This window comes from Aplidium turbinatum, chromosome 3 (assembly GCF_918807975.1).
Source record: "Aplidium turbinatum chromosome 3, kaAplTurb1.1, whole genome shotgun sequence".
In the NCBI taxonomy this organism is placed as follows: Eukaryota; Metazoa; Chordata; class Ascidiacea; order Aplousobranchia; family Polyclinidae; genus Aplidium; species Aplidium turbinatum.
Genome location: NC_137474.1, coordinates 25368273 through 25508028, shown reverse-complemented (window position 1 = coordinate 25508028; position 139756 = coordinate 25368273). Strand labels below are relative to the sequence as shown.

General features: G+C 38.7%; 2 protein-coding genes across 2 annotated transcripts; both read right to left on the bottom strand.

Annotated features, from left to right (window-relative positions):
* Positions 1-23650: 23650 nt before the first annotated feature.
* LOC145766654 (uncharacterized) lies at positions 23651-100047 on the bottom strand. The gene is made up of 11 exons (XM_082578367.1): positions 99948-100047; positions 72151-72299; positions 56493-56614; positions 55451-55526; positions 51576-51689; positions 50652-50789; positions 34200-34333; positions 30386-30422; positions 26989-27064; positions 26612-26758; positions 23651-26409 (listed from the first exon to the last, which is right to left on the bottom strand). The coding sequence occupies exons 1-11, from the start codon at positions 100045-100047 to the stop codon at positions 26294-26296; spliced, it is 1209 nt and encodes a 402-aa protein (XP_082434493.1). The 3' UTR covers positions 23651-26293.
* Positions 45736-48836, bottom strand: LOC145767158 (uncharacterized). Its single transcript, XM_082578924.1, has 2 exons — positions 48640-48836; positions 45736-48137 (listed from the first exon to the last, which is right to left on the bottom strand). Exons 1-2 carry the CDS (start codon positions 48833-48835, stop codon positions 47713-47715), a joined length of 621 nt encoding a protein of 206 aa, XP_082435050.1. The 5' UTR covers position 48836; the 3' UTR covers positions 45736-47712.
* Positions 100048-139756: the final 39709 nt, after the last annotated feature.

Below are 139756 nucleotides of genomic sequence, written 5' to 3'. Positions count from 1 at the left end.
AATCTCCCTGTCCTTGCAAGCATCCAACCAGCTGAGCTTCGTCGCGAAAAAGCTATCCTGTCTCTTTGTCGTCGCGCTACGAACCCCAACCACTTGCTCTATTCACGTCTCTATGAGTCTGTGAACGAGAAACCTTGGCGACTGAAATCGAGACACCCATTTGTACGTGCCGCACAACTCCTGATGAAAACTGCTGAAGACCAATCCATCAGTGCGGCTACCTGGGCGGACCACCAATGGAGCTCGGAGTGGAAGAAGAACTCCTCAAGACTCCAAAGTTTTATCTCCGACACCAGCCACCACCCAACCGGAATGCATTTGCCAAGGAAGGCCTGGGTGCGGCTCAACCGCCTGCGTACTGGCGTCGAACTATTCCGCTTCAACATGCACAAATGGGGGATGGCTCCATCCGCGATCTGTAAGTGTGGCATGGAGGAACAAACCGTAGACCACACCATCTGCAACTGCGCCATCTACCATGCGCCAAATGGTGTGCGTGGTCTGCGCGAATTGGATGACGAATCGATTCAATGGCTGCTCGACACCTGCCCAAACATCTAGACCGCGTCTCCGCCACTGCCCAAGGGTGGTAAAAGGCAGAGCCCTTCGACCCCTGGAGTGGCGAAGAAGGTTCAAACGAAGAAGAAAAAGAAGATTCCTGATGAGGACACTATGTGGTGTCGAACGATAAAACTATTTTTTTTGTGTGTTTAATAAAAAATGTTAAATCCGTTAACGTTACTGAGGGTTACATGTAGGCTATCTGGTAGGCTACAAGTCAAGCTCTCTACCGAGGCTCTTGCATTCACCGAATGCATAGCAGAGGTGAACAAAGTCACTTTTATTATTCCGGTTCCGCTCCTGCTCTGAAAGTATTGACTCCTGCTCCAACTCCGAAATTCATTTTGAAGTGAAATAAGCGTGAAATTACCCTTTTCAATAAAAAACACCCGGGCTTTTTCTCAAACTTGCTTTTGCTACACTATGCCCTCCCCCCCCGGACGGGAAAATAACCTACTTTTATGATTTAATTTAGGGTGCTTTTAACAGAACATTTTTGTACGTAGCCTAAAGCATTAAATCACCACTTTGGGCCCCTAATTTGCTCGCAATGCACTCAATTCTAGGCCCTACATTATGGGCTCCCCAGGACTGAAGAATAAAACCTTTTATACTTGAATTTAGTTGTTCAGGATGGTTTTAACCAAAAAGATTTGCGCGCAAGCTATAATAATCACAATTTCGGGCCCCCAATAAACACAGACTTGGGCCCTCAAGGGTACGCCGTACCCCCCTCTCATAGGCCTTGGTTATGGTTATAATATCGGCCTCGTAAGCAAAAGTTTGAGCCAAATTTTGGCTTTACACTGCTATCCTGGTTGGATAGAAGTAGTAGAGTATGATCCGATCGATATCTGCTGGCAGAGCCAAAAGCAGAGCCCTGGCAGAGCCTTGGCAGAGTCTTGGCAGAGCAGTCTGGCAGAGCCCTGGCAGAGCAGTCTGGCAGAGCCTTGGCAGAGTCTTAGCCTCTGTCCTGGCAGTATTTCTTCTTTGTTTATAAAAGCAGTGTTTTGGTCTTGTTTGTTTATAAAACACTGTCCTGGCAGAGCCTTAGCAGAGCAAGTGCTCTGTCCTGTCAGAGTCTTGGAAGAGTCAAAAAGCAGTGCTCTGGCACTGCCCTGGCAGTGGTCTTGTGCAAAGCTTACCACGATGTCACAACCATTGCGTCAGATGTTTTATTTCAATACATACACAATAAACAAATACAATATAAACGTCGTCACATTTGTGAAGAAAACAATGATCATACTGCTCAAAACGAAACTCGATCAATTACATATAAACTGATCACAATTAAATGCAAAGTGGACTTGTGGTTATACCATCTGGATGAACTTGGCGCTTAGGGTAAAAGTAGGTGAGACCATTTTTTGTCTGTGTGTATGTGAAGACTTTGTTGTTCTGTGTTCTGAATGAAATGTTTGTGCCTGATTGGTTATGTTTGGTGCGTATGACGTTGAGGTATGAATCCTTATTGAAATTGTTTTGTCTCACACTGATTCCTTTGGAAACTTGTTTATTACTTTTACCAAAACAGTAATAGGTCTTGCTTTCCCCAAGTGTTTCCAATGTCTCACCATTGGAGGAGTTTACTGCCTTCATCGTGCCAGTGACAGGGTCAATATTGAGGGCGCACTGATGCCCGTGCCAGAAACATCCATGAAATTGGTACACAGTGCGTGTGTTTTTGCAGTATCCATCCACAGGAAGTTTACCCATTCTCTTTTCCCCTCCATTGAATTGATGTTGAATTGAAAGACCTTGCTGAGATGAAAGAAACTCCAACCACTCCATCGCGAGATGGCCGTATTTGTGGGAGGTGACTGGTTTGAAGTTCTCACACTCTTTGTACCGAATAAAACCTCCAGTGGGCATATCCTTCATAATAGCGGAAAGGTAAAAGGCGTTTGCATCTTGACCCTGAATGGAATGACACAACTTTGCTTCTGGACCAAATTCATGTTCCCTGAGTTTTGTTACCTCTTTCTCATGATAGCGGTGGAAGATAATGGAAGGACCCCCTACAATTTGTGACTTGATGAGTTCATGCAGGTCTTTGTTTTTTTCATTGATAAGAGTGAAGTTGACATCAGGAGTTACAGTGGAAAAAAAGGTATTTTAAAGTGAGGCCTGGAACAGAAATTCCATCTTTGAACATGTCTAAACCTTTGGATTTGTAAAAACTAAAAGCTTTGTCAATGGCTTGCAAGAAGGGGCCCACATCCAGATTATTGTAATACACAAGAAAGTCTTTCATGGTCTGCATGTTTTCCTCTTGCCAGATTTTTTGGCACAAAGCGTAATTTTCCTTGGAAATGTTGCACCCTTTCAAAGTGTTGTAAAATGCATCATAGGAGGGAAGCGAGGGTTGGTTCAATTTTGACAAGTCATCTAACCATTCATAAGGAAAGAAAAAAATTTTTTGTTCCACCCCATACGCTTTAATGAATTTGTCATATGAAGATCCGGCAGCCAAAAAATTGGAAAAATCAAGAAACTTTAAAGTAGATGTTTTGACACACATAAAATTATTATTTCGCTTCACTACAAACACAATGTCAGGTTGAAGAAAAGAAAAGAATTCTGTTTTGACAAGATTGATGTCGTACCTTCCGGAATTGAACCCTAAAACAGGTAATTCTTTTAAAAAACTGCGAAAACGTTGCATTAATGACTGAACATGTTTGTGATTGGGATTAGACTCACCAGGACCACATAGACGCTCAAGTTCCTCAAACACATAAGAAAATTTTTTACAAAGAATGTCATAAGCGTGTGCCGATATTTTGTTTAAATAATCCAATTTTTGTTTTACCAAATCGTGTGTACTCCCTGTACTGAGAAAGCAGACAGGAGACTGAAAGTTGGGAACATTACTGCTAACGCTGACAGAACATGCAACGTGTTTAGCTCCCCATTGAATCGTGGTAGTGGGACTAGGAAGTTGCTCTTTGGAACACAAAGACTCATAGTCGTAGGTCGCTCTGAAATTGTAATAGCGATCCGATTGTGGTACTGAAATTCCCATACCCTCAAGTTGTTGAAAAATGGTGAGAGGAGTATGATAAGACCCACCAACATATTTATATTTTACATTGAAATCACAGGTTCTGACGTGTCGATTATAGTTGTGGTTGGTCGACCAATTTTTTTTTGACATTTTGGACATTCGTATGTGTTGGCGTAGAAAGTCATGTTGAAAATGTAGCTGAAATGGCTTTTGAATAAATTTAAGTTCATGGTGTCCTGAAAGTGGCAATGACTCCGTTGCACAAGACATGCTACAGCTTCCTCCCCATCCCATTCTAACGAATATACAAAAATGTTGACTTTGAATAATTTTTCTACTTCCCCAATTTGGCAAAGCTCTACCCCTTGAAATTTTGTGGGGTCTTTGTGAAAGTATTGTTGTGCTGTGGTCTCCAGGTTCAAAAGTGTACATCCACGAAACAAGGCTAAACAACGGAAAAAACAAAGATGGTCCGAGTATTGACGTTTCGTATGTCTATTCATATTTAAAGCATTTACCCCAGGGTTATTTAGAATAAACTCTGGCAGCTCGACCCGACACCCAATGAAAAATTTAGGTAACTTATATACAAAAAAAGTCACATTTGTCACTTTCTCAACCACCCACGCACTATCTGGTCGTTGCTGCCTTGCAAATTCTAAAAAATCCTGGTGAAATAAATCATTTAAAAATTCCAAAAAATCCTCTTTGTTTGAGATTAGTTTTGCTAACTTTAAAACAGTGTCTGTGCCATGTGAAGCATGGAAAAATTTTAAAGAATTGTTTAGGCGATGGCGTAAAATAAATCCAAAACTATAATTAATTTTAAAACGATGTGTTTGCTGTTCAAAAATAATACGAATTAACTGGTTGCGAAGCTCTTCTATATTTTGATGCGATAATGAAAAGTTGAAAACGTCTTGAATTTTGTTTCCAACCTTTCTCGAGTCGATTATGCTGGAGTGATGTTGTGTCATAAACGTTCTGAAAGAAAATACTCCTGTGAGACATTGGTAGAGAGTTTAGTCTTTAATGGGTTTAACATTTTATTTTTCATCACACAAAAGAAAATATGCATAAACTTTTGTTTACAACATTACATCTCTTACTTTAGTTGATCGTCGATTGTCTCTCCATCTGTTACAGTTCTGTCTGCTGATTCCTCACCTGTCCTGCAAAAGATCTTAAATGAAATTTCATCGAGTTGTGTGTTTAAAACTATCTCACCCTCTCTCATTGTCACATCTATCAACAGTTTACATAAATGAATACTAATACTCACTCCTCAACAGCAGGATTCGGTTCCTCGTTCATATTGCCACCAGATTGATTTTGCGACCAATCGATCTTTCTGTCAATATTTTACAATTAGAGCACTGTTGTAAATAAGGAGTACCACACCAAGAATTTAAACACTCACTTCCAAAAGTCAGGATTTGATTCATCATCCATTTTGTTGGCAGCTTGATTTTGGAACCAATCGATCTCTTCCCACAGGGCCGGATCCATATCATTTTCAGCAATTGCTGTTTGTCGTCTACAAGAATTTACCTTGTCACAAAGTGGGGCTAAAGAGCTGTTTTGCAAAAGACTTATGAGAATTTTTATCTGAAATTTCTGTTTTCTTTACTTGTAGAGATTGTTTTTTCCGTTGTTTAGCCTTGTTTCGTGGATGTACACTTTTGAACCTGGAGACCACAGCACAACAATACTTTCACACTTACTGCACACACTTTCACAAAGACCCCACAAAATTTCAAGGGGTAGAGCTTTGCCAAATTGGGGAAGTAGAAAAATTATTCAAAGTCAACATTTTTGTATATTCGTTAGAATGGGATGGGGAGGGAGCTGTAGCATGTCTTGTGCAACGGAGTCATTGCCACTTTCAGGACACCATGAACTTAAATTTATTCAAAAGCCATTTCAGCTACATTTTCAACATGACTTTCTACGCCAACACATACGAATGTCCAAAATGTCAAAAAAATTGGACGACCAACCACAACTATAATCGACACGTCAGAACCTGTGATTTCAATGTAAAATATAAATATGTTGGTGGGTCTTATCATACTCCTCTCACCATTTTTCAACAACTTGAGGGTATGGGAATTTCAGTACCACAATCGGATCGCTATTACAATTTCAGAGCGACCTACGACTATGAGTCTTTGTGTTCTGTTGTATTTCCAGACGTTTAATATAAAATAAACAATAATAATTGTAGCGATAGCCAACCAAGTGAGAAAACCATTTACCTCTTGTTACTTACTGATTCAGTGTATGAAATCAACGCAATATATAGTAAGAAAGAAACGCAAAACAATCAACTAAGGAACGTGGTACAGAACGCTCAATTGATTACACGCGCAGTGCGGTGGTAATCAATTCCAACGTCTGTACCAGAAAACGCTGAACGGTGATTATGTAGTGACGCTGGTCACGAGTTACATATATTCAACGTAGATGACGACTATAACACCTCCCCGATAATTTTTATACACAAACATAAAAAATGAACAAGACACCGAATTAACAATAAAACTCAAAGTCCGAAACGAGCCGGAGGTCTGCGGCGACGGCTCGACCTTCGTGGGATGTGTGGCCCGAATTCCGGTACAGTCGGTGTGTCGTCCGAATTCGTTCGGGCTGAGGTGGAGACAGCGGAAGAGTCGATTGTTGGTGCAGGAGTATCTCCCGGCTCCTGGTCCTCCGATGATGCATAGCGAGGTTGCAGTTGGTCCATATGGCGCCTCCACGTCGGACCATGTGGCAGCAGACGTACCAGGAAGATTCGGCTACCCTGTCGCTTGATCACCTCGGCTGGAACCCAACGAGGATCCTGGCTCCGTCGTGGAGTGAATGATAGCGCGTAACAGGGATCTCCCGGTTTGAAATGTCGTTTGGTACCTTCGGAGGCGTCGGTGTTGTGAGGGTTTTGTCGGGGTACCACTTGAGACGGTGTGGGGAGAAGCGTGTCGATCTTGGTTCGAATCTGACGATTGTTGAGTAATTGGCTGGGAGAGTAGCCACTCGGAGTTGGCGTGCGTCGATACTGCTGTAGGAATTCCAAGACGGCTTGTTTCGGGGGCAGGGAAGATTTGCGAAGTGCTTGCTTGAACGTACGTACGAGGCGCTCCGCCGCTCCATTGGTTTCCGGATGGTAAGGGGCACCCGTGATGTGTACCATACCCCTCTCCTTACAGAAAGTTTGGAATTCTGTGGATTTAAAAGTAGTAGCATTATCGGTAACTACAGTATGGGGATAGCCGAAATGAGCAAAATCTTCTTCTAGCAGGTTGATAGTAGCTGTTGAAGATAAGGAAGTAGTAGCATGAATACAAGGGTATTTAGAAAAAGCATCAATGCTGAGTAACCAATGGTAACCCATGAATTCTACCGCATGATCTATGTGCAAGCGACTCCACGGTGCTTCTGGAACCGTCCATGATTGGACCTGGGTTTTAGATTGCGGTTGATTTTCGCCACAGGTACTGCACTTGTGACAAAGTTCCGCTATGTCTCGGTCAATGTTTGGCCAGTAGACGGACGTTCTTGCCAACTGCTTCATTCTCTCAATGCCGAAATGTCCTTCATGAAGCAATTGAAGGACGGAAGGACGAAGTTTGGACGGGATGACCACTCTGGAACCGTAAAGTAGACATCCGTAACAAGTAGAAAGAGAGTCTGCGTACTTACGAAACGGTTCGACCGGGTCTTGTGGAGAAGACTTGGCCGGCCATCCTTCATGAATGAAACGCATTACCGTGGAAATAGTAGGATCTTTAGAAGATTCTTTACGCAGTGAGGCAGCATTTGGGGTCTGGACCTGCAAATCCAAAGCATCGATAGCGCAGACGATATCAATGTCATCCGCACTTTCCTCTTCATCGAAGACTTTATCCCCTCCTGCTGGTAAGCGACTCAAAGCATCAGCGTTTTGATGATCCTTCGTCTTCCTGTACTCAATAGTGTATGTAAATTGCGACAAAAAGAGTGCCCAACGAGCCAAACGATTTGCTGCCAAAGAAGGTGTCGATTTGGTCGGGCCAAAAAGACTAAGCAATGGTTTATGATCTGTGACCAAAATGAATGATCTACCAAAAAGATATTGATAGAATTTCTTTAGCGCAAAAATTATCGACAAAGCCTCTTTCTGAATTTGACTATAGTTTCTCTGAGAGGCTGTTAATACTTTTGAAACGTTTGCTATAGGCCGTTCTGTGCCATCTGGGTAACGGTGAAACAAAGTAGCACCAATGCCCACACTAGAAGCATCACATGCGATACCTACCGGAAGTGACGCATTGAAATGTGTAAGAACCTCATCAGTAGATAGATGATGCTTCAGCTGAGCAAGAGTTTTCCTCTTGTTTTCCCCATCTCCAAGGAATGTCCTTCTTCGTGAGATGGTATAGTGGTTCTGCTACAGTAGAAGCGTTCAACGGTAGAAACTTCGAATAAAATTGTAAGGAACCTAAAAACGAACGAAGAGAAGATACGTCAGTGGGGGCAGACATCTCCAGTACGGCGTTTACCTTGGGACCTTTGGAGATGCCCTGCCTGGACAAAATGTGTCCGAGATACTCTACCTGAGGTTGTGCAAACTTACACTTGTCTTTCCTACACCTCAGGCCTTTTGAGTGAAGTCGATCGAGGAGCCGTCTAAGATTCTGGAGATGCTCCTCAGCAGTAGTGCCACTGACAAGAATGTCGTCTAGGTAGACTGCAACCCCTGGAAGGTCGGCTGTAAGGTCGTCCATGATCTTCTGAAAATAACCTGGAGCAGAAGATATGCCAAAAGGTAAAACATTTTGTAAAAGTACGCCACGGTGAGTGCTTAATGCGAGTCGTTTTCGACTGTCAGGACCAAGTCGAATCTGATTGTAGGCATCAGCCAAGTCTATCTTGCTGAAACCGTACCCACCACCCAACTTTTGCATTAAGTCTTCTGGTAAGGGTAACGGGTGACGATGGGTCTCCAGGGAAGGGTTCACCGTGACTGAATAATCGCCACATATGCGTAACTTGGCCTTCGCTTCTGAAGAATTTGAACGCTTACGGACTGGAACAACCGGTGTGCCCCAATCGCAAAACTGAACTGGTGTCCATACACCACGTGCAATGCCCGAATCATAGGCTTGTGCTAAGTCCTCCTTTAGCGCGAAAGGTACAGGCCTAGGTTTGAGAAAAACAGGTTTAGCATCAGACTTAAAATCTATGTCTAGTTCATAATCTCGTAAGCACCCGAGTTCAGGCTTAAAAACATCTTTGAACTCGTCACATAAGAGGGAGCATGCCTTCTCCAGACTCTTATCAGGCTTGTCGCATGACTGGATGCTCTGTAAAGTAGAACAGTTAGACAGAAGGAATTTATCGATAGAAATCCCTAAAGACGAGATTGCATCACGACCTAGCAAGTTTAGTCCTTTGACTGTCGTGACTACAAAAGAAATATTATCTGACCTTCCCGTGGAAGGACAAGTTACCTGGGCCGTGAAAGAACCCGTGATTGGTACTAGATGCTTGGTAGCAGATTGGAACTGCGACACTGGTGCTTGCAATTGAGGTGCGCCTACCCGAGTCCAGACGTCGCTGGAAAGGAAATTTCCATTTGTAGCAGTGTCCAGTTCTAAGTGTGTGGTTACCGAATTAATGGAGATCGGTACTTCCAACTTTGAATTTCGAGGTTTTCTGCAAGAACTAGAAAGCATGTTAATTTCCTCGATACAATTTATCTTAGAAGGTTTGAACTGTCTAGCTTTCTTTCGGCAAACACTCTGTAAGTGTCCCGTAATATTGCAGAAATGGCAAGTGGCTTTCTTAAACCTACAGTCATTGGCGTTGTGGTTGGAATTACCACAGCGATAGCATTCTTTATTTTTAGAAGTAAAGAAAGTACCTGTAAGTTGCCTAGTTTTTGGAGGTTTGCTGATGGTCCTTACTTTCGCAACTGGTGCTGGTGGAGTGCCGTAAACAGTTTCTTTAGCCACCTTGGCTGCCTCTTCGGTTTCTGATGCAACCTCCACCGCACGTTTGAAAGTAAGTTCATCAGCTCTGGTTTTGAATAACGCCTTAAGCACCGCCTCGTTACCTATTGAACAAATAAAACGAGTACGTAAAGCTTCGTCCAATGGATTTGAAATGGACGAGAAGTCACAGGTGGCAGCTGCCTGGCGTATGCGGATGGCTAGTTCTTGAGCTGTTTCACCGGGCTTGCGCTTCATTTCGCTCCAGAAACGGAATCGCTCCCTCACGATGAAGCGTTTTGGGTCGAATTGTTGAGCCATGTAATTTGTAATTTCCGTCATGGTGAGATCGTTGACTTCTTTTGGGTTTGTTTCCTGCGCAGCCAAATTTGTTAACATTTTGTAGATTGTAGGTGATTGATTGGTGAGAAAAACCTGCGGCATTTTGTCTTGTGCGACTGAATGTGCTGCTACAAAGGTGTTAAACCTCTTCCAATAGTCTGCCCACAGTTCAGTGGTGGCATCAAACGTTACGAACTTAGGTAAAGATACCTGTTGTTGTATTGTTGTTGGTTGTGGTCTTGAAGTTTGGGCTCGTATTTCTCGTAGTTGTTCAAGGTGGCGCTTTTCTTGGTTGGCAATTTGATCTTGATGACGTTGTTCTTGTTCTTGGTGACGTTGTACTTGTTCTTGGTGACGTTGTACTTGTTCTTGGTGACGTTCTTCTTGTCTGGCAATTTGCTCCTTCGTCTGGCGTTCTTGGTTGGCAATTTGTTGTTGCAGGACTTCGATCAGTTTCTCCATGTTTCTAAAATCCTGTAGAAATTCTGTAAAGATCCTGCCGGCGACGCCAGTTAAATGTCTGTTGTATTTCCAGACGTTTAATATAAAATAAACAATAATAATTGTAGCGATAGCCAACCAAGTGAGAAAACCATTTACCTCTTGTTACTTACTGATTCAGTGTATGAAATCAACGCAATATATAGTAAGAAAGAAACGCAAAACAATCAACTAAGGAACGTGGTACAGAACGCTCAATTGATTACACGCGCAGTGCGGTGGTAATCAATTCCAACGTCTGTACCAGAAAACGCTGAACGGTGATTATGTAGTGACGCTGGTCACGAGTTACATATATTCAACGTAGATGACGACTATAACATGTTCCAAAGAGCAACTTCCTAGTCCCACTACCACGATTCAATGGGGAGCTAAACACGTTGCATGTTCTGTCAGCGTTAGCAGTAATGTTCCCAACTTTCAGTCTCCTGTCTGCTTTCTCAGTACAGGGAGTACACACGATTTGGTAAAACAAAAATTGGATTATTTAAACAAAATATCGGCACACGCTTATGACATTCTTTGTAAAAAATTTTCTTATGTGTTTGAGGAACTTGAGCGTCTATGTGGTCCTGGTGAGTCTAATCCCAATCACAAACATGTTCAGTCATTAATGCAACGTTTTCGCAGTTTTTTAAAAGAATTACCTGTTTTAGGGTTCAATTCCGGAAGGTACGACATCAATCTTGTCAAAACAGAATTCTTTTCTTTTCTTCAACCTGACATTGTGTTTGTAGTGAAGCGAAATAATAATTTTATGTGTGTCAAAACATCTACTTTAAAGTTTCTTGATTTTTCCAATTTTTTGGCTGCCGGATCTTCATATGACAAATTCATTAAAGCGTATGGGGTGGAACAAAAAATTTTTTTCTTTCCTTATGAATGGTTAGATGACTTGTCAAAATTGAACCAACCCTCGCTTCCCTCCTATGATGCATTTTACAACACTTTGAAAGGGTGCAACATTTCCAAGGAAAATTACGCTTTGTGCCAAAAAATCTGGCAAGAGGAAAACATGCAGACCATGAAAGACTTTCTTGTGTATTACAATAATCTGGATGTGGGCCCCTTCTTGCAAGCCATTGACAAAGCTTTTAGTTTTTACAAATCCAAAGGTTTAGACATGTTCAAAGATGGAATTTCTGTTCCAGGCCTCACTTTAAAATACCTTTTTTTCCACTGTAACTCCTGATGTCAACTTCACTCTTATCAATGAAAAAAACAAAGACCTGCATGAACTCATCAAGTCACAAATTGTAGGGGGTCCTTCCATTATCTTCCACCGCTATCATGAGAAAGAGGTAACAAAACTCAGGGAACATGAATTTGGTCCAGAAGCAAAGTTGTGTCATTCCATTCAGGGTCAAGATGCAAACGCCTTTTACCTTTCCGCTATTATGAAGGATATGCCCACTGGAGGTTTTATTCGGTACAAAGAGTGTGAGAACTTCAAACCAGTCACCTCCCACAAATACGGCCATCTCGCGAAAAGTGGTTGGAGTTTCTTTCATCTCAGCAAGGTCTTTCAATTCAACATCAATTCAATGGAGGGGAAAAGAGAATGGGTAAACTTCCTGTGGATGGATACTGCAAAAACACACGCACTGTGTACCAATTTCATGGATGTTTCTGGCACGGGCATCAGTGCGCCCTCAATATTGACCCTGTCACTGGCACGATGAAGGCAGTAAACTCCTCCAATGGTGAGACATTGGAAACACTTGGGGAAAGCAAGACCTATTACTGTTTTGGTAAAAGTAATAAACAAGTTTCCAAAGGAATCAGTGTGAGACAAAACAATTTCAATAAGGATTCATACCTCAACGTCATACACACCAAACATAACCAATCAGGCACAAACATTTCATTCAGAACACAGAACAACAAAGTCTTCACATACACACAGACAAAAAACGGTCTCACCTACTTTTACCCCAAACGCCAAGTTCATCCAGACGGTATAACCACAAGTCCACTTTGCATTTAATTGTGATCAGTTAAATGTAATTGATCGAGTTTCGCTTTGAGCAGTATGATCATTGTTTTCTTCACAAATGTGACGACCTTTATATTGTATTTGTTGATCGTGTATGTATTGAAATAAAACATCTGACGCAATGGTTGTGACATTGTGGTAAGCTTTACACAAGACCACTGTCAGGGCAGTGCCAGAGCACTGCTTGTACACTGCTTTTGGTACTGCTTCGTACGACCAAGACTCTGTCAGGACAGTGCCAGGTACTGCTCTGCCAAGACTCTGCCAGGACAGTGCCAGGTACTGCCAAGACTCTGCCAGGACAGTGTCAGGTACTGCTTCGTACTGCCAAGACTCTGCCAGGACAGTGCCAGGTACTGCCAAGACTCTGCCAGGACAGTGCCAGGTACTGCTTTTATAAACAAACAAGAAATACTGCCAGGACAGAGGCTAAGACTCTACCAAGGCTCTGCCAGACTGCTCTGCCAGGGCTCTGCCAGACTGCTCTGCCCTGCTCTGCCAAGACTCTGCCAAGGCTCTGCCAGGGCTCTGCTTTTGGCTCTGCCAGCAGATATCGATCGGATCATACTCTACTACTGATAGACTTTGGCATAAGACAGGATATGTGAGGTTTAGGTTAGACTTGACTGAAATGAATTCTGGCTTATGCTACTACACAGCACTAGGTAGCTGAGTTTTTGGTGTTCTCTAATTTTAGCCGCATTTTTTTCCCGTTCGTGTGTAACAGCTACCTTTAATAATTTAATAGCTGTTTATCTGCTAATAAATTTCGTACAAATATTACCCTATAAGTGTTTTCAGAAAGCACTATTTAGACTTGCCATACGTCCCGGTTTAAAGACGTTGTACCGCCTGGTCAACCAGTTTGTCTCGGTATTTGAGATTAAAAAAAATAAATCTTGAGTTAGCCATTTTAGCAATTCTTTCTCAAGTGGGACTGCGGAAAATATCAACAAAATGTTTCAGAAGCAAATGATCAACATCGTGTGATCAGCAAATGATCAACATCACTTTTTCAATCAGCACGTTTTAGTAAAGAAATAGGCTACATGTCTGAGAGTGAGAGGAAAGAATCATGGCAAAATGCAACGACATCTCTTAAACAAAAGTGGATCCAATTGTTCCAAACTTTTATCAACAAACACATAACCACTAGCCTACAAACTTTCAAAAACTTGTCGAGTTTGTGCTTTGTTTGCCTGGAACATCAGCACCAGTTGAGCGAATTTTTTCGATTATGAACAATGGCCTAAGATGTGGTTTGATGACAGACAGTGGCTCCGAGAGGGGGGGAAGTCGGGCCAGCTTCCCCCCTAGCAAAACATTGTAAAGGAAAAACGAGTAGTTTTTTTGTTTTTGCACTTTTGAGGGGGCCCATTTTTAGTACTAAAGTAAAAATGTACCAACTAAATAATCAACAAATTCTTAAATGAAGTGCGTAGTTTCAAGTATTTCTCAATCATTGTAAATGTCACTCTCGATGCTTCTCATCAAGAACAAATCATTTTCGTGTTAAGGTAGGCGATGTTGAACAGCTTCAAGACGTAAAATCTGAAGCTGAAATGATTTCTGTGTCACTGAACGGTTTCGATTGTATTGATAGTGTCAACTTGAAAACTGGTGCTGTTTTAGCTAAGCGGGAACTATTTTTGCTTGACAACTGAACCTTAACTTCAAAATCTGCGTTGGCCAGGCATAGAATGTTGTATCCAACATAAGTTATCTGGGAAAGTTAAAGGTATCAGTCCAAGCACGATTAAAGAAAGTAAATCCTGTATATTTTTTGTTTATGGATCATCACCATCATCAGTCATCATCTCCGCCTGCAGCACATTGCGCATCAACGTGAGTTATTTGCTTCCAAGAGTGGCGATTTTGAGCCAGCTCGCCCAGTGTCGTCAAGTTGAGTCCGGTCCATGATTGGATGTTGTCTTGCCATCGTATTGGTTGTCTGCCACGTTTTCTTTTTCCTTCTACTTTGCCTTCTGTGCAAACTTTGCTGATTCCGAATTGTGATCTTTTAGTGTGGCCGAACAGTTTTAAAACTTTTGATTTTATTAACTTATTGCTGCAATTGGATGTAATTTTGTCATAGTTTTAAAAGATCTTCTGTTTTCGTGTGGTCAAGTAGCCTTTTGTTGGTCATGCTTCTCATGATGTGATTTTAGAAGGTAGTGAGTTTTTTCTTTATTTGAGTTTTTTGTTTATGTATGTTGTTGCTTAAATCTAGTTGGAATTCATAATGTTGCCTACAGACAGCGTTGTTCAAATGTCTTATCATTTTTGGAGTAATTGATTATCTGTAAGCTTGTGGCATCTGTAAAGTTATAGCCCAGTCAGAGGAAAAATTCTGAAAAATCTAAAGAAAGCTGTCCTATCATCTTGCAAAGAAAATTGACTTCGAGAGGGTAATCAAGGCGTGGTGCAGTCAAACCCAATGCTTTACATTACCCTTTTGCAATTGAAGCTCTAAAGACGTTTCTTAAATGCATCAAGTTGGAACCAACAAGAGCTTGATCGGAAGCTGAGTCAATGCTAAAGTAGCCTACAACTAGCAGTTTTAAATTTGTGACTGCTTTGCATTATGTGGATTACGGTCCTAAACAAGATTCACTGATGAATTTAATGAAATTAAAGGAAGATGTAATCTAAGTAAGAGAAAGCTGAGAAGAGTAGGCTACTAGGCCTACTCGCAAGCTAACGTTGCAGTGGCAAATATAAATTTAAAAGAAAATGATTTTCTTTTCCTGAAGACAGAACGCTTTTATAACTCCACTTACTGTAACTAGCTGAATCATTCGAAGGAAATGTATTCTACCGTACATTGCAAAGGATTCCATAGTTGTTGGAATTGACAAATGTATCAACAAACTCAAACATATCGTCGATGAGTTTAAAGTGCCCCTGACAGGTGGGATCCAAGTATAGTAACCTTTTAAAGCATTTCCTAGCGCAGAATTACACTTAGCGAACTTTTTAATCTTAACCTCGTAGCTCGACTGGTTAGGGCGTAATTTAATCAAACGACTGCTCCGCAGCGCCACCACAGGCGAAACTCCATATTTCACTGCTCTGGGACGACTTTGGTGGTATTACGTCATCCTAAGTGGACGTCGTTAGCAACAGATGAAACAAACGCATCCTAGATGTAATTGGTGGATCACAGTTTGGTCGGAGTTGGTACAAGCGGTTGCTTTTTTCGAAGATTTATTGTTTTTTGCAGTTTAATAAAACTGTACTGGATACGTTCCTACAAAACCTAAAATATACTTTAAGTGAAAAATGAAGAAATCGTACGAATCATCATTCATATTTAATTCATCATCACTATTCAAAAATAAATAAAAGTTCTCTCTCTCTCTCTCATAATGTGCCTTCAGTTGGCCATTGAAATCCTGTGTAACGGCCATCTGGATCTGGAAAATTGTTTCGGATTCGCCAAACAATGCATGACGGCATCACAATTCGATTGTTGCTTCCGAGAGCATCACCTTGTAGTATACACTCCAACACATGCCTGTAGGCATTTTTACTTTGGTGGTATTAACAAAATCATCTTCAGTGAAGTGAACATACGACTAGTTTTGTACGGCCCATCCCACTTTCGAACACTTGAAGAAAACTTTGATCATTTTCTTCTCAGTACCTTGTTTTGTGGGAAAAGAAAGCACACGGTCTTTGTCACTGACAATGTCACATAAACAGCAATTTGTAGGCATTGCCTCAACCATAAATCAAAGGTGCTGTTTGTGAAATACTGTTGTTACACTGCAAATGGCTATAGCCAGATTAGGACAAATAAAAAAGTATGAAAATTGTAGCCCTATGAAACCGCAATTTCAATTGAATTGAGATGCTGTTTGATAAAAGTAAACTCAACCTATTTGATCGAAACCTGATAGTAATAATAAGTTCACTTTTTCATTTCGGTAATTCTTAATTTGCGCATGCTTTAGATCAACAGAGCCCCACACATTCACCTTTTGCAGTAGCCGTACCATACTTTACCAAGTCATCACAGAGAAAGAATGTATCCTTCCCGCTTACTGTGACGTCACAGCGGTGTTGCCGTTTTTATTTTCGCAATTGAATGAGTGCCAGATTCGCCGATGTCAACGAAAGTTTGCAAGCGTGTAACTTAGTAGCCTGGTGATATTTTTTACGATTTGCTGGTCAGAAAAGTTTGTTAGTGTCATCTTTTTGGTATCTTAGGTAAATTTAGCGAATTTATTTTCCTGTCAGAGGCACTTTAAAGTTCCATGAAAATTTCATCGTATGTCTGTTGTGCAGTTGCGGGCATGTGGGACAAATTTAAACCATTTGTAGGCTACAACAATGACATTTTTCAAGACATTTTTGATGAGTTGGTACTTTTGACAGAAAGCCACACAGAAAACTTCAGCTGCAAAGCAGAACGAACCACCCCATAATCTCTACGCAAGGAATCATTGATTGCAACTTTCGAAAGGTTTTTCCAAATAATTTTGTTATGATTTTTTTGTGTTCCGGTAGCTACCTCCAACGGTTGCGCTTTGAGAACGTGGTTTTAGCAATTACTGAAATTTGTAAAGAATTGTTTCTGCGCTCCAGTAGGCCTATGACTCAAAACCGATTGAAAAGCCTAACTATACATATTGTGCATCAATTCAGACGCCGCAAAATTTTATCATTTGATGCTGTGATCCGTAACTTTGCATTGAAAAAAGTCCAAAAAGGGTTGAATTAAATCAGGGATGTCCAAAGTCTGGCCCGCGGGCCAACTCCGGCCCACTAGACGTTTTTTTATGGCCCGCGCCTGTTGTTGTCCAATGTGTTATTTTTGGCCGGCAGACACACAAAAATCATATAAATTCAACTTGCACTTTTCAGAAAAATTATTGTGGCTGTTGGCCAGCGAACACTTATTGTTATCAAATCTGGCTCGCGTGGGAAAAAGCTTGGACACTTCTGAATTAAATGCTTGGTTGAACTATTTTCGTTGCCTGTAGGCCTATTGTGTGTTTACAAAGCTTTCTAGACAAAATGGTTAGCCACAATGGCGTTTTTGCTGCAAGTGTAATCCAGTAATTATTATGATTTTACATTGAACGGAAGTTCTTTTCATGCGAAGTTCATCTTCATTTCATGAGGAAAGTAGGCTAATTTCAGCTTAACACGAACATGCAGCGCAATATTTGCTAAAAAATATCATGGGGCCCATTTTTCGTATTATTTCCCGACCAGTGCTGACTTCTCTCGGAGGCCCTGATGACAGAGGCCAGATGCGAGAACAGAATGTCAAAGCTATCCTCACTTGCAAAATTAATGTTGATTTGACATGTAGGCCCATAGCCGTACGAGACCAAACCATTTTGGGGGGGAAGAACGTAAATTTGCCCAAATCTGCACGCTTTCATAGAAACTCCAGTCACCCGCACTTGCTGTTGTTTCTCTGGGCAAGAAACTTCACGATAATTGCCTCTACCCAGTGATCGATTTCGAGTAATGGGTAGTACCAAATTTAAGTCATAAATAGAGTAGACAACCGGAAACAGACATTGCCGTCGGCTGCAGCGTGGGTCAGGTGTACGTCGGAAGGCGTACACCGATGCATAGCGCTCAAGTCCGCTTTCCTGCAATGCAGGATAAAGATAAACAAACAAACAAACAAAAAATTGCCCAAATATAATGTGTAGCCTATATGCGGTGCATGATAACAGAGAAAAATTAACAAGATCACCAGCTAGCTAGAATTTCTAACCCAAGTACCGTAATCAAGATAGAACAACTGAATTCATCTTTGAACATACCTTGCTTGTGCATTGCTCGATGCTTCTGCACTTTGGCATGGTAGGTAGGAGTAACATTTAGGAGTATTATATACTTCAGCAGTAGCATTTTAAATGTTGGTGAAATTAACATGACACAGTTGCATATACAAACTAAATATTTATTTTTTATTTTGGGGCGCAACTGCACCATTTTAATTTGGGTAGTTTTATAAAAGTAACCAAACAAAGCTAAGCAACACCACAACATCAACATTAGGCTACATTTAACAGGTAGGCCTACCTGTTAAATGTACTACAGTATAACATTTTTTCGTTAAATGTTATGGTGTGGCTTAGCTATGTCCGTTTAAAGCTTTGGTAGAGAGTTTGCTTTGTTGAACCATAGAGAAATAAACGTAGTAGCCTAACTTTAGCGGGTTTAGCATATATACTTTATTTCGCACAAAATATAACATAATTAAAATAAAATAAACTCAGACGTTTTCTACACGTACGTGTGTCCTCATCAGGAATTAAATGTATGTCCGTTTATGGTTGAAAAAGTACTGTAACCTCTTCACCCGAATTGTTTTATAAAAGTATTCACCAGATTTATATAAATTCATATTTTGTAGCTGCCCAAATCAAGATGATGCATTTATGGATATTAGGCCTATGAAAAAAATTAAAGACTTTGTAAATTTTGATGCCGAGGCAACTGCATCATGCCAATTTGGGCAGTTTTATAAATAGGCTATGATCAGATAATTTCATATTTTTTTGTTACCCAAATCTGAACGATACAGTCATGTAAATGGGAAAAATTAATGAAATTGTTCATTTTGGGGAAACTGCCTCACGCTAATTTGGGCAGTTGCATAAACAGACTAATCAGAAAATGTCATGTTTTCAGCTGCCCAAATCAACACGATGCATTTGTGAAAATTAATAAAATTAGCTATATAGCAAATTTTGTGTTTTGATTCGGGCAGATTCATAAAAGTATTAGAGACATATTTTGGTGGCTGCCCAAATTGGCATGATGCAGTTGGTTAATTACATTTCGTACTACAGTTTGATCACCATACAATAGCCTACATCAATACGGGTGTGCCAAATGAAAATTTTGCGGCATATTTCTTGTGCAAATAAGAGGCTTTACCGTACTTAGTTTGATAGGTAAAAAATATTAATTTGTAGTTTTTCTTAATTCATGCAATTTTGAAGCTTTTCATATAGCAATTTTTGCCCTAATAATTGCAAGATTTTGCCCGAATTTGCGACGTTTTGAAACAACAGGGGGGCAGCTGCCCCCCTGGCTCGTACGGCTATGTGTAGGCTTAGTGAATTTTATGAAAAGATTAAATCGAACACTGTAATTTTGAAACAGGTGCTTAGCACAAAAATATTATTAGGTCTGATTCATTTGCTCATAAATATTAAGTTCTTTTGTTTTCGTTGGTAAAATAGGCCTACGTATAGGTTGGTAATTTGCCAATATTAATTAATTAGTTGCATTAAAATCTTTTGTATTAGGCCTACATTAAGTTTATTTGCAGTTTTGAATATGCCTCCCGAATTTGCGTTTCCAAAAAATGGCAAGCCTATTAGGCCTATCCATTATTTGAGTGTAATTTTGCAAAATTTCCGGGGGGGCATGCCACCGTACCCCCTAGAAAACAGGTGCCTTCAGCACGCTCTAATCTCCCCGAGTTTATTGCTTCCCTTCTCAACCCACCAGGATACGCCACTGATAGCCATCTTCAATTAGAGGCCTCGTACACGTGCGGCGTTCTTTTGTGGCTGGAGGTAGCCTAAAACTTTTGCTGAGTCAGCAGGCTGCTGTGTTACCGTACTGTAGCCTATTTTCTTCGCGGCATGGTTGAACTACTTGTTATTATGATAAAATAGGCAGAGTTTAAAAATTGATTATAATTTTTGTAAACAATGCTGTGGAACGTTGCACTTGCACTCTCGCTGGCTTAGGCTGCTTAAATAATTAGTTGATTTGCTGTGAAAATGCTGTTAAGCTTTTAAAGTTATGTTGCTGATTAAATACAGCTATCCTATAGGCTATACCTCAGAATTTATTCAAATATAAAAAAATATCATGCCCTACAAAATTGTAGCCCACAAAAAAAAAAGTAGAAAACACTTAGGCTATGCAAAAGCAACAACTGCTAGCATAAAGGACGAAGCAAAAACACTAAAAGTAGGCCTAATCACAGTTTATAACTTCATACTCTAACACAGTCAGTCAGTTTTTAGGCCGACTTGAATAACTTATAGTTAATAAAGCAGAAGCTTATATAGCAGCCTACGCAGTAGCCTACCAACAATGTTCAATCCGAAACCATTTGCGAAGCAGTCGTCAAAGTTGTTGTAGTATTTGCAATAATATGCTGGAAGCACTGCTTGTTGCAATCAGCACGAGGAATGTCCGATTCTCCCGAAGCTGCATTCTTGCGCTGACTGCAACGTGTTTATGTTAAGTTTAATCAGTTCGACTTAAGCACTGGTAGAGAGTACACGTGTAGTTCTTTTCCCTCAGTTTTCACAAGTAAAAGGTATCATATCAAACAAAAGTTGTGACAATAGAAACAGTTACGGTAGGCTACAGACAAAGTTTATTCATGTAATGAATTTTAAGTTTTTTCGTGGAAGTTTTTATACTCGTAGCCCTGCCTATTTCTGAAGGTAAATAATTCCATATTTTTGGACCTCAGAATTTCAAACTGCCTTGACCTTTTCTTGAACCGACACTTAGGAAAGATAGGGTCAACTCACAGAATCTGTGCATGATATTGTGGTTGCAGACTTGTTTTTAACTAATGTAGATTGTTTAGGATGTTAGTTACAGTTTATCTAGAAAAATTCGTTTGGTCTACTTTTCTGAGGCTTAGGTTAGCATGACTACAAGCAGGGGCGTTGACAGGGGTGTCTAGGTGGTAGGGGAGATCCTCCAACAGTGCCCAGTGTCCTACAGTGCTCAACCTCCGTTTTTGGCGCCAATGCATTCTGATTTAACACTTTAACGAGTTTGAGGTATTGCCACGTTACCAACGATATCCCAGTCAACTTGAAGGCTTAGCTAAAGACAGGCAGCTAGCTGCAAAAGGATGTCAAATTTGAAGGAAATTATTATTATTTTACATAAAAAGGAAAACCGTGCTCATCAACTCATCATTAACTATAGCAGATATTTAGCAATGCCATTGTGAATAGGTAGCCTATAGTCTTATAGGCTATGTTACGTTTTGGCTAGACATAACCACATCTATGACATAACTGCAGCAGTTAGGAAGATACAGCTTGTTTTGTTCAAAATGGTGTCGGTGCCAACCAGTGCCAGTCTTAGGGTATTTCGGGCCCTGTGTGGAATATGCTTTGCGGCTCCAATGACAATGATCAAATTCAGTAGCGTAGCTAGGTATTTTGAAAGGGAGGGGGTTTTGACGGCCGGCGGGCGAAGCCTGACGGCGTGTTTGCCGACACCCAGCAGAAGGGGGGCCTCCTCAAGAAAACTTTCAAAAATTAGTTTGAATTTGGTGCATTCTGAGAGCATGTTCAACAAAAATTTGGGTATGACTATTACTTTAAAATGGTGCTGTCCGGTGGCATAGCAAAAGGATAAGATAAGAAAAGGCACTTGCCTCACCATAAAGCCGCAACTGACTTCAAGGATACCGGTACTTGCTTGTGAATTTTTTCCATTGCAAATGACAAAAATTACTGCATTTTCTGAGTAAATTGCGGGCCCTGTGCGATCGCACGGTTTGCACACCCCAAAGACCGGCACTGTTGGAACCTTGCAGAATAAAAATAGAAAGTCTATCAATTCTGTTTCCAAAAAATTCGGCATTTCTCGTAGGACACTGAGGTGTTATTTAGAAAAGTGCACCAACAATGAGTTAAAAACTTTAGCACCGAAAAACTTTCAACCTAACTAGGCTTATAGGGGAGACTCAGGTAAGTTGGCCCACTCTAAATAATTTTTTAAGTACAATAGTTATTGTTACGTAGCATACGCATACTGAGAAAATGCTGTTGAAACTACCTTATCACCATGTTGGGAGGCTCTAGCAAGCAATATAGACATGTGGGCACGATTTTTCTAAAAATTATGAGTTTTAATTTTTTTGGATTTCAGAATTTTTTAGATGTCGAGTGAGTTTTTTCTTACTATTTAAGAAAGGTTATTATTTAGTGAGTGCAGCGCTAAGGTAGTTATTAAGGCTCACTTTGACGGTGAAACCGTTGTTAGAACCTCGATAGTTTGACATAAATTTTAGTTTTTACAATATGGCTGCCATGCAGGGAAGTTGGCCCATTTCGTGGGTGGGTACGTTGGCCACCATGGCCAACTTGCCTTCATGAGGTATTATATAGAATGATAATTTACTAATTAATACGATGACTTATTTTTGCAAGATTGAAGTACGGTAACCTATCATCAAGTATCCAAAGTAAGTAAATCGGGGCTTTACATCAGCATTAAACGATCAATAACAATAATACACTTCCTAACATCGTTTTTATGCCACAGATTGCAACAACTTATTCCTAACCCATGTGGTAATAATAGAATAATGCTAAGTAATTATATCAAGAAAACCAATCGCGGAAATGTGTCTCAGCAGGTGCATGAAAAGAGACTAAAGATGTTGAAGAATGGTGTCAGTCAAAGAAAAATATGCAACCACTTCTCAAGCGACGGTCTGAAACGTAGCCTACCTCGTTTCGGAGATACATTAAAAAATGTTCCGTTATTGGTACCTATGCAAAAATGGGGTTTGTACTGCAAACAAGGTCCTGCCTATCAGTATCGTTAAGGTGACCAGATCGTTAGGAATAAAGGCATGCCGGTTCTCTTCTAACTACATGATATTTGATACAGCCTTCGTTATTTTCGAAAGCTTATTTGGTGTACTCATGTAAAAAAAAGTTCACTGAGGTAAAATACAGCATTATAATAGTAGATTTTTATAGCAAAAACCATACATGAATGCATACATAGAACAAATTATGTATGTATGCCTCTATAAAACCAAGAAATGATTAGAAAGAAAATGAAGTTGAGGAGAAAGAGAACTTTTCCACTGTTTAATATAGGGGAAAAGCGGGACCTCCGAGCCGATTTTTACAAAATCTCATATATTTTTGTTTTGTGTATAAGATTCGTCTCAAAGTTTACATATATCTTCCTACATACAGTCTCCATACTTTCATGGATTTTAAGCATGTTCCGGTGGAAGCGGAAGCCTCTAGAGCGAAAAATGTGGTGTCTTGAAAATTGGTTCATACGACCCGCAAGTGAGGGTCCTATGACCATATGAGGAGGGTCCTCTTAGCCGCTTGAAAAAAACATGCAGTATTTTCGATTTTCCATTTATTTAACAGTTTTATGTTGTGCTGTTGTCATGCTACTACAAAAAATGTCAAATGGGAAACACTAAATGCATGCTCTTATCGGAAAATCTCTGTTATGAATACAGATGATTTTACTATCAACACAAAATAGTCCGTGCACAAAGTTTAATTCGCAATCAGCAAATTGGACAAACATGACTGTACTTCATCACCACAAACTTGTTTATTCAAAATTGTACACAGAGAAGTCAACAGGTATCAATTAATTTCTTTGGATCGTGTTGTTGACCAAAAACAAAAGGATTCGCAGGTCGCTCCATCAGGGAGGTTCACAGGTCACGCACCACATGACCGGTAATTTTTTTGCTCCCAGGCTAAAACCTGAACTTTTAGCCTCACTCAAAACATAGCTAAAAACAATACAAATTTATCGCACATTAATCACTGAAAGCCAAGACATCACTCAAGCTAAAAAAAATAGAAAACATGTTGTACGACCTCAAAAATTTACAAAATTATGTCCACAAATCAGCTTAAAAATGACGTTACTTCCTAGGAAAACCTAACGAAGCGTGTCAAAGCCAACAATATCCACATTTGGCATTAAAGAATTCTATAAAAAAAAATTCGGGGGGTGGTTCACAGGTCACCCCTGTTCACAGGTCCCGCTCTTCCCCTACCGTAGATGGATGTAGCGCCTGCGGCTTTTTTCGTGTTTGCTTTAGTCTAATTGCCGTTGTAAAATTTGTGCTTAGTAGGAATTTGAAATGCTGGCTGAAAATTAGGACGTTTCCTCGGCGTTCAGACCACACGACGTCCGCTACAATGGACATGTTGGCCACGTGGCCAACTTACCTTCCATGGTGGGCCGAATTACCCGCACAGAAAGGCAAGATGGTGCATTTTATTTTTTTTTTTCGAAAAAATTGAAAAATTATATACCTAAGAATGTTGATTTGATGTAAGAATATGTCCACTTCTAGAGTGGTAAATTCTCTACTCATCAATAAGATTCGCTTTAACATATGTTTTGTTATTGGCTCACAAATTCAATTTTACATTTTGCTGAGCCAACCTACATAAGTTCCCCTAGAGTTGGTTGTGTAAAATCATGTGTTGGCTATACCGTTTCTTTGAATGCAGTATTTGAACTACACAACATTATTTCATTCTCCAAGTATAAAAACTACGGATTGTAATCATAGAAACTCTGGTTAATGAGAAAATACATACAATTAAATCGCCGCTTCACTGCTCACACTCATTCCCGTTTTGAAAGCCCTGACAAAAGCAAGCGCGGAATGGTGATCAGACCGCGATATTCAAAATCGTTATTCAAAAGCATGTTAAACACCAAGAACGAGTATAATCGCCAAGTTAGGTTTTTCATTTAGTATCACTTTAAGAATTCAAAACTACGTCTAGGCATTCTTGCTTTCAACTTTATTTATAGGCCTAATGGCAAAGGTAGGAATTGAACTAACGTCATCAAAATGACTACCTTCCTAACCCTACACCGCAAGGGCACGTTGTCGACGGCGAAACGTTCACTTAACAATAATGTTATGGTTTTATTTATTGTCGCTCTACAACTGCTAAGGTCTTTTAACGACAGGGCGCATTTTTAATATTTATATCAGGTTTACGATGTTATCGCATTATTACCGACTTATTCTCATTGCAATATGCACAAAAGAAAACAATCGGTACAGTTTTTAAAGTTTAGGTTCTATCAGAAATGTTTCAAGAACGCACACAACATCAGTTGCATGTAACACTCCATCTGCTGCAGCGACCTACAGATTACAAATACGAGGAAGTTACCATAGAGTAACCTGTCAAACACTTGGCCGATGATGAAATCGCAAAATGCAACGCAGATTGCTTGCACTAAATGGCTGATACAGTATCGTAGAGAAAGCTTTACTTGATGTATCAATTTAGCTTTGGGACATTACTGTGACTTGTCAGCATACGAAAGTTTGGCCCACGGCTCAACGCCATCAGCCATGGTTGGTATTGGTCGATAATAATAATTGACGAAACAATTGTCATCTATTATCCACTCGTCATCGATCACATCAGAAGTGAAATAATCCAGCATCGCGATTCATAGAAGTGTCGGGTGCGCTCAGAAGAGACAACACCAAAACCAAACTCGGAATAGCTTATCTCGTCTAAAATAATGAATGACAAAAAATTACAACTATACTGGAGCGATTGTGAAGAAAGGGGCGTTCTTCCCGGCTATCAGCACAAGGCTGAGCACTCACTAGTACAGCGAGCAGCTGCGATTCGCCAACCATAACGGTGTAGCTTCCACGCTAGCCATTCAGACCATCCAATCAACAATATGTTTCTCGGCAGCCGATTTGTAGCAAGAATTGACAGCGATAGACACGTGTTTCGCCCATGAGGCTGGGCTCATCAGTATCGCACCGTATTCTGCCACAAATTTATTCGACCACCGCTTTAACAGTCAGTTTAACTCTTATCTTTGTGGAAACAAAGAAAGAGCCAACAAAACCAGCAGGCGCCAGGGCAGAGGACATTGTGAAGAAAGGGGCGTTCTTCCCGGCTATCAGCACAAGGAGTTGACATCTTTAAAACATCGAGCTACGAAATCGCAAAAAAGCAATGGAAGTCTGCATCTCGCCAAACATTTCCTTAAAATTCAACGCAATGGTGCGGATGACGTCACTGCGTAGAATATTAGTTTTTCCGGGGCAGGATGAATCACACTCCGGGATCAAACAAACCGATGTCGCGTTGCACGCTGCAATAAATTGCAAGGTCAACTATCTGTTCTCCTATGTTTCGACAACATTGACAATTCGTCTTCTTCACAAAGGGGACTGACATTTCGTTTTCTCCCCAATACATCCTTGTTCTCACTGGTTGATATAAAGCCTGAAAGACACACAATTACACGTCGGTGCGGGAAACAAAATGTCTGCAGCATTGTATTACAGGAAATATCGCTAAAAAGTTTTTAACCTAGATACGTTTGTGTTTTTAAGATTTTGGATTACAATGTGGTCAGATCTAACGCTATTTTGCTGCATGTCATTTATTGATTTTCGGGAAATTTAAATATTAATCCTCCACTTACCGCCCATCAATTCCTTCTTGATAACGACATCTGCGGTCAGACAATTCGTCTCCGTTCCATCAACTGCGTCACAATCGGTGTGTTTGTCATTTGGCGAATTGGCACTCGCGTCGTCGAACAGACCGACATTGTGGGCCCGGGCCAGCTCTATGAAAGGACGAATGTATTTCGCACTAAGCGCTGACTGGCCAGATTGCTACGTCATGATGGCACCATGGGGGTGCTCTAGCCATCGAGCAACATTGCAGGCAACACACAGCCCGAGAACCTCGCCGATGCAAGGACGGCCCAGTATTCCAGTAATGTCTACCTACAACCAGTTATTGCATCATAAGGCAAATAGTGGGGGTGCTATTAACGGCACTCCCTAAACAAACCTGCTAAATCGGAAGAGTCCACGTCAAGCTCCTCCAGGCATCCCTCCTCCTCTTCTTGGACTTGCTTATCGCTATCCTAATGAGAGCCACGTGGAAGTGACGATTACATGAAATAAAACGCAAAAAAATCAGAAACAATTCTTAGTGCTTTCAGCAAAGTCAAGTTTTGAAAGAACTTGATTCGGCTACCTGATTAACAGCCTCTATTGATTCCATGCGTAGCAAATCCAGTAGCATATAATTTTGAAGAACAGTAAGATAAAGATCACTAACCAGATAGAAGCATATTTTTAAAAAGTCTAGAGAAATAAAACAAAGTAACTTCAGCGGGTTTAACATGAAAAATTACATACACAAATATAAGTAAAAATAAACTCTAACGTTTTCGACACATACGTGTGTCCTTATTAGGAATTACATATCTGCAACATACATAAAATGAAAATTGGAAGGTAAATTTGACTTTGCACTGTAACTGTATACTAACGACACTCCAGACTGAAAAGCACAAACTGAACGAGTGACAGGAATGATTACAAGGAAATTATACGGTGGAAAACAAATCACATGAAGTGTAAACTACACGCATTTGACAGACAATTCAAACACACACAAGAGGAACGATGAGCCACTTAAACTCGCTTAAACTTAAACCAGACATTTGTTAACAAGGGCCGGGGAGCACTTAAACTCAAACTTAACAACCAAAAGTGCAATTAAAGAGCACATCGCCTCTTGTGAAACGTGCACTGACAATGTCTCGATTGACCAATTTAAAATCATCTCTCGAGGCAGATCTGATTTTCAGACTAAGATCATGGAAGCCTTAAGAATCAAACGTAATAATCCGTCTCTCAACCGGCAGTTATTCGCTTGTAGCTCGTCGTTCCTCGTGTGGGTGTTGTAATTGTTTGTCAAATGCCTGTAGTTTACACTTCATGCGATCTGTTTTCCACCATATAAGTTACTTGTAATCATTCCTGTGTCACTCGTTCAGTTTGTGTTTTTCAGTCTGGAGTGTCGTTAGTATACTGTTACAGTGCAAAGTCAAATTTACCTTCCAATTTTCATTTTATGTATATTGCAGATATGTAATTCCTGATGAGGACACACGTACGTGTCGAAAACGTTAGAGTTTATTTTTAATTATGTTATATTTGTGTATGTAATACATCATGTTAAACCCGCTGAGTTACTTTGTTTTATTTCTCTATGGTTTAACAAAGCAAACTCTCTAGTCTCTACCAAAATTTTTAAAATCTCGTACTGTATTATACAAATTAATTAATGGCAATGACTAACATTAAGCCACTGTTAATATATGTGTCTAAGAAAGTAGATTTGAAGTTTCAATATAATTTGATCAGTGTTGCCATTTCAAAATTTAAAAAGTTTTCTGTGTTTGTCATAATAACTAAGTCACTATAAGTCATAATAATAAATTAGTAAAATTTATATTGTCGTATAATAAAAAATGATTCAACTGTGTTCAAAATTTTGTTTTGTAAATTCTAAAAAACAATTTGTTTTGTAAATTCTACAAAACTTTCTTTGACCAGGGATGTCTTTAACCCAATTTTAGATGTTTAAAAACTTTAGAATGGCGGTGCTAAAAATTGACTTTATAGCCGACATTGGTCATGCAAAGCGGTTTATTACAGTAAATGAGCCAGACCAATAATTGTTGAGTCTATGGTTCAGGGTCTAAGTGTAGCTTTAGTTTGGAGCGGTTTATCTGACCACAGATCTCTGAACGTTTTAATAGTGCGAATAACAGTATCAAGGTTGCCAGATAGATAAATGGTGCAACAAACATTTATACTGTATAATCAAATGAAATTTGAAAATACTTAGTAGCTCGAATAAAAGCTTACCATAAGAACCTGACAAAAATTTGGTAAAAAGTAATGCAGTCCAAATTTTGTGACTTTTTCAGTACTTATTAGTGCTTATAGACAGATAATTGATAACAGCTTTATAAGATTTAACTGCATAATTCAAAAAATAATACACAAAATAAAAATAACTACATAACTTCAAACGTTTTCGGCAAAACTGTCTGCCCTCGTCAGGAAAATGCCTTAATTCTTCTAAACAAAAACAAATACTCGTAAAATGCAGGTCAGTGCAGTTTTATTTACTTTCAGTCATTTACTATTAACATTTCACGAGTATTTGTTTTTGTTTAGATGAATTAAAATATTTTCCTGACGAGGGCAGAAATTTTGCCGAAAACGTTTGAAGTTATGCAGTTATTTTTATTTTGTGTATTATTTTTTGAATTATGCAATTAAATCTTATAAAGCTGTTATCAATTATATCTGTCTATGGTTTTCAAAAAGTATCTCTCTACCAAAGCTATACCATTGCTTATAGTAATTTTTTTGCAACATTATTGATTAAAATCTTCATTTTTTCCAAGTGCACCAAAAGTGATCTTGATCTTCAAGATCATCTCTGTCCACGGGGCACTTGGTCACATGCGCCCCTCCAAGGTAAAAAATCGTCCAATAAATCAGTTAACAACCTTTTTGCAGTTAATATATCATGGCGATTAAATCTTTAAAATATCGCTTTGACAAAGCGCATAACGTGACTGATGGTGAGAAAACATACTTTGTACATTGTACAATTCCCGCCAAAAGTTACGAGAGAATCTTAAATATATTGAGAAAGTTAAATCTGATTTGTGCAACTTCCTCGTTTCAAAACTTGAAGTTACAATAATTCGAAAACATCTCACGTCAAGTAGGTCAAAGTTGAAATAAACAACAAATGCATTGATCATAAAAAAATGACATCTCAATAATTGTGCGTGTCTAGGTTCTGTCGTGAACGCTCAGTGTAAAGGCTGTTGAGCTTGTTTGTAACAGAAATAGATCTTCTAACTTGTTTTAGATAAGCTTCATCGGCCTTAGCATTGTTAGGGAGTCAAACTTCGGATGCTTGCGATCCGTAAAAGCAGAACAGCGTTTGGTTGACATTGTAATGTAACGCAAATTACTGCACTAAAAAGTAGAGGGCCGCCAGTGGATGTTGGGGGGTGGGACAGATAATGCTCACCGGCATTAGTTTCACTTGTGTCTAGTTTTTCTTAGTGGAAAAATATAAAAATTGTATTTTCCGTCACCAACGTGCTTGGGACAAGCAAGCCACAAGACGTTCCAACAACAACCACAAATCCAAGGAAGTTTACGTTATTACCAACAGGCCTCAGACGAAATTTATGGCTGACAACAAAAACTAGAGGTTATAAACAACATGAAAATGTTTAGAATCAATGGCTTAAAAGTAGAACGAAACATTTTATAACATCACAAACAAACTAGGTAGGCTACTTCAGGCAAGTGTAAAACACGGACAAGCATCGGTGGCTGAAGAGCACAATGGGACTCACCTGAAGTCGACCACCGATTGATAAGTCCAACAGTTCCCTGCAATAAATCGGAGCAGTGGTGGCAACTTCGGTAATTGGAAATGATACAAATCTTTTAAGTTTAGAACACTAAAATAGGGGGAGGGGTAATTTTAACTTCAACTTCAGCCCTGATTTTGAAATACAACAGTATATTTTAAGACCTATGATGGTATAATTTTTTAGAAATTTCGGTCCAAAAACCCCCTACCCTGAAAATTGCTTTTCGAGTAAAATTGCCTGATATTGTGCTGAAGTCACTTTTTGTTCACAGCAAGGGTGTCCAAAGTCCGGCTCGCAACACGTTTTTGTGCGACCCTCACCTGTTTCACAATGTGTTATTTTTGGCCCGCAGACACACAGAAATCATAAAAATTCAACATAAAAAAAACTAAGACAGCACTTTTTCACAGACAACCAATTGATAGTTGATTTCGCAATTATGGCGCAATAATGATTCTAACTTTTCTCGCCGGCTTTTCTCTTGTCCATGAGCAGAGAGTATAGCCATTAGCCAATAGTCATGAGTGAGCATTCATTCATTTCTTTACTCGCAAATTAGACCAATGCATCTTTCCAACTGTTATATAAGGTACGAAAACTTGCAACCTTACAAAAAAGTTAACTCTTTGTCACGATTTCTTTCTATCTCTTACCAGGAAAAAGACTTGGAAAGGTTCAATGACGTAGTTTAATGGGTCAAACCGAAAAGCAGTCAATTAAATGTCGAATAATTCTACTAGTGAAATGATAATCTGACTTCTTGAATAACTTTAACGAACGGCTTCTCAAATAACTCTAATTTCGAACACAATTTATATCAGCACCAATTCTCATCTACTTGTATTCAATTACTTCAAGTCTCAATCACCAATAATTTCTGCATCAACTACCAATCCACAACTCATAGCACAACTCTCATAATCAACTCATAATAATAATAATAAATATTACACAAACTACACCACTATTTATAGTTGGTTGTTCAGTCCAGTAACTTCGAGAAGGTTACGTAAGGTTACATCATAAAGAACCATTGTTCTATCAAGCAGCATTTAAATGTAAACAACAGAAGTCTCTAGAATGTCACGTAGGGAAAATGATTCCAGAAAACACATTTTACATAATACAGATTTCGTAATCAGAGGTTACTTCAGGTCATAACCGATAATAACACATCGCACCAGAATTCTACAACCAAAACAACACGCTCGTTGAAGATACAAAGCAAGCCATCGTGAGGCATTGCACCTTGATTGTGACACTCTTAAACTGAGATCAATGCAAAGAACACATGAACGAATTATGACGGGTTAACATGGCGAGACAAAAAAACTGCTGAATGGATTCGAAATCAATCAAAATTACGGGACATTATGATAACTATCGAAAAACTAAAACGGTCATTAGCAGGTCATATAGCAAGACATCAGGTGAACTAACAAATTAACAACTTGACACCCTGGGAAAAGAAACGCAAACGAGAAAAGCCAAAAAATAATATTGAGAGACGAGATTGACAAAGAATGTGAACACTGGTACAGCAAACTGGTACATAAAAACAAACGATCAACCAGATTGGCAAGAAAAGGGAAGGCCTTCGCTCAGCTATGACTGGCTGAAAAGGATGATGATACAGTACCAGGCAATTGTATACGAAAAGTAATTTTCAAAGTGGGGGTTTGGAGAAAAATTTCAAACTTTTTTACCAGAGGTCTTAGAACAGGGGTGGGCAAAGTTGTTCAAAGAGCCGCTTGCGGATAAACCATAAACACCGGCGAGCCGCAAAATCAGTTGACACAAAATAACATAACAGCAAAAAAATGTCAGCTGCATTGCCGAGTGGTGAGAGCCCTGGAACGACGTTAGAAAGGGCGCCGGTTCGACACCGCTCAAGAGCATGCGACCGTGTCTTTGGTAAGACACATAAAGGCATGTCTGAAGGTGGTCACGAAGATTGGCTTCCTTGCCTTTCCGTCCACAAGCCTGGATACGACAAACAGCAATAAAAACGCAATGATTGTTTACCATATCAGTTTTGTACTTGACTTGCTAATCTCTGAAAATTTGGACGATAAGTTGTTAATGCTGTGCGAATTAATTCTTCCAAGTGTTCTTTTTTCAAGGCTGCACGTTGTTTTGATTTTACAAAGTTATAAATTCTTATAAAAATGAACAAGTAAATTCTGGTGCTACTTCTAAGCTTCAACTAATCGCTGCTAAGCGACTTTATGAAACTTCCAATTGTTGCTGACTGAACGCAAAATGAGCCAGGAGAGGAACAATGTTGCTTTTGCAACGTCACAATTCCATTGTTTAACAATAGCTAAAGTAAAAGAAAGACTCCTTTTTGGTCTTTGTATTGTATTGGGTGCAAATTAGATTTTGAAGAAACTGTAAGTAACAAATTTTAATTTTTGCCAACCGATTTTCGCGCCTCTATCAATGTGACGCCCATGGCTTGAGCTATGCCTGCCATACCTTAGGTACGCCACTGCTTGGTTGAATTCGCGAGATAACATATTTATAAAATATAATCTTAATTTTTTTGTAATATTACGATTCAATACAAGAGCCACAAAACTTATGTTGACGAGCCGCAGTTTGCCCACCGTTGTCTTAGAACAAGGGTATCAAACACGCGCTTCGCGAGAACATTATCGTGCGCTCACGGTGCATTTTTGAATTTTTAATAATTAGCAGTTACAGTAATTGTTCAAGTGCCTCATACTTTTTCTATATAAATTTAAAAAAGAAAAATTCACTCTAAAGTTATTCAAAACGTCTGAAGATGCCCATCAAACTTCACACAAATTTTTGCGAAAAATTCATATTGTTACATCACAATAACATTGCCAAGTTACTTCTTGCGCAGATACCGATATTTCCCGTAGCGCAGTCATTTCTTTAATAATTTACGTTTTTCCGCACGTTTTGAAAGTTGGTTGTAAGATTTTCGCTCTGCTGGTCCAAGTGGCGTTTGCATTCTTTTTCGTTTTTCATTTCCGTTTTTTTTGTGTACTCACCGTGTTTTTCGTCTCTTTTTTGTTCTTACTATTATTTCTGTTTGGCCTACTACTGCCATCTTACGCTCTTGGTGCGTTCTTACTAGGTCTGTCTCTTTTATTGCGTTCTCACTGAGCAATTTTGTTTATATCGCATTTCTTATTGTGTATTGCGGCTCTTGGATTAGTTTACAAGTATTCCTTGGCCTTCAGAGCAATTTGAGTTTATGACCCCTGTCTTAGAATGTACTATTATATCCTAAACCGGGCTAAAGTTTGATTTGAAAACAAAAGCCGATTAACCCCTCCAGCTTAAAATTAAGTAACCGACAGCGCCAGCAAAGACCAATTGTCATCACCTCGGCGCAAAATTACCAGTGTTTCGGCATGTTGACGTCACTATTTAACACGGCAAGTCTTTATTTTCGGTCAAAGAAAGCCTCTTCGAAAGTTTTCCCTTGTTGAAGAGTTGTTTAATTTGTATCCAGGCTTTCGCCTGGTGGTTGAAGATTTCGATTAAGTGAACGGGTAGGCAAGGAAGCAAGCTTCGTGTCCACCTTCAGACATGTCTTTAAAGGTCCTGCCAAAGACACAGCCGCATGCTCTTGAGCGGTGTCGAACCGACGCCCATTCGACTGCCAAACTAGTGGTCTCACCACTCGGCTATGCAGCCGCAAGAGATTAGTACATTATTCTATCCACTGAAAGGAGAGCTGCACGGCATTACAACCATTCACCGCTAAATGTCTTCAATCTTTAAACATGTCATCACAGCTTTAATGAGATCTCACCTTGGTGATTGCTTAAGTTGCTTCTGCACATTCTTGACAACTGCCTGTGCAATGACGAGTCGTTCGGAGCGCTCTGTGATGAGCAGTACAGGATGAAGCTGGCACAGATGAACTGATGCTTCGTTGCACATAAGCTGACGAACAACAATGATTACAATAGATGCACATGCACTTTCCCCACACTCTGGGTTGACACCCAAAAGTAGGCCACAGTTTGACTTTGGAAGGTTGCCATCTAATTATTTATGTTTAAATAGGTTTTACAAAACCATGTTGGCAATAAGTAGCATATCAGACACTATTGCGCAATGAGCAACTACGTTTTTAAATTATCTTGAATGAAGAAATGTTGGTCTTTGACCAATCTTGCAATCAAGGGCTCATTGACCACCAGTATGTCAAAGAAGCCTCTTACATTTTAAACATATTTAAGTAAATTATCACTTGTTTACATACAAAAGTTACGTAACACAGTTCAAACGAGATAGCTTAAAGTGCAACTGCACGATCGAATCAACATTGGCTAGAATCCATTGCCAAGACATCCGGTACCTGTTGAAAAACTCACTTCCTTACAATTGAGGCCCACAGCCGAGAAACCGACCCTTTTCCCACGCTCTCTAGCGCTTTTCTCTCACGCTACCTGGAAGTGGCAAACTCGTCAACGCCACCTAGTGATATGACGTCAGTTGAAGTCGAGCTTAGTGGAGACCAAACTAGCCGAGATAGGCTTGGTTGCTAGTGAATGCGCAAATTTATAAGGCATCCATAATGAAGACGCATCTTTCAGCCAGCATTATACAAATTTAGTTGTTCATGCCTGTGTGCCAGGAGTGGTTTGTGAAGCCCATCGCCGAAGGCTAGTTTCGTAGATTACAACAGCCAAACTTGGTTATATCGAAAACATTTTGTATTGTATTGTAGGACATAGTACAGTCGACTATCATGCGATAACGCTTTAGCATTCATTGGGACTGTCTTCGGCAGTGTTGACATCTAGGTTTTTTAAAAATAATAATAGATGAAGCTAAAAAAAGACCAGAATAAACCAAATTGAAACAGAAATAAACTAAAAAATAAACCAACATGCAATACTAATTAAAAATCGCATTACGACATACAAATCGAAACAAACCAAACCAAAAAAACACACCAAATCTAAAAAAAATAAACCAAACGGTTGCAAATAAACCAGATTTGGTTTTAAAAAGACTAAAATGGTAACATTAGTCTTCGGAACCCAGCATAATCTCCATCGTCGCAGGGGTACTTTCTGTGGATGAAAGAGACAATGCAGGATGGCAGCACGACTTTTTTCGACTTGCCCAGAACTTCTTCATCCAACAGTCACTCTAGCACGTGCCTATAAGCGACCAGCCTGAATTGCCTGGGAGATATAACAGCTTCGTTTAATAATGAATGAAACAATTACGCAACCAGCTCCAACCAGCTTTTGACAGGCTGTTGAACAGTAAACAAGCTCAAGTAAACTCACTCATTTGACAACTTTCCAACGCGTCCTCTGGGCTTGCCATCTTTTTCCCAAATCTTCCTATCAACCCTGAAGAAGGTTTGTAGGACTGCTGGATTGACCATTGCATGGAAGTCGTCCAACACAGTGATGCAAGAGGTGCTCTCCGCCATGCCATTAAGCACCCTTACACACTGCTCGATTTCGTGGTTCGAATGTCACATAACATTGGGTAAGACGTACCGTACCTTACCTCGCATGGGCCTATGACAGCTTTGGTCTGTCCCTTAACTAACAATTTCAATGGATAAGTCAACAGACCTGGCTTATTTTTTTCAAACTCGAGATTGCAAAGAGTCTATACTACCTGCCTTCACATAAAAAGCACGTGCAACAAAATCGAAGCAGCGAAAAAAAACCCTCCTTCCTCTAGGACAGTGGTCGGCAATCTGCGGTTTCGGAGCCACATGCGGCTCTTCAGCTCCTCTGAAGCGGCTCCCTCCAGATTTGAAATGATTTGGTATAACCTATGCGTTCGACTGTGATAATGAAAAAAAAAACGGCATCAAAACGTTGTTTACTAGTTGTGCAAGATGATGCAGCAATGAGCCAACTCTGATCGAGTGATACTTTGTCAGAAAATAATAGACTTTTTTTTACAATTTTTGTTATTCAAGTTTTGATTTTATCAGGTCAGTTTACAGCTTTTGGCGTGAACACTGAACAGCATCCCCTTTTTTATCAGTAGCCATGTACAAATAAAAAAGAGAAAAGTTTTAGGCGAAAACAGAGATGTTACTCAGCATGGACAATTGGACATAATACATAAACATGAACTTTGCATTCAATGCAAATGATGTTGGCATATCTCATGCTTAATAGCCTATGTGGGAAAAAACCCCAAAATAAATGACTTCAAAAGGCACTGTCAGAACAGCCATAGAGCATTAATTTTGCTGCACATTATCCCATTTTGGAGATTAGTTAAAGTAGGCAGTATTGGAACTAATGCAAAGATCGGAGCAGAGTAAGGAAGCTTTCAATAAATGGATAACAGCCCCATGCCGCACCAATGCTACTAGTTTTGTGGCAGCTCAATAGATTGTTAAGCGAGGAAAGCCGTACACAGATAGAGAAGACGGCATAAAAAAAGAATTGTTCGGTAGCAAAGAAACTGTGGTCTGACTTACTTGAAACACATATATTACGTTTTGTGGCTCTCAGCTGGTCATATCTGCTAAAATATGTAACATAATCGCTCTTTTGTTAAAAAAGGTTGCCGACCACTGCTCTAGAACAAACACAACTAAAGGACTTGCAAAAGCGATTGTCGCTTCGGTCTGACTCCAACTGACGTCATAATCTGCGTGTTGCGCAATGCAATCCGCCATTGCAGGAACGTGGCTAAAAATACAAGCGCGTGGAAAACCATAGTTTTGATAATTTTTATTGAGATAAATATAGCCTTAAAAAGTAAGGGCGAAGTTGGTATTTATAGATTGAAACAGGCTCTTTCAGATAAAGTGCGGTCAAAGTCATCGTGCAGTTGCACTTTAAACACAGATCAAATAACGAATTAAAATACCACACAGAACTTGGATGTAAATATTGAAGTAAGGATTTATACGTAAAAAATCAAACTCAAACTGACAAGGACAATAGGATTTATCCCGACCAAGCGAGTAATATGCACCCCCTTACTCCACATTCAAACAAATGCACTCTGAATTCTGACAAAGTTGTAAGAAGTACACAAAGTCAAAACCCATATTAAAATTCAAACACATGTTTCTTTGCAATTAAACTAGTCAGATTGTTCTATTCGTGCGCACACAACCGTTCACTTTATGATTGTGGAACTGAAAAGCAGGCACCGAATGAAAACTCGACTGGAAGGTGTAGGGGGGGGGGTGGGAAACTAATTAACTTGAGTCACTTCAGATTAAGTGAAACGCATTGCACGAGTGCAAGGCCAACAAGTTGAACCTCATAAACACATCAAAGCAACACAACACTGTGCAGATCTATGCATTGAGATAATTACAAACTACGATACAACAAAAGTTTTACAACGTTAACATTATTTCGTATTACCGCTTCATGAGAAGAATACACTGAACGATACGATTGTGTCCGTAAATGTACTTTGTGGTTGTAAAATAAACCAAGCACACGACTAGCAAAGGTTTGACCGAGCTTTGGCCCAGTGTTGCTACGTGTTTTTTTTTTTTAATTTCAAGCTAATATTGAATTTAAAAAGAAGTGCGAAATTTCGTAGAGAAACCGCATAAAAACCAAGGTGAAGATTTGACTAATTTCCGACGATGCAATATGAAGTGATATATGGAAACTTGCCCAGAGACCGACGAGTAATTTTTTAATTTTCCCAACAACTCCCACACAAAACTAATCCAAGTGCTCAGGAAAACTAAAAAACTAATGACTAAACCCTAAAGGGTTATTCGCCAACGACAAACACAAATCGATAAAGCTCAGGCGGCTTTCAATAAATCAACGTTCGGCTCAAAAGCTCTGTACGCACACCAAGCAGAAGAATTCACTTGCATAAATCCCATTCCGCTGTTTCAACGTTGGTTAACGTCGGTTGCTAGTAGAAGTGAACCAAAAGATTTCTTCAGTGATTTAGTCGATTTCCCAATGGAATTAAGCGCAACCAGTATTTGATCCCCTTGGGAAACAAAGCAGAGCGCATATTGATCAAGATGCGCCCCACCGAGCCAACCTGACTTCACTACGTTGGGTATCTGCTTATTGAACACAAACTCGATGTTTCACTTCATAGGAAGATGAATTACAGCCTAACTCCGCAGAGAGCAAATACTGTACATTTGGTTCAGCAGCAAGCCTAAACTACGAAATTTCCTATACACTTGTCCATTTTAAAGGCAACATATATTTCTTACGCAATTTACATTTCAAGATGATTAGCTGCCAAACTTGTGCAAGTTATCTCAGCGAGTGACAAATACAATGCGCACAAACAGCATTTGTCGCAAACATATCGCTGAGTCATTTAATAAGTAAAATGTTATGTTTTTGCATCAGTTGATTTATCTCATTAAATGTGTCTGCTGCAAAAGAAATAACTGCGTGGTGGATAACCGCAAAGACTGTTTAAAAATCATTGCATAAAAACCGTGAATTCCAAACCACAGTCATCATTTACTAAAATGACAACGACGTTATTGCATAATCCACAAAATCAGTGGTTGTCAACTAGGAGTCCGGGAAGCGATTTCAGGAATCCGTGAAAGTTTGCAGCATGATTAATAAATTATAAAATTTAAAAATTGGTTGTGTTTTATTTATGTACTACAGTGATTCTTAAATTGCATGTCGCAACAAACCGGTGTGTCGTTTAAAATTTCAAAGAACATCGCATAAAGGTTTGGTTTCCTAACTAAAAAAATATGATCTAGTATCATTAAATATCAATATTAAGACATCGCTGAAGATAAACGGCTACGTAAAATCAAAGCCACCATTAACATACAGAAATTGATCCGACCAACCACTTAGTATGTTTTGTTACTTCCACGTCATCAGCAACCTCCGACCCTTGTAGTGTAGATTCTTCAACCAAGCCCATTCACACTTTATTCCTTTTGACGTTGTATCAATGTAAACTTATTGGAATAGACTGCAAACTAAATAGCGTTTTTCTTTGTATTCGTCTTGTTGAACTGTTGTAATTTACTTGATGGGTGATATATGTTCATGTATTTCTTGGATTTTGTACCAGTATATTGTTGGAAATCGTGGCAGGACACCAGTATAAGATTTAGGTTTGCAACTTTTGATTTTAATATTATGTAACCATCTATTTAAAATAGAATTTTTATGTGTGATGATAATATCGGGAGTTTGCTTTAATTGTTTACATATTTTTCAAATTTTCTTTTTTACATGTGCTGGCTGAAAATGCTATTACTATAAGCAAAATCGATCGTGAAATTACAGTAAGAGGTTAGATTGTTGTGCAAATGCCAGCATTTGACGAATGCAAAATAGCAGTATATACTAGGGTGGTCCAAAAAAAAAAAATTTGTTTTCTTTTTTAAGTGCTCATTTATTTTTGAGCTCCAAATGGTTAAAAAATTAAGTTCCCAAAGTTTCATAGTGATTTGTTTACTGTAAGTACTGCCTAGAATTTTTTATTTTTTCAAAAATCTCAACCTTGAACCATGCAAGAGGAGACAATATATATATGTCATTTTTTCAGTACGAAATTTTTTATAGTCACTGTTCCCTATAAAGTAATTTAAATGATAGGATGGATGCTATAAACTACAAAGTAAAGATTACTAGGCTATAAAATAAAGAATTTTGCATATTTGTACATGACTTTAACCCCAATTTGGATAAAAATCATGCTTGTTTGAAACTTAGAAGGAACACTGTTTACAGTTCATAAAACGCTTCACAACTAACGATTATTGTTGATTATTAAACTTTTGTTTTTGATTGATACCAGGATATTGTTTTCTGTGTCTTTCCACAACTTGAATAAACTGTTTTTGTGATTCATCCTGGGTGATCGACACATTGAATTCGCTAAATAGTTTTCCAGCCGAGTCGTTTACTACTTGATAGCCTTTGACGATATCTTTTGCCACTTTATAGCTTTCCAGAGCATCCCACAGTTCAATATCTTGATGAAAAAAAAATCAAGGCAAGCCATTTCATTTAATTTATCAAAAAGTAACACAAATGATCTTGGCCATCCACCGTGCATGGTTGAAGGCACCTGGAAGCCGAAGCGTACGCTACGCTGTGAGCTTTCTCCAAGAAAATTAGAGCAACTTTAATAAGCTCCCGATAATCATCCCTCAGTACTACTATTGAGTGTAAAATGAAGAAATTTTACGTTTTTTTTCTTGAATTTTGTGAGAGTGGTTTGCAAACGAGGATCATCACAAACTTCATAATGCATCTTTGTTGAGGCTTGACCACTTCTCCTTGAATCTTTTAAACGACGAAATGGTTAGAGCTGAAGATGAACCAGAGACAGCAGAAAATACATCACCGCATATAATTTCGTGTATGTGATGGCTACAGGCTAACCAAAGCAGTTTACATTTCATTTCCCTTTCCAGCAAGTGACAAGCTCCACTAATAGACCCAGTGTTTGAAGCTGTGGTGTCAAATGACATCCCAACAATCACATCATTCCAACTCCAATCTTCAACAGCCTCGAAAACATGCTTGGAAATCAGAGCCCATGTACCCCTTTCAACGTTCGAAACACCTAAAAGCTTTTCATCATTCTTACAGCTGGCGATTATTGTAATTCTATCTTCTTCTTCCTCATTCCCGTTTATTGATGGAACAATTTTTCCATCCCAATGAACCATAACTCCTTGCCATCCTTCAACGCTTCTTTTCGGTCACTCGGTTTTGTATTCTGATTTGAGGGGACGATAGGTTTGAGGACTGCTATAGCAGCCAGCCTTTGAGAATGGATGAACTTCTAGTATCTGAGTGCCTTGGGAAGCACATTAATAGGCATCCACTATCCATCCGTATGTTTAATCGCGGGATGCTGCGATGCCTCATCCAGTGCGCGGCAAAATAATTTTCCCCTTACATTTGAGTTTGTTATAGTTTCATCACAAGTTATATACAGTAGAACTCGGTTAATCCGGATTCGATTTGACCGGCGATTCCATCCGGATTAGGCGAAGATCCGGATTAACCGATGACGGTTTTTATCAAGCCTGACGTTACCTAGATAGAAGGGTATCGGTAAAAATCACCGAAATTGAACGCATCAGTGTGGTCATCTGTCAATTCCGAGACGCGCGATCACCATATTAGCGATAGAATTCTTTTGAAATGCAGTAGCCTATGCATGTAAAACGATTGTATTTGTAGACTCTGCGTCTAACGCAAGAACACACTGGCAAAAGTTATATCTTCAGACATGCGTGTCGGAATAATCTGTAGTCACTCAAAACTTTTGAAAACAGTTACGGAAGACGAGTTTCTTTGGAAAACTTACAAAAAATCAAACAAAGTCTTCTATTGGAAAAACATCACCGACATACCGCCGAAAATTCCACCGACATCTTTTCAAGTTACAGTACGAGTTTGGGCATTTGCGCAGGAATTTTGCGTTAGGAGGGATTACTGTTCATGAAAAGAAGAAATCCGCAATAATTTATTGCGTCACATTAACGGAACAATAGATAAGAAATTTCTCGCAATAAGCCACGTTACGTTTTAGCATAAAATGGCAAAACTGTCTGGAAAATCCGGATAAAGTGATAGAGAAAGCGCAACTTTTGTCCGGAATAGGCGAAGATCCGGATTAAATAATCCGGATAATCCGAAGCTGTTTCTTAAGAAAAAGATTACAAATCATTTGTACTTCCAGTTTCATCCGGATTAGGCAAAGATCCGGATTAACCGAATCCGGATTAACCGAGTTCTACTTGTACATTAATTAATTTATTTAAATCAAATATAGTTATTACTATCTGAAGCCTTTACAAATTGTTTCACCTAATCGATCATCAGAAGGTCTTATTCAAATAGAATTCTATTTCAAATAGATTCTATTTGAATAAGACCTTTTGATGATCCGTTAGGTGAAACAATTTGTAAAGGCTTCAGACAGTAATAACTATATTTGATTTAATTCGCTCTGCTTTGCCTTTTTGCTTGGCATTGAGCACTTTTTGTAGTATTAATAGTTTTCATTGCTTTAATTTATTTATTTATATATATGTACAATTGTACATTATCCTCCACGCATGATATGATATTAAATATGCAGTTGGTATACTTGCTCCTAGGTCTAAAATCCGACAAATATATAATTCAAAAAGATGGTGCATCGCTATTCGCTAGGCAGTACTAAGTATAAAAGCATAGGCTGGAAACTTTGGGAAAATGTTTTTTAGGGTACTGACATATCCAAATGAGCTATGAGCATCCAACCGTCCATGCCACGGTAAACTTTAATTTTTCGTAAATGTTCTAAGTTGGACCTACCAGTTGGACCTACCAGGATGGATTACAAAAACAGTTTCTTCTCCAAGCTGTGGAAAGACACAGAAAACAATATCCTGGTATCAATAAAAAAAACAAAAACTTTAATAATCTGCAATAATCGTTAGTTGTGAAGCGTTTTATGAACTGTAAACAGTGTTCCTTCTAAGTTTCAAACAAGCATGATTTTTATCCAAATTGGGGTTAAAATCATGTACAAATATGCAAAATTCTTTATTTTATAGCCTAGTAATCTTTACTTTACTTAATGGTATCCATCCTTTAATTTAAATTACTTTATAGGGAACAGTGACAGTAAAAAAGTTTGTACTGAAAAAATGACATACCTATACTGTCTCGCATGGTTTAAGGTGGAGATTTTTGAAAAAATGAAAAATTCTAGGCAGTACTTACGGTGAACGAATCACTATGAAACTTTGGGAACTTAACTTTTTGACCATTTGAAGCTCAAAACTAAATGAGCACTTCAAAAAGAAAAAAAAAATTTTTTTTGGACCACCCTAGTATATATACCATAAAAAAATATTATATGAATAAATATTTTTTTAATGTTTTTAAAGACTTAATGTCTGGGTATAAGTAACTGGTATAGTACCATCAAACTGTTTCTACTTATTGTCACCGTATCTCGCTAATTACTGTATATTCGTTTTTGTCTTACCAGTATGCTGTGTTGTGTGTTGTATGTATATGCCATTTTGTATTTCTGCATCATTTCTGTATTCCTGTTTTCATACTGTACTGTTAAATTTCGTATGTATATCGTTTTTTATGTTGTATATAATATATATTTGCGTTCAACTCCGACACCGTTCCATGTCAAATAAGCTATGACACCACACGGGTGTGGCAGACTTAATGACCAGTTTGGTCCTTCTGCCACTCCCATCATCATCAGCAAACAACCTAACTCGTAACATTGTAACCTTGTATTGTTTTTTTCACATGTGCTGATGATGCAAAATAAAAGAACTTCTTCTTCTTTTAATAGAGCTTTTTTAATATGTTCAACTTTATTCTTTTAAGACAGCAGAATCAGCAGATTGTTGATCAATGCTTAATTGCTTAACTTAGAAATGCAAACGTTAGTCAGCAGTCTATCACCACTCACAGTTTTGCAACAACTGTGATTATAAAAAATTAATATTGATTACAATAAAAAAAGGGAGAAATTTGGTCGCAAAAATTCCATTAATTTTTGATAAAATTTATAGAAAAACATTAAATCAGCATTGTAGAATGTAGATTACTGATTTTGATCCTGTGTGCCAACATGTAGCTCATAACATAATTCCGTGTCGTGAGTTCAGCAAATTGTTCTAAGTGTGTTTCTTCGAAACTTATCAAACATTTAATTCCATTAGGAGACGCGATATAGGCTACTAAATTCAGATAATTTATTTTAGGGGTTTGCGACCGGTTTGAAGGTACCAAAAGGGTCACACACATTGGGCAAGGTTTGTATGCGAAGATTACTTTCATTTGTATTCTCGGTCAAGTACGAAGCGCATGACGCAAGAAGCAATATTGCAACTAAATATACGGAAAAATGTATACCACTACTTGCCCTCTTGAGTTTAATGGTGCGGGGATTAAAATATGTCTAACCACCTAGGTTTTTTGTCAATTTTAATTAAAACAACAACAATCTTGCCAGTAAGTCAGTAGTTTCAGTATATTAAAACAGGGAACATGTTTTAGTGTATTGGCGCGAGTACAAACTTCCACAAATTCTACAACGGTTGCTTCACAAAATGTCTTGTAGCAAACAAGACGGGTCGGAGAGATGCTTTAACGTGAGAATGAACAATTTACAAAAAAGAAAAAATGCGTGGCTTCTACGTTGAACTACGTTCTTGTTTGGGATGTTTCCTGCGTTGCAAAGTGAAACCAAATTGCAGAACGTCGCAATACAGTATTTAAGCAAAGTATAATTTAAGAATCCAATTTAACACGGCGAGCGCATCTTTATTTTATTGGCCATGCAACATGAACCAAGAAAGCCTGTCTCAATCACAAAGTAAGACATAAAATCTGGGGGCCTTTGGACAACCCTGAAAGCTATGTTCTGATTTCTCTCCTCTGTGCCCTGTTCAACATTATTGAGCAATGCATGGTGACCCGCCTGGAACCAATCGTTAATCTGCAACTCTCCGGAGAACAAAGATCCGCAACTTGACCAATGTTGTAGAGCAGTGCTTCCCAACCTTTCAGTTCGCGATCCACTTTTATCATCAATATTTTAATTCAACCCACAATGATATGTTAGCATCATTATTCATTATCAACCAATTTTTATTATACAGGCCATGAATTAATCCTCATGTGGAGGGTGTGGCCTGTCTGTATGTTGAGAGCAAAACCTTCCTCTCCACATCTCACGGTCTTTTGGGTTGGGAGAGTCCATGTTCAGGGCTGAAAGGTCTCGCTTAAATAGTTTTTCTCAAGAAAGTTTTGGTGTACCTCGACCAGGCTGTGCTGCAATGTTGACACATCTGACTTGAGAGATCCAGCTAGTGCTGCGCTCAACGTGTCCAAGCCATCTCGTTCTGCTCAATTGGAGGACTCCATCAATGTCTCTTATTTTAAGCCTGGCTAAAAAAGTCTCAAACTCATAGACTCCTTAAGTAAAGGACTGGAATGTTGCGATCTCGGGGTTTTTAAATTGAGTCTGAAAAATTAACTTGAGTTCTGGGCTGAAATGACTTCTAGAGAAGTTAGAAACACAATCTTAGAATCCATATTAGGGTTTTTGAGGATGGCGAGTTCAATAGTGTTACTTTCAAAACCATCTGAGGTCATTTTCAAGGTCAAAATATTATATTTTAAGGTCAAATTACAGAATTTTGGTCATTTTTGTGTCTAAATCGTAAAGCAAAACTGTTTGAAAGAAGTCTGTGACGAAATATGCTATAATTACATAAACATCATATGTATTTCTCAACACTATGGCTATTATCTAAAGGAGTCTATGATTACAGTACAATACACAAATTGACAATACATAACAAGATTAGATGACACCATAATACACAATGTCTATCACTAGTTGGAAAGCTTTTCTTGCCTCCTGAGGCATCCCAAAGACTTTTCTTTGACACTTACATTAAGGACATAAGCTTTCAATAAAATGTTAGCTAAAGTAGTACAAGCAGCAGTATTACTAGCTAAAGGTGCATCTACAAAGCATAACAACTCAGCAAAATGAAACCGGCAACGCATTTCAGTCTTGTCATGCAAATTACAGGCATTATGGACAAAAAAGACAGTTGACATAGTCGGCACACTCAGTCCACCTCTATTCAAATTATGTAGAAACTCTGATGACACTTCATTACCATCTTGATCATCAATCACTGCCATAGTAGTGCTATTGCCATAGTTATAAACAAGGTATCCGGCCAAATAAACCACTTTATGCTTAAGGGCATCATCAGATCCCAAGAGTTCTTGAGTGTTTTGAGGAATAATCTCGTCTATGAGTTCACTTCGCTCATCTGGATTTGTGGAAGTTGTACAATTTTTGGAGCAACCAATCACACAAGAACTACATTGGCATAATGTCATGCTTAATTAGTGTTTGCAAATTTACAATTTTACTTGCAGCCATAATGTCAACTACGTCAATGTAGAAGTTTCCACCTCTCCTTTGCCTGGCTTGGCCAAAAAACTTTTCCAAGGCTTCATCGGCGAATATAGCAGGAAGAACATAGTCAAAGTCTTTATGCGCAAGAAGTAATTTGGTAGCTCCCACGTTATTACGTGTTGACACAGCAAAGGCTTCAGCAGTTTGCTGAGTTAGCTTCAGCTTACGACCACGACCTCCTTGCCATGCACAGGTAGATATAATTTGGCAGGCCTGTTCCAACCTAATGAAACTTGTACAGTCTGCTGTCTAAGGCTGTCTGGATTCGTCGCGCAGATGGATAGCTGAGAAACGGTCTTTTAAATTCATCAGCTTGAACCACTCACTTATTGTCTGGATGAGAATGATGGTGCCTTCACTGATGCCCAGTGAATCCTTGAAGGTCTTTAAGGCAGCGACAGTTTTGTCATTGAACACTTGACATACCAATGGTACACTCTGGCGTTGAAGGGGCTTAGGGAAAACAGCGGTGTGTGTCAGCTTCGTTAAGCGAATAGGAGTAGCCTGGTCAATCTCATAAATCTTCTGAATATCATTCCAGTAAGCTTTGTACTCATTGCCATTTATGACGAATGAAAGTGTCTGGCCACCAACAGTAATCCAGTTGTTGCGAATATTTTTGAAGATGTGCACGTAATCGTAAACTAAGAACATAGATTTCTCTTGAACTGACAATGCTTGACAACTTCCTGGTCCTCCAAGTTTTGAATATACACTGCGGTTGGTACTGCAATTGTTACATATCAAAGAAATTATAGTACCGCCAGCACCAACTACAGCTAAGGCAGCTTCGATAAGGAGTTCCATTAGCTGATCGGCAGTTAATTTTTTGCAGGGCAAAACGCGTAGAATATAGCGCGGACCACTGAAATGACAAGCAACTTCAACAACTATAGCATGTGAAGCAAGCATTTCATTCTCACCACCAGCTGCTGCATTTTAAGCAAATCCTAGAATATGCCCTCCAGAAAATCGCAAAGTCTCGATCAGCTTTACCTCATCAAACATTACATTGACCAATCGCTGCTGTGGCTTAAGCTGGTCGAATAAGGTTTTAAGGTTGGAGTCTTGCACACTACTAGCAAGCATCTGTTTTACCTGTTTTGTTGATGGTAGAATGATTAAGCCAGATCGACAAATCATTTTGTAAGCACTCGGTGATATGTTGTGAAGCTGAAGTGCGAAAATCATAGTGTCGGTATCAAATCGGCGACCAGTGGGAAGCTGCAACATAAGACGCAGCTGCGACAGAATGAAAGTGAAATGAGCAAGATCGTATGCCTCAGTCATCTCACAAAGCTGGCTTATTACACGCTGAAGAATTTCATTGCTTGTGTGTTCATAGGTGTTTACCTGGTCCATTATGGATCTAATCTGGGACCATTTTGATAGCAGACTGTTCTTCTGCAGGGAAAAAGTCGTTTGGGCACCTCGATGCCATCTTTCTCAACTCTAATCAAGAATAGGAATCCAAAGGGCGAGCTGACTTGTTGGAAATGAAAGAACTGCTTGACCGTTTGTCCAGTACCATCAGTTTTTGATAGGTACAGGCTTTGGTGATCTTTTATGGCATTAAAGCTAGCGAAATAGGAGCTGATTTGAGCACAAAAGTAGTCAAAATCTTGGATCTTGCCTGCAGCCTCTTCAGCCGCCTGCACCTTTTCAGCTCTTGCTTCTGCCGTAGATGGTGACGTTGGGCGTCGAGCTGATGTCACCTGCTTCAAAGCTGATTTTGGTACTCCAGAAAATATTGAAGGCGGTTTTTTGGGTCGTTTGCCGCCCCTAACTGACACCCATTCACATAGGGACAGTGGAATACCGGGACGACTCACTTTACTGATTTTTCTTGAGAAATGGACAGCTGGAGGGTTACTAAGAAGTTCAAAACTTAGAAAAACTGCACAACATTTTCTTTGCTTTTAGATATATTCATTCTCATCAAATGAATCTCTATATATATTTGGTTAAAATTTTAGGTGCTAGAAAATCTGCAAAACATTACTGTAGCAGTGTGAGGCTATGCTATCGTTACCGATGTTGCGTGAAGTCTACCCCTGCATTATCATGACTTGAATACTATTAAATAAACATGATATCACATATGTCCAAGACCTACATTTATTTGTCGATACAGACTTTGTACACACGTGGGCTGGTCATATAAACTGCACCTGGGTATGCGACATATGACAGTAGATCTCAAGCTGTAGTTGCATAAATTTTTGTCATAACATTATGACCCTCCAGTTGTCCACCTTACTTTTGAGTGAGCAATCCCCTACTTCTACCATCCCTACATTCACAGTTGAAATGTGTCTCACAAACATATATCTCCTTCAAGCGCCTCAAGCTTTCTTTCGCATTCGGCATTGCCAATATCCATCTTTCCCTCTCCTCAGGATCTTTTGGGAAGGATATGACCTTTACATAAGGCGTCCCTTCATAGTTGCCTCTGCAACCAAAGCAACTGCAACGACGTGGCATATTGTCATCTACGAAAAAATCAGCTTTACAGCTTCTAAAAGAGAAACAAACAAAATGTAGGCTATATTACTAAACGATGACAGATATCAACCAACATGTGATATTATCCTATAATTCAGCTATAACAAATGAAAATAACGCGTTATGATACGTCGAAAATACGTAGATCCTGCGCAATAAAATTCTATCATTAACTAAGCCTTTTCCAAGTGCGTTTAACCATGCGTTTAACACAAAGCAATAGTCAAATTTACAAATTAACAATCAGTTTGTACTCACATGAAGCAATCTCTCTAAAGCTGCTTATTCAAATTCTACAAATTTCGACTTACTAAATAAGTCCGATCTGGCTGACAAAACGCTGTCACAAATCCAAGTACATAAATGAACAGAATTCTTGCCCGACAAAATAGTTTCTGTACGCATTAAAGTAAATCCCAAGGAGATATGATTTCAGTAAAGTGTTACGTCACAAAAGCTTGGAACCTCAATGTTTTGCAAGGGCATATGAAATCACCAAAATATTTCCCAAAATAAATAAAAAGAACTTCAAAGAACTTACGCAGTGTAGATAAAATATCTTACACAATAGATGCAATAGGTGCACAATATCATATTTTGTCACAGACTTCTTTCAAACAGTTTTGCTTTACGATTTATACGCAAAAATGGGAAAAAATGACCAAAATTCTGTAATTTGACCTTAAAATATAATATTTTGACCTTGTAAATGACCTCAGATGGTGTTGAAAGTATCACTATTGAACTCGCTAATCGCCATCCTCAAAAACCCTAATATGGAATCCAAGATTGTGTTTCTAGCTTCTCTAGAAGTCATTTTAGCCAGGACTCAAGTTAATCATTCAGACTCAAGTTACAAACCCCGAGCACGGGAGGTTCCAGTCCTTTACTTAAGGAGTCTATGCTCAAACTGGATGTTGTCTTCACGCTTGACCAAACAAATGAACAACAAATTGATTTTTGAGAAGAAAAAAACAAGGTATTATCATTCAATTACTATTAATGCAAAACTTGAGCCTGCACATTGGATATAATCAAATCCAGTCGAGGCTTGACAGGAGACAACCTCCCGAGCAACAAAGCATTGAAAATGTAATTTTCAGGTTGTTTCTAGCATTTAATTTAGTTACAGCTGCAGCCACGAGAAATTTGGTGGCGCGCTCTGCTAGTAAGTAAAAGATATCCTTGCTTGCATGGAGTCCAAAACGAAGTAATTATAAACCTGAGAGTGCTGTCTTAAGAAAATTTGATTTTACTCTCAAGTTCTACAGACAGAGACACAACCCTGGTTTTGCTAAACACTAGTATTTAAAATGTAACTCATTGGACATGAAATTAATAAGTAGCCTACACAAAATACTGTCTTTGCTACTGTAGATCCGAATTTAACAATTTTCTAGTCAGCCTAGAACCCTATCTTCACTTTGCAACATGTATGTATGGGGCATTGAAATTGTTGACATGACACAACACATCATTGTAATTGTTGTATATTTGTTACATGTTACATAATTTTTTACATAACATTTAGAAATACTGTGTGGCCCACCTGAAATAGCTTCGTGATCCACCAGTGGATCGCAACCTAGCGGTTGGGAACTTGGGAAGCACTGATATAGAAGATAGTTTCGAGAGAGTAATAAAGCTGGTGTCGTATTAGTAGATCTAACGGCTGCTTATGACATAATGTGGCACCAAAGCCTAGTGCTTAAACATCTACAAAAGACTTCTGACACTCTATGGCTACCTCTGTAGTTCACCATGATGCCATGAATTAATGCAAAAGGGTTTCTACCTCAAACACGTTTAGTGGGGAAGTGGCGAACCGGTCGGCAAAGGGGAAGACAGCGGCCTGCCTTCGCATTTCCCTTTCTCTGGTTTGGATGTTCTCCATCTCCAGCACACGAATCAGGTGAGGTCTCTTTTGGCTTGACTGAAGAAAAATGCTCTTATTAGTACAAATGCCAGTGAAACAAAAATGAAAACACCATCTTTGATTGTATGGTTTAGCAATGAAAATTATAGTAAAAATTTGATGAATGCTAGGAAAATAATGAGAAAGCTCACTGAAAAAGGTGGATAACTGGAGGGTCATGGAATTATAACAAAACTTGGTGCAACTACAGCTTGAGGTCTATTGCCATAAGTCGCCACCCAGGTGCAATGTATAGGTATCGCTGGAATAAATGTATGAAAATATGTGATGTCATGTTTATTTAATAGGCCTACTATTCAAGTCATGCACAATGATGGGTAGATTTAGACTTCATGCTACAGTGGAAACGGGAAGTAGCCTCTCACTATAGGGCTCAGTGTAGGCTAGCAGTGCGCTTCTGCAACTCAAAAATTTCAAGCTAAACCTAGCAGTTTATTTGATGAGAATGCGTTTATGTAAAAGCAAAGAAATTTTTTCAGTCTGCCAAATTTTGGTTTTCACGATAACACTACAGTTGTTTGCATTGCAAAAACATCAGTAATTCGAGTCACTACTAAGAAAATATTTTAAATCGTTTGCATTTTACAAAAACATGTTCATTTATCCATAAACCAACTCCGGATAGACATTTAGTCAAAACGTAGAAGTTTAGAAGAAAGTTTATTTCTCGAGTCACGGGTCTCAGTTCTATTGGAACATAATCAACAAAATGTCTCTTCAAATGTTTCTGTTTGTTGAATGAATACTTTCATTTTCTTTAAACAAGAAGCAGCATACACAAACCTTTATAAACTCTATGGCTTTCTCGTATGATAGACGATGAGGGAACTTAGCTTCCACCATCTCCATGGCTGCTTGTGCGAGCATTAGTGACGTGGTCTCCTCCACTTTGTATTCCTGCAATATCACAACGTTTTCTGATGAAAGAGCAATGCAAGAGCAATGCTAACACAAAAGAATGGGAACTGTGTGTATCTGCGGTACACAACATCTGGGCGAAACCCTCTTCGGCGAGACCATGTGGGCGATGGTCGAAGGCCCATGTGGGCGACGGTAGTGAAAGTTTTGACATTCGGAAGTGACATAATTTATCTAGTTGGTTTGCGGCATCACGGTTTATCGTGAAGCTTAAGAGAAATTCTTCAGAAAAAGAGACAAACAAAGACCTCCCAAGAGGAATGGCCAAAAAGTGGTTGACGTCAGTTATGAACGCTCCCTAACCGTTATCGAAACTTGTCAGTCGCAATACCGATGCTGATGATGCAATCTGTTGAAACATCTTTCGGTATAAGCTACAGGCAGCAAAATAATCCGGCAACCACTGCGAAGTTTTGATTTCGTGTCACGTCAAGTCTTAAAATGTAATGACTGTCAGTCACAAAGTGTTTTGTAAACTGCTGATGCGCCTACGCACTGCACAGTAGGGAGACTCGTTTTTGAACTTTTTTTTTAATTCTCTCGGGGTAATGGAGAAATGGTGCCAATGAGTGAGAAAACGCTCATGACAGAGATTCGTAACAAATTGTCTTCAGCCTCCTCATGGGGTCCAAAAATCGAAAAATGGGGTCAAAAACGCAAGTTTTTTCAAAAATATTTTTAGTTTGGGTAGCCTATTTTAGCCTAAGAAAAAAAATTGGAGTCATTTGAACTATTCCTTTAGCTTCCTCACAGCTTCTGAAAATTTCCATTTTGCTGAAAATTTCGCATTTTTGTGGGTGGTTACATGATACATAATTGCGTTAGACATTTTGCCAGTTATAAAACGTCATTGTATTTCTCTTTATAGACCTGCCCTGAGCTGTTGCATCATTTTGTAATGAAATTGGATTAATTTGGTAGGAAAAAGTGACGCCTTTTATTTGAATTTACGTCACTGACGAAGTTTGTAGTTATGTACCCACAAACAAAAATTCAAAATTTTCAGAAGCTGAAGGAATAGTTCAAATGACTTCAAATTTTTTTTTTAGGTTATTTAGATATATCTCAACAATATTGTATTTACCCAAACTAAAAATATTTTTGAAAAAAATTGCGTTTTTGACCCCATTTTTCGATTTTTGGGCCCCATGAGGAGGGTGAAGACAATTTTTTACAAATCTCAAATTTTGTCATAATTGTTTTCTCACTCATTGGCACCATTTCCCCACTACCCTGAAAGAATTAAAAAAAAAGTTCAAAAACGAGCCACCCTACTACGTAGCGTCTAGAAGAGCATTCAAATTAAAAAATATGATCAGTTGAGGTTCAGTAGCAGATGACACAACTTGTTGTACTAACCACACGCAAATCAGTAGCTATTACTGTAGTAAATGATTTTATTTAAAGTGCCCACATTAAAATTATGACTTATGCCTCTTTAGAAGTCCCATAGTCTGTAGTGGATGCTGTCCATTGCCAATAAATCGGTCAACGAGGCGCATAATGCGGTTATAGGCTTCTTTGCATTTTCTTAGTTTTTCTGGCGGTTTGTATTCACTATTCAGCTATCATTTATTCGTAATCTGCATCACGTAACTTTCGCTACAAGCGTCATAGCAATTGCATTTCTTCCAAGACCTCAAATTGTTGAAAAATTTTCGCTACTGTCGCCCACATGGGCTCGTCCACATGTCATGTGCCGGTGTATCTGCGAATGTAAGTGTAGTTTGACGAATCTTGAATAACTAAACTAACTGTGACACAGCGTTGAAGAAAACTTGTGCATCATCATTATGTTCCTTCCTCGTATTGAGGGTTGAATACAATGCGCCATTGTTCTCGACCATGAGCAGTTCGTACTGCATTTTCATAACTTAATTTTGTCCAAACTTGTGCAGGGAGGCACAATTTTCATGTGAAAATCTTACATATAACATTCCACAAACTATTGGATGCTAGTTATCTAAAAAAAATAGAAATAATCATATATATTTATTGCAATATCATAATAATTTTACAGTTCATTGAAATAATAGTAATGTTGACTTCTAAAATCACATTCCAAACCAGCGATAATCAACCTATACTGTATGAGCAAATTAATAGTAATGGTATACTCTTGGAAGGATTGACATCGCAAGTCTACCTATTGGCTTTAAAGCACCTCTTTTTGGGGTATGCCAGATAGGCCTTCTCATTGTGTCATTGGACATGGATGTTGCCTCACTTTGTCGATAACTATTCTGGTGTGTTGTTTTGATCGCGATGTGCCAGGTTATTAGAAGCAGCTTGACAAAGATAACAAATCGGATGTTTGGCAAATGAAAGAAGCCTATCAGACCTGATTATTCAAAATCAGCAAAGAACCTACCTAGCAAAAGTCTCAATGTTCGAACAGACATATAAAAACAAAATATTATTAGGGTGATCAGATGACCTGTTACAACTATTCGTTATTGGTCCACTAATAAAATATATTGTACTGCCACAGGCCTCGAAATTCGTTTTTGCTGACGGCGGACTAACATGTCCGGTCTGAGCAGCTATCTCGGCGGACAATTTAAGTTTCACGGCGGACACACCAGTTTTAGCGTCGATCGTCATACTTAATCACTTTATCTTGATAATTCTTAGCCATTTGAGAACTATAGCTACGGTTTAGAAGATTTTTTTAAATTTTAACGAAGTCACTCTGAAAGGCTATCATCAGCACAACGACGTGCGCTTGATGAGTCAAAGCGCCGTGTAGCTGCCTAATACGCACACAACTGATTAACTTTCACCGAACGAGGTCGTGTGACTTCTTGCGTCACAATGCTCTGGGCACGAGTCGAAAAACTTCTACACTATCGCTACTATTTTCTGCTGTGTAAAGTTTCGCTGGGCTTTTTTCTTTAAGTTTATTTTTGCGTGTCATGTGAGCGAAAGTGAATTTTCCCTGGACGTTTTCTTTCTTACTGTAATACCAAAACTTAACAAATTTTGCTGCATCTTGCTGTAATAGCCTCCTCGTATAAATCTAATTTTGTAACCAACCTTGCTTTATCAATGTTACTCAGAGATCAAAGCCAGACATTGTGACGTAAGACTTGAACTAAGTTGAGCGAGATTAGTGTAGAAGTACCGGTCCTCCCATCGATTCTTAGCGAAGAATTCACCTTTGTTACGCTGATTCAATGTCAGCAAGAAGAAGAATGTCATCAATAGTTGAAGCAACATAAAAATCGAAAGTTTTCCTGCTTGAATGGAAGCTAAGGGATACAGTATTCACATTTTCTAGGTGCGAGCTAGAATGCGTGGGAAATTATATTCTCGCAACAGTTGTTCATGCTACAGTATGCAATGACGATTTGTATCGCTCCTGTGTTATTTTTCGGCGGAAAAATATGACCGATCTAGATGGTACTTCCGCGGTCATCACATGCTGTGACGGCGGACATGTCCACGGTGTCCGCCGTGAATTTCGAGGCCTGCTGCCACAATCAACCATCCAGTTATCAAAATCCCCTTCACTCAAAATGTTTGGCATGACTTCAAGCACGACGTCAGTTCCGCATGGACAAAAGTGAACAAAAACTAATTTGGTGTACACCAAAGTGACTCCGCAACAAAACGTGGAACCCACGTCGTGGATGTATCAACTTTCACACTGTCTACGGGAACATGACACTCTCAAATCGACTGCAAAAGACATTGACACTTCACTCACTAAACATAAAATGTTAGTGTATTAGTTATACCTGTTGGTGTTTGTTGGCAGAGCCGGAGCTTACGTTTGTTTTTGGCAATAAACTTGAATGTTTGTCAATGTAAGCCCTTTAATACAAGAGAAGAATATGAATGCAAATACATTTTTATCGTGCACACGTAAATTTTGATAGACAAATCACTTTGTTCGTAAGGTAAACGAAAAATACAAAACAAAAAAACGAAAGTTACGAAACTAAACAACCAAAAATAAAATCATATTTATTCCAAAACAAAACTTCGTTATTAAACTTTTCATCAAATTTTTCTATGATTGAACTGATGATCCAATTAGGGTGTGTACTGTGTAGTGTGATAAAATATTTAAAACAAAGTACAGAGTATCACCCGTTATCAGAAACATCAGTTTTATTAATAGAATTTTCGCCACACAAGTGTGGTTTCTTAAGTGTAGTCTTATTCAAATAAAAAATAGTCAATTTTAAATAGAGTATAGTCAATTTTTTATTTGATTAAGACCATACTGAATTTAAGCAACACGGCAAAAGCTTTATTAATAAAACTGATTGTCCTGATTTAATATGATATTATACTGTCTACTTTGTATTTCATCATAGTATGTGTTTTATATAATATGGTGTATGAGATATTTTAGCCTATTATCGTTTATATAATATTTTATACATCTGCATTTATCGCAGATATGCATTCTTCCTCAGCACTTTAAAAAGTAGACAGTACCAATGCATTCGTATAGAGGCGCAGTCAAGTAGGCTACATTATCCAGAAAAACCGAATATTTTTGGCTATGCGTTTTTCCCTTGTCATACTGCCACCTTAAAACCTAATTGATGTTGAATTAACAAAGTGTATAAATTTACATCAATGTAACTTAAAACTTAAAAGTATTTAACGGGTAGGAGGCTGCTTCTGCACACAGATGTCCGGTGTTAATTGAGGTTTGGTATGAATACACAAAACGCAAAGTGCAATTCAAAATTTACCACGAAACAATCAAAATACTAATGAAAATTCAACAATTTATAGATCTGATGCAATGTTGCAGACACTAACCTTCCTTTGTGACGGTGACCATGCTCATAGTGGGAACGTGATGGCGCATGTTTTGATTTGCCAGAAGGCGAGGAATAAACAGGGTGAGGATGCTTTGTTCTCGGAGAGATGTTTAAAATATTCTACAAAGAAAATATATTTTCAGCTTGTTTTGTTTTTGCAGCAAAAAAGGTTTACATTGACGAGTGACACTGCCTACAAATACGACTAGTAGTAGTAGTAGTCCAGTTTTCATCCGATGATGTCCCAGTTACCGAATGTGGCCAGATTTATCTCCGAGTGCCACAATCACCTTCACACCCTGCCTCTACTTCGATTTGATTTGCCTCCACCTTGCTGCTTTCCTCTTCAGCTTGACTTTACCACATTTCTTGGGTCTTCCTTGTTTTCTACAACCCTTCACTTGCAACTCCAGCGCTCTTCTCAAAACATACTCTTCATCCCTTCTCAAAACATACCCATACCATCTCACTCCATTCGCTTTCGCCAATTTACGGTATCAGCATTTTCATTCAACCCAAGCAAGTTCATAAGTTTTTCGGTATTCCTTTTGTCCATCAGCTTCACACCACACATTGCTCTAACATCGCTCTCTCAGTTCTTCTTAAAATCGCCAATTTGTTTTCCCGTAAGCACCATGTCTCACTTCCGTACAGCATTGCAGATCTCACGCAATTATTATAAATTTTTCTCATTTTCAATGGAAATCTTCTACCACATAATAACTCTCGACACTCTCTGAATTTCACCCAAACAAACCTTACTCTTGCAGTCACTGGCATTCAATCTATCTCATAGATAACAAAAGGCATTCACGGATTCAACTTTGTCATTCAGCTTTTCAACAGGACTAACTATTCCTTCTTCAATCTTCTTGCATCTTTCAAATTTGAAACCATCTCCAGATCTGCATGTCACTCTCTTCATCTCTGCACATCTTCCATGCACCCACTTGCTGCATTTTTCGTACATATAACAGTATTTGCCATCACTCTTCTTCCACATACGCCACATGGGTCAATTTTGCTCATTAGTATTACAACGTTTGCATTTTTGATGTTGACACGCATACCTTTACATTGAAGTGACTCCTTCCACTTCTCAAATTTCTCTCTCAGATCTTTCATTGTGTCACTCAACAAAATCAAATCATCCGCTTAAAGTATCTCCATCAATGAATCTTTTCTTACACATTCGGTAATCACATCAATCACAATGGCAAAAATTTGAGGAGAAAGAACAGAACCCTGGTGTACACCCACCTTCACCGAAAACTCGCCTGAGAGGGAAGATCCAACTCGAACTCTTATCCTTGCACTGTCACAAAGACTCATTATTGCTTGCATGAGTGCCTCTAGTATTTCTTTTTTTCTCATTGCCTATTCCATCACTCTTCTTGGAAGTCTATCAAATGCCTTTTCCATATCAACGAAGCACATGTAGGCTACCAGTTCTTTCCCTTGTCTCGATATTACTCTTGCAACATTCTCAAAATAAAAATAGCATCTGTCGTTCCTTTCCCAGACAGAAATCCACACTGCATCTCGTCCAGCTTCACTGCAGATCTTATTCTATTCTCCAACACCTTTTCCACCACCTTCATTGCCTGCTCCAACAGTTTTATTCCTTACGACTAGGAAGTGGTAATTTAATCTTCAATATCCCTAGATTTGTCCCTAAAAAAAGGATAAAAGTTCCTATTTGGAACTAAAAGTCTTACACTTTGAGTTTGCCAGACGTTTTTCATTAGCAAGATTTCTTAGCAGATTATCCATGTAGATTAAAAGCAACAAATGAATTAGTGGCACATTCATGCTTATTTTGTTAAGTGGAAGAAGCTGTGAGGAAGCTGAAGAAAGAGTTTAAATGACTCCAATTTTTTTACTTCAGTTCAAGTCTTACACTTTGAGTTTGCCAGACGTTTTTCATTAGCAAGATTTCTTAGCAGATTATCCATGTAGATTAAAAGCAACAAATGAATTAGTGGCACATTCATGCTTATTTTGTTAAGTGCAAGAAGCTGTGAGGAAGCTGAAGAAAGAGTTTAAATGACTCCAATTTTTTTACTTCAGTTAATTAGATTTATCTAAACAATATTGTATCTACCCAAAATGAAAATACTTTTGGAAAAAAATTGCGTTTTTGACCCCATTTTTCGATTTTTGAGCCCCATGAGGAGGCTGAAGACAATTTGTTACGAATCTCAAATTTTGTCATGAGCGTTTTCTCACTCATTGGCACCATTTCCCCACTACCCCGAGAGAATTAAAAAAAAAGTTCAAAAACGAGCCACCCTACTGTATATGCTTTATGCTGTGTCATTATTAACTTCTGCAAGGTCCAGAAACTGGGTTTTAACACACATACTTTCGACATCGCAATAGACTACAACAATGCCGAGTTGTTTTGCGTTGAAACTTCCGTAGTTTCATCGGCTATGATGCTGAATTTTGTCTTTTTTAACGTAGATATCAGTTTCTTAGCGAAAAATAAACCGGTTCCTTGCCTCACAACATGGTGCACTTTGTGGCATTAAGGTTCATTGGCGGTAAGACAACTTTTTCCACTGGGTTGGTGACATGTTATTGCTTTAAGTTGCATTGTAATTTATGTTGTTGCTGATTGCTTTGTTACGTTGCCTTAAGTTCCTTTGTCGTTTTTACTGGTGTTTATTTTCAGTCTGATTTCAGTTTGCAGTTTATGTCGTCAGAACAACCTAGCTGCATTTTAGCGTAAAAAAACTTCTTAATAGAGGAATTGTAGATGGTTTCACTACATTTTATTACACTAATAAAGTATGGATCTAAAAGACTTGCGCCCTAAACTCTTAGCTGCGGACCCGCAAAGTAAAGACGCTAAACGACAATGGGTGAATTGGTACAAGTCTTTTACAATTTATGTAGAAAAGCTCGGAGAAGTTTCAGCTGAAGACAAGTTGAATTTGCTTATAAATCATATAGACGCTTCAATATATGAACTGGTGAGTGAGACAACAAATTATGACGAAGCTATCGAATAACTGAAGCGCCTGTTTGAAAAGGCTTCTAACCCCATGTTTTCTCGATTTGTTTTAAAAACTAGGAAGCAGAAGCCAGATGAATCACTAGACGAGTACATGCAGACCTTAAAGCGATTGAGCCTCTCCTGTGACTTTCGGGCGGTATCAACAGTTGCGCATAAAGAGGAAGCTATACGTGACTCGTTTATCGCTGAGATTTCGTCAAATCACATTAAACAACGCTTGCTAGAGGACAAAAATGCTTCGCTACAACAAACTTTTGATAAAGCTCGATCCTTAGATGATGCCAAACGTTTTGCAATCGTGTCGAAATGACTGCGAGCCAGACTCCGTCTTCACTTGATTGTGGCGCAACAGCTTTTGAAACACGTCCTACCTTTAAAATTGAAGATTCTTCAGATAAGGAAGAAAGCTCAGATGTTAGCACCGCGTTGGTTGAAAAGTGTGACTATTGCGGAAATAGGCGACATAGTAGAAGATATTGCCCTGCTCGTGAAGTTATTTGTTTCAAATGTTCTAAAAAAGGTCATTTCTCAAAAGTTTGTCGTCTTTCCAGGGTAAATCAAAAACCTATTTATTCATCTGCTTCTACTCCACGAAATGTCATTATGAATATGACAACCGAATCTTTCGACACCCACGCAAAGGTCAACGTTCCTGTTACAGTTAACGGAGTTCAAGCCAATGCTCTCATCGACACTGGCTCTACTCTTTGTCACATGAGCGACCGTTTAAGAAAGCGTCTAAAACTAAAACTTGAAGAAAGTGAATGCCGCATTGGTTTAGCCGTGAAAGAATGTTCATCGCAAAGTTTAGGAATCTGTAATGAAAAAGTTGCGCTTTTTGGACAAGAGTATGATAATGTAGGAGTCACTGTTTTGAAAAATTTGCTCACCGACCTAATTATCGGACAAACTTTTATGAAACAGCACAAAAGCGTGAATATTCAATTTGGAGGGCCTATGCCAACGTTACAGATCGGAGCATTAGAAGCTATTAAAACGTCTACTTCAATACAGCTTTTCAAACACTTAAAGCAGGGGTCAGCAACCTACGGTCCGCGAGCCAGGTCCGGCCCGCCAGGCGCTTTGTTCCGGCCCGCGAGCAGTTCCAAGCAAAAGCTGCTAATGCAAAATGCAAGCAAATGCAGTAATATTGACGACCTTTTAAAGTACATGTAGTTCAAACAGAAATAGAAAATGTTGGATGGAAATTCAATGTTCATGACAAAGTCCAATTGATATTCATCTGTTGCAGATCGCGAATTCGGGTATTGAACCCTCTTCAGTACACCTTATTAGCTCATAGTAACAGTAAAATTTACAGCAGTTCACTTTAGAAAATGATTAAAATGTTATGTGGTTGCGAAGGAACAAATTAGTCTGCGAGATTAGTCTGCGAGCAGTAATAATGACAATTTCTATGCAAACTATGAAGGTTATTAGGTCAAACAACCGACAGTTGCAACAATAAAAAGCACGAAAATATTAAACATTCAGACGAAGTATTTAAATTCTAACAATAAACAAAGGGGTCAGTCAAGCTGACATACACCTAAGCCTTGGGTTTTTTTTTTCGGTCATTTATCGGTCATTGACCGATTTTTTATCAAAATGTCCGAAAAAAATATAGTCAATTCGGTCAAAATGTCCGAAAAATATATAGTCAATTCGGGTGTTGCAAGGTTGAGTTTCGCTGATGAACGTTGAAGAAAGTTTTCTCAGATAAAACACGACAACGTTTCTCAGCGAAACTTAATGTTGTAGCTCATAGGCGCCTAACTATTTTTTTGGCCGTGGGGGCGAAAGCGTGTTTCATCAGCAGCAACGTAAATTCAGCAAAATGTCACGCAGATGGATGACATAATTATGTCGTCACACTAGGATTGCTTTTATTGCCACACTCGGAGTTATCGCTACGTTCGACCTACCGGTACCGTTAATTATTATAAACAAAACTCGACCACTTCGGTTAAGCAAACACATGCCATGCGTCTGCGTAAACTAGCGGTTGATGGACTGCGACTCTTCAAGCTAAGCACAACATAAAATTTAGCAACGAATTAGATTTATTACCATAATATAAGAGACGAAAAGGTTTACTAAAAAGTAAAAGGTATACTGTAAATGGAATGACAATGTCTTGAAAATGGAATGCAAGTACTAACTTGATTATACGCTTGAAAATGTACCTGTTGAAGGTAAAATCATTCACGTTTACATCAATTCAACAGCACGTCACCTTGAATAAATTTAGAAGTTGCTGACATTCGTAAACAGCTCTTGAAAAATAGTTACGGAGAGACGTTTGATTATAGCTCCCTTTTCACTACAATATCGCAACTTATGACTGACCTGCTTTCAACTTTATGGTTGACCTGTTTTCGTGTTGCAGATGAAACAAAAGATGCGCATATTCCCGCCTTTGATCAGGTTTCTATGGCAACGGTCGTGTGTGCGCCATGCAGTTTGCACGAGTCCGTTGTTGCGTTGATTATTCCGCATGTGCGCAATGCGGTTTGTTCCAGCCCTTGTTGCGTTGGTTGGTGTTTACGTCGTGCCGAGAGTTCAAGTTCATTTTCACAGCGAGCGGTTCACTGCCGCGACAATTCACTGCAGTGGTTTCGACTTTCGAAAGCAACATCGAGTCTGTTTGCAAGCGCGTAAAGCTAAACGCACGCTCCGTCTACGTAGCAAATTATGTTGATTTTGAGTGCATTCAACATCTGATGACATTGAATCGACACAAAATGGTAGATTTTTGCAATGTCGCAGGCAGCAAAATCAGTCATTTTTACATTGATTCAACGTCTGCAGACGTTAAATCAATGTAAAAATGACAGATTTTGTCTGGTGTGGAATTGTAGCATCCTACTCGTTCTAGTGATTATTTATCGCGAAGCTGTTGCGGTTTGCATTAAAAAAATGTTGTCCTGCTGGCGATTGCTAGTTCATCTATTGTTTTATGTATCAATACAGCATAAAAAGTTGGCGCCTATGTTGTAGCTAGTCAGGAAGTGCAAATTTTGGTTTGTATCTGCTACTTGAAAGGAAATATTTTCCTCAGAAAAAATGACCGAAATAAATAAAAAATGACCGAATTTTTTCAAGTCATTTCGGACAAATGACCGAAAAGTGTCAGCGAAAAAAAAAACCCAGCCTAAGCCTAGGACTAGTCAAGCCGGCCTCCTGTAGAATGATCCATACAAAAGGATGCGAGATACTTCTAAAATAAATGAAAAAAAGAGAGAATTTCGACACTTAAAACCCTGATTAACATAAAGTCAATAGAGGATCCGCGTAAAGCAGATACAAGAGCATCTAATTTAGTGAAAAAATTGAATGCAGTAATATTGACGACCTTTTAAAGTACATGTAGTTCAAACAGAAATAGAAAATGTTGGGTGGAAATTCAATGTTCATGACAAAGTCCAATTGATATTTATCTGTTGCAGATCGCGATTTCGGGTATTGATCATTATTAGGTATCATTCTAATCTAATTCGGTAAAAACTTGTTTGCTCTAATTGTAGTTCTTATCTAATCTCCAGTTTTGTTAAAAAAATTTAGTTTGTCCAACAGTATTTTTTGGAAACTGGAAGGTTACTGCGCTCTTATCAACGTTATATATACAAAGAAAATGCAATAAAACAGTAAAAAAAAAGATTAAAGTGTCATTTCATCCCTTGAGCAGCAAAGTCATGAAAAATTCGATTAATTTATCAATTCACTAACGTTACAATGTATATTATGACAGTAGTTTTGGCGCTGTGATGGTGGAATGACACTTTGGAGTTTATATCCAACTAAAAAAAAGTTATGTGACAACTGCGTCCAACTAATTCTAATCTAGTTTAAATTCTACTCTAATTTGTGAAAACTTGGGTAGCTCTAATTTTAATCCTAGTCTAATTTGTAAAAATTTAAATTACTCTAATTATAATTTTGTTTGAGAATTATTAAAATAAAGTTCAACCAAATTTTATTTTATAATATAATTTTTATTTTTTATAATTTTTATTTTATAAATTTAAATCCAAATGTAATTTTAATAATTCTCAAACAAAATTTTCGATGTGATCAAGTCAACCGCTCCAGGGTTAGGTCTCGGTGTCTCAGAAGACATTCACTTTATCTAATTATAATTATAATCTAATTTCGAAACACTACAAAAATTCTAGTTGTACAAGTCTGCTTTCTGCTCACTGACCAATTATACTAATCAACCACGTAACAAAATATTAGTTCTGCCAAATTTTTAGCATTTTTGAAAGATATTGCTGAGTAAAACACGCTTCTAGCAATTTTTTCCACAACTGTCATTTAAAATATTTTTATTTAAGTTTTAACTTTCAACACCCAGTTTATCTAACTTTTATTCTAAATTTCTTTAAGTGCAACGTCATAGTGGCTACCATTTTAGCTTCACAATTGCAACTTATATCGTAACAGTGATTTTTGTTTTGCAATAGTCTCAGAATAGAGCAAGTACAGAGATTTCAAATTGCTTTTATTCACCATCAATCTTATCAGAAAATAAAGTACTCAAAATGCTCCATTTATTATTTTTACTGTGTTTTGTAACAAGCTTTAGCTTAAACTGCAAATAATTTGGGGAATATAATCATCATTGGAATGCTAACTTTCTGCTGATTGTTTTTCAAATTTTTGCTATGTCTGTGGTCTACATATCACATCAAAACAAGTGAAATATGTAGTGAAACAAAGTTTTTGTACTTATGAAATGTATTTTGGTATAAAAATTGGTGACAAAGTTAAAAGCTGAGCCCCTTATGTGATCTGCAGAACAGGCCGATCCAATTTAGATGGCTTAGGGGAAAACGACATTTGATACAATTTGCTATTCCAAGAGTTCGGAGAGAACCCCGAAACCATACTGAAGACTGTTATTTCTATATGGTTGACAGTTCAAACAGACATGACAGTGCTCACTGCCTATTCTGTTGCACCTGTCCTGTTGCACCTGTTCACATAGCACTCAGTAGTGAATTGCCGCTGCTCATACCATCGAGCAAAAAAGCTGCAGAATACTCAGCAGTAAGATACAGAAAATGTCTTTGATGACGAATTTAATATATACATACCTACTACAAACAAAAATTTAGCATTTTATTTTTATGGTTAATAAATGAAGCAACGACTATCAACTTTTGGAAACAATATGATGGTGGAATATGAAAAATAGTGTGTTGCATGTCATAAAAATGCAAATTTATTTCCCGCACTCCCACTCCCATCTTGACTGCTTGAACTAAAAAAACAACTGAACTGAATCCTTGAGTGAAAGCAAAGAGCATGGTGAAAGGTTTCATCAGGATATTTTCTATATATGGAAAAAAATACTAAAAGAGGTAGGTTTGTAATATGAAAGAAGGGTAGGGTACGTACGATCCGTAATATGAGAAGCTTTCTCAGTTTACAACTAAACATTTCCTGGAATGGAACCAAACTGGCACACTGTATCAATCCCACATACCTCGGCGTCAAACTAGATAGGTCCCTCACATACAAATCCCATATCGAAAAGTAAAAGCTAAGGTGGCTTCTGGAAGTAATATTTTACAGAAACTCGGTAACTCTGATTGGAGTGCCCTCCCTGATACAATACGGTCAACTGCTTTAGCATTATGCTATTCGGTTGCAGAATATGCTTGCCCAGTGTGGGAACGCTCAGCACATGCCAAGAAAATTGACCCCATATTGAACCAAAGCTGCTGTTTGATTACAGGTTGTCTCAAACTAACCAACACCATGTCGCTGCACAATTGTGCACATTCTGTCTGAAATTGCTCCCCCCAACATCAGAAAAAGCGTGACCAGCAGAAAGGAAAGATCTTGCCAGGACATGGTTTTGAGACACCCACTGTATGGCCAAACTCCAGCACACAGGCGTCTGAAGTCAAGAAAAAGTTTCCTTGCCTCAGTTGTCCCACTAGGTCAAGACAATGTCGCCGCCAATGTGCGGGTTCAACTATGGCAGGAGGGACTGGTAGCCGGACCGATATTGGCCAATATAGAGCTCTCACCCGTATAGGCCAGGGCCTTCCTCTTGGAGAAGAAGAAGTTCTTTTATTTTGCATCATCAGCACATGTGAAACAAAAACAAAACAATACAAGATTATAATGGGAGCTAGGTTGTTTGCTGATGATGATGGGAGTGGCAGAAGGACCGAACTGGTCATCAAGTCTGCCACACCTGTGTGGTGTCATAGCTTATTTGACATGGAACGGTGACGGAGTTGCAATATACAACATAAAAAACAATATACATACGATATTTAACAGTACAATATGAAAACAGATATACAGAAATGATGCAGAAATACAAAATGGCTTATACATACAACACAAAACACAGCATACTGGTAAGACAAAAACGAACATACAGTAATTAGCGAGATACGGTGAGAATACGTAGAGCCGAGCAATGTTATCAAGTTTAACATATTTAAAGATTATTATATTTACAAAAAAAACACAAAACTACGCAACAATTAAATATCGAACGTTTTTATTATATACTAGTTACTTATAGCCAGACATTAAATGCAGTTTCAATTTTTTAGAAAACATACTAATTGTTTGAACTTTTCTTAGCTGTTCCGGTAATTTGTTCCAAGTGTTTGTTCCAAGAAATTTAATTGAACGTTGGCCAAGCTTTGTATGCATTCTTGTTTAAAAAGTAAATCTTTCTTAGCACCTCTGGTATTATAGTTATGAGTTTCATTACTAGGACGAAAGTACTCAAAAAAAATTGCTGGTAGATGTCCTTTATTGCTTTATAAACAAACTTACATACTTCTATTAAAAATATGTCTTCGACTTGTAGCAAGTTGCTTTTATTGAAAAGAGATTTGGTGGGAATTCTGTCCTTAATCTTGGTGAAGTTAAAACAGCGAATGATGCGATTGTGTACCTGATTTAAAGGATACAGTTCCGTTTTAGACACACGACCCCAACAGATAATGCCATACATTAGGTGGGAGTGAACTAGAGTATAGTAAACTGCTCTTAATGTCTGGGAGTTAATGCACTTTCTTAATCGATATAGAGCACCACAGCTTTGAGAAAGTTTTGTTGAGATTATATTGATGTGCTGTTTCCATGATAACGACTCATCAAATGTTATTCCTAGGTATTTGTAGGTGTTTGTGCGTTGCAAACTGGTATTTTGAAAAGTTATTTCTAGATTTGAATTTTCTCGGACAGACTTTGACTCAAACAACATGTATTTGGTTTTGCTTACATTAATTGTTAACTTGTTTGTATGCATCCATTTTTGAATCATTAGGAGGTTAGAATTCACCTTTTCTTGCAATTTAGTAGGGCTTTTATCCTTAATACATAGTAGTGTATCATCAGCAAACAAACCAGTCTCAAATTTTGAAGTGTGATTAAGGTCATTAATGTAGATAATGAACAACAGTGGACCAAGAATTGAGCCTTGGGGTACACCACATTTGATTTCTTCATATTTAGAATTTGTAGCACCAATCTGCACAAACTGGTAACGGTGATTTAAGTAAGACTTTAATAAATTATAAGCATTTCCTCTGATGCCATAATAATCTAGTTTCTTTAAACGGATTTCATGGTCAAAAGTGTCAAATGCTTTGGCAAGATCAATAAAGATACTACATGTAGTAAAACCATCATCACAAATTTGTAGTAGTTGTTCATAGATATCCGTAGCAGCTAATGTGGTTGAATGTCCACCTCTGAAACCAAACTGTTGCTAGGAAAAAACATTGAATTTTTCAAAAAATTTTACTAACCTTTTATGAAGGATTTTTTCAAAGACTTTAGAGAAACACGTTAAGATGGAAATAGGCCTATATTGATCAAATTTATTTTTTGCTCCCCCTTTATGAAGGGGTATCACTCTTGCAGTTTTATAGCTATCAGGGAATTTACCAATTGTCATAGATTCATTTATTATAGAAGCTAAGATTGGGCTTATGACCAATCTTTTTATTGTTTTAATAGTGATGCCATCTGGACCAGTTGATTTTTTGTTATCTAAGCTGTTGACAAATAATGCTTAAAATTTCCATTCCATCAGTATTTTCTAGGTGCAGGGAATTGAGAAGTCTGCCTCTCATCAGGGACAATGGATTAGAAGTGGTTTTTGGAACTTTGGCTGCAAGTGAAGGTCCCACTTAAGTAAAATATGTGTTAAATGTGTTATATATTTGCACCGGGTCGGTTGTAATTTCATGACCATTACTTAATGAAAAGTTGGATGCATATTGTATATTATGTTTTTTGTTTGTACAGCCAATAATTTCATTTATTATTTTCCATGTGTTGCTAGAGTTGTTTCTTTCTTTGTTTATTGAGGTTTATTGTTTATTGGAAAGCATGAACCGTGGAAGTATTGGCGATGACTCAATGAACCGCTTAAGAACTGGCATTTACAGGTGTAAAACTTTGATGAGACACTGGGGGTATTTCAACTATTTCATGGGGAGCACAAGTTGCAAATGCGGACAGGAGCAAACGATGCAACATCTAGTCGAATGTCCTGTCCCAAAAGCAAAGTGTTTCGCACAGGATTTGGCCGAAATTCAAAGCTAGAGCAAGCGCTTGCGTGATGCTCTGGGCTACGACCGTGTGACACACGATGAAGAAGAAGTTTATAGACAAAAGTCACACAAATGAAATATAACTACTTCCGAAGTTTTTAAAGTGTTTTTATCTTTGTATGATGCATATATGGTAGGGTGTAACACTTTACACACTTTTTTTACAAATTGCTACTGGCTAGTTATTGTGGTTTGCAAAATTACCTAACTTGATCAAGGGGGAAAAAATTTTTGAAAAAAAAAATCATTTAAGCAGGCCACGCTCCCCATTTTTGTGGCGAAACCCCAACAACCCCACTATTTGCTATATTTCATCCCACGATGGAGGTAGAGAGCTAATTTTGCCACCAAAAGATGCAGAATACAAAAGTTTATATCCAACTTATGAATGTACCATAGCCCTAAACCCTTTAGTTTTTTCTATAATTGAGAAAAACTGTTTTTGACAGTAAAATTTGCATCTTTCGTAACCAAATGCTTGTATTTCAGGTCATGGCTTAGATGAATGTCATTCAGCCATTACAGATAGCCTTTATTCAAACTCACAACTGTGTAACTAGTACAGTCATTGAACAGAAGACAGTATTGTTGTTCTCAAACTTTTTCACAGAATTGAATCAGTATAATTTTACAAGTTTCCTTCACCAATATACAGCACTGTGCACTGGTATACAAAATTTTATGATGTTTATCTCAAAATTGATTACAAAGATGTAAGAAGTCGAATAATGAATTTTCCCCAGGTCACCAAAATAATGCTTTTTAAGCTGGTTAAGTAATTACCTCAGGTTTTAAAACTGCTGGTGTTAAATATCACATCAAAATATACTCAGCAATATGTCTGTGATAGAAACTCTTTCAGCATTACTTAAATGTATATACTAGACTAGCCGAATCGGACTAGCCGAAACAGGCCATTTCGCCCCTGCACAGTGCACAGACCATTGGAGAACAAAGGTTATTTGCTCTTGTCCAATGTCTTCAAGAGTTCATCCAAAAGAGCTAAGACTTCTTTTAGATCAGCGCTCAGAACGTAACATGGTGATTGGTGGTGTTGATGTGGCTGTCTGAAGCAAATACATTTGAAGCAAATACAAAACAGAACTCTCAGAACTTGCCATAAACACGCTAGTGATGATTTTGATCTTACTGGTAACAGTGATGAATTAGAGACATCTTTTGAAGAGGAAATGCCAAAGTCATCATCCAGTGAATTTGAGTGTATGAGTGGCAGTGAAGAGGAAATTGCTTCAACATCATCACACCTTGTGAGTTCTAATGTTTGTAAATTAACAGACAAAAGACTTGCATCCCAGTGCCGTACAAGGTTCATCAGTTGTCTTAAAAATGAGAAGCTTCATGAAAGCATGTAATGCTTCTGAGCCAGCGAAGAAATGCTTCATTGACCACAGTGAGAAATGGCTGAACCCAAAGACAGCTGTGTTGGGTGCACTGCATGCCAACATTGATGTATCTAGGATTTCAACAGCAAATAAAGCAGACACCAAAGCTCTGTTGTGGTCAAACCGTCCGCTGGCGGCATTTATGGATGCAACTTCTGCATTTTCACTATATCTGACACCAGGCAGTAAGGATGATTAGGAAGTGTTTCGAAACAACAATACTTCTTGTGATCGATTGATAGGCCACGTGAAGGAAACAATTAATAGCAAAAAATTCGTGACACAAGTGATGTTGACATAAAGACAAAGAGTTACATTAACAATGCATACTATTCGCAATGAGAAATTAACAGGACAATGTACTTTGTCCAGCACAGTGGTTCTCAACCTTTTTGTCTTGGTGGGACCCCTTTTGGTGCCTTCGAAGCAGTCGCAGACCCCTAACAATTTCTATTTGAAATTTTGGTATATCGCGTCTCCTTATGGAATCATATGTTATATAAGTTTCGAAGGAACACACTGAGAAGAATTTGCTGAATTCGCAACGCACTTGACGATTGATGAAATTATGTTATGACTTATGAGCTATAATTTGTTGGCACACAGGATCAAACATCAGTAATCTATATGCTGAGGATGTTTTTCTATAAATTTTATTAAAAGTTAATAGAATACTTGTGACCGTTACAAAGAATTTCTCTCTTTTTTCATTTGTAATCAATATTAATTCGTTATAATCACAGTCATTGCAAAATCTGTGAGTTGCATTTCCAAGTTAATCATTGATCAACAATCTGCTGTCTCAAAAGAATTAAGTTGAACATAGCCAACATTGCTTTATTAAAAGGTTTAAGTCATTTATATGATATTTTTTAGTTAAAAAATCAAACCTTTGTGCAATGTTCTTTGCAATTTTAAACGACGCACCAGTGGGTTGCAACTTACAGTTTGAGAATCACTGTAAGCTAATATGATACATAAACAAAGCACAAACAATTTTTAAATTTCGTAATTTATCAATCATGCTGAAAACTCGAAAACTTTTGCGGACCCCCGGTTGAGAACCACTGGTCTAGCATGTATTGTATAGTTTTGTGTTGATTGTTTCCTGCCTCATTATTGAATAAAACATCACTGTTCTTATACAGCTTACAAGTTTGATTTATAAAGGTTATGTTTTTAATGACTGAATGACAATCGTGCAAGCCAAGATCTGAAATACAAGCATTTTGCTTCAAAAATGACAGATTTTACTCTCAAAACAGTTTTTCTCAATTATAGAAAGAAGTAAAGGTTTTAGGGCTGTAGCATGTTCATAAGTCGGATAGAAACTTTGGTATTCTGCATCTTTTGGTGGCAAAAGCAGCTCTCTATCTCCACCAGAATACGAGATATAGCAAATTGTGGGGTAATGGGGATTTCGCAACAAAAACGGGGAGCGTGGCCTGCTTAAACAATATTTTTTTTCCAAATTTTTTTTTCCATTGATCAAGTTAGGTCATTTCGCAAACCACAATAACTAGCCAACAAGTAAGTTGGTCGGAGCGTTACACCCTAATATATGGGTTATATTTGTATAATATTTCTTTGTGTTTGCATGCTTACACATTCAATAAAAAACTATGCTGGCTCATGCAGAAAATTTTTGAGTAAATCCAACAATCAGAAAAAGTCATATTTTATCAAAAATAAGGACACTTCAGAATTTTTTTTGCTATTTTGGTGATTAGTTTGAAGTATCAAAACAACATACATAAAATGTTTTGTACAACTAAAACTTTTGCGAAATTTAGTTACATACGGTACGATACTGAATTCTCCAAAAAGTAGTTGTTTTGTCTCATGAGCTTGGCATATTGCTTAACAAACATGTAAAGTTATAAAATCCATAAAGAAATCATCAAATTTGAAAATGCAGTTTGAGTACGGCAAATAAACAATTAAACATGTTCAAAATTTTTACTTCAGCAACTGGCGATGCCATTTTATAATTCGTAATTTTACATCAGCAATGATTTTACTGCAGCAAAAATATGCTAATTTTGAAGGCTGTTCAGGTAAGAACAAGGCGCTAAAACATAATTGTAGTTGTAGCCTATTTAAATGCACTGCTGCCCAAATAAACTTAAGTGGAGAATTATTGGCTTGTGGAAGCCGGCAACCAACCAAGCATGATCTACGGACACAATAGCTTCAAAGACCATTCAACGACTTGGGTGCCGAGAGCTTAGAGGCCTGTGTAGTGTGTATTGCTGTACTGGAGTCTTGCGTCATTCATGTCTCACATCATTCATGCCTTGCAACATTGTAAATTGTTCATTCATGCCTTGCAGCCTAGGGATGGTGTCATACATCTTCGCGTCATTAAGTTATGTACCGAACATTTTTGTCCTTTGGTCGTCATGAAGCGATTTCTGGTAACTATGCTAATGACATTATTTTTTTTTTCAGACAGATTTTGTTTGTGAGCCACGATGCACTCAATCTGTTGGTGTTATCTGTTACGACTGGGTCAAAAATCACTAATTCTCACAAAAACATGTTAAGTATGGTGGCCTAGTGCACCAGCAAAAAAACTGCTTGCAGCATTTAAAACAGAACAAAGTTGAATATCAAATTTAAAAAACAAACCTGAAATAAATTAGGTGATGTAACCCACTCTTGCAACACTTTCTGAAGTCTTCTTACATGAAGCGGTTTGCTGGCCATGCCGACCAGTGACATAATCTCTAGGAACTCTTCTTCACCAGCTTCACATAATTGCTGAACATCGTCACCACCTGTACAAAGAAACTAAATATTTTACTTTACAAATCTTGACAAATTTTGAGGAAACATTAAGCTGTAGTGACAACTGTTTGCATTTACATCATGAAATACCATCATGAAATACCATCATGAAATATCATCATGAAATACTATCATGAAATACCATCATGAAATAATCTGGAAAGCGCATCAGCAGCTCAACTTTTGCTTGATAAAGTTGACAAACAAAACATGTCTGTGTTTAATTGGGTGGACAGTGAATAGAAGTCAAATACCACCAGACTCCATTTGTTCATTCCCGATGCTAACACCTGTCCCATTGACCTGTTCCTACAAAGAGTGTGCTTGAACCGTCTTCGCACAGGCATCACACTTTTGTGCTCAAAACGAATCAATGGGGAACAGCATCTCTCACTTGTAAATGTGGTGTTGAAGAACAGACACAGGCCACACCATCAACGATTGCATAATCTACAAGTCACCCAACGGAGTAGAAGGTCTTGGATGATAAAATCAAAGACTGGTTGCTCTCTAATAAAACTGGTTGCTGTCTTCCAGTGTAGTTTGGGAACATTGGAATAGTAAAAAGATAAAGCCTTGGCCTCAAAACCTCAAATGATCAGCGGGTCTGCTACTATTCGGCGAGTCCGATTCGACTAGTCCGATTCGACTAGTCCGATTCGGCGAGTTCCCTATTCGGCGAGAGCCTTTTTCGGCGAGTGCCCTATTCAGCAAATTTTTGAAATTTTTGAAAGGAAACTATCGGGTACTGTAGCCTAATTATAATTGCCGTTTTACATAGTTTTAACGTCGCTAAACGTTGAAATTGTGCAGAATGGAATAAAATAAAATGTTTGAACTATTAAATTAAAATTCGTCATGTCAGTTCAGTTGTTTTTATTTCTGACCATCATATGAAAAACAATACACGTCAACATAGCAAAGGTGTAAAAAAAGGTAGAAGCGACAAAACGCAAACGTTAAAACGTGCTTGCGACCGAAGTAAGTTGTTGAGTTGAAAGAAACATACGCGCCGACTTCAGGGGGGGCCGGGGGTGGCGCCCCCCATAAATTTATGGTTGAGGGGCAACAAAAATGGTGATGACAAGTGGTGTTTCAAAGATAAAACACTTCACGAAGGAGATTTAGACAATTTAAACGGACTTAAAGAATGCCGAAAGCAAGAAAAGCCTACGTTGCTCTTGCCCGCAAAACAGCAGCTGATCGCATGGCTATCTCATGTGGTATGGAAATTTCAAAGTAGATGGTAGAGTACTGCTGGAATAGTCACGTAACTATTCACTGCAATATTAAGTAAACCAGCTAAGTTAGACGCGCTATTTTCAACGAGGTCTTTCCGCTGTAAGACAATTATGATTCAACAAAACGCATTGTTTTCTTTGCAATGTGTGAGAATTAAATCGAAAACCGATAAAAGAAAAGTTGTTTAATGGTCTTGGTCGCAACTCGCAGATATTGCCTGCATTAACGACGTCTCTTACCGCTATTATCACCTAGCTAACCTGACATCATTGTTTTATGCGGCCGCTAAGGTTTGACATAGACTTTAACGATTACGGAATGTTACGTAATAATAAGAACGATTATATCCTACACGCAAAAATAAAAAAATGATCTCCTCTTTCTGTTTTGTCTTGTGAGCTTTGCATATTGCTCAACAAGTGCATAAAGTTTAGAATTGACAAGAAATCATTGAATTTGAAATTTAAGTTTGAATCACTGCAAATAAACGTATTCAAAACTTTCACTTAAGCCGACGCGATTTCGCAATCCGTAATCTACGTTGACAATGATTTTTAGTGCGTTCATTTTGAAAATTGCTGAGCTGGAGACAACAGCTTGTCCCGTGTTAGTTGAACTTGTCTTTTTGAGGTGAAAATCACTTGCGAACATCTTGACCTTTACTCGAGTATAGCCTACTGTATTTAATAAAAGACTATAAAGACTTTCGATAAAAAACAGAAGAGAAAACACTTCGCCGTTGTCAACGCTTTAAAAGTAAGTAATTAGCGAAACGAGGTTAATAAAACTGATACCGGGTTTTCACTCTGCTTGAGATCATGATTTTTTGCGTTTTATTTCGATAACATCACTGTCTTGATCGTTGTTGTTCACTCGCACGAAAAGGAAATGAATCGGCTTGTTTTCCAACAGTTCCAATTATGAGCTAACAATATCAAAATTTTTACGACTAGGTGTACTGCATGCGTGAAACTAATCCTTTCAAGCAGCGCTTCTAATAAATTCGGTTTGCGACCTATTTGTTAATATAAACAAGACACTAAGCTTAATCAAAGACTTTTTTAATTGAGTAAAATAGCGTTATGGTTATGACGTCATCATCTTTCTCGCCCCCCAAGGTTTTTTGAAAAGTCGGCGCCTATGGAAAGAAATTTGGCACGGTCGCAACACCTTCAGAAAAATTTAAGATATGAAGGGAAAATAAAACAAAGAAAATGTTACAAAAAAAAAAAAATCATGTTTATGTCTGTAAGTTAGTACTTTTGAATAGTTAAAATGATTAGTTTGGATCAACAAATGTGTGGCCTACAGCTTGGATTGAAATGAAATTATCGGGTGCCGTAGCCTAGTTATCCCGACCAGCAAAAATTTGTTCCAATAACACAGTTCATTTTTACATTGTAGTAACAGAATGAAAAGGCTAACCAAATGTGTGGCCTATCGTGTTAACGTCGCTAAACGTTAAAATCGTGTAGAAAAGGGAGCTTTTGCTGACTAGGATACTTTGAAACTGAGAAACATTCACAGAAGCCTTTCGATTTGTTCCAAGAACCCAGTTAGCCTAACAGTTCATTTTTACATTGTAGTAACAGAATGAAAAGGCTAACCAAATGTGTGGCCTACAGCTTGGACTGAAAGGAAATTATCGGGTACCGTAGCCCAGTTATCCCAACCAGCAAAAATTTCCGTTTTTACATCGTTTTAACATCGCTAAATGTTGAAATCGTGTAGAAAAGAGAACTTTGCTGACTAGGATACGTTGAAGCTGAGAAACATTCACAGAAGCCCTTCGAATTGTTCCAAGAACCCATTTAGCATAACATTTCATTTGTACATTGATTCAACGTCTGAATACAGTATCTTAAAAATGCAACGTATCGTAGGGCTTCTGTGAATGTTTTTCAGTTTCAAAGTATCCTAGTCAGCAAAGTTCTCTTTTCTACAGGATTTCAACGTTTAGCGACGTTAAAACGATAGGCCACACATTTGGTTAGCCTTTTCATTCTGTTACTACAATGGGTTCTCATTTGTTGATCCAAACTAATCATTTTAACTATTCAAAAGTACTAACTTATAAACATAAGCATGATTTTTTTGTAACATTTTCTTTGTTTTATTTTCCCTTCATATCTTAAATTTTTCTGAAGGTGTTGCGACCGTGCCAAATTTCTTTCAGCTCAATAACTTACTTCGGTCACAAGCACGTTTTAACGTTCGTGTTTTGTCGCTCCTACCTTTTTCTACACCTTTGCTATGTTGACGTGTATTGTTTATGATATGATGGTCAAAAATAAAAATAACTGAACTGACCTGACGAATTTTAATTTAATAGTTCAAACATTATATTTTTATTCCTTTCTGCACGATTTCAACGTTTAGCGACGTTAAAACGATGTAAAAACGGCAATTGTAATTAGGCTACGGTACCCGATAATTTCCTTTTAAAAATTTCAAAAACTCGCCGAATAGAGCACTCGCCGAATAGGGAACTCGCCGAATCGGACTAGTCGAATCGGACTCGTCAAATCGGACTCGCCGAAACGGGCCATTCCGTGATCAGCAGTCAACTAAAAAGGGAAACAGCCTAAGTGTCGATTATGCGGTGGCAAGCACCCCTTCGGGTCTAAGAGAGAGGACAAAAGTGGCGTATGGACCTAAAACCAACTTCTGAGAAGGTTTTGGGTTTGTGCCACCTACACCCAGGTGGCCCATAATTTTTAAAGGTCATCCGAGGGTCAAATTTCATGAAAATCCCATAACTTGGACACCGGTTAAGCTAGAAAGTTGGTTTTTGGCTTAAAATTTCCAGAAGGTCCATGTTTATATTTTAGTTGCATTCTTGCGGCTGGCCGGAGCGATTTTGCGCGGCTGAGGTTGTGATTTTTAATGAATTGCGCGGCTGCGCTTGTGATTTTTTTGTGAATTGCGCGGCTGACACCGCGGCTGGAAATTGAAGTGCGCGGGGGATTTATTTCCCGGGCAGGCCAAACTGCCCAATGTGTGTAACTTAGCTTTCCATCAAAACCCCAACAAGGTTTTGCCAAAGCTGAGCTGATACAATCTGCAAACTTTAGGAATAGCACCTAAATGAACGGGCGCCGCAGTGCTCCGCACCTAAATATCCAGACGCCACAGTGTGCGCGCCTATTTGACCAGCGCCTAACTGTCTGCGCCTAATGAGCGTGGACCCTTTTTTTTTTACTCTCAGTAATAAACTTGGACAAGTTTTTCATCCATGTGACGTGGTAAGCACTTTAACGTAACACACTCGTCGAGAAAACGTACACGCAAATCAGCTGCTTTCAGTCATGTGACTTATACGTGATATCATAGGCGCCGACTCCAGGGGGGCGGCGCCCCCCTGTGAATTTAGCTCGGGGTGGCTGCCCCCCCCGCAAATTATTTAAAAAAATCCTAAATCAAATGTTTCTAAGTTCAGATTTGTGTTGGTTTGACCTTCATGGTGCATCGATCTCAATTAAAAGATCTACTTGTTGCAACAAGAGCGCTGCTCCTAAGATAACAAAAGAAACAGAAGTACGGTAACTGATAAACGCCAGCATGGTGTCGTTGAAGCATAGTAACAATGATTGAAAAACGTTTTTCTTGGATTTTTTTTGCTTTGTTTTTTCTTGGGAGTGTCAATAACGAGGTACGGCTTGCTGTTGGCTCAGTTTAGTATCTAAGCGTATTAAGAGCTAAAGTTCAAAGTGACCAGCATATAATTCGAAGTAGCCTACAGGCCTCGAAATTCGTTTTTTTGACGGCGGACAAACGTGTCCGGTCTGAGCAGCTATCTCGGTGGACAAATTAAGTCTCACGGCTGACACACCAGTTTTAGCCGTCGATCGTCATGCTTAATCACTTTATCTTGATGACAATTCTTCGGCATTTCAGAACTATAACTACGGTTTAGAAGGCTTTTTAAAAATTCAGTAAAGTCACTCTGAAAGGCTTTCATCAGACCAACGACTTGCGCTTGAAGAGTCAAAGCGCCGTGTATAGCTGGTCAATACGTCACAACACTGATTAACTTCCACCGAACGAGGTCGTGTGGCTTATTGCATCACAATGCTCTGGGCAGAAGTCGGAAAATTTCTACACTAACGCTACTGTTTTCTGCTGTGCAAAGTTTCACAGGCTTTTTTCTGTGTATTTTTGCGCTGTCATGTGAGCGAAAGTGAATTTTCCTTGGGTCTTTTCTTTCTTACTGTAATACCAAAACTTAACAAATTTTGTTGCATCTTGCTGTAATAGCCTACTCGTATAATCTAATTTAGTAACCAACCTTGCCGTATCATTATTACTCGGAGATCAAAGCCAGACATTGTGGCGTAAAACTTGAAATAAATTGCGCGTGATTAGTGTAGAAGTACCTGTACTCCCATCGATTCTTAGCGAAGGATTCACCTTTGTTACGCTGATTCAATGTCATCAATCGTTGAAGCAATGTAAAAATCGAAAGTTTTCCTCCTTGAATGGAAGTTAAGGGATACAGTATTCACATTTTCTAGATGCACGCTAGAATGCGCTGGAAATTATATTATTGCAATTGTTCGTGCTATGCAATGACGATTTGTATCGCTAGTTCCTGTGTTATTTCTCGGCGGACAAATATGACCGATATAGAGGGTACTTCCGCGGACATCACATAATGTGACGGACATGTCCGATGTTCGCCGTGAATTTCGAGGCCTGAGCCTACATTATAAAGCTTGGCGATATACAATGGCATATAGACGCAAAAAACATCAATGCTGACAAACAAACATCAGCATTTTGAATGTAAGCAATCAATCAGTCGGCTAGAAAGTTTGCCCCCCCGGCGATTTTCAAAACCCGGCGCCTATGCGTGATATTCTGATCGTCATTATCGAAAAAATTTGATGCAAAGAAATTTAACTGAATGCATTGCCGTTGCCTAATGGGTTAGGGCAAAGGAGTGATAATTTCGATTGCGTGGGTTCGATTCCCACCCTCTGTAAATACTATTTTTTCTTCTGCAACTGAACTGAGTGCAATGGAGTTTACAAGGAAAATTGTGACAAAAACAGCAGTGATGTCATATATCGTTGAGGTAAAACCAAATGGTGTTATGTCAAAATCATCAAACTGAGATAAACGCAAAAAACATTTATTTTTTTTAATATTTTTGATATTTCAAATGGATCAAACACCAGTGCCACATACTTACAACCATACTATGCTCTCCTTGGTTTACACACAACTAAATGTTTTTCAAAATTGTGTGCCACCCGCCATTTTTTTTACACCCCTTTTTTTGGACATAGCCCAGTAACCGACCTATAAATCACAAACTGGACGAGTGGACGTAGCCCGTTACACTGCCAGGATTGGATTTGATGGTGCTTTTGAAAGAGCATGGCATTGTTTGCAATCATGTAGTCATCTGCAAATGGAGTTTTGTAGTCTATTTCAACAATTTGTGTATGTGGTGAAGAGCTGGTGCCTTCAAACAGAAATATATCGTATAGGATGGTAGCGTATCGCTTTGTAAGTGTAGTGCTCGGCAGATTGCACTTATTATAGTTACAATAATTTTGCTTTGTTTTGCATTGAATAAATGATATAGAGATACATCACTTTTACAGTGTTTAAATTACACTGACCAAAAAAAATTTTTTTTTCTGGTGCCCTAGATATTTTGATGCTTTCTGGGCAATTTTGGGCCACTGAATCAAAACTAACAACCGTTTCTCAGAATTGGCTCCAGTTTTTGAGATATCGATATTTTAATGATTTACCTGACATAGCCATGGAATATGATGAGTTTCATGAAGTAGAAAGCTCTGCAATTGACAGCAGTGGAAGTGTGTTTGAAAGTAGTTCAGCTATTCCAGAGACATTCAAACAGGAGGAGCTGAGTGATCTCATCAGGGATCTCAACCTATGTTGACATCTCGACTCAAAGACAAAAACTGTCTTGGTACTGGAGCTTCACTGGAACATTTTATCGTGCTAGAGAAAAAGAATTGCTTCCATATTTTTGCCAAGAAGATGAATTTGTTTACTGCAAAGACGTCAAAGGGCTTCTGCTGAAAATGGGAGTATCACAATATAGAGCTCAAGAGTGGCGCTTGTTCATAGACAGTTCGAAAAGAAGTTTAAAGTGTGTATTGTTATATAACGGTAACAGATATGTATATCTCCCAATTGGCCATTCAACAAAACTAAAAGAAGAGTACAATTTAACATTAAAACGGTATATATTACAGAAACTGGATTACTACTCACACCAATAGTTGATTTATGTAGACTTGAAAATGGTAAATTTTTTGCTTGGCCAGCAAGCGGCTACACAAAATATCCATGTTTCATCTGCTTGAGGGAAAGCCGAGCTCGTAATTATCACTTCATGAAAAAAGGGTGGCCATCTAGAGATTCCATGAGAGTTGATGAAGCTAACAATCATCATCAATGAACCTCTAATTGCCAGAGAGAAAATCATCATTCCACCACTACACATTAGGGTGGTCCTTATTTTTTGACTTTTGAAATTTTTAAGTCTCACCATCCCAAAAGATTCCATTTTGGATACCCTGTGTGAAATGTTTTTGAAAAATATTAATGTTTAGAGGTTCCCCAAGGCCCCTGAAATTTCTCCATACACTATGTATATACAAGGGGTGTGATGCGGTATGGAGTAAACTTTTCGAAACAGCTCCAAACAACTTTGTGCAGAGGTGAAAACATCTGAAAGCAGTCTTAAGTCTTAATCACAGTATTTTAACAGCAATCACAAGACACTGTTCCACACTAAGACACAAATGTGTATTGCTTAATTCTCAAATGTTCATCATCATGATGCCACATGTCCATCCAGATCTCCACATCCAAATAAACGGGGGAGAAAAGAGATCATGTCAGCTGATCTTGCAATAAATTCAGACTGTACTAATGTCTCTGATCGTGCACGTGCAGCTATGTTTATCATCTCTTCAACAGCTAAAAGCCTTGGTCATAAAATTGGAGACCTTGCTTTGAACCTGTCAACAATCAGGCAAAGCTGCCGGCAGCACAGAAATCAGTTGGCGGAAGAGATCTTGCAAAATTTTTCTCCTACTGCATCTTTTATTGTGCACTGGGATGGAAAACTTCTTCCCGATTTAACTGGCAACAAAAGTGTCGACTGCCTTGCTGTACTAGTTTCTTATCAAGGAGAAACGCAGCTTCTTATTGCCATCTGGGACCTTTAGTGTCAATACCGTTTCACCATTGACAAAGAAAAAAACTGTTTGATCAGTCATATTAAATGTCGCTTTATAGCAGCTAAGGTTTTAATGCAGCAATAGATTTTCTGTCACTCTACCACAAATGTGACTTGAGCATTGAGCAAGAAGTGAACCATGAGCACAGGACTATCAGTACAATGACTGTCAACCAGACTGGTCATATTAACCACCTGACCAGAAAAGGAAGGATTAACAATATCACGAAGGCATGATGATACACCAGTTATCATACTATATTAATTCAGGTGCACTGCACAAGTTATTTTCACACGAATGCTGTTTGGCAATTCAAATAGGTTATAATTCTATAAAAAGGACTTAATCTTTGCAATTTTTTTGACTTTGCATCACGACCTGAATGGAAAATTGGACATAGATCCTTGGCACGATTCCATCATAAGGGGGTTATGTCCATAATTTATGTCCACAGATGCACATAGCCCAGTTTTGCTTTCAAAGTATGCAAGACATTTGGGAGTATGTCCATAGCTTCACCTTGAATTTGATTACATACAAGGCTGAAACCCGGAGTGTTGGAAAGAGCTATGTTCAAAAACCAAGAAACTGCAATAAAACAAAAAAACCTAAAAGTGGACATAAACCGGTTTGGTTTTACCTCAACGAAATAATCGCAACATTTATATCGTTTTATGTAAAAACCACTTGTAAGTTTTTGTTGAATCGAGAAAATCAACAATTTATGTTCCATTGTTTCACCTTAATTGTGTGACGTAACAACGAAAATTGCCCACCCCTGCAGCGCTTCCACTTTGAAGGATTTAATCACGAAATCGGGATTTTTCAACGCTTCGAAGGATAAAAAAAGGAAATGAAGATAGGAAGGATTTTTAACAATTTTACAAGGAAATTTTGTATTAAAAAGGGAATTGTTGTTTTTAGCAATTTTAAAGAAAATGTTATTAACATTTCCTTTCAAAAGTTCTAAAAACGACTGCAATTACGATGATCTTGAATCAGCTGGTTTCCGTCGTCACTCGCCATCCGGAACCCCCTCTCACCCCCTTTCCCATTCTCGCCTTTCTGTCACTTGATTTCTATTTTCGCCATTTTGGGAATTGGACGTGAGTGCAGTGAGTGAGATAGTTCTCAACTCTTTTAGTTAAATTTAGGTAATCCGTTGATTTACAGTTGAACTAGAGTAGCAATGACAAAGTTCACTGAGCTTCGACATACAGTTAGGCATGATAAGCTTAGGCTAGTGTAGTGGTTCCCAACCTTTTTTATCCGATGGACCCTTTTAGTCAATATTTAAATCTAAATTCCCCCCTTTTAAATTTAGTTTGTTAAAAATTCGTTTACATTAATATTTTAATCTAAGTCTTATAAGATAAACTAAACTTTCACTAGTAATAAGTTTTTTAGCCTGTAATATTCCTTTTCATACAAAAATAATTTAATTAATGAAGAACATTGCTGAAAAGTATTTTATTCAAAGAAAAATACCAAAAATGAGATACAAAGACCAGCTGAAAGTCTCCCTCAACCGTGCCAACATTGATCTGGATCAGTGCTTCTCAACGGGGGCGTTTTAATTTTGCAGGGGGGCGGTATGATTACTTTGGCTTAAGGGGGGCGTTTTGATTATTAGGGGGCATTCTAGTTTAACTCATCTACCGGAAGACTACCGCCTAGCGTAACGATTTCGTCAAAGAGCTCGTATCTTCATGGTAGCATTTCCTACCTCATACCTGGTGGAAAAGGGATTCAGGTGTGTTGTCCTGCTACATAACAAACAGCGAAACCCACTTGATATATCCAATTATCCATAAGAGGTGATTTTCGAATGTTTCTCAATGGCTTTACACCGGTTGCGAAGAGACTGGCACTTTCTCACCAAGCCCAAGGTTCACACTGACTACCAGTAGGCCTATAGGCTACTGTTTTCATGCTCGCAGATATATATTTGCTTTTCATCAAGTATAGGTATTAGAATAAGGACCTTTTGATGATCCCCCTTTTAGAACAGGCTGTAAGGGTTTTAGAGACTGGTAACTAGCCTATATTTGATGTAATTCGCTTTGCTTGGGTTTTTGCTTGGCATTGAGCACTTTTTGTAGTATTTATTGTTTTATATTCTCATTTCGTAGTTAATCGTTTTTGTTGGGGGGCGGTAACATTTTGCCAGTTCATGAAGGGGGCGTTGGGCCAAAAGATGTTGAGAAACAGGGTCATTCCATTATATTTCAGGTCAAAATTAGAGGAAATGCCACCCACACTCTCCGATTTGGTTGATTTTGACATATGTGAGAGATGGCAACCCACTGAGCTCAACAAAAAAATTTTTTGAAATTGGTTGAGGGGTTTTAAAGTTACACCATTTTCAATTTTAACCGCACAGTGGCAGTATTTCAGCTCCAAAAAGTAAAAATGCCCCAGTATCTGTTATACTGAAGCTAGGAAGTTGATGAAAATATGTAGAATACCATTTTAGGGGATGAGGAATCCAAATTTGCAAACAGAATATAAGAAAAACATGTAGTTTTGGAGTAATTTAATTATAAATATTTTTTGAGGTATATATTTTGGGGAGAAGTTTGCCCATGTAGCCAAAGAAAAGAAAAACATTTTTCTTGGGGGGGGGTGTTAAGTTGGACTTATATTTTGATAAACACACTCCAATTTTGTTGTTCCATATTGTTCCTTGCCTGGACTGGTGGTCAAAATTCTTTCTAAAATTTTGCAAATTTTAAATGCTTTTTTACAGGGTTGGTTGGTTAAATCATGATTTAAATCAAACAATAAAAATTAAAAAAATCAATTAAGAAAATCAAATGATTTTTTTATTTACTAAAATAAAAATAAATACATCAACAAACGTTTCACTGCTTCTCTGTAATACAAAAGTTATATTTAAATACTTAAGGCTATGCATGTTTTGAAAGGCAACTTAGTTTACTTGGCAGTTCACAAACAGTGTTGTTCACTAAACATAGTTTTTGAGTCAGTTTTTTCCACTTTTGGTCTGGTTCAATCAAAAGTTCGAAATCGATTGGGCACTGCAAAAGCTGGCGAGCTTGTATTTATGTACAAACTTCTCAATGCAAAATAACCTGCAATTTTGTGTCATCTGAACTTTTATTGTTTTGGTATGGTACGTCGGTAACATATATTACACAGTTAAACTTTCTTTGCAAAAAGTCTGGTTGTAAGCTATGCATCGGTTGAGCAAAAAAGCAAAGTGATGTGCGCTCAAACGTAAGGAATGATCTTGGTGTAGTGAGATGACAGTCTAAGACGTACCTCAATCTCGATATGCATATTAGATTTATTTTATGATTTAGTATATGATATAATTTAGTAAAAAAGATTTTAGATATGATTTAGTAAAAAGCAACATATCACACCTACTTAAAAATATGTGCAATAGACAGGCTAGCCTACAATATGATAATAAAAATGATTAAACACTTGCAAAGCAAAGCCTTTCAATCAATCAAGGGGTTAAAAATAGTTCTGCTATCTTACTAAAATGATCTCTTCCCCCAAGTAGACTCGACGCTTTTTTATCTAAAAAAAAATCAAAAAAATCTGATTTAAATCAAAAAAATCCGATTTTTTTTTAAAAAATCATGATTTTTTCCAACCCTGCTTTTTTAACATTGTACAGTGGGGCTTTCCATTTATAATCATCAAATTTTGTAACCACTAGTCACAGATTTTCCTTATTTTGACATATTTTTGTACATTGGGGGCCGAGATAGAGCACTTTGAATTTTCGGCCACTAGTAGGATTTTGGAAGATGAGCACAGCCATTTTTTCATTTTGCGCCTTCATTTTTTGACAATAACTCCTTACCTTGAACGATTTTCGCACTGAAAACATGCATTTTACCAATTTAAAATCCAAGGAATTTATGTAAATTGCAATTAAAAATATGCTAAGATGAACATTTCAAATGGTAATTTAAGTTTAAAGTTTTTCTTAATTTATTTTTGATACGCTAAGTTTGGGGAAATATTTCGGAGCGTTGAGAAAAAGATCCCAAAAATTTTTTTTTTCAAACAAAGCAATTGAAGAATAATATTTTCACGAAATTTGATTGATGTAAGTTTTGCATAAACTAAAATATTCAACTTAGAAAATATCAACCCATACATATCAAAAAAATAAAAATAATTGAAACATAACTGATGCATTGTCACAATATTTGCAGGATTCACCGGTTCAACCATATTATGGTCCCTTTCTTTAAGAATTTTTTTATGTGTCAAACTACCAATGTTTTATTATTCAGCTGATATCACACAGCTAGTCTGATCAAGATTTCTGTTTTATTATTCAGCAGGAAAGGAGTTGTTAAACACTTTGGTTTGGAAAAGACTATATATGCTAGATGCCACCCACTTCTGCACTTTTGAAACTAACTCCACCTTCTACATCCAATGGTAGAAGTAACACTTTTAGCTCGCAAGAACTGAAAAAACTTGAAAAACTTTTTAACTAAACTGATGTGCAATTTGGTGTATTTTTTATTACTTGATGCTCACTCAATAATTTCTAAGCTGTACCTATGGGATTTAATTATACTTTTAACTTTTTTGATCATATGGATTGAAACAAATCACTGTCAGATAACAGACATTGCAATTTGCTGTTTCAAAAATGCCAAAACTTCATGTCAAAGAAATTGGAATCTTGCCAAATAAACAAACTACGAGATATTAGCAAAATTTGAATTTTGGGGGGGCACGATGCCCCTGCCAAGTGGTGAATTTCAAACCCCCTACAACTTCTAAACCACTTGGTCAATTTCAAAAAATTTTTTTTTTGGTGTGCTCAGTTAATGATTGTGAACTTACTGCCAAAGTATGAAACATTTTCAAGAGTATTGGTTTTTTCATGACCTGAAATATAATGGAATGACCCAACACTGATCTGGATTCATGGGAACAACTTGCTAGTGACAGATCACTCTGGAGAAAAAGAACTAGGGAAGGCACAAGAGAAAAAGAACAGGATAGCCTACAAAAAGCCCATGAAAAACGAAACACTAGAAAAGAAAAGCTAAAACTACCATGTCCCCCACCCTCCATGCAATGTGACTTTTGCGCACGTCTTTTCCATCATAAACTGGGCCTCCAAAGCCATATATGACATCACCATCCAAAGCCAATTCGATTTGAAAACGAAACCAATGCTTGGATACGAGCTGGAGCCAACGACATTTAAAATATAAGAGTCAATGCATTTAACAGTCTGTGTAAAACTTGTGGTTTTTTTGTTTCGACAAGTCATGAATGTGGTGGAAGAATATTGGAAAGAGAATAACGATCATCCTTCTCCACGTCTAATCCGTTTCTCTGTTTTGTTCTCATATGCAAGAGTTAAAAAACCTGATTTGCATAGGTAAGTGGAAACAAACGGAAGGATACTTCGAATAGCTCTCTCTGTCACTTTGGGATAGGAATTACAAATTAATGGCCAAAATCCAGTGATTGATTTTTTCTCTGAATAAGTCGACTCTTGCGCAAGAATCCGTTTTGAGTTCTAAAAATTCATTCTGCAATTTATCGGGAAGCTTTTCCATCAACAATGTGAATGAATTTCGTATTAAATCAAGCTTATTGTCATAAATTTCAGGAAAATATCGAATGAATTCCAGTTCTAATGCTGTGAGATGTTGCAAAATCAATTCTTTTTCCAGCTCTAGAAAAACTTGTTCCTTGCTGTCAACAACCAGCACCAATGATAATTCTTTAAATATGGTGACATGTTCAATTGTTCATTCTAACTTTTCTCTTTTAATTATCAAGCTTGCTGGTGAAAGCTTCCAAAGCATCTTTAAATGCTGAACGGTACTGGCATCTGCTCCTGGAAGGGCCACTCAAAGGCAGAGGCCAGACAAAACGTAAGTTAGTTCCCCCGCGATCAGGACAGCAGAGCCTTCTAGTGCATTAAGACAATCTCCTAATGACAGTGACATAAATCAATCACTCTCTTCCAACCTGCCTCGAGCCAGCATGAAAGCAGTACAGTTTGTAAATTCACATGGTATCAATGTTTCAATGGCTCATGGATACAACCCATGTTGATGCGCGATCTGCTTCAAACGAAGATGGCGATTGAATATATGCCGTATAGCCTATTGGTGTTTTTCCCTTGCATTTTCAGATTCAGTTTATTCAATGGACCAAACATATCAACCAAATAAGCAAGGAATCTAATCCGTCTGTTATCATTCAGCAATGAAACAAATTCCAATTTTATTTAAAGGTCAAAAATTAATTTAAGCTGGACTCTGAGCTCTAACACTCGCTTGTTACGTTTCCTCTTGAAAACCATCGAGTATCTGCAGGAAAAAGAAGTAGGGCTAAGACTAAGTGATGGTTTGCATCCATGTCAATGCACAGTTGCTTAAATAATCGGGAGTTAAGGGCGCCTCCTTAAAGCTCTGGTCTAGGCCAACTTACTAGGCTTAAACAGCTTTACAATCCTAAAATCAAATTCCCCCGTGAAAATTGCAAAATTCCCCCTTAGTGGGATAGTGGTATCCTTCCGGTTTAGAAAAGTTATTTATAGCCTAACCTATGCTAACCTATTATGCTGTCATTATAATAGAGCTAGCTAGGCTGTGTAACTGTGTAGCCTATGTGTATACAGCATAGTTACTGTACACAGACTGAGTCAGTATCATGAATAAGCCTAGTATCTTGAAGTTTTTCACCAGTCTCAGATCATTGTGAAGACGTTACTGACAAAGAGAAAATTTTGGGGAATATTTGCATCAGCCCCCGCCAAACTTTTAGGGGGAATAATTCTCCTCTCCCCTCTCTCCGGGATTTACGCCTATGATGGTTACCCATTGACAAACTGGTGTCGTTATATAATGATTTTCATATTTTTCAGACGTAGCCTACTTAAACGGCTATCAAAACAGGATATTTGTGGGGGAGTAAGTAAAAAAAGAACGAAAAGCGGACATGAAAAAACGTCAAAAACAAAAGTAAATTTTGGTTGGGAAGATTCAATACTTCAACATCAAAAGCACACATTGGTTCTGTTCACAAGAATTGCAATGTCTCAACAGACAAAATTGTCTCAGAACACAGCCCGCTAGCAAAAGAGGCGTTGAAGGCTTGTCAACGTACCCTCACTTCCAAATAAGTCTGGTAAAATGCCGTACGCTTTTCTGCTGAAGTGTGGTCAAACTATGTTTCTGATTTCAACTTTGTTTTAGCTTTGCCTTGTTTCTAACAAATATTTTTTAGTCTGTGCCAAACCATCATTTTCTGCCCCGCAGCGCAAACTGTTTTTTGAACAGGACAAACTCAGAGAAACAAGACAATTTATGTAACATGCACGAATTTTACAGTAATATAATAAATCGACGACCAACGTATAACTGTAACTAATAGATTTATAGAATGTAAATTGTATAATAATATAATGATAACAACTTTTTAGGAATTTGATTAGGCTACATGTCGCGGCTGATTCGGTTAATGATTTCGTGTCTACTTCCACTTTTTAGGAAAGTAACAAACCCGAAAACAGCAACATCCAGATCAGGGTTGAGAAAAACCCAGGTTTTTTTAAAAAGCCCAACCCGCATGGTTTTTTTTTTAAAAAACCCGGTTTTTTGGGTTTTATTTAAAAAAGATGCAAAAAATGTAGATTCATGCTTATTTCACCTCAAATACTACTTTTTACCAATGAAGTGCCTCTCACTCACAGTACATGCTGGCATAACTCAATAAAGTAATGCACTAGGGCTGTATAGTGTATAACTATGAGGCCTTCTTGCATAAATGGGTTTTAGTGTAGTAGGCTACATAGTGGCATTACTTGATTTTTGTGTACAGAAATATCCACTGTGTTTTCAGTTTATCCTTGGAAATTTCCTTCACAATCACATCCTTAAGTCCTAATTTAAAGTTTGTTTTAAGTACCTTGTAGTGCTTTGGTTTATTTTTTTAATTTTCTGATGAAAATTGGACAAATATGATGCTCTGGGTTTTTTTATGGTTTTTTTTGAAGTGGGTTTTTTTAAAAAACAACCAGCCAGGTTTTTTAGGTTGGGTAAAATACTGACAACCCTGATTCAGATCCAATCCGGCATTCATTGATATATCGAAATCACCAACAAAACCACTAAAAAAGTTACCGCCGCCTGATTCAAACAACGTGGATGATGCCTACCAGGATTTATCGATGCAAAACATGAATACCCTGCCACCTTCATATCTGGCTCTTGAGTGTTTAAATAACATTAGACATCATTTTTTTGCTATTATTGTGGTCTCCCTGTGTACAGACTGTAGGCTACTAACTTCATTACCGTACTATAGCCTACTCTACCAGTTACAATTATATAGTGTAACCAGACGCAATATAATATGATGAAGATGATATTTAACAGTGCATTTATGTAAACGTAAATGTGCAAGTTATAATGGCGGGTCTGGCAATGTAAATAAACTCTTTCCTGTACTATGTCTTGTAATTATGTGATTGAAGAGCACGTCATTAAACCTATTGTACCCGTTTTGATATAGTAACCCTTTGCTACCACACTGCCATTGGCGTAGCCAGGATTTTCAATTGGAGGGGGGGGGCAAAGTTTGAAGTACAGATGCCAAGCAAAATTTGTCTCTCCCGAACATTTTGACTATTTTTGACCAAAAATAGCCCTTTTAGGTAGTCATTTTTGAACCAACAATGTCAAAATTTTTCCTCAAAATTGGCATGATGTTAAATAATATTGGTTTTACTTCGTAATCAGCTAAATTATTGTTAAAGTGAATTCAATTAGCCGCAATTTGTAGAAAAATTTGTCCAAAATATATAAAAGTTGCAATATATCGCTCATAAAGTTGTTGGATTGGGGGGCTGGGCCCCCTAGCTATGCCCTTACTTCCACACTGCTCATTGAGCAGTGCTCAATATTTAAAAAAACTGTAAGTTACTGTGCACGCCAATCTTAATATTTTTATGTTGCCCCATGTCTTGCGCACTCAGGGCCGGATTTAGCTAATGGGGGGCCCGGGGCACTGTTAGACGGGGGGCCCTGTGCAAAAAAAAAAAACACCTCTACCTCTACAGTAGCATTAATCCAGCACTGCACAGTAGGGTGGAGTGAAAATAACTTTTTCGCGAAATTCAAAAACATAGCCCCCTAAAAAGTTGCTTTTGTTCATGAAAAACGCATTTGAGAAAAAAAAATAATGTCTTGGTGAATCTCAATCCACAAATCAAAGATGGCCGCCAACTTTGCTTGAAAATACAGTAAATTCACCATAACTTTGCCAATACTTGCCCAATTTTTATCATATTTCAACAAGGTTTCCTCGTTTATGTCATAAAACACTAGAAATACATATGATGACAGGGTGAGCAAATTATGACATCACCAAATCCAATATGGCCGCCAAATTCAGTTTTTCACATTTCCTATCCAAGTTACACACTTCTTTTTCGATTTGCTCCAACGTTTGATAGTTATATGGTGTTATCCTGTCTTCTGTCTTGGGTACGATTGTTCCTCTTGATAATAGTAAATACAGATGGAAGCTTTATTTAGTATAGTATTCATCTAGAAATTAAAAATACCTTCAACAATTGCAACAGAGTAGGATAGGACGTTTAGCTGTTAAGCCCGTAGAATTAACGTTTCCAGTTCACGCCACGTGGAGGCAGTCCTACATGTGAACCTTTTAGGGGACAAACCGGGGATGGAATACGTTTGTCGCCCAAGGGCATTCTGAAAAGTCCAAGGAATATGAATTTCACCCCAGAATGACCTGTTCAATGTAACCTTCACTGAAATTCTAAACTTTGAAATCAGCCTTGCTGTCAAACTTTGGCATTTTGCGCCTGCTCTCTAATCGAGCCCTGATGAAACCATCTCTGTTATCTTTTCCACAAACGGAGCCTGAAGCCTCTGTCACAAGCTTAACATGACGTTCCACAGCCTGGTTATGACAGGGGAAACTTTCAACTGTGAGAGGACTCATCGTGAATGGATTTGTTTTGATCATATTAATCAAATCTTCATTGCTAAAGTTCTTGGTGTGGGGAGGTTCAGTGATATCTTCGGTCTGCCAGTCAATTATTTCTATATAATTCCTAGCGTGAAGGTTCAAGGTTGGCACTCTAAAAACTCGCACTGTACTGCTGCTCTTGCGTTCTCTGGACTTCAGTATTCGCCTGAGAGCCAGTTCTCTGATACTGATGTTGTCGTCTGCCAACATTGCCAGCAGAACGTTTTCAGGATGCGCAAAAAAGGCATTTCTCTGGATAGCATTCATAACAACTTCCTTAAGCTCATCCTCAAGATACCTGGCCTTGTCTACCATGTTGTAGACATGTTTTGCTCCATCTGTACACAAAGATTCCTTTTTAATAGAGAACCACATCGGTGCATACACTTTCAAAATAAAGGTGACAACAGTCTTCAATTCTAAGGACGGTGCTTCTGTTGAAATATACAACCGCAATATGCGATTTGCTAAAGTCAGCCATCTTGCTTGATTAATTGTACCAGGGCATTTGAGTGAAAGGTCCAAGGAGCAACACTTTGCTAATAGCCAGACAGATTTCAAACAGATACTTCTGATCGGCGCTTAAGTCTTTGGGCTGCAGTATGTGCTCTAAATCACAAGGTATTTTGTCAAAATTTACCAGTGGTTGACGGTCACAGGTATGAACGGCTTTTCCGATTGGTCCTGCAAATCCATGGGGGCCCGTAGTTGGACCATCTATCTTCTGAAAAAGATACCTGAAAGGAATCTCATATGCATGCAACAGGCAGATACACCATTGTAATGGTCTACCTAGTGACTCTTCAATTAATCGAATGACTCCCTTCTTTACACCAGTATTGACGACTGTTCCATCAGTACCAATTACATTGAGTTCATTTGTGTCTACTCCCCTTTTTTCTAAATAATCTAACAACTTTGAAGCTATCTCAGCCCCTGTCCCGTTACTTGCACAAACATGCCCGAAGTAAGATGATCCTGGTTCTGCTATAATTGTTATGTGTTCCTCTGATATTATTTTACGGTGAAATTTGCCATCAATCTCTTTTGCATTAAACATTGTCTTATCTTTTCGGCCATCAAAATATAAACCTGTAATCTTTGTGCTGGCTTCACCTAGGGGTGTTCAATTTCGATTTTCGATTCGATTCGATTAAGGTGATATTCGAAATTCGTTTTTCGTATCGGACATATTCGAAATTATAGCCGCCCTTTCGGCTGAACGCGGTTGAAAGTAACGCGAGTGGTGCGAAATCTGTCTTGTCACATTTTGCAAGCGAAAAAAGACTTCGACGCATGCGCATCGTCGATCACGTGACTATCACACGCTCTCGCTGGTCCAACGGCCAGTCGTGCACCAGGGATGCCAGGTTGGCATTTTAATGCCAAATTTCACAAATTTCTCAAGAATGAAGATAGCTAGGTTGTGCAATAGCAGAAAGTGTAGGGTGAGCTTTGTCGCAGTTTTATCCATTTTTTACCGAATCCATAGGCGCCTAAGCCGTGGAGGCAGGGCCGTAGCCAGACCGCAGAGCAAGGGGGGGCAACTTTTTTTTAGGGGGGCTCGAAAAAATTTAAAGGGGCAAAATCATTATAATTGCAGCTGTTGCTCGAGAATGTTGAGACTTTGCCAAGGGGGGGCGACATTTTTTTCAAGGGGGGAGAGACCCCCTTGGCTGCGGGCCTGCGTGGGGGCAACTTTTTATGCTGTATTGATACATAAAACAATAGATGAACTAGCGATCGGCAGCAGGAAAACACTTTTTGAATGCAAACCGCAACAGCTTCGCGATAAATAATCTCTAGAACGAGTTGCGATGCTACAATCCAACACCAGACAACAAAATCTGTCATTTTTACATTGATTTAATGTCTGCAGACTTTGAAGCAATCTAAAAATGACAGATTTGCTGCCTGGGACATAGCAAAAATCTACCATTTTTTGTCAATTCAATGTCATCAGATGTTGAATGCACCCAAAAACAACATAATTTGCTACGTAGACGGAGCGTGCGTTTAGCTTAATGCGCTTGCAAACATACTCGATGTCGCTTTCGGGTCGAAACCTCTGCACTCTGCAGTGAAATGTCGCGGCAGTGAATCGCTCGCTGTGAAAATGAACTTGAAGTGTTTGGGATCCCAGCGACCTCGGCTCCAGCGGAGCGATCGTTTTCAAAAGCTGGCCTGACCGTCACGAAACTGAGATCCGACTGACGGGTGACCATGTCGATCAGCTTGTGTTCATAAACACCAACATGGGCCTGGAGCTGTAGACGTTATTTTGTGTTCTTTTTTCGCAAATTTTCATGGCTTTTTTTCGCGTTTTCTAGCGAATTTTCATGTCGTTTCTTTCAATAAAATCACATTTTGCAGTTTGGTGAATAGTTGTGATATTCGAAATCGAAATTCGAAAATCGAAAATAAATTGAATTTCGAATTTCGAATATTCAAATAATCGAAATTGAACACCCCTAGCTTCACCTGACAAAGCTGTGCGTTTCTTCATCCTTTCCCTGCGAACTTTGCTTCTGTCGATCACCAAGGAGTTGCCGCCTTGAACATCAGCAAGAACAGAACTCGCTATGGCTGCCGCTGCCCTATCTGAGACTCCATACCTGTCACAAATGGTTGCCATTCTTTGCAAAGATTTGAGGAAGACCTTTCTCTTCTTTGGACAGGGAGCATCTATATATGTACCACTATTGTTAGGACATTCTGTGTCACTGCTACTGTCACTACATGATAAACCTGAGATGATGCAGACAACTGAGTTGCACAACTTCTTGGGGTCATTTCACAATGCTTTAACATTATTGTTCTCCTTTTGTTTCTTCGTTCTAGCTTTTGTGTTTCTGCTTTATCAACGCTACCAATAATCATTTGCCTGGCATTTCGTTGATCTATCAGAAGTTCCTTTTCGACATTAGGCAATTTACACTCTTTCTCACACTTGCAGTTATACAAGTTAGCACACTTGCAAGCCGAAACGTCAAATAGATGGTCAGCTTTCTCCTTGAACTTGCAAAGTCTTTCTTTGTAACTATCTTTGTCTTTATCTCGCTTATAGTTCTTCAGAATAAGCCTGTATTCCTTGTAGATTGAGTCCATCATTTGTTCCATCCTAAGATACGCCACAATAGGGATTGATGCCTTGTGCCACAAGTCTGCTACCTTGTTTAGTACTACTCCTGATATTTCTTTATGTGGGCGATTCGTCCTCAATTCATTCTTCATTCTCTGCTGAGTGAAACTGTAGAATTTTATTACATCTCGATACGTCGGAAGCATATTCTCTGGCACCTCAGCTGATGCACCAAGGATAACACAGAATGCATTTTTCCGTAATACTGCCATATTAACTGACTAAACCTAAACCGTAAGCAACTCAATCTTAACACTTTCACTGCCGGCGTTTTGAAAAAATAGGAGAAGTTTTCCTCCTCCTCTTGTTACCATAGTAATGAAAAAATATGTTGCCAAACGATTGAAACGCACTTTGTAATTTTGGAGCAAAATCGGTGTTGCAATTGATCGTTGAAATGACTATTGCATTTACAAGCACGCCAGTCAGCTAAACAGTTTTTTTTTGCATTGAATCAACCTGTTCAGACGTGAAATCACTGTAAAGAAAAACAAAAGGCCAACTGAGTGATTCAACGTATTCAAACATTGAATCAATGTAGGCTAAATACGAACTGCTAGGCTAATTCGGTTCTTTGAACAAATTGAATGGCTTTTGTAAATGTTTTTCAGTTGCAACCTATACCTAGTCAGCAAAAGTTACCTTTTTACACGATTTCAACGTCTGGCGACGTTGAAACGATGTAAAAATGACAAGTTTAGCTAGCTGGTAGCTAGGCTACTGTACCAAAGTTTAACTTAACCAATTAGGCGGTTGCAAACATATTTCCTTTCGATGAAACCTATAGGCTACCACGTTTGGTTAGCCTTTACATTACATTCAAAAGTTTTGTTGACAGACATAGCATGGTCATGGCCTATGTTCATAAGAAAATGTTTGCTTGGATTTTTTTAGCTACTAGGTTTAGGTAGCCTACAGGACTTCTAGCTAGTACCGGTAAGCAGTTTAGTGACCCTAAATGAATAGGTAAATTAGTCTAAACCTTAAAATATAATAGAATATTTCAATTACCTTGCTAGATAAAAAGTAAGCTCTTTTACATGACCTATGTGCATTGATCAATACACTTTTTTTGACTAGTAGCCTAACTTTATACTAGTAGCCTGGCATCATAGCTCTGGCATCAGACCTAGAAGTTATTGCTGAATTTCAAGCTTCACACTGATTGGTGTTTTGATTTCTATTTAATTTTTAAAGATTTGACGGGGAAATGGGTTAAAAAACGTTTTTTTTTTTGTTTAAAATTGAATCAACCTGTCAGGCCCCAGGATTGGCAACACATTAGGATTTTTGGGGCATTATGATGTCATGGGGTGAACAATTACATCACAAATGACTAGATATCTAGTCATTTGGCAGTGAAAGTGTTAAACAGAATAACGTGCACTTGAATTAGTAAAGCATATTCTGGAAGAAAAACCTTCGTGGCGTCATAATATCACATTATGTTGCAATAATAATATATTCTGGAATTGGAGCAAATCGAAAAAGAAGTGTGTAACTTGGATAGGAAATGTGAAAAACTGAATTTGGCGGCCATATTGGATTTGGTGACGTCATAATTTGCTCACACTGTCATCATATGTATTTCTAGTGTTTTATGACATAAACGAGAAAACCTTGTTGAAATATGATGAAAATTGGGCAAGTATTGGCAAAGTTATGGTGAATTTACTGTATTTTCAAGCAAAGTTGGCGGCCATCTTTGATTTGTGGATAGAGATTCACCAAGACATTATTTTTTTTTTTTTTTTCTCAAATGCGTTTTTCATGAACAAAAGCAACTTTTTATGGGGCTATGTTTTTGAATTTCGCGAAAAAGTTATTTTCACTCCACCCTACTGCACAGCATTTTGCAGAAACTTCAAAGGCTGAAAGAAAAAATAATAACACAAAATCACATTTTTTCCACGCAGGGGGGCCCGGGGCACCTGCACCCTCTGCCCCCCCCCCTAAATCCGGGCCTGAGCGCACTATGGTCGAATCATGCAAGAGCACTGCAGCACATTTAAATTACCAAACCGCAATGAAATTACGTGCAAAATAATGTTTTCTACTGCAACGTTTAACGGTCGTTGGTCGCGTTGTTAAAAAAAAACAGGAAAAATTTTATTGTTTTCAAGAAACCAAATTTAGTTTTGGATAGAAATTTTTACGCATTTAAGTTAAAAATTGTTTTGTTCCATGATACGTAGATTAAAAATAAATGATGGAATGAGGATGAAAGACCTTCTTCCATCCCATCATCCAAATCTTCCATTCCATCCTTAGATCTTCCATCCCAAAATGTGCCTTCCATTCCATCTTCCATCCCTTGCTCCTATGGCACGTTAAATCAAGTCACAGCTTATGTTATACTGTGATGCTGTGGGATCATAGATACAGTGGCCAAGCTTAGCACAGTTATTAAGCTGTTATGTTTTTTCCAAAAGAAGCCCAGCGAGGCAGGACAGCATTGTAATTGCAAAGTTAAGGTTTCAGTAAGCGTTTTCCTTACGTTTTTGTGAATAATTTTCAAACGCGCAATTTCCAGCATTTGATATTGACAACTGCGCAATTTCTAGCGTTTGAAGTTGAAAGCCGCGCAAATGCAGCAGCTGAAACTCTTCTCCCCCGCGCAATGTTCAAACTATCCAATCTGGAGTTACTCTTCACTCAAGCCTACCACCCGCTTGAATATAAGCTACGGTATATTTTTTACTGATGTTTAGTGTAGTTATTATTTGAATTATATAACAAAAAGTGAACTCAGTCATGTTCGGAAACTTGAATAATTTATTGATAAAGCTTTCGCCAACGCAAATCTGGACTAACAACAAATAAATGCTGAACACGCCCATTAAAAAACAACATAATTTTCTGTTCAATATAAGATTTTGTGTGAAAAGCATTGCCGGTTTAGGCAGCTTCAATCACCGAAGCCATGACATATCTTTCTGTTCAATACAACGTTTTGTGTGAAAAGCATTGCCAGATAAAGCAGCTTCACTCATTGAAGCCATGACTAACAACAAATAAATGCACGCGCATTAACAAAACAACATATTTTTCTGTTCAATATAACATTTTGTGTGAAAAGCATTGCCCTACCTGCCAAGCTGATACAACCTGTAGACTTTACTAGAAATAGCACCTAAATGAACGGGCGCCACAGTGCTCCGCACCTAAATATCCAGACGTCATACTGTGCGCGCCTATTTGACTGGTGCCTAACTGTCTGCGCCTAAAAGACTTGCTCCCAAAAAGAAACACAAATGATAAATATTGGACAAATTGAGTCTCCTTCACGACTTAAGAATCGAACAACGCAAAACTACTGAAACAAAATGTTTTTTTTGAGTGAAAAAATCACTGCAATCTGCAAGCAACCAATGCCAAATGATGTGCACAAGAAGTCATGGGAGTGTGAGGTACCAAAAATTTGAACAGGTTGTTATTTTTCTACATCAATGTGACGTTGGTTACTACTTTAAAAAATCTATATAATATCTTTGCTTCTGTAGAAAATCCGCAGCAAAAGCCTTTTTTTTTATATGTTTAGTATTGTTACGGACAATTTTCATATCAAACGTCATATAAAACCGTTCAGGTCTACTGAATCTTAGCGTATTACGTAATGGGATATTTCTAAAAAATGAGCAGATTGCAGAATCGTTGCAAGACCTGTAAAACATTGCAGCTGCAGCATAACATTACATCATCGTTAAATTTTTAATTACTTGAACAGGTGTAAGCCAAACTTGAACAGGTGTAAGCCAAACTTGAACAGGTGCTTGAATAACTTATCATTACTACATCACAGTAACTGCTTACGTGCGTTTGAAATATCGTAATTTATCCTCGTCATTTTAAAATTGTTGCTTGAAGAAGTTGGTCGCATAAAATTTAACTGTTTTGCTTAGTGCTTGCCAGCTGGACAAAATTTCCGTCTTTTATCCAAGTAATTTGCATTGTAGTGACAAGTTTAGTGGTGTATCGCGTTGCACCTCAATTTCGACAGCCACTGGGCTATTTTTTACAGAAATACGATTCTCGAATAGACGTTTTCGGAAGAGTGTTTCTTTTCAGTCATTACATACAGACGAACGGATCCGGGAACTTTATGTTACAATTTTCCCACGAAGAGATTATGGTTTACCGCTGTGACCAAGTATCAGCCAAATTTTGCCTATTATTATACCGATACTTAAAAAATGGCCAATATCGCCGATACCGATATATCGGTACATCTCTATAAAAAACACCTCAATAATAATTAATTTACATGACCATTTGGAGGCCCCAATCAAGCCTCACAACATAGTACTTACAATATAACAATTAAACATTCATACCACCTATCACTAAAACTGAGCTAAAACCTTTAATTAATGGAAGTGGCTGCATTTACGGCGCTGTAAATACAGCTGTTCCATGCCACTTTGTTTAATCTTTACGTCGCTTTTACTGCGCATGCGCGCTGTTGCTGGAAAAAAAGTACGTATCATATAACTTCTAAATTCAACTGTGTTTTCCAAGTGAATTAGTGGCGCGTGCGATCTTCGTCTGGTTCATACTCGCAAGGATATGAGATCGATTCCTCCGAAAGGCAATAGGCAATTTTTTTTTAACTCAATTCCCGAAGTGTATAATCTTTTCTTATAAGTGACTCAATCGTTTGGCTACGTATTTTTGTGGCCGTTCAGTTTAGTTTATTTTTAGTTCTGACCATCACAACGAAAAAACAGTATAGCCTATGACAAACGTAACAGAGGTATAGAGAAAGGTAGAAGCGACAAAACGCGGACGTTATAGCGTGTATGATAGCAAAGCAGGACAATCAGTTAAAAATATGGCACGGTCGTAACACCTAAAAATTTTATAAGTTCAGAATTTTTTTTTACTCATTTTAATTGTTAAAGAAAAAAAAACTCACTAGCCTTTTTTCTCTGTTTTAAATTTTAAAAAAATTGTTAAGGTGTTACGACGACGCCACGGTTACGACCGTGCCATATTTCAAACTGATTGTCCTGCTTTCGTGCTTTGATATCATGCACGCTAAGCCTATAACCACCGCGTTTCGTCGCTTCTACCTTTTTCTAAAAAGGCATGGAATATAAAAATTTTAGGTATTACGACCGTGCCATATTTTAAACTGATTGTCCTGCTTTGCTATCATACACGCTATGCCGTAACGTCCGCGTTTTGTCGCTTCTACCTTTTTCTATACCTCTGTTATGTTTGTCATTATTATACTGTTTTTTCGTTGTGATGGTCAGAACTAAAAACAAACTAAGCTGAACGGCCACAAAAATACGTTTGCGTTTTGTCGCTTCTACCTTTTTCTCGACCTTTGCTATGTTGACGTGTATTGTTTTGATATGATGGTCAGATATAAAAACAACTGAACTGAACTGATTGAGTCACTTATAAGAAAAGATTACACACTTCGGGTTTGAATTAAGTTAAAAAAAAAATTGCCTTTCGGTGGAATCGAACTCATATCCATGCGAGTATGAACCAGACGAAGATCGCACGCGCCACTTGTTTACCTAGAAGAAACAGTTGAATTTAGAAGTTATATACGCACTTTTTTTCAGCAACAGTGCGCATGCGCAGTAAAAGCGAGGTAAAGATTAAAAAAATGGCATGGAACGGCTGTATTTACGGCGCCGTAAATGCAGCCACTGCCTTAATTAATTCCTCCGAATCTTTTTTTGCACCCTTTGCTGGCCATATTTACACAATTTAACATAATATAACATATCTCTTGTTTGTCAAATCCAATCTTTTTCCTCTACCCCTCAAAGTATTCACCAGAGACCACTTAGCAGAAACTTAAAAAGTTGAGTAAATATCCACTCATTTTAGATGTAACATGGTAACAGTACGGTAAGTGTTTTTTTACCCCAATACTACCACAGATTTTTTTTACCCAAATTGACTATACAACTTTTAACAGTGCATTTACCATTTCTGCATTCAGTTCTAGCCAAAGAAGACACACCGAAATTATATACCTTGAGAAATAAATATTTCAAAGTAACTCAGAAGATTAGCTCGTTGTAAGACTTTGTGAAGTTGAATTTCTCCAAAACTTGTTGGTTCCAATCCATCCATAACAATGCACTTACCACAAATTTTTCGTTAACAACACTGGCAGTTTCACAAATCACAATGAAATACAGTACGGTATTCTATAGGCTGGGAAAAATTACCATACACAGTAGGGTGTTGCAGGCGCCCCATGAAATTTAAATCTTGGTTTCACCATGCTTACCTTTTTTGTGGTACTGTGTTTAGATCAGTAGACCACAAATATGAAGTTTCATAAATTTTCATCGACGTTTACCTCCACCGCCGAGGCCATTTTGAGGCCCACTTTTTGAATTTTTTCATGTTTTTTGCCACTAGAGGGCAGTGTATAAGTTTTGCGATATTGGGAGTATATTTAAAAGATGCACTATGATGTTCTGAATTGTTAAAAAAAAAAATTGGAGAAATGGGATAAGCATATCCAAAAATATTCAAGTTTTGTCACTAATTTTTTGCACAATACTGCCCCTAGTGGTAAAAAGAAAAATTAAAATATCTTAAAAACTACTCATCATATTGTTATAGAACTTGCATGTACCCCCCCATTTTTGTGGGTAAGGAATTTGATTTTAGCAATATTTTTGCAAAATATTACCACTAGAGGGCGGTAATTCTAATTTTGAACTATTTTTCTGTAAAAGGCGATATTGTTGCATTTCTTGAGCTATGCTATCTGAAGAATACAATTTCATGGCTTATGCACATCATAATCCATCGTCGGTTTGTTCCCCACTACAAAATTTATTCAATTGTAAAGAAACTGCATGCATGCATGTACTATATCAATACATCCAAACAGGCAATGTGAGTCGTAGTTAACACAATTTACGCAAAGGCAGTTGTGCATCTTCATTGTGTTGATAAACGACGTTTTCTAAGATTTGGTATCTTTTTTCGATCCTCCTCCATCGCTTGAATATAGTTTTGCAGATTTTTTTCTTGCTTTGCTAGATGAAGAAAGTCGGATACCAGTTTTACCCCCTCTCTGTTGAATCATTACAAACTCTGAGTGCACTTATGATCCCATTAGCAGAAGCATAGCCATCATCTATTTCCCACTCTTTTGGGTGTTTGGCAAGAAAAGTTGTTGAAATTTGCAAAAGTTCAAAAAAACATTTTTCTGCTGGCATTTGCATAGGAGCACAATGACAATGAGTTATCATAAACAATGTCTGGCAGCTCTGGCTTACCGTATCCATTACCAAACCTGTTGGTAACCTGGCCATGGAAACTTGCATTTAAATGCAGCAGAGTTCTAGCCAAAGCTTCCTTTTCATCCATAGTGACTTGTTCGTCCCATAGAGCTAAGGGGATCAGCTCCCCAGTTACATACCATGTGTGCCTACCTAAAGCTTTTTATTTTGTCTACTGCATCATAGCTTTTGATGTCACTTACCAGTTGCAAATCTTCTTGGGGTGCTGATGCAGCAATTGGACAGTTGAACCACCATCCATTAAATACAAAAGTAAACAAATAGCTCTAATTTTTGTATTTGTGACTTGGAAATGATTCCTTGTGGTAGAAAGTCTTGCAGCATTACTATCTTATAGCAATAGAGCTGCTTTCCCATACACCTTGCTCGATGGACTGCAACGCATTTCATGAAGTTGTGCTGTCCACTGTTGATTCCAATGTACACCGCCATCAGGTCTAAAAGTTCTTTGTAGTCACCCCTCTGATAATTTTGCATATCTCTCTCAAAATTTGTAAGTGCTTCCACTTTTCTGCTTTGGGTTGTTACAGCTTCTCCCAACTCTTGAGGATCTTTGGTATGCAGTACAGCTGCAGCATGTGGGGTTGCATCGAATCCTTTGTTCCGGAATCTTTTAAATCAATGCCTGGAGATGTTGACGTTTCGACTTTCAGGGCTTCCCACACATGAGAAACTATAACTTTTTTGTATTTGTGACTTGGAAATGATGCCTTGTGGTAGAAAGTCTTGCAGCATTACTATCTTATAGCATTAGAGCTGATTTCCCATCCATCTTGCTCGATGGACTGCACCACATTTTCCAATATGTTTTCTGCATGCTAGGCAGAGAAGTGGTTTGTCTCGCTTTATTTGAAGAAAAATGCATGCAGCTCAGAGAGATGGCTTGAAAAAGTTTTGGGTACCGGTATTGTTGTTTCAAATTTTTCTTTTTTTTTTCAGGCCATCTCTATGCTGCATGCATTTCTCTTCAAACAAAGCTAGACAAACCACTTCTCTGCCTAGCATGCAGAAAACATATTGGAAAATGTGGTGCAGTCCATCGAGCAAGATGGATGGGAAATCAGCTCTAATGCTATAAGATAGTAATGCTGCAAGACTTTCTACCACAAGGCATCATTTCCAAGTCACAAATACAAAAAATAGAGCGATTTGTTGACTTTTGCACTTTTGTATTAATTTAATAGATGGTTGTTTAACTGTCCAATTGCTGCATCAGCACCCCGAGAAGATTTGCAACTGGTAAGTGACATCAAAAGCTATGATGCAGTAGACAAAATTATCAGTGTTGCTGCTTTAAAAGCTATAGGTAGGCACACATGGTATGTAACTGGGGAGCTGATCCCCTTAGTTCTATGGGACGAACAAGTCATTATGGATGAAAATGAATCTTTGGCTAGAACTCTGCTCCATTTAAATGCAAGTTTCCATGGCCAGGTTACAAACAGGTTTGGTAATGGATAGGCTACGGTAAGCCAGAGCTGCCAGACATTGTTTATAATAACTCATTGCCATTGTGCTCCTATGCAAATGCCAGCAGCAAAATGTTTTTTGAACTTTTGCACATTTCAACTTTTCTTGCCAAACACCCGAAAGAGTGGGAAATAGATGATGGCTATGCTTCTGCTAATGATATCATAAGTGCACTCAGAGTTTGTAATGATTCAGCAGAGAGGGGGTAAAACTGGTATCCGACTTTCTTCATCTAGCAAAACAAGAAAAAAATCTGCAAAACTATATTCAAGCGATGGAGGAGGATCGAAAAAAGATACCAAATCTTAGAAAACGTCGTTTATCAACACAATGAAGATGCACAACTGCCTTTGCGTAAATTGTGTTAACTACGACTCACATTGCCAGTTTGGATGTATTGATATACACTGGCGCCGACTTACGGGGTTACGGGGTGGCCACGCCACCCCGTAACCGCTGTGGCGGGGTGGCAGCCACCCCGTTTAGGTTACATTACTTACTGCTAATAAATGTAATTTGAACGGACGTTTAAATCGTTTTTTGATCATTGGTTTTCGCTTCAAGTCAACGTAAAGCAAGAGGTGAACCAATACAGTATTGCGAAGAAAATGATTGTTTTTGTCACAAGCATGATACTCGCGTAACACTAACATCAAGCAGGCTACGTGAAGATTACGCAACACGTAGCTACGAGTTTTTTCCTTGTTGTTGCGATCGTTTTATTTGTTACTTGTCATAAGTCATTGTTACACTTGTTAGGTTTACAATGGGATTTATAGTCTAAGCGTAAAATGCGAAAATATAGGGCCGCCTGGAATAAATTGCGACCTTAACAAATTTGGTATTGTTGGAAAGCTTAATTCCTCTAGTTTAGGATTATCACTCTCCTCCAACCAGGGACTCTTGGCAAAAAAAGTTGTGGCCGTTTTTTAAGCAACACCTTGCGCCGCTAGTGGCGCAGCTAATCTAGCTATGTTTTCAGCAGAACCAGCAAACCGTGTAAAATTCTGGCAGTCGAAGTTGCTCCGGTGACCACTGACCAGCTCATTAGCCATGTAGTGGTATCCATCTTGAACTCTGAGCGTTGCGCAAAAAGAAAAAAAAAATAGCCATGAGGTTTGTAAGTAACTAGGCAGTACTGAGTAGGTTTGGGACAGCAAAGATTCTTGATCTACCACTCTGCAGTACTAGCCTAAATATCACAGAACTGAGTACCGTACCAGGCAAGCCTACGGTAGTTTAATTTGTTTTGGGAACTGTTTGCAAAAACATCATTATCGGTACTGTAAGTTATGTCAGGTTATTCATTTAATTTGGTTTGCAACAGAAGTCAAAACGTTAGATACGGTACCGGGCAGCAGGCGATACACAGGTGCACTAGGCCTATACCAGTGTACAGTGCGGTATGCTGGGCTATGATGAAAGTTAAAGGAAACAGGTCTAAATGTTCTTTACATGCAGCATGTCTTATCATCTCTAGCTTATGTTAAATTTTTGAGTTTTCTGTTGTTCTTTTAGTTGAGTTCTTTTTCATTTAACATCTTGGATTTTAAATGGCATTGCATGCAGGTGTGAAGTATTTGTACGGTACTAATGAATGCAGTATGGTAGTAGTAGTAGGCCACTGTTACCAGTGCACTGGTGCACAAACTGACAAAGGAAGGGTGTTTATTGAGACCTGGTAGCTTCTACTGATATCCATGCAACAATACGTTTTCTGGTAATTGCACACACTATCAGTTAAATAAGGAGGCCAGCCTACCAGTAGGAGCTAGGTATGGTTCTTGTTACTTCTGAGATCACCTGTAAAGGCTATAACATATTCAGATATAGATTAAGTTTGAAAGAGCAAATGTTCTGTGTGGCCATTTTTTTCCCAGGTCTGATGTTAGTTTTCTCTCTTTACAGCTTTAAAGATTTTTATGAAATACCAGTAATGATTTCTAAGTTGTATTATATAGCTTAGTTTATTAAACAGTTAGAATTGATAGACTAGTTTTCAGATGTTATGGAGATAATTGAATAATGGAAAATCAGAATCAAGCTTTTTATAATGATAGTTTATGCATCAAATGTCAATCTCATAATTTATCGAAGCTACAAGAAGTGAAACAAGGTGGACTGAAGACATTAATCAGCTATGCACAAAACATTGGTGACAGTCATCTTTATCAATATCTAAAAGAAAAAGAAGAGAGCGAAAGTAGTTGTAAGGTGCATGAAGTGTGTCAAAAATTACTTGCTGTTTGCTCATGCTTGGAGTGGATGTGATACAACTTCTGCAATATATCAACAAGGTACCAATATAATTAATCAGCTTTAGTAGCAGTACATTTTAAGCTTGCTTTCAGTGTTTTATATATAGTGTTTGTTACAGTGTTTTATATATTCCTGAACTGCTTACAATGCTTGTCTGAAAGTACATTTTTACCATTTTCTGATCAGCTTTTAAAAGATATGCAAGAATTCAGATGGCAGTCATTACCAAATCCACTCAATATTATTCTAATATTGTAATATTTTCATTTGGAATGCCAATGTATGGAGTGTATGCACACATTATTTGGTGACAATGATTAATTATGCCATCTGTCTTGTTGCTTAGGAAAGCTAAAGATGTTCAATTACCTGAAGAAGGAAGAATTTCAACAATCTGCTGATGTATTTGGGAGATTAGATTCTACATGTGAGCAAATAGCTGATGCTGGAAGAGATTTGTTATTGAAAAGGTTAGTTACTGGGACTGTATTGGTGCACGGTTAATTAAATAAGAAGAAATAAAAATGTTGCTGAGTAGCCTACCAGTCTGAATGAGATTCACCGATAGTAATGCTATATTTTGTTGATCCATCAAGCTTTAGTGCAAAACCTGCCGATTCACTTGGCCAACTACGTTACGTCAAGTACCGGTACATGCAGATGGTTGCAACAGCTTCCACTGTTCATCCTGAAAGATTGCCACCCACCGAAGCTGCGATTCGTTTTCATTCCTTCAGAGTACATTTGCAGGTGAAATAATAGTGCGTAGCCTAATGGCATTGTAACACAATACCGGTAATCATTTAGTATAAAAGCGTCTTTGCTCTATAGATTATACCACTTGAAGATATTTTTCAAGAATTGTTTATTGTTGGTAACTTCAAAATATTACAGCAAATTGCGCTATTAAACTGCTGTAAGGAAAAGATGCAAGTTATAGCAAAACAACTTGCGTTATAATATGACTAGCATAAATATGTGGTGTACTACAAATCAAAAATTTTATGGCAGCAAGACTTGATTTATCTAAGTTGATATAAAACTGTTGCTTCAGGTATGTCAGTGGAAGCATCTTGACACTGAAATCTTAGATCTCGCACAATGGGGATGGAAAGCTGACGCAGCAGGTGCAGTTATGCCAATAAAGGCCAATTTAGATCCGGCACCAGAATGGCTATTGAACGTTGTACGATGCAAATGCAATGAAGGAACAAAAAATCAATGTGGTACAATGTCTTGCAGCTGCAGAAAACAGCATGTGGAGAGTGTCGTGGGGAAACTTGTTGCAATCTCAGTTGTGTACAAGAAGACTGCCCTGAGGATTGCGACATTTTGATCATGTTTTAATAAATGATCTGTTCTGCCAACAAATTAAAATCAAAATTTTACAAGTGCTCGAGTGATATTAACAATGTTCTATTCCGTTCATGTTGTACTCCAATGTATGCATGTCATCTGTGGGAAAATTATCATCAACGTAACATTAATCGCCTGCGTGTTGCCTTCAATAATGCATTTAGAATTATACACAATTTGCCTAAACATTATAGCGTACGTGAACATCAAGTCTTGTGCAACATCATAACATTTGATGCATTACTTCGGAAATACTGTATGTTTTTTCTTTTGTTGGAAGATGCGAAGTATCGTCTAACTCTATTGTTGCCTCCCTTATGAGGTCCGATTGCCATCGTATATCAAATTATCGTCTTCATTATAATAATTCTATGTATGCTGATATCTAGTTTTGATGGCTGCCATGTCATCTGATTGTTTTTATCGTTCTGAATACTTTCAGTACATCTAACTTGCAACACTACCGTACCATTGTCTGTAAACTTGTAACATTAGATAGTCTATTTAGTGAGATTTTGTGCATTTGCAGTTTGTGTATTATTTCGTTGTTGTTGTTCGTTATTTGTACATTTGCAGTTTGTGTATTATTTCTTTGTTTTGTATATTGACAGCTTTGTCTGATGCAAATAAATATTATTATTTGTGTAGCCTATTGCCCAAATTTGGGCTACCCGAAAGATTCCACTGGATAGTTGACCTGTACTCCTCACTCCTCAGACATGGCATATCCACTAGCAGTGTGAGTCGAATTTTCACCGTCGACAAGAACAATAGTTACACACCTTGGGCAGTGGCCGAGTGGTTAGCGCGTTGGGCTCGCAGTCAAGAGCCTGCATGTTCGACTCCAGCCACCCGCACTTGCTATTGTTTCTCTGGGCAAGAAACTTTACGATAATTGCCTCTACCCAGTGATCGATTTCGAGTAATGGGTAGTACCAAATTTAAGTCATAAGTAGAGTAGACAACCGGAAACAGACCTTGCAGCCTGGGTCAGGTGTACGTCGGAAGGCGTACACCGATGCATAGCGCTCTAGTCCGCTTTCCCGCAATGCAGGATAAAGATAATAAAACACTCCACGGCATAATTATTGAAGTAAAGTTTTAAAAATTTTCACATTTTTTGTATAATGCCCATAATATACTCTCGCCACTTGTCGCGTTTAGTTTCGTCATTAAACCGGACCTGGGGTCAAAATGCCCCCTTGAATGATTATATGAAGCTCCGTTATGTCTAAAAACGATTTTTTAGAACAAATGTATTGGATCTGCAATTATCAATGGGCTGAGAGTAATAGGTAAGCAATTTTAATTTGAGGACGTCAGAGTGACGTCATTTAAATATAAATAATATTTTATCAAATGTGAGTTGTCTCTTTCTTATACACATAGGAAAAAAAGTTAAAAATGAGCCTAAAAACTTGTGCAAAAGGAAAAATACAGTTTCGCCACTAGCGGCGCAAGGTGCTGCTTCAAAAACGGCCATAACTTTTTTTGCCAAGGGCCTCTGATTGGAGGAGAGTGAAAATCTTAATCTAGAGGAGTTAAGCTTTTCAACGATACCTAATTTGTTAAGGTCGCAACTATTATTAATCAATAAAATACGATCTTTCCCTTGCCTCCCTTAAAAATCTTTTTTTGAAAATTTTTAAACTGCTCATAATATCGCTATAAATTATGCCAGCTGTAAAATACTTGGAAATAAAATTATCTCGATGATTGATAGCTCCACCCCCTAAATGAATATCAATTTTCAAATTTCATTAAAAAAATGCAATTTTCGAAACTTTTTGAGTTTTATTTAAAAAGTGCACTTAGTAAAGTAGCAGTTTTAACGTTCTGCAAATTTACACGTTTACATGATTCTATTCGAGGAAAGCTACACCCCCTGCCAATTCCCAATAATAAAAGCAACCTTTTTCAATTACTCAAGATTTTGCATTTTGAATTATTTTCCGATTTCAATTGGAGTGTACTGTCATCTACTTCATGCTTTAATTTCTACTTTGTTATCTACTTCATGCAGTAATATTGCGTCACCGTGTCAATGCGTGACAAACTGTGAGGCGGGAATTTATTGGTCTGACACAGGAGTTGCTTGTTACATTACATCATAGAAAAAATTACGAAAAGTCGTCCAGTAAAAGTTTTCGCCGACATTCCAGTTTTATTCAGCTTAAAGATGCCACTGAAAAAGCGTTCAAAATTGCAGCCCTCCATTGAGTCATTTTTTGTTGCGTCTACCGTCTAGTCAGGATTTCAGCCAGCATGAAAGTGACCAAACGCCTGAACGAAACGAAAGTGTGCCACTGCCAAAAGGCGTTAGCATTATCAGGGAGGTGGAAGAACCGAGCACGAGCAGGATAATCGCTGTTGAAGGGAGGAGCTATCAAAAATCGTGGGAGAGCGACTTCCCGTGGCTAGAATACGATAGATGCAAAGATAGAGCATTCTGTCCGATTTGCAACTATGTCGCAACTGCTTGATCTATTTGCAAGCAATGAAACAATTTCATTAATGCTTCCAAACGTGGTCTGCATTGTGAAAATATACTTCTCGTTGCCTTCCACCACCTGCGAGGCGATCGTTTAGTGCACTCAGGCGCCTAAAAACCTACTTGCGATCTACCATGACGCAACAGCGATTGAACCACGTCCTAATTGTAAATGTTTATCAAGCTGAAGCTTCACGGTTACAACTTGACCAGTTGATTAACAGTTGGATTGACAGAGCTGCTGTTCGCAAAAATACTTTTGCCAAGTGTTAAGTGTCAGAGCAGCAACGTAACAATAAAATTCACGACATACCTCCTGTGCTTTGTTTTAAAGTTGCTTTGTAAATTATCGAGCTACAAATCAGGTGTGAAATAACAATTGCATCTACGAAACACGCTTAGTAAAAATCAAACAAAAACATGCAGTTTGAAAGTTATTAGGTTGCCATATTGTGCTATCCGCCACCCCGTGCAAAAATAAAAGTCAGCGCCTATGTTGATATAGTGGAGGCATGCATGCAGTTTCTTTACAATTGAATAAATTTTGTTGTGCATAAGCCATGAAATTGTATTCTTTAGATAGCACAGCTCAAGAAATGCAACAATATCGCCTTTTTACAGAAAAATAGTTCAAAATTAGAATTACCGCCCTCTAGTGGTAATATTTTGCAAAAATATTGCCAAAATCAAATTCCTTACCGAGTCATTCCATTATAATTCAACAAGTGAAGGCAACCCGCCCCTCTTGGAATTTTTTTGTTTTTTAATATGTTGATGTGCATGAAATTTTGAGTGCAACAAAAAAAAAATTATGAAAATTGATCAACCGGTTCACTAGATATGCCATTTTGAAATTTGTTGATCACTTGGTGGCGCTGATGAGTTGCCAAACATAAAAATGTCATTTGTTGCGCCCCCTGATGATAGAGAGGTGATCAAACATTCGATTTCACTATTTTTAAGGGTGAGGATTCCAAAAATGCAAGTGTTTTCTGTGTATTACTATCACAAAAAAAGTTATAGCAAAAAAAAGTAGTAGTACTTGTCATTTGAAATCAATATTTAATGATTCGAATATTCTTTCAGAAAGTAAGCAAAATGATGATTGCAAGTTGTTGACATTGGCAGTTCCTCTTTTTCAAGTTCAATCCCAGATCTCCATAGAACTAACTTTGTTTCAGTTTCAGAAAGGTCAGACAAAGCTCTGTAGCTGTTTTTACGGCTATACCATTTCAAATGACAAGCACTACTACTTTTTTTTCCAACAGTGCAATCCTCCATCTCAATACCTTCTACTCACAACACCCACTAACTAACCTACACAGGGTGTTCTCAGACAGAAAACACAATAGGGAAGCAGTCAGGTTTAAAAGAGCAGCCATTTTGAACCTCAACTAACAGGCTGATTGTTAAGAAATAATAACCATTATGATGTCATTGGTGTGTCAATTATTACATGACACAAGAGCAACAATGTAAGGCTTGGAAATGGACAAATTCTGTAAAAACCATACTTTACTTTAAAATGATATTAAAAAAAAAATAACAAAAAACACCTCTAATTTTTTTCTTTTTTGTAATAAAAGACATCTTTGACTATCTTACAAAAAAAATTTTTTCACTCTACGTGGATTCCCACAAGGCTTTTTGGGCGTGTTTTTGCAACCACCCAAAAACAATAGAAGTTGCTATAACTTTTTTTGTGATAGTAATACACAGAAAACACTTGCATTTTTGGAATCCTTACCCTTAAAAATAGTGAAATCGAATGTTTGATTACCTCTCTATCATCAGGGGGCGCAACAAATGACACTTTTATGTTTGGCAACTCATCAGCGCCACCAAGTGATCAACAAATTTCAAAATGGCATATCTAGTGAACCGGTTGATCAATTTTCATAAATTTTTTTTTGTTGCGTTCAGAATTTCATGCACATCAACATATTTAAAAACAAAAAAATTCTAAGAGGGGCGGGTTGACTTTTTGAGGAAAATTTGTTGAATTATAATGGAATGACTCTACCCACAAAAATGGGGGGGTACATGCAAGTTCTATAACAATATGATGAGTAGTTTTTAAGATATTTTAATTTTTCTTTTTACCACTAGGGGCAGTATTGTGCAAAAAATTAGTGACAAAACTTGAATATTTTTGGATATGCTTATCCCATTTCTCCAATTTTTTTTTTTTAACAATTCCGAACATCATAGTGCATCTTTTAAATATACTCCCAATATCGCAAAACTTATACACTGCCCTCTAGTGGCAAAAAACATGAAAAAATTCAAAAAGTGGGCCTCAAAATGGCCTCGGCGGTGGAGGTAAACGTCGATGAAAATTTATGAAACTTCATATTTGTGGTCTACTGATCTAAACACAGTACCACAAAAAAGGTAAGCAAAATCCGAGAGGGTTGGGGCGCCTGCAACACCCTAATACACAGGATCATCAATAATTAACGTTACAACTTCAAACAGCTGTTTTATTTAGGGATGCAACCTAATTTGTACCATGAACAATTCGTATCATCAGTTCGTACCTTGAAAAGATCGAGAGAAAAAATTAAAAAAAGCCAAAGTCGCTGATCACAGTTTCTGCAAACAAACAAAAACTCTTAGGATCATTACCAGAAATTTTAAAATGTTTGCGGAAACTCCGATCAACCCTAACCCCTAACCCTTTTAAAATCTTTGCGGAAACTCCGATCAACCTTAACCCTAAACCTTTTAAAATGTTTGCAGAAACTGCGATGAGCGACTTTGGCAAACTCTTAGGATCATTACAGGAAATTTTAAAATGTTTGCGGAAACTGCGGAAAAACGGAAACTGCGATCAGTGACTTCGGCTTTGTTCTATTTTTTTCTCTCGATCTTTTCAGTTTGTTTGTTTGCGGAAACACCCTAACCCTTTTAAAATGTTTGCAGAAACTCCGATCAACCCTAACCATTTTAAAATGTTTGCGGAAACTGCGATCAGCGACTTCGGCAAACTCTTAGGATCATTAATGGAAATTTTAAAATGTTTGCGGAAAAACGGAAACTGCGATCAGCGATGTTCTATTTTTTTCTCTCAATCTTTTCAGTTTGGGTACCTTTTAAAATGTTTGCGGAAACTGCGATCAGCAACTTCAGCATTTTTTAATTTTTTTTCTCGATCCTTTCAAGATACGAACTGATGGTACGAATTGTTCATGGTACGAATTAGGTTGCACCCAATATTTAGCGTTACAATGGTTAATAAATTGAATATTTCTTGATGATATATAATTTTGAACCAAATTTTATAGACCATGAATGAAAATTTGAATAAAAGAATAGCTAGCCTACTGTAGAGCTCTTCAAATCGGGCAAGTCAAGGAGTGACATTTTCAAGGACTTAAAATTAACAGAATGTTGGTCTGAAGAACTCTCATAAGGCACAAAGAAATGGGAAATGTCAAAAATTGACATGGCTAAGGTCGCCCTCGAAGCACCAAAAATTCCAAATTGATCAAAATGGAACCCCGGGTAGTCACTCGGAGACAAGGGGCGGCATCAGTGATGGTGTGGGCCACAGTCAACAAATCAGAAAGGAGTCTATTGATTTTTATGGACAAAGAAGTGAAATTGAACCAAGAAAACTACTGAAATGATGTTCTTGAGGGTTCATTGTTGCCTTAAGCAAAGAAACACTTCAAAATTTTGCCCCTTCACAAGGAGCTAAGAGAACGCAAATCTTCATTTCCAAGTAAGAATGGCCTCCTTCATCCCTAGACCTGAACCCCCTCAGAGACTTTGGCATCTGGTCTTACATGGAGAGCAAGATTTTAACTAAGGCTGTGGCTATATTTCCAATATATAGGCTAGTCACTAGTGTAATAATTGATAGGCACTTTAACCATAGATAACGGTGCAAGTATAGAATCCGCCACCTTAGTCTACATAAAGGGTGAAAAAAAGGATGCTGAAAAGCGGCGGAATGGATATGGATTTTTTGACGTCGAGTGTTGAATATAACTACCTAGAATGACATAAAATTTACCAAATTGCATCAATTCAGCTAAAAATTTACCCAATTAAACTTTAAAAATAAAAATATGAAACGTTTGCAACTAAATGTGTTGTAGCTATCTAATTTCAGCTCGCTTTTTAATTTTTACAATAAAAGTACCAATCTAACGCAACTGCAAAGAGTATGTCTTGCTTCATGCACCTGGAAAGTTTCAGGTTTATATCTTATCTACAAAACGGGCAATCGTCGTTCAAACGTAGCCGCTCGGCGACACTTTTTTCCAATGCATTGTAAAGGCGAATCGATCCTTATTCAGTATAAGCCACCCCCTGTTTGCAGTGATTGGTAAATAGTGCTTCCACTAAACTTGCTGTAGTTTTCTCGTTTCTGCTCGGATTTTAACAATTTTGCCATCGTTGGAAAGCACAATCATACATCTACACGAATCAATTAAACAGTAGCACAAAATAGCTACTAGCTTTATCTTGTGATAACTTAAACTTCACCAACTTGTAACGATTCTCAGCAATTCAATTTTCGCAATAAAATCATTAATCATTGCAAACTAAAAGAATATGTCTTGCTTTATGCACATGAAAAGTTTCAGGTTTATATCTTATCCACAAAACTGGCAATCGTCGTTCAAACGTAGCCGCTCAGCGACACTTTTTTCCAATGCATTGTAAAGGCAAATCGATCTTTATTCAGTATACGCCACCCCTGTTTGCAGTGATCGGTAAATAGTGCTTCCACTAAACTTGCTGTAGTTTTCTCGTTTCTGCTCGGATTTTAACAATTTTGCCATCGTTGGAAAGCACAATCATACATCTACCCGAATCAATTGGCTACAAATCCAAAACAAATACTATCTTTATCTTGTAATAACTTAAACTTCACCAACTTGTACCGATTCTCAGTAATTTATTTTATACAAGAAAATCATTAATCTTTTACAAATTGAAAGAATATGTCTTGCTTTATTCACCTTAAAAGTTTCAGGTTCATATCTCATCTACCAAACGAGCAATCGTCGTTCAAATTTAACCGCCCAGCAAAGCTTTTTTTCAATGCATTGTAAAGGCGAATCGATCCTTATTCAGTAGGCCTATACGCCACCCCCTGTTTGCAGTGATCGGTAAATAGTGCTTCCACTCAGGCTTGCCAGATTTTTTTACAAAAAGTAGCAAAAAAGTAGCAAAATGGATTTGAAAGTAGCCCAATTTCTGCGCGATGTTTTTCTTTCAAGGAAAACTGTATTTTGTATGTTGCATAATTTTCCAACATGTCCCAATTGTAAGATATTGCATTGTATATCAGTTCCTACTGTACAATTAAACTTTACAACCTTAAATTACCTAAACAGAAAAAAGATTATAGGCTACAGTATTGACAGTCAGTAATCGGAAAGATCACAAGAACTATATATAATACAATCTTGAGCAGAAATATATGCAAAATAATGCTTACACCAACAGACCAAGAAATGAACACCAATACCGTTAATTGTTTTAATGAAACCTATACGAGTACTAAAAAAAAAGTCTATTGATTGTTTTACAATGGTACCACTAAGTGATGTATATATATAACACAAAAATGTCAACATAAATCTTACAATACCCACATGGCAATGACAAACCTCACGGAGTTAAGAGTTATTTATGCATTCATATCTAGGTAGTGCTGCATAATTGTGCTCATTGAAATATTCATTACTATCAAATATCTTTATGAATACTCAGTAGCCTATATGTGATCTAGACAGTTTTGTTCATGGCAAGTTGAAAATGGATATATATTGTAAGGTTTAAAACACAGAAGAAAGTGAGCAATGATGGTAGCACAACAAAGATTAACGAGAAGAGTTTAGTTGGTAGCGCTAACCAGAGGAAAACTGGTCACAAAATTGGTTTTAACGTCACTCAATTAGCTTTATTGTGCTACCATTGTTGCTGACTTAAAATATTAAAAGACTGTCACAGCTAGCCTCCATTGGGCTAATAAGATTTGCTACATTACTACCCAGTGGCGTAGCCAAGGGGGGGGGGGGGGGGTTTGGGGGTTACAACTCCCCCCTTTGGCACGCGGGTGACGTCACGATATTGAGAATGATGCTTTCAGTCTAAAAAAAATTGGCTAATTTTAAACAAAACTGCATTAAAAGAGCGAGTTTTGCCAATACCAAACATTCAAACATCTCAGCCAGGAATTAGCAACAAGAAAACATAGAGACTTAGCTTTAGTTCAGTTCAGTTCAGTTGTTTTTTTATTTCTGACCATCATATCAAAACAATACACATCAACATAGCAAAGGTCAAGAAAAAGGTAGAAGCGACAAAACGCGAACGTTAAAACGTGCTTGTGATCGAAGTAAGTTATTGAGTTGAAAAAAATTTTCCGAAAAATTCCGAAGAAAACATGATCTTATCCTTTTGCTATGCCACCGGACAGCACCATTTTACAGGAATATTCATACCCACATTTTTGTTGAAAATGCTCTCAGAATGCATCAAATTCAAAGTAATTTTTCAAAATTTTCTGGGGGAGGCCCCCCAGACCCCCCGCCGCTGGGTCGTCGAAACCCCCCCATTGAAAATTCCTGGCTACGCTACTGTTACTACCCACTACACCTCTAGTCTTTGTCTAATTAAACAATACCGTACATATCTTGTTTAAAGTTTACTAATTCAAACTTAAACCCAAATCTTAACCACAAAAAATAAGTCTATCACAAAATTCACACTCTAGATGCTGATAGTGAGGCGACAATAGCCAATTACTCGAGTTCGACTCGGTCAAGGCCAACTGGGTAAAACTCAGCAAGACGCTACTCGCTCATTGGCTAGGAACAGTACACGTGGTCACGTGGAAGGGGTCATCACGCCATTTTTACCAAAATAAGATAGAAGAGAAAAAACGTAAATACGCTCCAAAGTGAGAGATGTGATGCAAGTAGATTATTCTGTGATTCTTTCCACTTTCATCTTTGTTAGGCATTGGGAAGTAAAAAGTAGCCCAAAAAGTCGCAAATTTCAAAAAATCGCAAACCTTCAAATTCAAGTCGCGAAGCGAATTAAAAGTAGCCCAATTCGCGATAAGTAGCCCAATCTGGCAACTCTGAACTACGCCACAAAAGAAATGAGATCAAACGCAACTGCTACCACGTGGTCTTGCTAACCTCTTCCATGTCACGTGATCTTCATGACGTCACCTACCGCTATTAGTCTCAAATCAGCCGGGGTCCATTTTACACGAGGGTCCAATTTACACCACTTTCCCCTACTTACTTTGTGCTTGTGTTTAATTGATTCGGGTAGATATATAATTGTACTTTCCAACGATGGTAAAATTGTTAAAATCCGAGCAGAAACGAGAAAACTACAGCGAGTTTAGTGGAAGCACTATTTACCGATCACAGCAAACAGGGGGTGGCGTATACTGAATAAGGATCGATTCGCCTTTACAACGCATTGGAAAAAAGTGTCGCCGAGCGGCTACGTTTGAACAACGATTGCCAGTTGTGTAGATAAGATATAAACTTGAAACTTTCTAGGTGCATAAAGCAAGACATATCCTTTCAATATGTTAAAGTTTAATGATTTTATTGAATAAAGTAAATTACTGAGAATCGGTACAATTTGGTGAAGTTTAAGTTATCACAAGATGAAGCTAATACTTAGTTTGTGCTACTGTTTAATTGATTCGTGTAGATGTATGATCGTGCTTTCCAACGATGGCAAAATTGTTAAAATCCGAGCGGAAACGAGAAAACTACAGCAAGTTTAGTGGAAGCACTATTTACCAATCACTGCAAACAGGGAGTGGCGTATACTGAATAAGGATCGATTCGCCTTTACAATGCATTGAAAAAAAGCTTTGCTGGGCGGTTAAGTTTGAACGACGATTGCCAGTTTTGTAGATGAGATATAAACCTGAAACTTTTCAGGTGAATAAAGCAAGACATAATCTTTCAATTTGTGAAAAATTAATGATTTTATTGTAAAAATTAAATTGCTGAGAATCGGTAAAAGTTGGTGAAGTTTAAGTTAGGACAAGATAAAGATAGTACTTGTTTTGGATTTGTAGCCAATTGATTCGGGTAGATGTATGATTGTGCTTTCCAACGATGGCAAAATTGTTAAAATCCGAGCAGAAATGAGAAAACTACAGCAAGTTTAGTGGAAGCACTATTTACCGATCACTGCAAACAGGGGGTGGCGTATACTGAATAAGGATCGATTCGCCTTTACAATGCATTGAAAAAAGGTTCGCTGGGCGGTTAAGTTTGAACGACGATTGCTCGTTTGGTAGATGAGATATGAACGTGAAACTTTCTAGGTGAATAACGCAAGACATACTCTTTCAATTTGTAAAAAATTAATGATTTTATGGTAAAAATTAAATTGCTGAGAATCGGTACAAGTTGGTAAAGTTTAAGTTATCACAAGATAAAGATAGTACTTGTTTTGGATTTGTAGCCAATTGATTCGGGTAGATGTATGATTGTGCTTTCCAACGATGGAAAAATTATTCAAATCCGAGCAGAAACTAGAAAACTACAGCAAGTTTAGTGGAAGCACTATTTACCGATCACTGCAAACAGGGGGTGGCTTATACTGAATAAGGATCGATTCGCCTTTACAATGCATTGGAAAAAAGCTTCGCCGAGCGGCTACGTTTGAACGACGATTGCCCGTTTTGTAGATAAGATATAAACCTGAAACTTTCCAGGTGCATAAAGCAAGACATACTCTTTGCAGTTGCGTTAGATTGGTACTTTTATTTTAAAAATTAAAATGCGAGCTGAAATTAGATAGCTACAACACATTTAGTTGCAAACGTTTCATATTTTTATTTTTAAAGTTTAATTGGGTAAATTTTTAGCTGAATTGATGCAATTTGGTAAATTTTATGTCATTCTAGGTAGTTATATTCAACACTCGACGTTGGTTTAATGTTTTTATTGTAAAAACACAGTAAAATTGTCAAAAAATCCATATCCATTCCGCTTTATCACCTTCATTCCGCCGCTTTTCAGCATCCTTTTTTTCACCCTTGATGTAGTAGTTGCGTCCGTTTTGTGACGTCATGTTGACTAGGGTGGCGGATTCTATACTTGCACCAGATAATCTTACATACCGTACAGATATGCAACTCAGCAATCGTGGAATTACCGTCACGCTCGACTGACTTTATGGACACAATCAACAATCAAGGTTGCCAGCTTGGCTAGCGTATCTATGGTAGGCTATTATTGTACGGTTTGGGCTTGGCGAGTGGTGGCTTTTGAGCTCCTTTGGAATATTTTGTTTGGCGTATATTTCAAGTTTTCACAGAATAGCCTACTATGAAAAATCAAGACAATAATCTTTCTTCACGTAGGTTATGCAACTTCTGTTTCATGATCGTTGGAACTATCATTTAAGCTTATTTCCAGTGACTCATTAAAGCTTGTTTTAGGCAGTTTACAAACCTGAGATAGAGGGGCGCCGGAACGATTTTAGGATGAGATATACGGTAGCGATAATGCTGGGCAACTCGTTCGTTTTCCCGCTATTAGCCATGAAAGTCGAAATGTGAGACAGATGAATAATTGCAATAGCTTGAACAAGAAACGAAAGGTAAATTTTACATTCATAGCATCACAATCTGCTGCAAAGTATAAAATGTGTCCACGGAATAATTTGTGTGGGCCTACTGTAGACTATAGGCCCTATAATTTGGCTAAAAGCGAATAGCAGAAGTTGTTAGCCTATATTGCAAAATGTGCAGTAGCTTACATGACCTTAAAAGGGCACCATTGCCCCCCATCCAGAGAAAATTTGAGGGCAGGGGGCATCTTCCCCCTGCTGAGACAGCTTCATTAGTGTAGCGATCCATTATTTCATCATATAAATTTCCTTTCTTTAACTAAAATGAACCATTTCAAACCATGCGTAATTTCCTAAAGAATTGTAATTTTCCATTTAATCTGCTCCCGAAGTCAATAAGAAAAAGGGAACTGATGATAATAAAATGACTTGTTCGCATTTGGCGAGAGCTCAATCAAATCGGACTAGCTCTATCAAATCGGACGAGCTCTATCAAATCGGACGAGCTCTATCAAATCGGACTAGCTCACATCAAACCAGCTCAGTTAGACCAGTTCAGCTCTCAGAAAAACATTAAATTGATTGTTTAATTAAAATGTAATAACTCGTGATAATGTTTCACTATCCTGTAATTTCATTATTCTGTACTGTTTAAATTCAAATTGTGTTATAAACCTACAACATTATATGAACACCTTCTGATAACGTAAAATTATAATTCGAATAACAATTGTGTGGAAATTATTTCATGGAGTCAGATAGCCAAACTAGATAAATTAGATAGATAGAAATTTCATCAGGCAGTTAGACAGCCTTAATATTAATTCAAGACATAAACAAACATTAGACCTTAAATAACAATAGACCTAAATAAACATTACCACATTGGTGACCCCGTACGTCAGTAGGTTTTAAAACAGAGCATTGTTAAGTAGGCTACTTGTTTTCCTTATTTCTGTATTAAAATTGTCGCAATATCTCTTGTTGTGTACCTTATAATTTAATTGTAGTTTTAGCCTTGTATAATCTATATTATGGCCCCAAGAAAATCTCGACCCGAAAGCGAATATCGCGAACCCTCTGCTCAAAAAATTAAAATCTCTCCTGGCGAAAAGTTTTGCTACACTTTTTGGAGAGATACCCCTAGGTTGTGGTTTACGATTTTAGAAAATAGATTCACCACTTATCTGATTGATTGCCAACGTCTGAAAACAGACAAACTTGTATCGTGTCTGCCTTACGATATTATTGTAAACATACAAGACTTAATCAGCGCCGGGGCAGACTATGATAAATTAAAGGAACGCTTACTTCAGCGTTTCGAACCGACGTTGAACGAATGTATCGCTGACGTCATGTCACTGTCTGAAATCGGCGATCGACTGCCCTCCGAAGTGCTGGCCGAGATGCGAGCAAAACTTCCTCAAAATGTCGCATCGACGGAATTAATTCGGGAATTGTTTGTAAATAAACTCCCGAATCAAATCAAACTTGTTTTGGCCGGCAACCTCGAAATGTCATTAAACGAATTAGCAAAAGCTGCCGATCAAATATCAAAACTAACAAACGTTTCCCATGCCACAGTACACGCAGTGCAGCATACCACAGAACAAAATCCCAATGCCCAACTAATGCAACAGATTGATCGCTTACAACATCAAATGGAACACTTGTCGGCAAGTGTGTCTAATCTTCAGTCTGACCGAAGCCGTCAACCTGTTAATTCCTTCCCAAACCGATATCGCACATCATTTCAGACGCCCAGATTAAACGTTCCCCAAAGACAACAACCTACTTGCTTTTATCATCAAAGGTTTGGCCACGCCGCCTTTAAGTGTCAATGGCCATGCTCATGGAACACAGCACGGCCCAACAATCCCCATTCAATGCAAAATAACAGACAGAAACCAAAAAACGAGGTGTCGGCCCTAAGGTAGGTATATCACACTTAGGGCCAGGTTTCAATAACAACATGCTATTTCTTGAAGATCTAAATTCCCAACAGCTATTTCTTTGCGACACCGGTGCTGCTGTGAGCTGCGTGCAACCTACTCGATTAGAAAAAAATTCTATTTCATTTTCCAACGACATCTTGTTTGCAGCCAATAATACTAAAATACCGACTTACGGCAGACGTACCATGGACATCAAAATTGGGTACGATCAAATAAAGACTTGGACATTTATAATCGCCGATGTAAAACAAAATATTATTGGTCTAGATTTTTTACAGCATTTCAATTTGTCAATTAACCCGAAGAATAAATGCATTATTGATGAAACCACGAAACAACGTCACGCACTGCAACATTTACGCAAACAAGCTAGTATCGCACCTATATCACTGACAAAGTACAACGAGTTTTCAGTAATATTGGACAAGTTCCCCGAGCTGACAGCACCACGAACCGCTGAATATGCCGCACGAGTTCTGGTGAAGCATAAAATTGTGACGTCGGGATACCCATGCTTTGCGAAGTGTCGACCGCTACCGCCGGAAAAGTACAATTGGGTGAAGTCAGAAATCAACAAATGTATTACAGATGGAATACTGGAGGTAAGTGAATCAAACTATAGCAGTGCACTTCACCTCGTTGCTAAACCAGCCGGTAGCGCTGATCCTTACAGATTATGCTGTGATCTACGCAATTTAAACAGGCAAACTGTCCCCGATCGCTACCCTATTCCAAAAATAGAAAATCTACTTCACCGTCTCGGAGGTTCAAACTATTTTTCTAAATTAGACTTTTCCAAGGGTTACTGGCAGATCCCACTCGACGAAGAAAGTAAAAAGTACACTGCCATGATTTCACCTTTGGGGTTGCATCAATTTAAAGTGATGTGCATGGGTTTAAAAAATGCCTCGGCTACTTTTCAACGTTTCATGGATTTCATTGTTCAACCTCTACCCCACTGTATGGCCTATTTAGACGACATTATTGTGTTCTCGAAGTCTAAACAAGAACACGCTCAGCATTTGCGTGAACTTTTCGCTCGGCTGAGCAAGTATGGTGTTAGGGGAAGGGAAGGTAATTTGATACGGAAGGTAATTTGATACACCCCCCCTACAGAAATGTACAAAAAATATTGGTCAAAAATATTGTTATTAGGTGGAAGATCCGTGAAAATAATGCCTACAAAAATTGCACCATGCAGCTAACTCGTGCTTTTATGGCATAAAATTGTGAAAGTGTGTTTTTTGAGTATTTTTGTAAAAATTTTAACTCATGATTATCTTCGTCTGGAAAATTAAAGAAAAGTTTCTGAAAGATGAAACCAAACTCATTTGACAGTTCATTGATAAGGCTTCAAGGGCATGTCACGTTTTTTCTGCAATGTGCATCCAAGCATACAAAAATCAGTATTTTATAACTTTTTTTGAAAAAGGTAAATTGATACATGTGGAGAAGGTAAATTGATACAGTATATTGAATTCTTTTATGTTACTGTAATAAATGTTGACATTGATCTACTTGATTTAAATAAGTTATTCTTTATTAACAAGACCTGCTACTTTGGGAAACAACTATTATATAAGCTTTCGTAGGCCTACACGCTATCTGCTGTCAAAAAATGAGAAAAGTGCAAAGCACCCCCCTTGAATAAGAACTCCAGCCAATGATCCTTTCCATGACCATCCCGCTGCAGAAGCTTCGCCGCACACAGGGGCCTCAACAGTCATCTTTGCACCCAAGCACGCCAACCACATATTAAATTTTCATTCATTGCTTTGCTGTCAAAGGGGATTTCTGTATTAGTTTTACTGTATCAAATTACCTTCCGGGAATCCGGGTGTATCAATTTACCTTCCGTGGAAGGTAATTTGATACATTTGAGTGACGTTTTTAAAATTTCAATTAAAAAAAAAGCAACAAAAATAAAAAAGTGAAAATGTTTTTAAAAAGTGTGTAAGGAATCAGACTTTCATTTCAGCTTAAAATCAATAGTTTGTGTCAGATAATTTTCAGTTAACAGGCAAAAATGTTAAAAGTGTATCAAATTACCTTCCCTTCCCCCCCTGAATCAAAGCAAATGTGTCCTAGGCGAGTCTGAAATTCAATTTTTGGGTCATAAAATAACACCAGGCGGCATTTATCCACTGAGTGAGAAAATTGATGCTATAAACAAGTTTCCCTTACCGAAATCCATCAAACAACTTCGAGGTTATTTAGGATTGATCAATTATTATCATGCCCACATACCCAAATTGGCAGAATGCCTTGCTCCATTGACAAAATTTTTAACGAAACAGTTCAGTAAAATCAGAAAAATTTCATGGGATGCCGTATCTATTAAAGCATTCCAAGACAGCAAGCGCATCGCGGCTGATGCTACCAAGCTCAATTACCCTCAAGCGGGGGCACGACTGATTTTACAAACTGATGCGAGCGATTTTGCTATTGGGAGTTGTCTTTTTCAAGACATCAACGGTGAGCTACAACCACTTGCTTACCACTCAAAAAAACTCGACTTGTGTCAAACTAAAAAGCCCACCTTTGACAAAGAGTTATTTGCTATATTCGATTCCGTAAAGAAATTCAGGCATTATTTGGAACTTCGTGACGTCACCATTTTCACCGATCATAAGCCACTTGTTGCACGTTTTCATTCCCAGCATCAATCTCTCATCCCACGCCGAGCTCGTCAGTTATCCTTCATCAGCGAATTTACCAATGACTTACGGCACATCGACGGCAAAAACAACAGTGTTGCAGACACCCTGTCGCGTATAGACATCAATAATGTACAATACGTAGGCTACAAGGGTTTGATTATGCTGAGATGGCAACTGCTCAGCGCCACGACGCTGAGATTATCAAGTTGCTCAATAGTAGTGACTCGTCTCTTCAAATAGAAGAGTTTCCGATACATAATTCCAACGTAACCTTACTGTGTGATACTTCAACAATCGCCATTCGCCCTATCGTACCTGTATCATTTCGTGACACTGTTTTTAACCATTTTCATTCGTTATCACATGGCGGTAAAATGTCTACCCTCAAACAACTTCACCAGAAAGTTGTTTGGCCGGGAATGAAGAAGCAAGTTAAAGAATGGGTCAAATCTTGCCCACAATGTCAGAAAGGTAAGGTATGGCGACATTCTCATCCTGCACCACAAAAGTTCGATCTTCCTACAAATCGCTTTCATAACATATCTGTAGACATTGTTGGTCCACTGCCTGAGTCAGATCATAATCGCTACTTGTTCACCGTTATAGATCGATATACACGTTATTTCACTGCTTATCCCATGCCAAATGTCACTGTAGAGACTGTTTGCCATGCATTTTTGAATAGCTGGGTCCAATATTTTGGATCCCCTGTTTCAGTGCTTTCTGACAGAGGCAGCGTCTTTTTATCTAAGAAGTGACGAGATCTTATGACAATGTTAAATACCAAGCATCAAACTACGTGTTCTTATCGCCCACAATGCAACGGTTTGGTCGAGCGTTTTCACCGCGTGCTAAAAGATTCATTGCGTATGCAAAACCACCCAGAAAAGTGGTCAGAAAATTTGCCAATCACGTTACTTTCACTGAGAAACACTGTAAAGGAAGATTTAGATTGTACCCCCAACGATATGCTATTTGGACAAACCACACGTTTACCGAATGAATTTTCCGCTATTTTTCAAAGTGCTGACATTAATCCCACTGAATTGGCTTCCAGACTTGCACACCATTTTTACAGTTTGTCTCCAACACAGACTAGACAACAACCCACTTCCATGCCCTACGTTGACCTCCTGTTGGCGACTGTCCTCAAAGTTTTAATTAAATCCGAACAAAGACGCCCTTTAGATCTAAGATACGATGGTCCATATCAAGTGATTGAACGTCGTTCTAATCACTTCCTAATCCAACGCGGAGATAAAACAGACACAGTCTCAATTCATCGTCGTTTGTTGAACAGCCCATCAAGAAAGTACCACCACCGCCACAAGTGACGTCACACGCTGTGAAAACCGACAATGATGAACTTTCCCACTCAGGAAATGCAACTGGTCAACAAAACGATCCATCAATAACATCATCTGCTCAGCAGTCGACCGGCGGTGATGTCCATCAAGGAGTAGATTTTCTTCCTTTTGTGTCAAAATCTGGGCGCTCAGTCAACCGCCCGCAACGTTTAATTACCATTGTGTAATATTTCTTCCGGTAATATGATTCAAACTGCCTGGCAGCTAATGCGGTTAAAGCTGCAAATATTTACTTGTACGTTGTATTTTAATATTGTAATTATGTAACTTTATACTGTATTTTTTGTGTCTTTTTAACAGCACCAAGCTGTTGTGCTAAGACGAATGGTCTTATGGATTGTCCACTCCAACATTTGTCCATTTGGTTATTTTACAGTCTGCAGTAATCGCAGAATTAGGTTATTTTTGTTTGTTCTAAATACATGTGACTGTTTAATCATCCTATGTAGTTCTTTGCAGGACAGTACAGCGTCTTCCAGTATAGCCATCTCAAGTACGCCTACTTCGGAAAGAGATGCATCTCAGCCAATTGGCAATTCTTTTTCAAGTCTCTTGTAGGCTACAAGCTGGCCAACCTGCTTTTCAAAAGCTCTTGCCTATACACTGTAGGTTATATACCGGTAGCTTCATCGCAAGAAAAATGCAAATATTGCATTAATACGAAATCGTTGTCTTTTTCTCCACTGTCTGCATCTTTTCCAATGCAGATCCAGTGGTTGTCTATTTCAACCTTTCTCTCTTTATAGGTTGTCTGCTAAGCGTTTTTGTTTTATTGTGTATGGTTGAGTATGACTGCAAGTCTGCAACTGAGCGTGTGGCATGCAAATGCACATATCTAATGGTTGGCATGGCATGTTACTAACCTATTTAACCTATGTTGGGCAAGCATGCATATGCCCACGAAACATTACTTTCCATACTGCATGAAACAACCGCATGGTTTTGAATCATGTAGCCTACTGTATATTTTTTTATTTCTGTGTTTTGTTTGCAGTTGCTGAACGACTGTTCAGACTTATGAACATTTACGATTTTGTGAATGGTATTTAGACCTGTCGATGCCTATGTTCTTTTGTTTTAATTAGTTTTGTTCGCCTTTCAAATCGTATCTTTACATGTTATACAGGTCGACTTATAAACTAAGTCGCTCAATATTTTAAAGTTGAACTTGTAATCAATTTGCTTTGCCTTTTTCAGAAATCTTACATCACATTCATGAACACCAGAAGGACGTGATTATGCGTACTGCCGCCTGAAACGAAAAAAAAATGCTCCAGAGCCACCTGCACTCGACTCTCTAGCGCCTCTCAAGGAATACAAAAAGCCAAATGCCAACAATTAAATGCTACGACTACGTCAATGATCTCCAACTGCGATGATCTCTAGCAAGCAAAAAGCAAGACAAGGCTACATTTGTATCAAGTCAATCGGCATGGTCTGCTTTTCAACAGAAAGAGCCAGACAAACAATGAATGCCTGCTACGGTTTTCAACGGCGCTTACAAAACAATTAATGTTTCTACGAGGTGGACTCTTCAACACAGCACAAACTCAGACATTCCTTTGCGGAAGGCGGTGGAACCACGCAGAATCACTTCGCGACACGATATCACAAACACAACACCACATTATTATCATAAACACTAAACATACCTATTTCATACTATGTCTGTTACAATTGTGTTAACGTTTTAACTCCTTAAATTTGAGCTAAACTTGGTACCCTTGGTTCTAATTTAGCCCAAATTTGGGGGGGCCTCTGTAGCGATCCATTATTTCATCATATAAATTCCCTTTCTTTAACTAAAATGAACCATTTCAAACCATGCGTAATTTCCTAAAGAATTGTAATTTTCCATTTAATCTGCTCCCGAAGTCAATAAGAAAAAGGGAACTGATGATTATAAAATGACTTGTTCGCATTTGACGAGAGCTCAATCAAATCGGACTAGCTCTATCAAATCGGACGAGCTCTATCAAATCGGACTAGCTCACATCAAACCAGCTCAGTTAGACCAGTTCAGCTCTCAGAAAAACATTAAATTGATTGTTTAATTAACCCTTTCGCTGCTATAGGTATGTCTAGTCCCTGTGCTAAGCCCTTTTTTAGGAAAAAATATGCATTTTCAAATGAATGTACAAAAAGTACTACAAGAGCTTTTTTGAAAATTTTTTTTGTGTATTAGATTTTATAAAACGTTGGACTATTAAAAACAGGCAAAATTTTAGAGTTTTGCGCAGTTAGATTGTCACATGACGTCATGGCAGCCATTTTGGATTTTTTCATTTTTGTGAAGAAAACGTTTTTTTTTGTAATGAAATGTAGTTAGAAAGTCTTTTTGCTTACTAAATATGGATAAAGATACACAAAACGAACAAAATTAATTACTGAATAACATTTAAAAAATGAAACTGGTAAAAAAAGTAATAAATTAAAAAAAAAAAAATTAGAAAAAAATATGCATTTTATAATGAATGTGAAAAAAATAAGCTCCTCTTAGAGCTTTTTGAAAATTTCTGTTGTGTTTTAGATTTAAAAAAAGGTTGAACTAATAAAAATAAGGAAAATTTTACACAGATAGATTGTCACGTGACTTCGTGGCAGCCATTTTAGATGCTTCAATTTTTAGAAAATCTGTAAAAAAAAGTTTTTTTCTAGTAAAATGTTGTTGGAATGTCTTGTTGTTTACTGAAAATGGATAAAAATACACAAAACGGACAAAAAGAACCATAGAATACCATGTAAAAAATGAAAGATACATTGAAAAATAGTAATAGTTTGTGGGCTACATAGTGATTGTAGTCTTCTATCACATAGGCTAATGCTTTTCAATAAATGTTTTTGCTTTCTTTCACAGTACAAACTTCAGGCTGTTGAGTTTGGTGAGAGCATAATTTGGACATTTATTTGTAGGCTATACGTCTAATGAATCTCTGTTTTTTTTCATCAGGTGCAGCCAGGCCCGGATTTAGGGAGGGGGCAGAGGGTGCAGGTGCCCCGGGCCCCCCTTTTGAAGGGACCCCTGACGTAGAAAAAATCTACTTTTGTGTTAACGTTATTTTTTTTTTTTCGGATTTTGAAGTTTCTGCAAAATGCTGTGCAGTGCTGGATTACTGCTACTGTAGGCTACACGTAGAGGTGGTTTTTCGCGCCGACGGAGCTAAAACAATTTTTGCACGGGGGCCCCCCGATCTAAAAGTGCCTCCGGCCCCCCATCAGCTAAATCCGAATCTGGGTGCAGCTACAGAATAATCCAATTTTATGTGGTAAACGATAAAACAATCTTTATCTGCATGCAGGCCTGGCTGGCTTGGACAGTCAGGGCAAAGTTGGGCGGACCATAAATGCGGCTACTTGGGCTGCCCATAACTGGAGTTCTGAATGGAAGTCAACCGCCACCAGACTCTATTCGTTCAGCCCCGACGCCGACACACGCCCCATAGGCCTATAAGGCTACCAAGACAGGCATGGGTGCGCCTCAACCGTCTTCGTACGGGCGTCGGGCTTTTCCGCTCAACCATGCACCAACGGGGAATGGCCTCTTTCTTCTCCTGTAACTGTGGTGCCGAGGAACAGACCGCAGACCACATCATCAATGACTGTTCCATCTTCAAGCCATCTACTGGAGTGGAAGGTCTGCATGTCATGGATGATGAAACCAAAGACTGGCTCCTCTCTAGTAGCCTTCCAGTGTAGTCCGGGAACATCATAAATCTAGGGTGGTAAAAGGATAGACCCTCGGCCCCAGAGGTTCACACGACGACGACGACCACCCTCTTCATCATAATCGGGAGACACATCCATGGATCTATCGTCAAGATGTAAATCATAAAAATCGTTCAAATCACATTCGCAATCACTCCCCGGGCTGTCATAGTCAACATGCGGAAACGAAACTTCTCTATCAACAGTATCAAAATTGTCCTGGCTGTCTGTGTCAGCAAAAATCTGACCTACCGCTTCCTCCGTATTGAATCGACTACCTCGCACATTGCTCCCCAACATTTTAAAGTTTGACGTTTTTAAACAGCTACAAATAACTTCTAGTGCATAGAAACAAGCCAAGCTGGCGCGTGCAAGTCAATAACTAGCTTTAACAAAATTTTAACTGACTACCCGGTATTACCGGGTACACGCATTTCACCGACATGTTGCTATACCCGGTAACACCGGGTACACGCACTGAAAGGGTTAAAATGTAATAACTCGTGATAATGTTTCACTATCCTGTAATTTCATTATTCTGTACTGTTTAAATTCAAATTGTGTTATAAACCTACAACATTATATGAACACCTTCTGATAACGTAAAATTATAATTCGAATAACAATTGTGTGGAAATTATTTCATGGAGTCAGATAGCCAAACTAGATAAATTAGATAGATAGAAATTTCATCATGCAGTTAGACAGCCTTAATATTAATTCAAGACATAAACAAACATTAGACCTTAAATAACAATAGACCTAAATAAACATTACCACATTAGCATCACGGATCCAACCGCCAAACCAAGACAATTTTAATGTTTGGTACACACCATAACTAGGCTACCAAATGCTATAGCACAGCTTTCGGTAGCCAGCAGTAACTTTCATTTTGGTAACACTCAGTAGATTAATTGAATAAAACTTCAGCTTGTCCTGGAACTACAACTTTTAGTCACAATTTCGACTTGTTGAAGTGGCTACCATTAAGATCCTTCTTGCACTCAGTTCAGTTGCAGAAGAAAAAAATAGTATTAGCAGAGGGTGGGAATCGAACCCACGAAATCGAAATTACTATACTCCTCTGCCCTAACCATTAGGCAACGGTGGTTGTGGTGAAGCATTCAGTTAAATTTCTTTATATCAAAATTTTTGATCAGAACATCACGTCACGAGTCACATGACTGAAATCAGCTGAATCGCGAATGAACATGTCACGCATGATTGCGTACCTCTTCGACCAGTGGGTAATGTTAAAGTGCCTACCTCCAAAAAAGGTCTTTACCTACTTATCAATGGTTTACAGGCTTGTTGTTAAGCATTGTCGGAAATTTTCAAGCATTTTCAGGGGTTGTCAGGCATTGTAGAGTAGCTACTTTCAAGCATTGTCTAGGATTTCCAGGCATTGTCGATCATTATCAGTGGTTGACGGGTTTGTTAGGCATTATAGAACATTTTCAGGCATTGCCAAACATTTTCAGGGGTTGTCGAGCATTTTCAGGGGTTGTCAGGCATTGTAGAGTATAGCTACTTTCAGGCATTGTTGGGAATTTTCAGGCATTGTCTAGGATTTCCAGGCATTGTCGATCAATATCAGTGGTTGACAGGTTTGGTAGTCATTATGGAACATTTTCAGGCATTGTCGAACATTTTCAGGGGTTGTCGAACATTTTCAGGGGTTGTCGAGCATTTTCAGGGGTTGTCAGGTATTGTAGAGTAGCTACTTTCAGGCATTGTCGGTAATTTCAAGGCATTGTCTAGGATTTCCAGGCATTGTCGATCATTATCAATATTTGACAGGCTTGTTGTTAGGCATTGTCGGAAATTTTCAAGCATTGTCGAACATTTTTAGGTGTCAGGGGTTCTCAGGCATTGTAAAGTACTTTAGATTCTTTCTGGCAGGCATTGTCGGCAGTGGCGTAGCTAGGGAATGTGCCGCCCGGGGTGGATTCAGATTTTGCCGCCCCTTCAAGAAAAAGCATGTGAAAACAGGCCCGGATTTAGGGGGAGGCAGAGGGTGCAAGTACCCCGGACCCCCCGACTTTTAAAAAGCCCCTACGTGAAAAAAATGTGATTTTGTGTTATTTTTTACTTTTAGCTTTTATGGTTTCTGCAAAATGCTGTGCAGTGCTGGATTGATGCTACTGTAGACGTCGAGGGGGTGTTTCGCGCCGTAGGCGAATTTTTTTGCACGAGGGCCCCCCATCAGTTAAATCCGGCCCTGTGTGAAAATGAAATGCGTTTTTTATCAGATTATAATCAAAATCAAAAATCGTAGTCTGAAAGTGCCGCCCCCAGACGTACCGCCCGGGGCGGTCCGCCCCTCCTTCCCCCCCCTAGCTACGCCACTGATTGTCGGACATCTTCAAGCATTGTCTAGGATTTCCAGGCATTGTCGAACATATTCAGTGGTAGATAGGTTTGTTAGGCATTGTCGAACGTTTTCTTGGGTTGTCGATCATTACCGGTACCAGGTTTTGACAGGTTTGTCAGGCATTGTCGATACTTATGATAGCCAGGTCATTTAAACGCTGCTGTGTTTGTGTATACCGTAAATACGTTTACAACCTACGCAAAATAGAAAGGGATCATTCTGCTGCGCATGCAGAGCTGGGAATAAAAATACATAAAAATGTTCGACAATGCCTGACAAACGTGTCAAAAGCCAATAATGATCGACAATGCCTGGAAATCCTAGACAATGCTAGGAAATGCCCAACAATGCCTAAAAGTAGCTTAATCTAGAATGCCTGACTACCCCTGAAAATGCTAGACAGCCCCTGAAAATTTTCGACAATGCCTGACAAACCTGTCAACCATTGATGATGATGATGATGGCGTATGAGCGATCTTTCCAGGCTAGATTGGAGGGAAGGAAATCTTCAGCCACTCAGCAGCCTCGTCGTCCAGGATTCTCAGACCATGCGCACCGTGTGGAGGCCGGTGGGTTAGGCAGTGGTGGATGACATGGTCTGCGGTCTGTTCCGTGGCACCACACTCGCATTCTGATGAAGGAGCCAGGCCCCACTTGTGCATGTCCGAACGAAAGCGGCCGACGCCAGTTCGCAGGCGGTTAAGCCTGACCCACGCAAGCCTTGCGAGGGACATCCCTGGTGGACGGGGATCGGCGTCGGGTATGAAGTCACGGAGCGTGGAGGTGTGATTTTGCCACTCCGTGTTCCACATGTGGTTCGTCCAGTGTGCCGCACTTAAACTAAGTTCTTCTGCGTTCTTAAGGAGTTGTTGTGCGGCAGGCACAAAGGGGCGTCTTGATTTCAGCCGCTGCTTTATAGGTAGTGGTCTCTTGAATGTTGCATGGAGGAGATGGTCCGGGTCCAAAGCGCGGCGAGCGAGAGAAATCGTGGCTTCTTTACGGCGTAGCTCAGCGGGTTGGATGCCTGCTAGGATGGGTAGGCAGTCCGTTGGAGTGGGACGCAGGCATCCAGTCACAGTACGCAGTGCGTCGTTGATGGCGGTATCAATCTGGTGGGTGTGAGAACTACGACACCAGACCGGCGCGCAGTACTCAGCGGTGGAATGAACAAGAGCTAGGGTAGCTGTACGAAGAGTTTTAGCACCAGCTCCCCAGCCGGAACCCGCCAATCGCCTCAAGAGTGCGACGCGTGTAGATAGTTTTTTGCGCAGTGACTTCAAGTGCCGGCGGTACGTGAGTGACCTGTCCAGGGTTATGCCGAGGTATGTAGGTTCGGCACAGTAGGGCAGGCGTTCCCCATCAATCTTGATGTTTATCTCACGCTGTGCCTCCCGGTTGTTAAGGTGGAAGCCCGCCGACACTGTCTTTGACTTGCTGAGCTGTAGCTTCCATTTCTGGAGGTATGCTGATAGTGTTTGCATGTCTTGGCTGAGGTTCCTCTCCACTGACTACCAGTTTCCTGCTGAGTGCAGGAGTGCCAGGTCGTTTGCGTAAGCATATTTCCTGGAGATGGTGGGGGGCAAGTCGTAGGTGTATATGTTGAACAGGAGAGGATCCAAGACTGAGCCTTGTGGGATGCCGTTTTTAAGTCGGCGTAGTCTGCTTCGACGACCGCTACCGGTTGTGAGGGTAAAACTGCGGTTTTGCACAAGTTCCATCATCATATGGACCATGTGTCTGTCAGGGAGCAGACGGAGTAACTTGCAGGTAAGGCCGCTATGCCATACGGTGTCATAGGCAGCCGTGAGATCAACAAACACGGCGCCAGCCTTCTTCTTAGCCGAGAAGCTGTCCTCAATGTCTTGGGTCATAAGTGTGACCTGATCTACGGTTGATCGTCCGTGTCGGAAACCAGCTTGTTCACGGGGGAGCTGCGGATCTAATATTGGTTCGACACGGGCGTATATGAGTTTCTCGAGGATCTTGAAGGGGATGCAGAGCAGAGAGATTGGACGGTAACTCTTCGGGTCCCCTGGGGGCTTCTTCGGCTTAGGGACTGCAACCACAAGGGCTCTTCTCCAGATTCTGGGAATTCTCAGGTGGCGCAAACAGCAGGAAAGGAAGTCTTTTAACCAGGACTTTAAGGAGGCAGCAGCATGGAGTATCAACTCCGGGCATAGGTGGTCAGGGCCCGGGGCTTTACCTGGCTTTATGTGCTGGAGGGCGGCGGAAAATTCTTCCGGGGTGAACTCACCCGAGATGTTGTCCCCGTCTGGGGTTGTTACCCTCCAGAGGTCCGTCATTTCTTGCAAGACGGTTCTATCTGATTCACGGTCTCTCGATTTGTATTTCCCGTTCTCCACAAGTTGTGAGGCGATGGAATTTGCTGAAATGGGACATTGTTGACGAGAGGCACCTGATCTGCCAGTTAGGTTGTTCAGTGTACTCCATGCTATGCGGCTGGAGTGCGTGAAGTCGATTGATTCAACGGCTTCTGTCCAGCGCTCCTTCCTCTTTAAGTCCAGCCTTGCCAGCAGAGCTGTGGCTGAGCTGTTGGTGTCATTGCCCTGAGGGGCGTGGAGAAAGTCAGAGTAGAGGCTTTCGCACTCCTTATCCCAGCACGGTATGTAGGTCTTTCGTTGGCCGCGTGAGATGGATTGTTTTGCCGCTGATGTTATTGCATCACAAAAGTCCTGGTAGGCTTCTTCCACGTTGTTGGTGTGAGGGGATGGGAGATACTGTGTGGCTTCATTGGTGAGGAGGCTATACTACTCCCAGTTAGCCATTCTGAAGTTCCATCGATTAACAGGCTTGCTCGAGACAGGCATTATGAGCGTTGGAGCCGTGATAATCGAGGGTCGATGTTGGGACCTGGGGAACTTCTCTAGCACACGTTGTCCGGTTGGCAATTATCGGGGTCATCACTTGCGAAAGCCAGATCGGGGTTTTTACCAGTGTTCCAGCCAGTGCTTCCACTTCTGACAATTGATAAATCCTCTTCAATTTCCTTTTTTGTCCTGAAAAATCCCTTTTTCCTCAGTCGGAAATCTTTCAAAATTTCCTTCATAGGCGAGGTTATTTAGGTTAAAAAAGGTGCTAATACAACTTTAAAGTTATTATAATCTCAGTTAAAGCTATTTTAATCTCGATTTTATTCAGTAGCACCGGTACGGTATGTCGAAGCAACGTTGTTTTATTAGAACAGTAGGCTGCACAAAAGCAGCCCATATTTTACAATAACATGGTTTACTTCCTTTGTTCACTGTTCAGCCAAAAAACTGCTTGTCAGTTAGTCGGTTCTGGGACATTTACCACCTGGAGTCCTGGACATCATTTACCAATTACCACTCTCATCTTTCCTACCCGGAGTTCCTAACCTATCCCTAACAGCAAAAATGTACAGGTGGTAAATGTCCAGTTTCAACGAATTATCCATCCATTAACAAATTTATTTTTGTGTTTAGTTTAGTTTTCCTTGATGCGCTAAGCCGCTAACTTAACACTATTGGCTAGGCTATCTCTTTTTTCCCCTTGTCAGTAACGCCTTCACAATCATTTGAGACTGACGAAAAACTCCAGGATACTAGGCCTATTCATGATACTGACTCAGTCTGACTGTGTACACTATACATGTTGTATACATACTACATAGCCTCTATTATTATGACACCATCAGTTAGCATAAGCAAAAACTAACTTTTCTAAACATATCACTAGCACTAAAGATATCACTAGCCTAAGCTTATCATACCTAACTGTACGTCGAACCTCAGTGAACTTTGTCATTGCTACTCAACTTCAACTGTAAATCAACGGATTACCTAATTTTATCTCAAAGAATTGAGAACTAACTCTCTCACTACAGTCTGCAATCACGTCCAATTCCCAAAGTGGCGATAAAAGAAATCAAGCGATAGAAAGGCGAGGATGGGACAGGGAGTAAGAGGGGTTCCGGATGGCGAGTGACGATGGAAACCAGCTGATCATCGTTATTCCAGTCGTTTTTAGAACTTTTGAAAGGGAATATGAATAAAATTTTCTTTAAAATTGCTAAAAAGAACAAATCCCTTTTTAAGACAAAAATTCCTTGTAAAATTGTTAAAAATCCCTAAAAAATCCTTTTTTTCTTCAAATCCCTTTTTTATCCTTCGAAGCGTTGAAAAATCCCGATTTCGGGATAAAATCCTTCAAAGTGGAAGCACTGGTTCCAGCGTCCGGAGAAGAAGCTCGCTGCACCTTTGGGATCGTGCAGTAGGGTGAGGTTATTATTGGCTGACCATGAGGCCAGGCTTTCTCCGTCGGTGTTGGTGGTGTTGTAGCCCCAGTCAACGTGGTGGCAATTAAAATCGCCAGCATAGAGGCTGGGTTGAGGAAACACTGGGATGGCTGTTGGTGTTAAGCGTGATGGTGGGGCTTATAGACATTGATGATGTGATAGCCTGATATGTCTATGCATAACCACTCTATCTCCGATTGGGCACTGGACTGGTCTATTGGCGTCCAGCTCAGTTGCTCATGGACAAACGTGGCGAGGCCGTGTTTCCTGCTGATGGTTGCGCCTGCGAGTGTGAAGTTGGGTAATACCAACTTATCCACAGATGTGCAGTGGGTCTCCTGGAGGAGAATAACGAGGGCCTGATGTTTTGTGGCCAGATACTCGATGATGCTGAGCTTGCTGGCCGTAATGCCCTCGGTGTTCAGCTGCAGTACGGTGGGTCGTCGGTACTTTTCGACAGAGGAGCTGCCGCGCCCTGAGAAGGGCGTTTCCCTATCCACCCTGGGCTGAACCTGGGCCTGGTTTGCTCGAGTGTGACAAGCTTCGCTTCGCATATCTTTTTTCTTAAAGATATAGTACTGACGGGACGAACCACGAGAAGGTGCTTGTTCTTCCCCCCTATTGATAATGATCAACAATGCCTGGAAATCCTAGACAATGCCTGGAAATTTCCAACAATGCCTGAAAGTAGCTACTCTACAATGCCTGACAACCGCTGAAAATGCTCGACAATCCCTGAAAATGTTCCATAATGACTACCAAACCTGTCAAACACTGATATTGATCGACAATGCCTGGAAATCCTAGACAATGCCTGGAAATTCCCAACAATGCCTGAAAGTATAGCTACTTTACAATGCCTGACAACCCCTGAAAATGCTCGACAACCCCTGAATATGTTCGATAATGCCTGAAAATGTTTGACAATGCCTCACAAGCCTGTCAACCACTGATAATGATCGACAATGCCTGGAAATCCTACACAATGCTGTTCCAGACGGTTGTTCGCCTGGTCAAACGTCATATAAAAACCGTTCAAGTCTACTGAATATTACGTCATGGAAATTCCTAAAACATGAGCCAAAATTGCGCCATCGTTCGTAAGACCTGTGTCAAACCTGTTGAAACCTGTTTGGGCCTGTTTCAGTTTGAAACCTGTTTAAACATGAAAATATTGCGTCACGAACTGCCGGCGTGCCTTTGAGTTATCACAAATTTTTCTGATTCATTCTCGAAGTTGTTTGTTGGAAGTCGGTCGCACATTTAACTGGTTTATTTGGTGCTTGCTAGCTGGACAAATTCTCCGTCTTTTATCCAAGTAATCTGTATCGTAGTGACAGTTTTAGAGGTGTAGGCATTGCATCTCCATTTCGATAGCCGCGGGCTAATTTTACAGAAATACACTGTTTGAAAAGAAGTTCAAGTGTGTGTTTCTTCGGTCATTATATACAGACGAACGGATTCGGGAACTTTATGTTAAAATTTTCCCACGAAGAGATTATGGTTTACCGCTGTGACCATAAAAAATAAAAGACGAGTTCTTGTCAGTTGGTAGGTCAAGAAGAAATTAAAGCAAGAAAAATAAAAAACGATTTTGTTAGCTGGTAGGCCAAGAAGCACTTGAAGGCATAAAAATAAACGACGTGTTTGTTGTCAGCTAGTGCAGAAGAACTACTTAGAAGTACAAGAAATAATAAAAGAAGATTTGTTGGTTGGTAGTCTACACTCTTACAGAAGCAAAGAAAAGTAAAGACAATTCTTCTCAGTTTGGTACAGAAGAAAAATAACTTTGACATTCATTGGCAAGAAAGAAGATTAAAAGACAATCCATCTGTGCTTGAAGATTCAAGTGGAAGAATCCAAGCAAGTTTTGTGGACTTTAGGACTTCATACCCGTACAGCTACGGTATCGTGCATTTAAATTCTTTTTTGTATTTTTACGGTCTTGGCAGTTAAGTTTTTTATAACTACTGTAGCCTAATAATTTTGTGTGTTTGTGTAACTTCATTTTTTTAATTGTTAATTTAGCCCCAACATTTAATATGTCTACACTCGGTGGCGACAAGGACTCGACCGCCGTAGACTCGACTGAGTTTAAGCCTGATGATGTTCTTTGCGGTCGGGCAGGCCATTCTGGGAAGGGGCCCATTAACGATGAGGCTAAGTCAGTTCGAGAGGCCCGGCATCTTAGACGGGATATTTTGACTCAAATTGGGAAACTTTCTGTAGCCCTAGGTTCTTTGAGTGATAAGCAGGAACTGTTAATTTTTAGATCTAAGTTATCTACTTTAGAAGAGGAATTACGGCATTTCCATGCTCTTTTGACTAAATTCTTTACCTCTGCAATCTTGGCAGAACTTCGTGATAGGGTAGATCCCGAATTTAACTCGTTAAAAAATAACTTTGAACAAAAAGTAAGTGAGTTCTCAGATATGTTGGATGCTGACATACATCCTGAGGATAGCGCCTCAAATGTAAGCACTAGGATGTCTAGGACTTCGTCTCGGATAGTGGCACAAACTAACCTGCAGCTAAGACGAGAGGAGCTCCAGATACAAGCTGAGGCCGAAGCGAGAGCTGCTGAGGCCGCCGCGAGAGCTGAGGCCATTCGAGCTGAGGCTGCCGCGAGAGCTGAGGCCGAAGCGAGAGCAGCTGAGGCCGCCGCGAGAGCTGCTGAGTTCGCACTCAAAGACGCTCAGTTGAGGGCTGAACAACGTAAAGAGGTAGTTTTAGCTGAATATCGATCAGAGGTGGGCTCTCGGCGTAGCTCTAAGAAGGGCTCTTCTAGGCATTCCAGAAATGAACATCAATCGCAGTTTAATTTACATAACCTTTTCCAAACGCCCGTTCAACCTGTGAGTGGACCAGGGCAATCCACACGTTTTCCAGCTGTTTCAGGAGGTCTCGGGGCCGCGGCTAAGGGTCTTCCGAAGGCTGTAGAGCCAAGGTCTGCGAATTACAACCGAACTCCTCCCCCAGAGCGTACAGGTCACGGGGCCGCCATTAGTAGTAATGCTTTGCCCCCTTCACAGTTTTCTGCGCCGCTAGGTTTTGATCGCCCAGCTACACGTAATTTGGGTGGTTGTGAGAGGCGTGTCGCGTCTCCTGATTTTAACGTGTGTGAGGATCGTGATCGGGCTGTGCATGTGACTGAGCCCACTCAGCCCCTTAAGGGATATAGCTTGTCTTCTCCCGCTAAATCGAGTTCTCAACAGCAGGATTGCTTTTTTGAATACCAAAATAGTAGGACGTTTTTCGATAAGGCGGCCTTGATTGGTTACGATGGTAATAATATGCCATTTATCTTCTTTAAAAATCGTGTTACGGCCTTAATGGCAGCTTCGCCCTTTAAGGGGACTCGTTTGACTTTGTTACAAGCAGCTTGTGTTAGGACAGCTGCGCAAACGATTGCTAATTTGGTTTCTGACACCCCTGGCTTGTCAGAGGAAGACAGGATAGAAATGTCGTTAGCTCGCTTGTCCCAGCGTTTTGGGGTTCGTGGAGGTCTTTTTGCAGAACCGGAAATTAGAAAGTATCGCTATGGTAGCAAATTGACTTCGACCTCTTCCAGTGATCTGAAAGAGTTTAAAGATGAATTATCGCAGTGTTTGCTTTACGCGAAAGCTTATGGTCAGCGTGACAAATTGGAAGGACGTTTTGTTTTGGATTTGGCTAAGCGACTCCCGTTTGACGCTAAACAGCGTTATCTTGACTTTTTAGGTGATCAGTATGGTGGCACTGATGAGCCTACTTTTCAGAGTTTGTTTGAATTTGTAGTACGGGAGGAAACGCGTAAGTCGACTGATTTTAGCATTATGCTAATGGGCGATTCTGGTGAGTCGCAGCAATTTAAAAAGTTTGGCAAAGGAAAATTGCCTTCATGTCCGGTTAGGCAGACGTCCGTAAAACCCCATGATGATGTGATGTCAGGGAGTTCGCAGTACTGGACTGTTGTTGGCGCACCGCGCGGTGGTGAAGCCAGACGTAAAAACCTACCGGCATGCATTTGTTGTTCGTCACGTGGTCAAGTTGAATATCATTTTTTGTCTAATTGTAAAGAATTTTTGCGCTTGACACCTAAAGATCGGAGAGATGTCATTGTGAAAGCTGGCAAATGCTTGAATTGTTTGCGCCAGCATATGGTTAGGGATTGCGTTCATGCAAATAACTGTCGTAAGTGTGGGCCTAACAACGATAGGAAACACTATTTTCTTCTGCATGATTTTTATGTGACGTCACGTGATTCTCTGGATTCTGTTGGGAAAGATGATGCTCGTGCCAGAGTTCCTGTGCGTAATGTTAAGATTGTAAATGTTAAAGCAGCTTTTAACCGCGTTACTGCTGCTCGTGTTTTGAATCCAATGACTGGCAAATCGAAGTTGGTGTATTGTCAGCATGATCCTGGTTCGCAGTTGACGTTTGTTTCGAGTGATTTGGTGTGTGAACTTGATCTTAAACCGTACGATAAAGCGTCGTTTAAAATGGATACTCTGGCTGGTCAGAAACCTACTTGTGCTGACCTTGTCAAACTCAACATCCAGTCGTTAGAGACAGATGAACTGTTTTGTGATATAACTTCGGTGGTTAACCCAGCTTGGGCTGATGATGTTAAAACTTTACCGCATAAACAAGATTTAAATGGTTTCCGTCATTTTCATGACGTGAATATGTTTCATTTGAATGATTGTAGTACTGTAGATGTACTGATTGGCAACGACAACGCTTATTTGATGTGTGCAAAAAAAGAGCGTGTTGGTGAAAATCGTAGTGAACCACATGCTTTGCTCACTCCTCTCGGCTGGTTGGCTTGTGGTGGTAAGTCACCCTTAGATGAAAGCGTTGCTAAAGTGTGCAGAGTGCAGACGTCTTCAGAGTCGGATGTCATCTCTGGTTTTCAGCGTAAAATTGAGTCTCGTGATATGGAAATAGCAGACCTGAATAAAGTCATTCAGGATTTGACGTTGCAAAATGAAACCTGTGAATTGTCTCGCAATGATAATTTGGCTAGAGAACTTGTCGAA

Excerpts from the sequence above, each read along its gene's own strand:
- LOC145767158 (XM_082578924.1), bottom strand. The coding sequence starts at position 48,835 with ATGCCACGTCGTTGCAGTTGCTTTGGTTGCAGAGGCAACTATGAAGGG. Across the intron at positions 48,138-48,639 it reads CAACTGTGAATGTAGGGATG|TTAGGGGCGGCAAACGACCC; the intron begins GTAGAAGTAGGG and ends AATGGGTGTCAG.
- LOC145766654 (XM_082578367.1), bottom strand. The coding sequence starts at position 100,047 with ATGGATGGATTGGAACCAACAAGTTTTGGAGAAATTCAACTTCACAAA. Across the intron at positions 72,300-99,947 it reads TGAAATATTTATTTCTCAAG|GTGGTGACGATGTTCAGCAA; the intron begins GTATATAATTTC and ends TTCTTTGTACAG. Across the intron at positions 50,790-51,575 it reads AAGCCATAGAGTTTATAAAG|TCAAGCCAAAAGAGACCTCA; the intron begins GTTTGTGTATGC and ends ATTTTTCTTCAG.